This window comes from Cannabis sativa, chromosome 5 (genome assembly GCF_029168945.1).
Source record: "Cannabis sativa cultivar Pink pepper isolate KNU-18-1 chromosome 5, ASM2916894v1, whole genome shotgun sequence".
In the NCBI taxonomy this organism is placed as follows: Eukaryota; Viridiplantae; Streptophyta; class Magnoliopsida; order Rosales; family Cannabaceae; genus Cannabis; species Cannabis sativa.
Genome location: NC_083605.1, coordinates 73,551,635 through 73,686,482, shown reverse-complemented (window position 1 = coordinate 73,686,482; position 134,848 = coordinate 73,551,635). Strand labels below are relative to the sequence as shown.

The following is a 134,848-nucleotide window of genomic DNA, read 5'->3' as shown; positions in this document are numbered from 1 at the left end:
ATGCAAATATGTTGGATAACTCTTCCATGCAAGTCAACTTGAGAGGACTCTTTCGGGGGGTTGCGATGACTACTTTGTCCCAATCGAGCGTTCATTCACTATAGATGCGGCAATCTTTGAGAACGTGGCACAATTCATCAACAATCGATGCCACAAACCAAATCTACATTTAGTAATGGTTGTATACAAACATGAGGATAAATCGATTCCACCTCATGTAATATTTTTTGCAACCAAACATATCATGTTCCATCAAGAGCTAAACATACAAGTACAGAGATGGTCGCAATAATGGTCATGATGCAAAACAGAAGCATATTTGCTATTGTAAATCTAGAGAGTGCAAGGACAAATCATATCAACCAAAGTCAATCCAAATTGATTAGACATTTTTTTCTATTTGAATTGAATGAGAAAAAGTAACCAATTGTTATGCTTGAATTAACTTTTTCTTTTTTGATCACAAATGCTACATTATTTTCTATACTCATTGAATGTGGATATAATAGTGAAGGTTTATACAATCAATCTGTATCTTTGCGAAACTTGAAGAGCTATGATAAATTGTATCAAAACAACAATATAATTCTAATAAAGAACAGGAAAATGCAATTTTTGTCAGAGCTAATTGGCACCATCCATATCTATATATTACAAAATAATCATGGAAGAAAATGAGGCACTGAAACAGAACAATTAAAAGAAATAACCTTCATTCTATGGACATCCACTGTCGCACAAGATCATTGATCCAAAAGGGTGTTTTGTTCTTATCTTCCTCGTGGATTTAGTAGTTGAGAAAATGCAGCAGTTGTGGCAGTATCTTCTGCATCATTGTTAGTCACCGAGATCAATCATACTCACACTGTTATCAAATGGCTCTATGGGGGTCAATTGGATGATTGAGATGTGGTTTGTGTTGTTATCATCAGGCTCCATGAGTGCAAATGAAGTCTCCTCCAGTTGAAGAGCATATTCAAGATTCCATAACACATCACCCATAGACGGCTTGTCAACACCGTACTCAGCTGTCTCGCCAAACTTCTTAAGAGAAGCCATGTTTACCTTCCCAGCCAAATTTGGGTCCATGATATGATCTAGCATTCCTTTCTTTGCCATGCCATTGCCCATTCTGCTATCCCGGGGAAGAACTGGGTTTAGAGCAGGTCTAGTGCAGAGAACCTCCATTAGTACCACCCCAAATGAATACACATCTAATTTCTCTGTACATTTAACATTAAAATAAATGCAAAACACAATTTCACCTATGCCAAAATTATAGCATAAGAGTTTATTAATTTAAGTTCGACCCATCCAAGATTATAAGAATAACCTCTTAATTACAACAATCCTTTTATTTAAAGGAAATACCCTTTGATTCCAATTACAATGACATTAAATAATTAAAATAAATTTGGGAAATTTGGGGTAAATTTGGAATTGCAGCTGAACTCAGTCAATTTAATTAACCGAGCTGCCTACATACCTTCTTTGTGAAGGATCAAGCCACTTGTAGTTCAGAATACGGTATTTTAAAATTTGGATATAAGGATTCCGGTAGATGACCATTTTCAGGAATCCTTTGCTATTTTTGAAAATTTGGAAAAAATTCTTAGGTGTATGACCTTTTATGGAATTTTAAGATTTGTATTTTTTCCATACCATTTTGCGGTATTGGCGACTGCACTTAGTCTTAGCAACTAAGTTGCCTACGTATCCTTTTGTAGGAATCAAGTCAAACGTAGTTCCGAATTTTAATCTTTTATGAGGTGAATGACCTCTCTTTTGGAATGCCATTTAATTTGTATGGCTTTAAATTTTAGTGCACTTTTTTTTTTTTTTAATTTTTAGGTAAAATTACCACTTTTGAGATTTTTGTGAGGTAAAGACCTCTTTGAAATTTGGTGAGGTGAATGACCTCTTTAATATTCCAAGATTAATTTTAGTGAGCTCATTTGGAATTTTATGCCATTTTGTATGGATTTAGAAATTTACCACCTTTTTGGTGATAAAATTTGGGCTTTGAAATCTTTTTATTATCTTTTATAAATAAAAAGATTATTTGGTTGATATTTTAATTATTTATTCCAATTTGAGGAATAATAATTTATTTTTTATTAAATACTATCTTAAATTTAAATTATTCAATTAAAATTAAAGATAGTATATAAGATATTTATTTATAATTCAATTCCTATTTGAATTATATAATGGATACATGATATATATAGCCTCTTGACTGTTTATTTTACGATTGAAACACTTGTAAACTTATTGATATATCATCTTCAATCGTTGTTAGCAGTTCATAATTGTGAAACCATTCTGCATATACAATTCGGCGTACACAGTAAGTCACTCTATCTTTTATTACTTCACTTCATGATATAAATGTATTTATGAAATACATAAACATACATACTGACACATAGGCTTCGGCTGGTAATAAATATGAGTGTATATACATTGTTTTGGTTTCTTTTCTTTTTTTTTTTAAACATCTATAAACTGCCACCATTCCATTATATGTCCCAATGTATGGCTATTGTATATATATATATATATATATATATATATATATATATTAATTTGTATAGACATCCAAATTTACGAGGTTGAGTTTACTCTTTTATATTCACAACTCCATTATATATTTTTTTTTTATGCCAGGACATCTATACTTATATATATAATTTATATATCAATATCATGTGTGTGTTTAAATGGCCATTTAGGAAGAGTCAGTACACGCATATATATGGTCATACAATCCCAAGTGAAACAAATAATTAACTTAAGCATATATTTATATATATAAGATCGTATATAACCTAAATAATAGCTAGGCTTACGATATATACATATATTTTTTTAGCTTGTAAACTGACTCAATTTTGTCGGTGTTTTAATCACCTTTAAACCCATGACTCTATATAATGGCAACATTTTATTCAGAGAGGTACATATTGATATACCGTATTTCTCAATCAAAATCTTTTTAAAGAAAAAACAAAAATAATTCTGATTGATTAATTTAAGGATGAGAGCATCCAAATTTTTTGGTGGAATGAGGGCATTCCATGGATGAGGGCATCCAATTTTTTTGTGGAATGAGGGCATTCCATGGATGAGGGCATCCAATTTTTTGTGGAATGAGGGCATTCCATGGATGAGAGCATCCAATATTTTTTTGTGGAATGAGGGCATTCCATGGATGAGAGCATCCAATATTTTTTTTTGCGGAATGAGAGCATTCCATGGATGAGAGCATCCAATATTTTGTGGAATGAGGGTATTCCATGGATGAGAGCATCCATTTTCATTCATGGAATAAGGGCATTCCATAAATGAATAGAGAAAAATAAGAATGAGAGAGGAGCAAAATACACATCAAAAGAAAAAGAGAAATAGGAATGAATTCATTCCATGAATACTTACCCTTGAAGCTTTCTTGATTGTTGCCAAAAAAAGTATCGTTTTTATTTTTTTTCTCTGTGTTTCTTTTCTCTCTTTCTCAGACTTTTTTTTTCAAAGTGTCGATCCTTTTTCTGTTCTCAACTTCTCCTATTTATAGACCTTATTTTTTCCAATAAAATTATTATTTTTTTTTTATCCTGTAACGTAAAGGATGAGTAAAAATAGGGGAGTGGGGAGTTGAGATCCTATTTTCTCTCTATTTGACTGATATATTTTTTTTTATTATTATTTTAAAAACCAATAATGAAATAATAATAAATTTATTTATTCCTCTTCTTTTTTTTTTATCGTTCAACAGATGCCCCCTCAAGCAAGTGCGTGTCATTTATGTACACACATCTTGCTTGAGAATTTTGTATTTTATTTCGTCTGACCTACTTTTTTTTGTGCAGTATGTCTAATTTTAGGGGACTTGGCTCTCAAAGAGCTCCGAACAATTTAGGAAGAGAAATAGAGATTGGACCATCTTATCGACGCTCAATTTCATTGAATGAAGTAAAAGCATCCAATGATCATCAAGATCCTGTTTCTTTGTGTAAGATTGAAGATGTAATCTCGGGTGACTTACAATATAATTCTTCGCTTGATGATAATGTTGTCCAGCACACTCGAGGCTTTGGTCCCAATTTTCAAGCTAAAGTTCTTGGGGATATTGACAATAAACAGGATGCTGATATGGATCACCAAGTCACAGTGGACTTTTATCCAAGCCTTCATCGTGTTTTAGCAGAGAAAAAGGCCAATAACAATTTTTTCTTTCATGGACATGCTGTATTTGCGACATATCTTATTGAATGGAGAGGCCATTCAACTATGAGAGATCTGTATGGCGAGCTTTTTCTGAACTCTGGGGTCCTCTGTCTAACACATTTCATCATAGCAGTGGTGAGATGGGAATATCTCTGTATGATTTGAAGGTTATTGGAGGGTTACCTATTTTAGGAATTCCTTATGAAGAGTTCATACCTCTTAACAAAAAATTGGTTGGTGGCACTCCATATCATTCTACTACTGCAGAGCTTTTAAGGTTCCACACTCAAATTTATAATTATTTGAAGAGTGTCAAAATTTATGCCAAAACAAATGATATAAATGTGTCTTGGGAGCAGTGGATAGAATTTTTCTATAGAGGGAAAAAGATGTTTCAAGGTGTGAGACAAAACTCGACTTGTGAGGCCATTGTAGAAGACGACCAAAGGAAAGGTAAATCAAAAGTTAATCTTCACTCTATTCCATTGAACATTTCAAAAGAGGGTAGTCTTGCAGCCTTTCTATCTTTATGGCTAAGTCGTTTTGTTTTTCCTACTGAGGGCTCCAACATTAGACCTGAAACTTTTTATATGGCTTCAATGATGGCCCACGGACACAAAGTTTCACTTGCACCCTCTGTTTTGGGATACATTTATCGAGCTTTGTATGATTCAGCCATACATGGCCAGGGGCGAGGTCAAGCCTTCTTACCTATGCATTATGTGATAGGTTGGTTAGCCGAGCATTTTCGCCATCTCTATAGTGGTTGGGATCTTATGGATCTTCCTCATTTAAGTAAGTATGGCGGGATCCCTGCTGAACGCCGAAGCATGAATGGGGCTAGACATAGTTTAAGGGGAGAGGATTATGTTATGCATCGGCCATATTCATTTCCCATGGAGAAAGATCTAGACTTTCTGGATAATGAAGATTTATCTGATGAGAAATTTGAGTTACTGATTTCTATGCGTTCTTCTTTGCTACCCGTAAGAGTGGGTAATGATGCATATTTAGAACCTTATTATCCTAACAGATTTGCTCGCCAGTTTGGTTTCGATCAAGGTGTGCCCTCAGATAAGTTTTGTTTGAGTATTCCTAGGAGGAGGCAATGTGGAGTAAGCGAAATCGCTAAAGCTTGGGTTTTAATATTAAGGAGAAATACTGGCATCCACTTTCACATTCCTAGGACTCTCCGTATGGGTCAATGCACGTGGTGGTACTGTCGTTGGTGGGTGAGGAGTTGCATTCCATACTTGGGGAGATCTGTGAAGGCCATTCATTCAACATTGTCCAAGCAACCATTCAAAGAAGAAGAGTCAAATTATGTGATCAAAGACATTCGCTTACTTTACTCCAACCCTGAAGAAGTTTTTGAGAGATGTCCTCCCCAACATAATGAATTTACTGGCGCCAACTATGCTGATACTGAGTCGGACATTGGATCAGAAAATGTCCATTCCTTAGTCCCACATTTCAAACAAAAGAAACGTGCGAAGCATGACGAGTCTAGTCGTATTGAAGATGTCTTCTTCCCACTAACTCAGAGTTCAGAAATGCCACCATCTAATACTTGCTTCGGAGCTTCTAGCTCTAGGGATGAACAACTTATCGACTTTGATGGGTTTGATGATTATGTTAACAAAGGATTTGACAGTGAGGCATTGCCTGGAGAGCCAACCATTCCACCAGAACCGATTGTTTCAGCAAAGACGGGTACTCCATCATCACTTGTTCCTTCAGATTTGCTTATTCCTCGACCAGTGTCAGCTTCAGCAATCACCAACTCAGACTTGAATGAGCATACCAAGAAGTTTGTGATTGAATGCATGAAAGACATTCTTCATTTGTCATCTTCTCCTCTGACCACATCAGACATTTCAAAACATCGTGCTGACGTGAGTATGCAACTCAACGTGTTGAGTACCCTTTGCGGGCATTATAAATGTGGCTTAGCAGAGGTTGCATGGTTCACTGACAATGTTAATGACTTGCTCAAAACTCAAGAAAAGTTTCTCGCTTCTGCTCAAGTTGTTGAGAATGCCCTTAGTCTTGATGAATCTCTTATCATAGATCTTCTTCGTCGTGATAAGGATAATTTGGCAGCTATAGATCATTTGTCCATATCTGTTACTAACAAGACAAAGGATTTTGAAGATTTTAAAGCAAAGGAAGCAGAGATTATTGCGGCAGAACTAGCCATACAACAGCGGCGAGCTGAGTTCGAAGCTGAAAAAGCATCATTTGAAGTAGATCTTTCTAGTCTCAATGATTCCTTGAAGGAGAAACGACATCTCGCTGAGGAGATAGATCAGTCAAAGAACCAAGCTAATGTGGAAAAATTCCATGAAGCTGAGAGAGCGAAAGCAACACTCAAGATTCAAGAAGCAGAGATCCAGAGGAGACTCGGCGCTTTGACTTTATTTCTCCAGATGGACTGAAGATCTTACAACTTTGCTTCTAAATTTTTTTAGCTTTAGTTTTAGTTTTAGTCTTTGTTAGCCCTTTTTTTTGTTTATTAGCCTTGAGGACTAATAGTATTTTGTCATTTAGACCTTTTAGAATTTTGACTCCTTTGTTAGGAGGAATAAAGAATATTTATTTTTTTTATTTTGTGGCTGCATCCAATTTTTGTTCAGATTGCCTACGTACCCTTTTAAGGGATCAAGCCGTTCGTAGTTCTTTACAATTTTTTTTTTTGAGGAGATAATTTTTTTTATTTTGTGTGGCTGGGCCTAGTTATAAACTAGATTGCCTACGTACCCGGAGTGGGATCAAGCCTTACGTAGTTCATTGCACACTCGCTTTTTTTTTTAAGTGCGCTGTCTACACCATGGGTAAATACCCTTTTGTTTAAGTGTAGAACTTTTTGATGAACTTCCCATTAACACACGGATAAATGCATTGGCCTTCTGAATTTGAAAGTTCATATGCCCCTCTTAGGAAGACCTTAGTAACAACATAAGGTCCTTCCCATTTTGCCTCAAATTTGCCTTTCATCCTTCTAGTTATGACAATTGGTCGTTTCACAGTAAGCACTAGATCTCCAACCGAAAAAGATCGAAATTTAACTTTCTTGTTGAATGCCCCCGCTACCTGGGCTTGGTAAATTTCGAGCTTTTGTTGAATAGCAAGCCGCTTTTCATCTAATGCTTCAAGCTCGGCTAGACGGACTTGCACATTTTCATCTGGGTTTGTTAGTTGAGTAGCAATTCTTAATGAAGGTATTTGTACCTCCAAAGGTAACACTGCCTCAGACCCAAACACCAAGTTATAAGGTGTACAACCAGTCGCAGTCCTCACAGTGGTTCTATAAGCCCACAAAGCTTCTAGGAGGCGTTCATGCCAATCCCTCTTATTCTTTGTTGCGGTTTTCTTCATGATTTTGCATAACACTTTGTTAAATGCTTCTGCTTGACCATTTGAAGACGGGTTGTAACTAGCTGAGAAACTGTGCTTGAATTTGTACTTGTTCATCAACTTGACCATTGCCTTACATTTGAAATAAAGGGCATTGTCAGAGATAATTTTTGAAGGAACCCCGTATCGATAAATTACGTGGGTCCTTATAAAATCAGCGACATCTTCCGCCCGTACTTCTTTTAGTGGCACGGCTTCGGCCCATTTAGAGAAGTAATCTGTGATGGCCAAAATATACTTATGGGCTTTGGAAGAGGGTGGCGTAAAAGGACCAATGACGTCCATTCCCCAAGTTTCGAAAGGCCATGACAGTATAGAAGGATGGAGTGGTTGAGGGGGTTGATGGATGAAATCTCCATGTAATTGGCATGACTTACAACATTTAGCAAAATTAATTGCATCTTGAACCATAGTAGGCCAATAGTAACCCAACCGCTTTAATTGAGCTGACAATTTTGGGCCAGCTTGATGGGCGCCACATGTACCGGCATGAGTCTCTTGAAGTGCATGTGCCGCTTCTTCTATCGAGAGACATCTCAATAATATTCCATCGAATGAACGCTTGTACAATGTGTCATTAAAGACCACAAATCGAGGCGCTCTTCTTCTTACATCCACTCTTTTCTTCAAGTCTTCTGGCAAGACTCCTTTTTGGATGTAGTCTTTGATTGGGTGACGCCCGGTCATTTTCGTTTGTACTATCCAGGAAAGTTATCAAGTTGACCGTATTTTCTTCTTCAACTCTTTCCGTAGATTGAGATAATACATGGCGTTCCCCTATGGTAATTTGGATATCCCTTTCTTCAGGAAGTGTTAGTGATGCAGCTAAATTAGCCAATGCATCAGCTTTACCATTTTTTGATCTGGGGATGTGATTTAGAGTTATATCTTGAAATTGGCCAAGCAAATATTTAGCCTTTTCATGATAAGGGACTAAATTCTCATGCTTGACCGCAAATTCACCACTCATTTGTTTAATAACCAAAAGAGAATCGCCAAATACCTCCAATGATTGTATTTTCATTTCGAGTGCAACTTCGAGGCCGATAACTAATGCTTCATATTCTGCTACATTATTTGTGCATATAGCTAGAATATGGAAAGAATAAGGTATCAGGCCTCCTGACGGTGTCACAAAGACAATTCCCGCACCCGCCCCACTACTTCTTGCTGCCCCATCAAAATATAATTGCCACGATGAAGTATCAACTGTGAAGACTTCTTCGTCCGGGAGATCTTCTCGCAACTCCATATCATCTGGAATTGGGTGTGCTGCCAGAAAATCAGCCAAAGCTTGTCCTTTTATTGCTTTTTGCGGGACAAAGTTAATTTCAAATTCTGACAACATCATGGACCATTTGGCAAGTCTTCCAGACAACACGGGCTTGGATAGGATATATCTTAGCGGGTCAGCTTTTGACACTAAAGTCACAGGATGTGAGAGCAAATAGTGTCGTAGTTTTGTGACGGCAAAAATTAAAGCCAAACATACTTTCTCAATTGGAGGGTAGTTTTGTTCTGCCCCTACTAAAGTTCTGCTTAAATAGTAAAGAGCAACTTCTTTTCCCTCCTCATTATTTTGCGCTAGCATGGCTCCCAAGGAGCGGTCGAGTGAAGTGATATATAATATCAATGGCTTTCCTAAGATTGGAGCTCTCAACACTGGTGGGTGCAACAGGTACTTTTTAATACTTTCAAAAGCATTCTGACATGCCTCATCCCAAATGAATGGGACATTTTTCTGCATCAATCTCGAAAAAGGTTGACATCTACCAGACAGGTTTGAGATGAATCTTCGAATATACGCAAGTTTTCCCTGTAGTCCACGTAGTTGACGTAAATTACGCGGGGGAGGCATTTCCGAAATTGCTTTGATCTTTGCAGGATCGATTTCAATTCCTCGATGTCTGACGATAAACCCGAGGAACTTTCCCGATGTTACCCCAAATGCACATTTTAAAGGATTCATCTTGAGATTGTGTTGCCTGAGCCTGTCAAAGACTCGTTTTAAATCATCAAGATGATTTGTCCTTTCTTTTGTTTTGACCACTAGATCGTCGACATAACATTCGACAGTATTGTGCATCATGTCTTCAAAAATTGTGGTCATTGCTCTTTGGTAGGTTGCCCCTGCATTCTTGAGGCCAAATGGCATAACTGTATAACAAAATATGCCTTTTGGTGTCCGAAAAGCAGTGAGCTCTTCGTCCTCGTGTGCCATTTTGATTTGGTTGTACCCAGAAAATCCATCCATGAATGATAAGGCATCAAAACCAGTGGTAGCATCTATCAATAACTCAGTGATGGGGAGTGGGAATTCATCTTTTGGGCAAGCCCGATTAAGATCCCGATAATCCACGCATATGCGGAGTTGCCCATTTTTCTTCATCACTATGACGATGTTTGCAAGCCAAGTAGGATACTGAACTTCCCGAATAAACCGACAATCTCTTAAATTGTCAATTTCTGCTTCGACTTTGGGAAGTAATTCTGGTCGAATCCTTCTTTGAGATTGTTTAACAGGGGTAGCGTCTTTTGATACTGCCAACCTGTGCACAGCAACCTTTCGGTTCAACCCCGGCATGTCTCGGTATAACCAAGCAAATACATCTTTGTTCTCGCGAAGGACTTGTATGTACTGTGGTAACTCTTCTTCGGATAATAAAGCACTGACAAACACAGGCTTTGGATCATCCTCGGTCCCGAGGTTGATCTCTATTAAGTCATCCACAGTTGCTTGTCCTCCATCTTCGAATTCTGAGGTCCGGTTGAAAGATGTCTATAAAATCTTCCGAAGGGTTTGAGCTTGAGCCTTCATCTTCTACGGTCAAGCTTTCTTCGAAAGAGAGGTAATTGACTTGAGCAAAATTTTCTCCATCTTCTTGTGTTTCATGTCCCTGAATAGTAATTCTCAAAGATTTCTTCTGTTTTGGCATCCACCGTTTTTGCTTTTTAGTTCCCTTTGACTGTGGAGCACTTGGGAAAACAAGCCTTTCAAATGCTGACACTCGTGGGGTGGATGTGCTTGGCTCAAGTCTATCAAATACTGAGACTCGCGGGGAAGGTGTAGGAACATCGTCGCTGTGAAACATCTTTTGTTCCTCCTCTGTTAACTCATCTGGTTCAAAAGAAGCTTTTAAACAATCACTATTTTGATGGATTGTGACTCCTTTTTGCTTCTTAAAATGAACATTTTTCTTCGTTGTTTTGAAGGTTTTCGGAGTTACAGAAGTGGAGGACGTTTTATTGAGAGTAATGACTCTTTTATTTTTCTTGCTATCTTTACCAAAGGAAACCGAAATTTGCATTTTACCCTTGGGTAGTGACTGATCGATTTTCCTTAGTGGTAAAGTAAAGCTTGTCATCAAGGCTGTCATCGAATCTTCGATCGGTGTCAAAGCTTTTTGCCCTACTCCTCGTTGACTTTTAGGGATATACTTGAAGGTTCGTTTTTGGCTAGATACCTTCAAGTTCTCCTCTTTGGACTGAGGAGATTTCACAAGGGATAGTCGCTTAATTTGTGGAGAGTTTTGTACGACTGAGTTTTCGTGACGTTTGCTCTCCTCAGGTTTCCCTTTCAAGATGGTGACATTAGCTGGCTTGTAAAACTTTGCATCAGCATAATTCACTTGTTCCCCATAAAAGGGATTCGGGTCTGCATTGACACTTTTGACTTTGCCTTCCTTGCAAAACTTAAAGCATTGGTGGAGTGTTGAAGGAATGACTCCATATTCATGAAGCCATGGTCGCCCTAACAACACATTGTAGGATGTGTCTGAATCGATAACATGAAATAAGGCTTCAGAATTTAACTCGCCTATTTCAATTTTTAGTGTGATACTTCCCCTTACTTTTTCTCCAGCTTGGTTAAAACCTTGAATAGTCAATGATGATGGAGACAATTGACGTGGGTGTAAACCAACATCTCTCAAGGTTTTTAAGGGGAGTACATTCACAGCCGATCCACAATCCAACATGATGCGGCTCACGCGATTATCAGCAACCATACCCGTCACGTACAGAGGTCGATTATGTAAGGCAGCTCCCAACTGACGATCTTTATCATCGAAAGTTATGCATGCCATACAAGAGGTATGCGTCTCAAGTGATATAGGTTTCATTGGCTCTATTTTCTCCGTATAAAATTCAGGACTTGTCAATGCGACAACAAGTGCATTTCTATGCTCAGGAGACATTTGCAGTGCATCGTAAACGCTTAAAAGAGCAGGGATGCGTTTTAGATGAGCCAATATGTCATATTTTGCTCGCGTCATCTCATCTTCACCAGTGTTTTTACATCTTCGATTGTCATTGGTGGATTCTTGGTTGGCCGAAGATGAAGGCTTTTGAAGGTCTTGTTTAGCTTTTTCAAGCTCTTTCGCCTCTTTTTCTTTCTTTGCAAAAATTTTCCGCCGCATATCTTGCAAGGTAATTTCATCTACCTCTTTTTCACTTTCAGGTGAGGTAGATTCAGGATCTTCTTTTGTTAAAGTCATGCAGCAATCCGACACACTGTCATTACAACTAGCTGCCTTGCCCCGTAACTCTTTTGGTAAAAACTCCTCCAGAGTTACTAGATTTCGTTTTGGTTGTTCGAGTTCATTTCTTTTGGAAACGGCCTTTTGCTTGCCGATCCTTTTCTTACTCTTTTGATCCTTTATATCTGGTCTACTCCGAAATTTGATTCCGGAGCTTCCAGATGGCTTCCGAGATGGAATTTTTGCCGGTTTTTTTCGAGTACATGTTTGCCATGTACTTTCTAAATCCTCTTCACTATCATACCAGTCCTCCCAAATTTCTAAATTAGGCTCTGTCATGAGCTCATATAATGTAGGAATATTTGGGTTTCCTGGCCTTGGCATGTCGGAGTGGGCTTGGACTATTGTAACTTCCTTGTCGACTTCAAATGCCACAGAAACTATGTCCCTTTGTGTTGGATCATTTGGTATTTGGTCATTCTCGGTTAGGGAAGTTGTATTTGTTGTCGCTTTCCCAAGAGAAGAGTCAATCTCAATCTCTTTTCTCTTGATCATGCCTTCGATAATGTTTTTGAGGATGTAGCAATCCGACAATGGGTGACTTACAATTTGGTGGTACCGACAATAATTTGGATCATTTGTCATGCCAACCTCGTTGGGTCGTTTCGGCTCGGGGAGTCGTATTGCCTTAGCTTTTAACAACTCATCAAAAATTTGGTCGACATCATCATCGTCGAATGAATACTTAACTTCTTTCCTTTCTTTGAGAGTTAATTTCTTTTGCGGCTCCCGTGCCTTTCCTTTATCTTTGTTGCCGGTATTGACAAAAGTTGCCATTGATTCTCCTTTCTTGAATGGCTTTTTATTTTCGAATCTCGGTGAGGGTTTGCCACCCCTTTGCCGAGAAATTTGTATCTCAACGTTGCAGGCCTTCGAGACGAGCTCATTAAAAGTTTTGGGTTCTGCTGTGCCCACAAAAGTTGCCACCTCGGGGTTGAGGTTTTTGGCGCACATTGAAACCGCCGCTTGTTCCGATATCCTTTACGGACATTGGAGATTGAGGTTTCTCCACTCGGTTATGAACTCATTAGCGCTTTCACTAATTCGTTGCTTTGTTTCCACTGTGTCATGAAGACTTATGGTCTTCTTTGAGCTCACGAATTGTGCCAGGAAAGCTTTTTGCATGTCATCCCAAGTAGTTATCGATCCTGCGGGTAACTGAGTATACCAGGTGAATGCTGCCTCTTTTAGAGATTGCACAAATTGCCGGATCAATAGTGCATCTGATTGGGCAGATTCACCACATGCAGAGGCGAAATAGGCCAAATGCTCATGAGGAGAACCATTAATTCCATCAAACTTTTCAAACTTTTGTCTGATGTAGTTTGGTGGAAATGGAATTTGATCATAGTAAGCCGGGTATGGCTTATGATATCCAAGAATAGGCATTGTTGCAGCTTGATAGTCCCGCATACCCTCCATGATAAGAGCCTTCAGGTCCTGCTGAGGTTGGGCACCAGCTAGTGGTGGTTGCACACCTTGTGGTGGCGGTTGTGTGTTGCCTACAGGCGGCACTGAGGACGAGGATTGTTGCCCAATCTCACTCTCCTTTTGTCTCATATTAACTTGATGAGATAATTCCCCGTTGAGAGTCGGGCTACTTCTTCGTCCCTCTCGGCTAATAATCTTTGCGGTTCTCGAATCTTCTCTTCATTGCGATTGTCCCGATTACTAACACCGGCATATTTTTATCATTGCCAATGGTTAGTGCTTCGAACTGAGTAATGAGATCAGCAGACACCCCCTCACTGTGTTCAATAAGGGGAGTGTCTTCTAAAGAGTGTTCAGATGTACACCCTTCTTCCTGAACTTTTTGAAAAGAGGGATTCACTGATTCCTGCATGGCACGAGCTTTCGATCGAGTTACAGGGCCCGTATAAGAGGGCAGCTTAGCAGTTGAGGTGACCCTTGTTGGTCGGTAGCCCTGGAGAAACATCCAGTCACCATGTTCTCTTCGGAATGAGTTAGGGCTTGCTTTGGGAACCCTTACACTATCGCTTCTAGCCTTCTTTGGGAAGGAGAAAGGCGTCCTACACCCTTCATCTAATAAAGGGCGTTCATTGATCTCAGCAGATGCCCCCTGTTGACCTTGGCGGTTGACAGAGATTACGATCGGAGGCCTAATCGGGGTGCCTCCTACTAATTCCCTCATTTCAAGAGGGTTTGGTGAAGGTGAAGTGTTTGTCCCCCTCCTCCCTTTTGTCGCCTTCCTACCTCTCCGAGGTTGAGAAGTCGGTGTTGCCTCAGTTTCCTCCGCAGAGGTAACCATCACTGAGACGATAGTGGGCAAGAAAATAGGAACAGAACCAATCAAGATACGCTCCCATTCTTGGATCATTACGGGGGAGCCAGTCTTCGTTGGCCTCCCTTCGGTCTTGGCAACCTTCGCTGCAGACCTTTTCACTGCCCGAGTTATATTTACTCTAAAATAATTCTATTATAATATAGTATTAATAAGTATTTATTGTTATTATTGTTACATTGATATTTTTTAGTATTTTAATTTTTTTTTCTAGTATAACTCTATTTAGTTATAACCTCTAAATTAGAATATAATTTGCTTGGTCCAAGTCTATTTGTAAAGTTCAAACGCAAAAAATAACACTGTTCTTTATTGATAAAGAAACTACATATCTCAGATTGAGGAAAATCATCTTATCCCTGTTGTGAATAATTTAAAAAATAGTGTTGAAGAAGTTTCAGAATTAACTATAAATGGTTGTTCGAATTCAAAAATATGTGTTCATGAGATTAAAAATGGGTAAATTCCATACAAAAAATGGTTGTTCAGATTCAAAAATGTGTTCATGTGGGATTAGAGGGTAAATTCTCATATGAACCCAATGAGATTCTTGCACTTACTGATGAAAAGATGATAAGAACGAACTCATTATCTATGAGTGTGGCAGTTCATGCACGTGCCTTTTTTCTTATCGCAACAAAGTCAGTCAGCATAGCATAAATTATAAACTATAAGTAACTGAGAAAAAGGAATGGGGCTTGACATCTTTAAACAACAATAGCTTTCATATGTGAATATGTTGTCTAATTTTCATATGCTTTCATATGTGAATATGTTGGCCAACTCTAAACGGTAAATTTTCATAAAAACCCAATGGGATTCTTGCATTTAGTGATGATGAAGATGATAAGAAAGAACCCTTATTTATTCAAAAAATAATATTGAAGAAGTTTCAAAACCAACTATTTAAAACAAAAGATGGTTGTTCAGATTCAAAAATGTGTTCATGTGGGATTAAAAATGAGGATAAATTCCCATATGAACCCAATGAGATTCTTGATGATGAAGATGATAAGAAAGAACCATTATCTATGAGTGTGGCAATTCATGCAAGTGACTTTCTTCTTGCCGCAACAAAGTCAGTCATTATAGCATAAATTATAAGCTAGAAGTTTTCAAAACTGAAAAAAAGGATGGGGCTTGACATCTTTAAACAACAATATTTCCAAAGGAGCTTTCGTATGCAAATATGTTGGCTAACTTGAGAGGACTCTTTGGGGGTGTTGCGATGACTACTTTGTCCCAATCGAGCGTTCATTCACTATAGATGCGGCAATCTTTGAGAACGTGGCACAATTCATCAACAATCGATGCCACAAACCAAATCTACATTTAGTAATGATGGTTGTATACAAACATGAGGATAAATCGATTCCACCTCATGTAATATTTTTTGCAACCAAACATATCATGTTCCATCAAGAGCTAACATACAAGTACAGAGATGGTCGCAATAATGGTCATGATGCAAAACAGAAGCATGTTTGCTATTGTAAATCTAGAGAGTGCAAGGACAAATCATATCAACCAAAGTCAATCCAAATTGATTAGACATTTTTTTCTATTTGAATTGAATGAGAAAAAGTAACCAATTGTTATGCTTGAATTAACTTTTTCTTTTTTGATCACAAATGCTACATTATTTTCTGTACTCATTGAATGTGGATATAATAGTGAAGGTTTATACAATCAATCTGTATCTTTGCGAAACTTGAAGAGCTATGATAAATTGTATCAAAACAACAATATAATTCTAATAAAGAACAGGAAAATGCAATTTTTGTCAGAGCTAATTGGCACCATCCATATCTATATATTACAAATAATCATGGAAGAAAATGAGGCACTGAAACAGAATAATTAAAAGAAATAACCTTCATTCTATGGACATCCACTGTCGCGCAAGATCATTGATCCAAAAGAGTGTTTTGTTCTTATCTTCCTTGTGGATTTACTAGTTGAGAAAATACAGCAGTTGTGGCAGTATCTTCTGCATCATTGTCAGTCACCGAGATCAATCGTACTCACACTGTTATCAAATGGCTCTATGGGGGTCAATTGGATGACTGAGATGTGGTTTGTGCTGTTATCATCAGGCTCCATGAGTGCAAATGAAGTCTCCTTTAGCTGAAGAGCATATTCAAGATTCCATTACACATCACCCATAGACGGCTTGTCAACACCGTACTCAGCTGTCTCGCCAAACTTCTTAAGAGAAGCCATGTTTACCTTCCCAGCCAAATTTGGGTTCATGATATGATCTAGCATTCCTTTCTTTGCCATGCCATTGCCCATTCTGCTATCCCGGGGAAGAACTGGGTTTAGAGCAGGTCTAGTGGAGAGAACCTCCATTAGTACCACCCCAAATGAATACACATCTAATTTCTCTGTAAGTTGCTACCTTCTGAAGTATTCAGGATCAAGGTAACCAAAGCTACCCTTCACAGCTGTACTTACATGGGTCTGATCAAGGGAAGGACCTGTTTTTGACAGGCCAAAATAAGCAACTTTGGCAACAAAATTCTCATCCAAGAGGATGTTTCTTGTCTTCATATCTCAGTGAATGATGCTTTGAGCAACCCCAGTGTGAAGATAATTGAGCCCCCTTGTAGCTCTAATACAAATTTCGAGAGGTCTGTTTGTCATGTATTTGTATACAAGAATCATTTCCGACCTTTCATCACAATATCCAATAAGAGATACAAGGTGATGATGGCAAAGCTTGGATAGCATTTCAATCTCAAATCTGAACTCAGCAAGACTGTTCAGATATGGGCTTCCCTCTTTAAACTGCTAAGTGTTACCTTGTAAGCCCTACCAAAACCACCAACCCCAAGTAGTAGTGTCTCATCAAACTTGTTGGCAACATCTAGGATCTCTTGGAACATAAAAATACGACCGAGATTGGATGAAGCCAACGAGATGCAGCTAGCCGTCCCACTTTTTTGCGAAGTTGTGGACATTTTTGTCATGGTCTGAGAGTTACCATACAAGGGCAGAAGAAGCCATGGATGTCCTTGATTAGGAGTAGTCTTTGGCTTGCGTGAGGCCAAGCAGCAATAACAAAGACCGATTAATGCCACAGAAGCCAAACACCCCCAAAGTAGATATTAGACTTGGCCCGATTGGAAGATCTAGAATATATTTCCTTTGAGAGACCACAATTTCTTGTTTATTTCCTCCCACTTCCATACCCAAAAAATATTTCATAGGTTGAATATCTTTCACTTTGAATTCCTGGGCTAGCACACTTTTAAGATTTTCTTGCTCTCTAATGTCATTGCATGTTATTATCATGTCCACGGAGACTGCGCTTGTTAGTATCCATGCCCTTTTTATAACCTGATTAAATCTTTCAAACTATGCCCACGGAGACTGCTTTAAACCATAGAGAGACTTTTTCATGTGAGACACATTCTCTTTTCCATACCTATCATCAAATCTAGGAGGAATCCTCATAAGAGTTCTTCCTCCAAATATCCAATAGTGTAATGTCCCTGCTTCAAGCCTCCTTTGGACATTCTCCCACGAACTCATAGCTCATATACACAAGTACGTTACTCTAGTTGCTTCTTAGACTAACGACCGACCCTGCAAACAATACGAGTATTTTCAGCATGCTTTGTCCTCAATCGCACGCTTAATGGGAAAATTTTCAAGGAGGTCATCCATCCAAAGATTTCTCCAAGTCAAGCACGATTAAATTTGGAGTTCTCAAGTGATGGGCTACCAAAAACAAGATGCACCTTGTTGATATAAGTAATACCCTTCAATCTATTTATGCCCTCTTCAACTGTGTGTCCTATGCCTACACATTCTCAGAATCATCACACTTGACTTTCCCTGAGCGATGCGGATTGCACAGCTTACCTAGCATTTCTCCTTACGGATCATGAGACAATTGACTGTCACAAAAAGAATGCATTCTTGATATCTAGCTATTGTAAGAGCCAATCCAGATTGGCAGCAATGGATAGTAGAACTCGAACAATGTTTAACTTTGCAACAGGAGCAAAAGTCTTGTTGTAATCCACACTATAAGTTTAAGTGAAGCCTTTTGCAACTAATCTCACTTTATATAGATCTATTGTTTCATCAACCTTGTGTTTAGTTGTAAACATCCACTAACACCCCACCACATGTTTATCGCTAACAACATGTAGTGTTAGCTTCGAGTGCCCCAATCTCCTCCTAGACTACTTGCTTCCATTCTTTCTGTGACAGTGCCTCAATAATATCCCTGGGACTATCACTTGCTCAACTTTTAATTCGAAAGCTTTATAATGAGGAGAGAGTTTATTATAGCAGACATATCTGGAGATAGGTTGTTTAGTACAGCTCCGAACACCCTTTCTCTCAGGAATAGGTAACTTGGATTCAGGTTCAATCTTATGAGAAGAATCATCATGAAAAGTGTTATCAGGAAAATTAGAGTAAATAAGATCATGAGAAGAGTTACTTACATCAGGAGTGGTCTATGGATCAGATTTATGAGATGCTGGAGCATTAGTGGACTGTACTACTTGAGTATTTTTTGGTTGCCGACAATAGACTAAGAGTTCCTTAGTCTTAGGTGGCTGAGATTCAGATGGATTTAGAAACTTTGAAATTTTAGGGATCCTTTAAAAGGCTATCCTAACTTGAGACATCACTCACTGTCCCTCCTGAATAAAAAGGTTGGAATAATAGGATTGATCTTCATGGAATGTAACATCTATTGAGATGTACACGCGACGAATAGAAGGATGGTAGCATTCGTAGCCCTTCTTCGTAGAGGAGTAACCCAAAAATCACATTTAGGGCTCGTTTGGTAAGTCGTATAAAAATCGTATTGTATTAGATAACAACGAACACTATGTATGGTTTGGATAAAAATTTGTAATGTATTAATTACTACGACAAAAAAATTTAATATAATACGAACCGTATTATTAAATACATAACAAATGATTTGTATTACCTTGTATTATGATATTTAAAAAGGGTCCAAGACCCAAACACAGACTCGGACCCCAGACTCGATCCTGGCCCCATCCCTAGACCTTGGACCAAAACTCTAAACCCGGCCCCCAGACCAAAACCCTGAGCCTGGCCCCAACCCCAAACTTGAACACGGAGCCTAGCCCTAGATCCAACCCCTGACCCCGAACCTGGGCCCAGACCGCCATATCAAAAAAAAACCGTAACCAAAACCGACCACTAAATTTGATGATGATGTGGAATTGAAAATTCAGTTATGGTCTGGTTGGTTTGATAGTCAATTTCGGTTTTTTGATTTTTATAAACACCCCTACCGAGAAGGCCTCCTGAGCAGATTCCCACACTTCTCTAGTAGTAGAAAAGAATAAATAAGTCTACCAATGTACACTTCCATTGAGTTGATAAACCAGGCTATGATGAGAGAGTTTTCAAACTTCCACTTAGCATAAGAGGGATCATCAGTCTAAGGAGTAGGAACAAAACTAGTGAAATACCCCAATCGTCCTCATCCTCGTCCTCTAAGGTACTTCTTCATGGATTGAGACTACTACAGAAAGTTCTGACCATTAAGCTTGTGTAAAGTAATTTGGAGAGATTTTTGTTGATCAAATGATGTGGAAGAGACATTAGAGGTAGTTTTGAGTGTTTGGGTTGGTTACAGTGGCCATTATGGAAGAAAGAAGTAGAAAAAAACTAGACAAAGAGATAGAGCAGCAGTAGTTTTAAGGTTAAGCTTTTAGGCTCTGATACCATGTGAAAAATAACTCCTCACGATTTATGATTTGAGAGTTATGCCATGTAAATAGGCATTGTACAACCTACAGGAATAATTAGTATTTAAGGCCTAATATTTTAAAGTAATTACAAATAAAATAAAGTCACCTAATTACAATCAAATCAGCCTAAAATAACTAAGTATGGATATATACAAATTGGTTTCCCAATATATGTGGATACCGAATTAAATAAGAATATTAAATTAATAAAGTAAAACAATATTTTCTACACTTACTTTTCTGGTTTTTCCCCTCTCATTCTTGAGTTTTGCCAAAATTCAAAATTGATACAAAGTAGAACTATATAAGGTACACTGAAAAATGAAGTGAGAATAATGTGATAAAGGAAGTATTTTGATGTCATTAGCAAGAGATATTGCAGGTTGAGTAGTAGGTGTAACATAATAGAATAGAAGAAATGACCAACCCTTTAAAGGCCTAGACTATTGATCTTTCTTCTTCTGAGAAGATCTAACTTCTTGGTTAGATGTTCTAATTATAAAAAGAAATGTTTCAACTAGCATGCCGATTATAAATCCGAGAACTCCGCCAGCAGCATTCTGGAGACAAAATTTGAATGATATCAAATTCATAAAACAAACTACATAAGGGAACATTTATTTCGACAAATAAAAGAAAAGGGTATCCATGAAAGAAATAATAAATATCAGAAAAAACAAACTTAATGTCGTATGTCTGGAAATACCATTGCAGGACTGTGGTTGAATAATGCTCTGAATGCAAAATAACCAGCCATATAGCCAGTAAACATCGTCAGCGCAACATGTAACCCTGTAATTTATTCACTGTTTAGAAGTTGGAGCATGATCCAAATGAAAATTTAACTAAGATACCATTGAATCGTATGTTCAAGTACGGAATAAAAAAATAAAATACGAAAAACTAATCAATCAATCAGTTGTTAATCAGGTCAAATGTAAGGTTAGTAATGGTGAGTTCATCACCAATGCTCCAGTAAGAAAATATTCAGACATGGGAAAGGCAAACTGATCTCTAAGTAGCAGGGGTGATGGCATACATCTTGGATTTGGGAATTCTAATTCAGCAGTGGTAGGTGAAGAGAACAATGGAACAACTGTCTCGAAAAGAGAAACAAGTATAAAGTAATAGACTGTGACTGTGAAAATTGAAAAAGGTACTGACAGTAGAGAAGAGGAGTTTCTTGTGGCCAACTCCTAAAAGGAAAATATCTCTTGATACCATATAGTAGTAGAAAATGTAAAGAGAATGAATGGATTGTATTAGTGGTGGAAGTAAAGCAAAACCGAACAAACCAAATAGAAAAGTGAGCTTACCGAATCCCATTTGATCCTTGTAAGAAGAAAAGGGCTCAGTGTCATCTTTCTTGGGTGTTATGTCCTTCACAAGTTCTGCATATGCTTTCCTCTCTGCCATTTCTTGAAGCGTTTTTAGTCTTGCCTTGAGCTCCTCACTCTAAAACCAGCAAAACCCAAATTAACAAACTAATATACTTCAAAACCACACTTATAAAAGATTGGCTAACAATTTAAAATTAGTAAACCTAATATGTGTGTGTAGTAATTTAGGGCAAAAGAGTAGAAGTATAATGTACCTTTTCTCGAGGTTTGGGGCTTGTTAGAACAAACTTTGAGCCGGAAAGGAGTTGAATCAAGCTAGGGCGGTCAGTGATATCAGAGGAAGACCAGATGGTTCGGAGAGACTTGTAGGGAACATTAGGTTTTGAAGAGATATCAGAAGCAATTTCTTGAAGCTCCTGAGAAAGTTTGTGATTTGTGGAAGCTGATGTGAGGAATGAGAGGATTGGTTCAGTCATAGATATAACCAATCCAGGTGGTGGGTTTTCCATTTCAGATTGGATTCTCTGTGTTTAAATGGCTCACAATTAAAAAAAAAAGGCTGTCTTTCCAAAAAGAATGAGTACAAAATCTGAATTGAATTGAATACTTTTCTTAACTCTGGAAACAAATGCAACAATTTCCAAAGCCTTAAATGATTGAGGTTTGATAAGAAGTTGGGAAAGGTGATCAAGAGTGAGATCTGTACAAAGAAGTATAGACTAATTAAAAGAAAACAACATATATAAATATATAAAGATAAGTATAAATTGAATAAATCAAATTGCCATCATATATGAATGAATATGCATATGGTTCAATATTTGCAGTTTCTTGTATTGTGATTTGAAACTAAACAAGGATCTTTATAAAGGTAAAAGCTAGACCAGAGGCTACCCATTTGCTCAAAACCTAATAAGATCAAATTAGCATCAATGGTTTGAGAGTAATAACTCGAAATGACTCATCTGAAATGAGTTGAGTTGTCCAAATATTTTAAGCTATTAAGATTTGAGGTATACAAAACCTATTATATATATATGTTCTCTAATTTCTCTCCTCATTTTCTTTTTACACAAAGGGGATTTGAACCCCTCCCCCAAATCCACACACACCCAACCACTTTTGAGCTACCCTCAAGTGGCTTATGTTCTTAGATTTCTCACATAATAAGTCACCAAACACTGAAAATTTCAAAATGGTGTAACTAATTAAATGTACAATAATAATCCATGCAACACAAAACCATAAATTAGGCTGATGACATTTCATAAAACAGCTGCTCATCTTGGTTTTGAGAAACGTTTCATGCATCAAAAGGAAAAAGACAAGTCATTACAGTAAATCTTAACTAGAAGGATCTGAATTAAGATACTCTAGAGTCTAGATTTTGATCACTGATCACAGATTCATTCATCAAACCCCCAGAAATAAATAAATAAATAGATGAAAAGGATAGTAGCAACAGATAACTAAGATCGAATTTGACTAAACTAATACAATTGATTAATTGTCCACTTTTAATCATATAATATATATAAAAGTATATAATAAATTCATATCTAACAAATTATCAAAAAAAAAAATTCATATCTAACAGAATTTCTTATGGTTTATCATAATATTTTTAAAACTTCTATTAGTATTAACAGAAACATGTCAAATACTAACAAAAATGCTGAAGAGATGCAAATGAATAAAAACCAATAATTGTTGACAACTTCTCAAAACAAGCTATTAGCTATTCAATGAAGCATTGCCCATTTTGGTTCAAAACTTCTCTAAATAAACCAATAATTGTTCACAACTTCTCTAAACAGGCTATAAACTATCCAATGAAGCATTATCTCTCCAATCAACAACACATGTAGTTAAAATAATTACAATTCAAATTGCCTTGAAAACTATAAATTAGATTTTATTAGAAGAGAAGTTTCCCAATGTTACCAAAAACACTTCAAGATATAGAATCATCCCAAACTTAAACACAGTACTGAAATAAAATATATATATATGTAGGAAAATATACCATATAAATGAGATTCACATGAATGAAGATAACAGAAATTTCTTTGTTAAACCAAAATCAGAAAATTATAAAAGTTGGCCCTGGCCCTTAGGCCCCTTACGTAATTATAATTTATTAACACAATTACTAAATCTTAGAACTAAACATTATGAACTTATTTGACAAACCTAACTATTATTAAAAAAGAAGAGAGAGAATTGGATAATATAGCTAAATCATATACCTGTAGAATGGTTTGTATAGAAAACAAACAACCAGACAAAGCATTAATTACAGTACCTGTTGTGAGTGAATTTATTGTATATCAGGCCAAGGAGTGAAATGAAATTCCTCCTCTCCGATCTCCGATCAGTTAGTGATAATATTTCTGATGTACCGTTGTTAGTGAGGTAAGGTCTGAAGAAAGCCAAAACGAAGAGAAGTCAGTTTTGGATTATAAATGGGCCTGGGCTTCTCACATTGGGCTAAATCAAAACAAGAGAAGTTGGAGAATATCCATTTTCTTTTCGGATAATTACACAAGCCACAATTTTTTTTTTTTTTTGTAAAAAAATTACATTTTTACATTTAAAGAATTTTTTTTTATATTTTTACGGTATTCTATAGAAACAACATGAAAACAACAAAAAAACCATATAAAAGTAATATGAAAATAATATTTAAATAACATCAAAATAATAACAAAAAATCAACAACAAATTAACAAGATAACAACATAAAAAACCGTGTTTTCTGTAAATAAAATAAAAAAAATCGTAAAAATATTTAAAATTATGTAAAACCGTATTTTTGTAATTTTTTTGTTATTTTTGTGTATTTGTAAAATTATCCCTTTTTTATACATTAATCAAATTTACCTTTAAATAAAATTTAATATAAATATATCTTTTTTTTATGAGTATTATACTCAAATTATCCTCACACACTCACATAACCAAGACATAATTTTAAACATAATAAATTTGTATTCTTTGTAGATGGATGTGTAGGTTTGTGTGAAATTTAGGGTAAAATTTTGATTAGAGAAAAATAAAAACTATCGTCAAGTGATAAAAGTAAAATCGGTAGAATAATTGAAAAATGAGGTAAGCATAATAGGCTTTGAAAGAAAGGGTAAAAATTAAAAGCATCAAGTCAAAAGAGGTATGTAGTGTAATTTCCTCAAATAATACCAACATACCCATCCTTTTATTAAAATTAGAGAAACTTCCAAAAATACTAGAATTTGAGTTAATTTTTACAAAAATACTGCTACACAGAAATTTTTTTCAAAAATACTGTGTTATTATAAAAAGATCATGGAATGCAAATTGATTATAAAGATGAAAAAGGGAATTAATGAGAATGAACCAGTGTTCAAAGCCATGTTAGTGGCTAAGGGTTTTATTTAGGTGGAAGGAATAAACTACATTGAAATCTTCTTACCTGTAGTAAATTATAAGACGATAAGATTGATGTTGTCTTTGGAAATCGGAAGTTCAATTAGAGTTTGAAGTTGAACAACTTGATGTTAAGACTACCTTTCTTAATGAATTCTTGGATGAAAAGATCTACATGAAGCAACCACCTAGGTTTCAAGTAGAATAAAAAATGAGTTGAATTAGTGTGCAAGCTCATTATGTCCTTATATGGTTTGAAATAGTCCACAAGACAATAGAATAAAAGATTTGATACTTATATGTAACAAATCGGGTTCAAACGATCCACATATGATCATTGTTTATATTTCGAGAATTTTGAGCAATCTATAGCTGTGTTTTTATTGCTCTATGTGGACGATAAGCTCATCATGAGCAAAGGTAAATTCGTGATCAAAAGTATCAAAGCAAAGCTTAAAAGAGAATTTGAGATGAAGGGGCTTGGATTAGTTCAAAAGATACTTGATATTGAAGTTTTAAGGAATAGTAAGGAAGGAACAGCCAACTTAAAGTAATTTGTGTATATTAAGAAATTTATTTAGAAGTCAACATCAAAGATGCAAAGAGCGCATTCGTTCTGTTAGGCAGATAGTTTGTTTTGTCGAAGGAATAGTGCCCGAGTAAAGCAAAAGAGAAAGAAGAAATGAAGGATGTACCCTATGTAGGGCTAAATATTAGGCGAGTTTGTCGGTTTTCAGGTTCAAAAAATTGTACCCGAACCTAGCCCGTCAATCTAAAAAGTTTCAAACTATATTATATAATATATTATATACTGTTTTTTAATATATTATATATGTAATAAAAATAAAAGGTTTAGATTTTAGGGTTTTTTAATTTTTGATATATTATATATGTAATAAAAAATTAAATTTTGGTCGGGTTGGCAGGCCAGTTTGGGTCCAACTGAAATGCGATGGCTATAGAAAATCAATCCATGAACCCACCCAAAAGTGTACCGCGTTAAACCCTATCCGCCCGAACAGAATTAGTTTTTAAATTTTACGGGTTAACCGGGTCGAATCTGGACGGGTTGGACGGGTTTGGGTCAAACCCGGTCAAAATGTTCAATCCTAACCTATGCAGTGATTTTAGGAGATGCTTATGTATGTGATGGTGAGCACCAGACCAAACATAGCTCATACTCTAAGCATCCTAGGTCAATTCATGTCTAATCTGGGCATTGAACATTAGAAAACTCTTAAATGGTTATTAAGGTAATTAAATGGCACTTGGGACTATGGTCTAATCTATGAAAGTAAAAGGAGAACTAGAATTGAAAGGATTCATAGACATTGACTATACTTGAATAGAGATACGAGAAAATTAATCATTTCTTACACTTTCATGACAAACCGGAACTGTATATATTGGAAGGCCCAATTATAATTTGTGGTTACCCTTTCCACTACAGAAGCAGAATTCATGGCTACTACAGAAGCATTGAAAGAAGCATTATGGCTTCGGGGAATTCTATTTGAATTGAAACAAATAAAGGTGGAGTGATTGTGTACTCAGATAGTCAGTCATCCATTCATCTTTGCAAGATTCTAGTTTATCATGAAAAGAGTAAACATATAGACATAAGACTCTACTGGATTAGAGAGAAGATAGAGGAGGGATTGATTGAATTAGAGAAGGTCAGATCAAAAGATAACCCTGTTGATGTTGGGACTAAGGTCTTAACAGTAAATAAGTTCAAGTATTGTTTGAAATTGATCAATCTCAGAAGTTAGTATACTGAGATATCTAGAATACCAACCATGGTGGATGCATTCTTTCTTCATCACCGTTAATATTTTAATTTAAAGAAACTATGTAGAATTTGTGGTATAGTTCCTCCAAATGAAAAGATCTCCAAAAGTTGTCCTGGTTATGAAAAGTTGAAGTCTAACTTAACCATCAAGAAGAAGTCTCGTGGAATGATTGATGTCATCCGAATGGGCGTTCCCGGATATCTATTGTGTCCACTCGTAAGGAGTCTTCAGGATAGCTAGTATTCCTCTAGAAAGGAGTTCTGGATGGGTAGGTGTTCCGGATGGAAGGGAGTTCCAGATAGTCGACTTCAGTTATTGCCTTTCTTATTCAGAAAATCCCTTCAGCGTATTCTTTGATCCATCTTTTGAGAAGCGTACATCTCATTGAGAAGTATTTATCTTATGCTGACGTGGAGATATTGTTACGAGGAGTTTGTTAAGTTTGTTAAGTCGTAACTAACTTAACAACTTAGCACTTGCAGCCACCGACTTTAAGATTTATACCTTGGACCTATAAATACCACCAACACTTATTATTTTTAGAAAAGAACGAGATCAGACGAGTTTTAAGAGGTGATCTTGAGAAAGAAATATTGAAAGGTACAGAGAAAATTGAGAGATTGAGTTTGGATTTTGTATGAAAAATCTTTTGTAAATGAATAAGATTCTTGGGTAAAAGTGTAAGAGATAAATACTTTGAGAGAATCCAACAGAGAATCGATCTCGACTGTATTGTATCATGTTCTTGCTCAATCAATAAAGAAGATTTGGTGGTGTTCTAAAATTAAAGTAGAGTTATAGATCACATCGATATATAAGACTTGAACTAGTATATATTATTGTGTTGTTGCTTTAATTGTTTCTGGTTTTAATACTATGTTCATCTCTCTGTTTTAATTTCTAATTGTTGTGTGTGAATTATTAATTTTATCATTTTTAAGTATTTGTTGATTAAACGTTTTTTAGTTGTAATTTCCTAAATATATAATATATAGTTAAATAATTATTATCAAAAATCAAATCCAAATATTTCCAATCTTTTAGGAATCTTACACAACTCATTGTATATAAATGTCAACAACAAATATTATTTCACATATCTATTTGTGAAATTATTTTATTATTGTTTTACACCAATGTATAACACAATTAATTCATACAATATATTTAACCAATCATATATAATACAAATCATCTCCAAGCTTCTCTAAAACAATTAATTTTAAACACATTCTCCATACTTTGACCTAATTTTTTTAGTTTGTTTATATTTCATTCAAAACTACCATTCACTTTAATGCAATGAAAGTCAAACCTGTAATTGGTATGGCCCATAAATGGTAAGTAAAGCTGTTAGACAACATATATACCCTTCATGTGATATATATATATATATATATATATATAATATATAAATCTGAGTTTGTATTAACTTCTCATTGTTTTGCACCATACCACGTACCGACCTTGTCCTAAACGTGTTGACTACATGCATGACTACTATGACTGTAATATAATTCTTCTATTTATTTAGATATTTAAGAAAAAAAATTATTTTATCACATGTATTGTAGTTATTTAATATTAACTGTAAATTTTAAAATTTATATTTTTTTTGTTACTCACGCGACAATTTTTTTTATACGAATGGTAAGTAATTATTTAAATTTTATTTTCGGTACAATAAATTATTTAAATTTTTTTAAAAATTTATAAATAATTTTAAATAATTATAATATATGTACCATAAAAAAATAAACTAAAAGATTCTCTTAAATGACAAACAAATAAAAATCAACCAAAATTACTCTTTAGGCCTCTTCTATAAAAATTATATAACCACTTGAGGTTAGCTCAAGTGATCATAGGGGTACGTGTGTGTTGGAAGTTCTGATTTCGAGTCTCAATTTATGCATTGTGTAATATATAAACGCTTAAATAAAAAAATATATATTTATATATAAATAAGTTGAATGAGATCCAAGAGTGCACTCACTTCGATGTGTACACGTGTTCATGATCCCTATATAACTGTGTACAGGTGCAGAGCATCTCACATAACACCAATATACCTACGAAAAAATACATGTCAACAATACATATTAATACCAATAGAATAATTTAGCTTATTATATTATTAGATACACACTATGAGAATTCCTATACTTGCATCTCTTGTAATTTTTTGGATTAACATAATCGTAAAATTAATTTTAATTTTGACATGTATTTAATTATCTTTTTGAACATTTTAGGACGCTAAAAGTTCTCTTTAACTATTAAAATTATTGAATTTAAGAATTTTTATCTAATTTTATTTTAAAAAACTTGACATAGATAAATAAAATTTAAGAGTCGCAATTTAATATATATATTAAAGTTTAGAAAGTATGATTTAAGTAAATATTAAAATTCAGAAATATAATTTAATACATGAACAATCATTACATTAGTAAAATTAAATATAATTAGACAATTTAATTTTAATAAGAAGGAGAAACATTTAAATAGTATATTATAATCACATTATAATTAACTATAAACAAAACATGAGATATACAATTATAAATAAATAAATTTGTGACACGATATTTAAATATGTGACACGCAAATAATATAATAAATTAATAGTGATAGAAAATACTATTGAAAATACACTTATTTTCTCTCTTTTTTTATAAAGAAATGTAAAAGGTAGTACTTATCTAGACACTAATGTACAATTAAGGTGACGTTTGGTTGGGAGAAATGAAAATATAATAATAGAAATATAAATGAGAATAACAATAGGAATAGAATAAAATTTAAAATGCTTAAAAAAATTTGATAAAAAAATCATTACATTTTTTTTCTTATTACATTGGAATGATCTTTCTTTTTCTTTTTTAAAATAGAATAGTCATTCTACCAAAATGCAACCAAATAGAGAAATGGAATGAAAATTATTTCATTTCTATTCCATTCTATTTTATTACTTTCAACTAAACGCCACCTAAGATTAGAATCTCGACATAACTTAATTTTCTAAATATGAAATATTATTATTAATTTTGAATTACATATAATTTAATTTAATATTTATTATAAAATATAATTAATCATCAATAAGACGTCTAATAGCTATGTTTATAATTTTTTTTCCATGTTAGCAATTTATTTCTCTCCATACCAAACAAACATATATGTAATGTATTGTCACAGTTGTCCAAATTGCCTCCTCTTTATTTATATACATATATATGTGATGAGAAAGAATATATATGATAATATGTAACAAGTACATGACGTAAGCGATTACATGTGTAACATGGGAAGGGAAAGTTAGTTTAGTTAACTTAAATGTAAAATATATTATTTTAATATACTACCAAATTAAAAATAGTATATATATATTTTTAATATTTTTTTCTCTTAAAATACACTCACATTTTAAAAAAACTTCTCTCTCGCTCTCCGGCATTAACCCCGACTCAGAACCCTTACAGTCGAACACACAGACCCAGAATCTCGGTCGCAAGGCCTTGCTATCATCTTCTCTCGCGGCCTCTCTCGTTTTTTGTGTTTCTTTCTTTTAGTTTACCATTTTTTTGTAAAATTTAGCGATATATTTACAATGATAGAACAAATTTGAGATTAGGGATGAAGTTTAGCGATGATTTGCGATGTTTAGCGATGATATTAGCAATGTATTTCGCGATGTTGTGAATTGGAGACATTTAGCGATGTTTTGCGATATCGTCAAAAACTAGAACAAAAATTCAGAAAATAAGCGAGTTGATAGATTTTGGGGCTTTGGGTTTCACGATTTCTCTTTGTACTTTCGCGAATTCCTCCTCAATTTTTTCATACGTTTCGTTTTCAGAGTGTGTTTCGCCGGAAGTGGTGCGGTGGTCGTAGGTTTGGTCTAGGTCTGGTTCGGTCTGATTCTGTGGTCGTGGGTGTCGGTTGGGTTTGGTGAGAGTTAGAGAGTGAGGGAGAGAGGGCTAAGAGAAAGAGAGAAGATATGAGGATGGTACTTTGGTATTTAATTAATTTTAGAGTATTAAATTCATATCTATTTTAATGTGGAATACTAAAAGATTGTGGACAATTTTTTTTTTTTTTTGAAAGAAAGTATGTTATTAAATCAACTCAAATCAGCTGTTACAGGAGCACTAATAAATCTAGGACACGCATCTGTCCACAAATGAACCCCTATAGAACTAGTAACAGACTTAGCTAGTGCGTGGGCTACACCATTGGCATCACGCGAAATGGCATAACAAGAACCACCAACAGCAGCTAAAAGAGAAATAATTTCCTCAACAATAGGTTTAAACATAAGAATATTATCCGGACAATTAATCCAAGAACTCACAACAGAAGATTCAGTCTCCACGCGCACCAACGAAACCTTGTAGCCCAAAGAAGGCCCAGACGAACAGCCAGAAGCTCTGCCACCGCAACTTGAAAGTCACCAATAGCCCCCACAGCCCAGGCCGCCCGCACCTCCCCCGCATGGCCTCGAATAACTCCTCCCAGCCCCGCAAAACCCCGCCCCGGAGTGACAGCCGCATCCACTGACAACACAAACTCCCCCTCCTCAGGAGGCCACCATCGATCCCCCCTCGGCCCACCTCTCCCCTGCCACCGTGACACCCCTGTCCATCACGACCACCCCCAGCACCCCACCCAGCCGCACCCACACCTGAAGAACCCAAAACCGGCCCCCCTGAACTCACCCCCACCTCACAAAACTCCTCCCAAGCCTCCCTAACTAACACATCAAGCACTTCCAACCTAGATTGCTTCTTGCCAAACAAAACAGAATTCCTATCATACCACACCCACCACCAAACCATAGCCAACAACGCAAAATCATTCTTATCAAGCACCTCAAAAAGATAAACAAGCAACTCCGCTAACGACCCAAACCTCCCAGGATTGAGCACCCTCCAAAGGTGAAGCTTAGACCACAAAGGCCACAAAGAAGAACAAAAGACTAACGCATGTTCCGGAGTCTCCGTTTCCTCACCACATCTGTGACAAAGTGGCTGAACCGGAAGCTTACGCTTAAGAAGCTGGAAATTAGTCGAAAGAGCCTGATGATACATACGCCAAACAAAAATTTTGACCTTTTGCGGTACTCGCAAATTCCACATCCCATTCCACCAATGAGCCAGGTCCCCAGAAGAACTCCCATTCCTATCACTAACCATATCAAGAGACCGCATAACCACTTTTCACAGTATAGCACCCATTCGAAGTATAATGCCAACACCAGCGATCTTCACATCGCCCACCCGTCAAAGGAATGCCAAGGATGACATCAACATCCAACCTCAGAAAATACTCTGACAACGTCGGAATGTCCCAAGACCCATCCGAACCAATTAAGTCACTCACCATAATACCATCAGTAGGAGCAGGCGAAATAGGGCGAAACGATCTAGGCCTGGGAACCCATGGATCTCGAAACGCATCAACACTTTGGCCAGCCCCTACCACTTTCCGCATCCCCGAGTTCAGCAACCTTAACCCCCATATCAAACTTGACCACAGATGAGACGAACCCTGGCGGTCTTTAGCATCCAAAATAGACGTATGGGGAAAATATTTGTATTTCAAGACACGGCCCGCCAACGAATTGGGCGCTTGCATTAACCGCCATACTTGTTTGGCAACCATCGCTTGATTAAAGAGCACAAGATCCTTGAATCCTAAGCCCCCCTTCGACTTTGGTTGACAAACATTGTCCCACTTTACCCAAGCAATCTTCCTTTTATCATTCTTAGTACCCCACCAAAATTGTAATATGATGGACCGCAGTTTATCGCAAGTCACCACAGGAAGCTGGAACATACTCATCAGATAGTTTGGCACTGCCTGCAAAATGGCCTTGATTAGAATCTCACGCCCACCAGCAGAAAAGAAACTCCTTTTCCACCCTCGGACCCGCTTCTGGACCTTGTCACAAATACTCGCAAAGGTTCGCTTCTTGTTTCGCCCAATAACAGTTGGAAGGCCCAAATACTTATCATGAGTAGCAACTGATCCCAAGCCTAATATACCCAATACACTTGCACGATCCGCAGGTAAAACATTCGGACTGAATGTGATAGCAGATTTATCAAAATTGACTTGCTGACCAGAAGCATACTCATAACATTGCAAAATCCGACGGATAGACTCCGCCTCCCTCCCATTGGCTCTACCAAAAATCAAACTGTCATCCGCAAAGAAAAGATGAGACACCCTCGGCCCAGACCTTGAGCACCGAAAACCCATCAACTCACCACTCACTTCAGCGTGACGAAGCAGAGAAGACAACGCCTCAGCACAAAAAAGAAACAAATAAGGCGAGAGTGGACAGCCTTGTCGCAACCCCCTAGTCGGCACAACACACCCCCGTGGCCTTCCATTCATTGTGGACAATTTTTAAGCATGATTTATCAAATTTTCCTGTAGAACCAAAATAAAAGACTTTTTCCTATATTTATATTTATATATATATATATTTTTAAAGTGAATATTGGCAATAAAATCACTTAAATTTTATATTTTTAACAATTAACTACATAAGTTGATTTTTTTTTATGACAATATCTACTAAACTCATATTTTATTTTACTCTTTATGCTTCAGTCTAAAAATTTCAATTAAGTGCCACGATAAACTATTTACATGTATACAAGTGTATACATAGTATGTTTTTAGTAGTCAATATAATTTTAAAATATAAAAAATAATTAAAAATTGTAATATTTACATAATTAATATTATGTGAACTATTTAAGTTCTACAATTGTATGTTAATATACATTTATGTCGTCTATCAAGATACTTAACTGAGATTTTGAACGGAGTGATAAATAATATAATAAAAGTGAAGTATGAGTAGTTTTACTATTGAAAAATTAATTTATATAATTAATTGTTAAAATATATAAAATTTAAATAGTTGTGTCGTTAATATTACATTTTATATTTGTTTTTCTATTTTATAAAAAAAATTGAGAAATTTTCACTATAAATTAAAGTAAGGTTGGAGTTAATTAACCGTCATGCTTTGGTTGATTTGCCTATTAAAGGGGATAACATGACTTGGGACAATCATAGAGACGGTGATAATCACATTAAGTCGGCCCTGGACAAAGCTCTTGTAAATAATGGTTGGCTGCAAATCTTTCCTAAGACGGTCGTCCGGTCTCTCACCACCTGTAATTCAGACCATCGGCCCCTCTTTATTAATACTGACACTTCGGTCTCTAACGCCAGAAGGCCTTTCCGCTTTGAAGCTTGGTGGACAAGGGACCCTCGTAGTTCCTTGGTGGTGGATCAAGCGTGGGGGTCTGTTTCCCACGATTGGGCCCCCGCTAGAGTCTTTAAGAAAGTTGGTGCGACCCGCCTGGCCCTGAGTAGCTGGAACCGGGTGCAATTTGGCAAGTTGGACTCTTGCATCTCTAAGTTGGAGGGTCAATTACAAGCTATCCAATGTTTGCCTGTTGGTGATAGAAATTGGGCTACAGAGGTTGAGGTGAGGAAAGAGCTTAATGAGGCTTTAAGGCGGAAAGCTATTTACTGGCAACAGAGATCCAGGGTTTCTTGGATTAGGGATGGTGATAAGTGTACTAATTTTTTCTTCATTTCTGCCACGATTCGTAATAGAAGAAACTCAGTGGATAGTATCTTGAACAAGGATGGGGTGTGGATAACTAATAAAGAAGAGATCGGTAATGAGTTTACTGGTTTTCTGGGTGACATTTTCAAAAACCCGCCTCAGGGCCCTCTGGAAAGCTTAGACTACTTAATCCATGATCATCTCTCCCCTTTAGAGCAGTCTGAGCTTGAGGTGATCCCAAGTCACGAGGAAATTAGACAAACGTTGTTCTCTATGGGAAGCTTGAAGGCTCCGGGTCCGGATGGTATGTCAGTTCTCTTCTTCAAGCACTACTGGAACTCTGTGGGACAAGACTTCTGTGATGCAGTTGTGGACTTCTTCCAATCAGGGAATATGCATAGAGGCTTTAATGCTACAAATATTACTCTCATTCCCAAGGTCCCCAACCCTAAAAAAGTATCCCAGTTTAGACCTATCTCTTTGTGCAATGTGATTTATAAGGTAATCTCGAAAATCATTGCAAATAGAATCAGAGTGTTCCTGCCCAGATTGATTTGTCCTACTCAAGCAGCTTTTGTCCCGGGCCGGAACATCCAAGATAATAATGTTTTAATCCAGGAGATCATACACTCTTTCAAGAGGAAAAAAGGGAAAGAGGGATTTTTTGCAATCAAGATTGACCTGGTTAAGGCGTACGACAAACTAAGTTGGCAATTTATTGACCACGTTCTGCGTAGTTTCAAGGCCCCTGACAAGTTCTGCCACTGGGTACGCCAGTGTATCACAACAACTTCCTTCAACCTTTTTCTCAATGGAAGGAAATTTAACAGTTTGACCCCGGAGTGTGGCATTAGACAAGGAGACCCCCTATCTCCGTACATCTTTATCTGGGCTGCTGAAATCCTCTCGCGCATCCTTGAGCACGCCCTTGACAACGGTACCATAAGTGGTATAAAGCTAAGTAGAGAGGGCCCCAAACTTTCTCATCTTTTCTTTGCCGATGATCTGATCCTTGTTGGCAGGGCAAACCTTGAAGAAGCAAGGGGTATGTGGCAATGCCTAGAAAAGTTTTGTGATTGGTCTGGTCAGAGAATTAATAAGCTCAAAACCTCCATTTTCTTTAGCGGTAACACAAGTGATGGTATGAAACGAGGCATCAAGCAGACTCTGGGATTGAACTGTGAAATGGGTAACATAAACTATTTGGGCCTCCCGCTTTTTAGATCCCGCCAAAAGGATGCGGATTTTAACTTCATCCTTGATAACCTGGTGTCAAAACTCCATGGGTGGAAATTAAAATCGTTATCGAAGGCTGGTCGTGCCACATTGATCAAATCGGTGGGGCTTGCTTTGCCTGTTTACACGATGCAGACGACAAAGCTTTCTAAAAAGCTTGCATCTAGGATTGATGGTATGGTGAGGGACTTCTGGTGGGGCTGTGAACAAGGTAATAGAGGCATCTGTCTTAAAGCTTGGGACCAGTTGTGCCTTCCCAAGTCCAGTGGGGGGCTTGGCTTTAGAAAGACTGTGGAGATGAACCAGGCATTGCTGGCTAAGTGGGGTTGGGCTCTACTTACTGAAGAAAAGTCGTTGTGTTGTAATGTTCTCAGAACTAAGTACCTTAAGGGTAAACAGTTTTTTGACTGTGAGGTTAAGAGCTCCGATTCTTGGTTTTGGAGAAATGTGGTGCGATCAAAAGAGATTTTAAGAAAAGGGGCGTGCAAGCTAATATCTGATGGGAGAGAGACAAGAATTTGGGATGACCCTTGGGTTATCCATGGTACAAATTTTTACCCTAAGTCCAACTTTCGTCAACAGCGGGGCTTTGAGAATGTGTCGGATTTACTTCTACCTAACGGAAATTGGGACACACCCAAGCTACACAACCTTTTTGACCAGGAAACTGTTAGTAACATCTTAAGAGGCGGTAATCCGAGTGGCCAAGGAAGAGATAGATGGGTTTGGACAAAAGAATCTAATGGTCTGTTTTCAACCAAGTCTACCTATTTTATTCAAGCCCTTGATCGAGCTCCTCTGTGCAACATTGCTCCGGCACTATGGAACAAACTTTGGAACTCAAAGATTTTGGAGCGACACAAGGTCCATTGGTGGAGTATCCTTTCCAATGCTCTACCCTTAAGAGCCCCTCTTGCTAAGAGAATGGGTTTTGAGGAGGTTTCCTGCCCTATTTGTGGGGAGGTTGAGGAGACCACAGAACACTTGTCCTGTATTGCAACTTTGCCTTCCACCTTTGGCGATCTTCTCCTTGTGGGGTTATGCCTGTTCTGGATTCAGGAGCTCGAATGTGGGACTGGGTTACTTTTCTATGGAATCTTAAATCTAGAGGAGTTGATACTGATGAGCTGTTCCTCTATGCCGCCATTGTGGTAGATACGATTTGGAGGGCCCGCAACGACAAGGTACATAATAAATCAATGGGTAACATTAAACACTATATTGACTCTATCTCTTCTTGTTACACAGACTATGGCTCCTGCCTTCTTTCCCCTCCACAGTCTGTTGGGACCCAAGCTTGGTCTCCGCCGCCGGAAGATTGGGTTAAAATCAATTGCGATGTCAAAGTCGGAGGTGAAACTATGTGTGCTGTGGCGATTGCGAGAGACCATAACGAATCAGTTTTGTGGGTGGCGGCGAAAAGGTTACACTTCTCTGACCCACTCACGGGAGAAGTTGCGGCCTGTCTTTTAGCCATGGAGACGGCAGTCTCATTGCATCATCCTTTTATTTTAGTGGAGAGTGATTCAAAGATTGTTATCAAAAACCTAAAAGGGGATGACTCTATTTGGAGGATTGAGAACTATGTGCGTCATTGCAAGCTCCTCTCTACTTTTATGACTAATTGTAATTTTTCTTATATAGCTAGAAACTGTAACTACGCGGCCCATAATGTGGCCAAATGGGCGTTTGCCAACAACGTTACGGGCATGGTAGAGATATCTACTATACCTCTTAATATCTTTTGTAATGACCATGAAGTATAACTTCAATTTTATTTATAAACGCATTTTTCAAAAAAAAAAAGAGAAAGTAGGCAAATCCTTTCAAAAAAAAAAAAGTAGGCTAACGTACGTATATTATATAGTCATGTTGTTGTTGATCAATGTGTGGTACTAAACGAACGTGTGGCAACTGCACAACAAATACACCCACACACTTTCCTACCAAACCCTTCTCTTTCTCTCTCTAATATTCATTAATAATATAAAGAGTCCTAAATAATAAAAAGGTTAAATAATATTTTGAATTTTATATTTTGTAAAAGTTATTAATTAGACTTTTTATTTTGTTAAGTGATAAAAGAGACCTTATATTTTTTAAAATTGTATAAATAGGACTCTGAAATAATCTTTTATCAAAATGAAATTTAATAATAATTTGATATAGAGATATGACAAAAGTAGTTACATTTAATGTAATTGTTCGTGTTAAAAATTGTCTTAAAGTTAGTTATATTAAAAAAAAAAAAAATTAAATTCAGAGTCTTATTTTTACTATTTTGGAAAATATCAAATCAATTTTGTCATTTAACAAAACCAAAAATCTAATTAATAACTTTTGCAAAACACATGGTTCAAAATCAAATATCATAATATTTTTATTTTTATAACAGTATTTGTTGTAGTTGTAATATTATCTCTGTAAATTTTTTAAAAATTCCAACTAGTTTATCATATCAAAAAAATATTCCAATTTAATGCATGTTCAAAAAACTTTAAATTTATTTTTTAATACTAAACTACATGGATGATGTTATAAATAACGAACACTCTTATAAAAATAAATTATTCTAATATGTATTTTAAGCATGTATATCGATTAAGAAATTATAATAGGAAGTAGACAGTATCACTCGTAATAATAATTTAATATATTCTTTATTTTTATTTTATTATATAATTATACATAATTCTAAGTTTGATTTCCATCCCCAAACAACAACTACCTCCCAACCATCTACTTCCCACGCTCTTTCAATGCTATCTATATATCAACCATTCTTTTCTATATATATACACCACTACTTCTTCCAAACTTTCTTACTCACTTTTCTTCTCTCTCTTTATTACAAAAATCATTATAAAGAAAGAAAAAGAAAAAACCCCTTTTAACAAACTCATTTATATATATACATCTTCTTTAATTTTATTCATATCATAACCAAAAACCAAAACACCTCTACTCTCTTCTGTTCTCTCTGTTCTCTAAAAATGGCACAAGCCACAGTCTGTGTAATGGACGCTTCAGGTGAATTGGGCTTGGGCCTCGTCGTGGGCCTTATTCAAAGGGGCTATACAGTTCATGCAGTCCTTCAAAACCATGGTAATAGCCATTTTCATTTCTTTTTTTCGTATTTATAAAAATATTGATTTTAAGGCTTATTTTGTTCTTGTATTTTTTTTTTCAGGTAATCATGTTAATAAGTTGAAGTTTGATGAGATAATGAATGAGGGAAATAATAATAAGAATATTATTAATAAGGTGAAGATTTTTCAATCAGACCCATTTGATTATCAAAGCATAATCGATGCATTGAGGGGTTGTTCTGCCTTGTTTTACTCATTCGAACCTCCACAAGATCAACCCGATTATGATGTATGTATAATATTATTATTATTAATTATTAATTTTCATGATTTTTTTTTTTTAAAATATAACTATATAATTAATAATGAATACTAAAAATTATATATCTTAAAGAAAAAAAAAGTGTTGGAGAACAGCTTGCAACATAAATACATTTGTAGCTTTTAATACTATACACCCATGTGTAGTAATGTATAGCTTTGAATGAAGTAATAGGTGATTCTTGATAATACATTAGCTGTCATATGTGGCTAAAGTGACTTTTTATCCATGCATTAATAACATTATTTAATTATGAGATAATTTTACAAATACATAAAAATAAGAAAATAATTATAAAAATATAGTTTCACAAAATTTTAAATATTTTAACGAATTTATTGATTTTATTTAAATAAAATACAGTTTTTTTATATTTTATTCGTGTTAATTTGTTATTAATTTTTTGTTATCTGTATAATATTTTTTGTTATTGTTTTGATGTTATTTTCACATTACTTTTATGTAATTTTTTTGTTATTTTCGTATTGTTTTTACAAGAAACCGTAAAAATATAAAAAAAAAAATCATTAAATGTAAAAATATAATTATCCCTTTAATTATTGCCACACTAAAAATAAAATTAATAATTCTTTAATTATATTTTCAACTTTATGCATGCAAACTCTTCATATATATTACATAAAAAAAATTATTTAAAAACGTATTTAGATTTATATAACTTAAAAAAATAATTTTTAAAAAATATTACTAACTAATTATAAAATATGTTATTAATATTAAGCAAGTGCTTAACAATAGTCATTACATAACTATATGTGTTTTTTTGTTGCATGAGTATTATATATATTTTTGTAAGGATTGCATAACTATATTTAATGTAATTTTGTAATTATTAATTAATGAATATATACATATTATTATTATTGCTTATAATTTTCCAACTTGCTTAGTCAATTACCTAAGCATATAGATATAGGTGGTTATTATAGTCTTTCATAAATGCTACAAAGACTTTGCAAGTTTATTATAACTAGTTAACTACTAGCTATTAATGTTGCGTATTGCTATGTGATATGAAAGTGTTAGGACTAATATAAGATAGTGGTTTTTTTATATTTTTATTTAAGTAAAAGACTTGATATTAAATTGCATTTCTCTCTTTAGACTTACATAATTTGTTAAACAATTTCTTTCTTATTATAGGTGGGTTAATATGTTAAATACTTGATTTAGTCCATCTCCAATGAAAAAATTTAAATTTAGTGTTAAATCAATACTAAAAAACTACTATTTCAACACTAATTTTTTTTTTCAATTTTAATTACAGCACTAAAAATTATAGTAGATTTTATATTATTTATTATTTTATTATTTTATTAATATAATAAGAATATTTTAATACTAAATATATATAATTATTTAGTTTTTTTTTTTCTTAAAAGTACTAGTTAATTATTAAAAACTTAAAAAAAAAAAAAATAGTGTGGTCTATAGTACCCCACTAAATTTGGTGGGACACTATAGACAAAGTTATTTATAAGTATAGTTTTAATGTTCCGTTGGAATAAATATAATGTGAAACTACACTATATTCAGTGTTTTGAAGTTCGGTTAGAGATATCCTTATAGGGTTTTTGTTTATACCAAGGAGCCTAACCTAGTGAAGTTGACAATTCATTAGCAGTGAAAAATGAAATATTATTTTTTTAAAAAAAATCTCACTATTTTTTTTTTCACAATCAGTTAATCCCTTGTTATTAATTTAACACTTATTTGTTTCACAATATTAAAATTTATTTTTGACTAATTAACAATACCAAAAGTCTAATTATCAAAACTTATAAAACACTTCAAATTTGCATTGATTTGGTCTAGTAGTTTAAATTTTGTTACAAGAAACTCTTAGTAACCAAAATTGTCTTGTTCTTCTTTTTCTTCATCTAGATATAAATTTCTAGAAATATTAATTATTCTGAGTTTTTGACTTTTTTCTTTCTTCTTATTATTATTATTTTATAAAATTGGTGTAGGAATTTATGGCTGATGTGGAAGTAAGAGCAGCACACAATGTTCTAGAAGCATGTGGTCAAACAGATACAATTGAGAAAGTAATCTTCTCATCTTCAATCACAGCCGTTGTTTGGAGAAATGATCGTACATCTATGTTATCTGATTTGGATGAACGACACTGGAGTGACGTTAATCTTTGTCGTAATTTCAAGGTACATAAATATGCTGAATTTCATTTTTATTATGTTTATATATCGTAAAAATTTACCAAAAAAAATAAAATAAATATATATTTTTTTTTTCAAGAAAATTATTTTATAGAATTTTTTTTAAAAGAAACAATATAAGGTAATTGATTGGTTCCTCATCTAAATTGTTTTCTTATAATTTTCAACATTTTTTTTTAAAAAAAATCTCATAAAATAATTACATAAAACATCAATTTGTGTAAAAATTTTATATTTTTAAGTTCAATTTTTTTTTACTTATATCTTTACAGTATTACATAAAAATACAAAAAAAATAAAATAGAATAAAAGTAACACTAAAATAACATCAAAATAATATAAAGAATAATAAACAGATAACAACAAAATAATAAAAGTACAACATAAAAATATACCAAAAGTCTGTATTTTATGTAAATAAAATCTAAAAAACCGTAAAAATATTAAAAATTCCTTACAAACCCTATTTTTGTAATTTTTTTGTTTGTATCGTTTTGAAATTATCATCCAAAAAATTATAGTTTTACACATTGTATAAAACCTCATAAGATGTGTGATATCTACATTACATAAAAATTAAAATTGAATTTTATTCTAAAAATAAATATAAAATTGAATTTTGTTTGGTGCAGTTATGGCATGGGCTGTCAAAGACCCTAGCAGAGAAGACAGCTTGGGCTTTGGCAATGGACCGAGGAGTGAATATGGTGTCCATTAACGCGGGCTTGTTAATGGGCCCCCAATTGACGATCAACAACCCATATTTGAAAGGAGCAGCGGAGATGTACGAAGACGGAGTATTCGTGACCGTTGATTTGGATTACTTAGTGGACGCTCACATAGCCGTCTTAGAAGATGTCTCATCCTACGGTCGATATTTATGCTTCAACCACATCATTAATCAGACGGAAGATGCTCTTCAACTTGCTAGAAAATTAGCCCCTTCCACACCTTCCCCACCTCAAAGGTTTTTTTTTTTCCATCTATTTAATATTTAATATTTTTAAAATATTACATTTTTATACACATTTTTTTAATAAATATATTTAATATTTTTAAAATATTACATTTTATATATATTTTTTGATAAATATATTTAATATTTTTTTAAAAAATATTGCACTTCTATACCCATTTTAATGAAAAATATTAAAAAATTTTAAAATGTTAATTTTTGTACCTAATAAATGCACAATTTTGACATATTTACACAAAACAAAATTTGTGTAAAAGTGCAACAATTTGAAAATATTAACTATCAAGCATATTTACCATTAGAGGTAAAAATATAATATTTTAAAAATATTATGTATTTTGAGTGCAATTACTCTTATATTATACTCTTGTTTTTTTTTTATGAAACTTTTCTATTGTATTTTTTTTTTTTTAATTTCAATTAATTTTATATTGCAGCCATGAGCAAGATAAGAGGATTATCCAAGAGAAAATCAGCAACAAAAAGTTGAACAAAATGATGATAGATTTTGAGAAGTAGAGAGTGATGTACAATTGTTTATAATCCCATTCTTTTGGTTCCCTAGCTAAACTAAGATTATTATTTATAACCAAGTGGATGAGATTTTTTGTTGTAGATCTTTAATTTTTTTTAAAAAAATTATTAGGGAGAATCAGATTAGTAACCCTCTTACTTCTAATTACTATATTTTAAAATTAGAATAGAGGGATTTTAAAATACAAATGGTTCAACCCAACCTCACTATCTCAAAATTATTTATGTAATATGCTTTAATTTCAACAAAAATGAGAAGAAGAAAAACAAAAGAGAGTTATTCTATTCTTTTTATATATTTATATTTTTATTAGTTTTTTTTTTTTTTGCCTTTCACGAAATTTGATTTTATATAATTGAAAATTAGGCTGTCACAAAAGTGTAGCTTTTTTAAAATAAACTCGCTAACAGAGTATTATTTAAGTGAAAACATTAACTTAAATAATTTCTCATAATATAAAAGAATTTTTTAGCCATCTTAAACCCAATCATTATATTCATTAATGAAACTATTATAAAAAATATTATGTAATTTGGCATGTACAAAAAATTATCAAACAAATTATAAAGGCACATTCAATTTTTCTCATATAATTAAAATCTAGTATTATTAATTTTTTTTCTTTCTAAGACGAGCTAATTTATATGGTACTAGCTTTGTTAATTAAAGTTTGATTAACTAATACATGAACTACTTATTTGCTTCTCTAAACACAAAAAAAATTCCAACAACATATATTTGGAATATGAGCAAATACACCATAGTAGATATAATATTAAAATAAAAAGAAATACTCAATCCATAAAAAAAAAAAAAAGTAAATTTATATTTTATTTAAAAAAATTATTTAGTTTATATGTGAAAAGTGTGTGAAAAATTATATATTGATAATAAATAAATACTTAATTGTGGTACAAGAGTTCAAAAATGTATAATCGTTATTAGTTATAAAACAACTACGTAGATTAGAAGCATATGTTGTTAATAAAACAAATACTATTAATTAATTAATGTACATCAACACGTGCTTTGTTAATATAAATATATATACATTATTTTTTTTTTTTAAAAAAAAATCCTAAATTTAATTGAGTGAAGAGAAACAACAACATATCACCGACATATTTTTGGGTTATAAATAATTAAATATGGTATATCAAGGTAAAAAATTATTTACCTTTTACACTGTTATTTGTTGTGTATAAAAATTACTAACCATACGCAAATATACATTAGCTTGTAGTAACTTTTGACAGAATTTTTTTTTGGTTTTCAGACTAAAGAGTCTAATTTTTTTTTTTAATGATTATGTATATTATAATTAATTATAATTACTTATAAATTTTTTAAAAAATATTAATTATTTACAAAATAGAAAATAAAATTCAAATAATTATTTATCACAAATAAAAAAAGACTAATTAAGATTTTTGCCCCTCGAACTTTGACATGTACTAAATTATGCTCTATGAACTTTTAATATTGTTAAAAATACCCCCTGAACTATTGAGATTGTTGGATTTAAAGACTTTTGTCCAATTTTAATAAAAAAAAGTCTAACATGGATGAAAGTTCATGGGGATGATTTAGAACTTGTCAAAGTTCGAGAGGCATAATTTGGTAGATATCAAAAGGGAAATTTCAATTTTTGACCCTAATAATACAACCTATATCAAAATTTATACCCCTTTATAATTTGTACAAATTTAGTCCATTAATTACATGAACTTCCCATTTTACCCTTTTTTTTTTTTAAAAAAAAAAAAAAGCTAAAATCTGAAAGTGTATTTCTCTCTCTCTCTCTTCCCTCTTCCCTCTCTCTCGTGCACCACTCTCTCTCTCTAGGAAAAAATTGAAAAATTTATGAAAAACCGAAGCTGAAATCCGTCCCACTCTCTTTATTTGTTGTTGCATGGTTGTTTTCTCGGTGGGTGTTGGTGGAAAACCGAAGCACAATACAACATCACTCAAGAATCTTACACCATTATAATGGGTAAGTTGCATTTTAAGCATTTTGTTTGACTTTATGTAGTTTAAAATTGTTATACGTGTGTTTATTGTTGGAACTGCTGTTTTTTGGTCTGAAATTGTTGAGATCTGGCAGATCTGGTTTTCAGTCGATTTCTGGGTTTTCCAGTGTTATCGATGATATATCGATGATATGTCGATGGTTTGTCGATGATTATAGAGGAAAGGTCAGTGACGACCATTATCGACGTTATGTCGACGTTATGTCGACATGTTGTCGACATCATGCAACCAACTTTGGGATTAACTATTTGTCGACATTTTGTCGACATGTTTGTCGACAGAATGTCGACAACAAGCATTTTTGTTGTTTTTTTAGAAGTTGTCGATATTTTGTCGACATCATGTCGACAAAATATCGATGCAATGGAAAAATACCGTGGATAAAACATAAACATAAACATAACATTGACAGAAAATAAAGTTCATTAAAAATAACAAAAAAAAAAACATAAAAAAAAAAACATAAAATAAAAGTTCATAAAAAAAAAAAAAAAACATTAAATAAAACCCACAAACCATAACATAAGAAATTATTTTTTTTTAAATTCTTTGGCTTGTGGGTGAGCCTTGCAATACTTGCATAATGTTCCAGGCTTCACCGGTTTACCGTTGAAGATGCCCAGTTTGCAACGACGGCATCCTTCGGGGAACCCAGGTGGTGGAGCCGGCCATACACCAGTTTTGCAAAATTCTCTTTCAAGTTGCATGAACCTGAACTCGTTACCGTTTCGCTCTCTTTCGAAAGCTCGAGCGGCGTCCGTAACTTTCTGCATTGCAGGAGTAACTATGCCAACATCAGGCTCCTGCTTCAGCTCCTCAGGAGTTAGGATGGGGAATTTGCCATTCTTTCTTGGGGCCATATTTCAAACTTAAGAGAATAAGAGAAATTTTTAAGAGTAAGAGATAGGTAGAATACAAGAGCACTTATGAATAAGATTTCCCTTTGCTTTTATAGAGCAGTAAAAATGTTGGGAATGTATGAAAATTTAATGGTCATTAAATGCGTAACTGTACAGGGAAAAACGCATGAAATGGCGTATTTGTCGACAGAATGTCGATACTATGTCGACATCTTATCGACAACATGCCAATTTAGTGTCACTGCTAACACATTTGTCGACGACATGTCGACTTCATGTCGATATGTTGTCGATAGGACACGTGTCTGACATGCAACGTTTCAGTTGGGAAGGGTTGTTGGGAACGTATGTAAAATTTATTAACATTTAATGTGCAACCGTTTTTAATTGTCGATTGAATGTCGATGGTATGTCGATGACGAGCATGGTTGTTGTTGTTGTCGATTGTATGTCGATAATATGTCGACACAATGTCGACAATCAGTGCCCTAATTTCTGGTGTTGTGCTTCTCGACATTATGTCTATTGATATCGATGGGATGTCGATTTTTATTTTTTTTTGGTGTTTTTTCCTTTACTGACCTTGTTTTTTTGGTTTGCAATTGCAGGAGACAAAGTGTTCCTTGTTGTATCGTACGATGGTGTTTGGTTATGTGAGAATTATAATTGGATCTACAAAGCAAATAGCAGCTTGACGTTGACAGTTACAACCGAGACAACCCTACAAGAACTGCGACAAATTTTATATGAAGAGTTGGAAGTTGATCCGGTAGCGTATGATTTAAAGTTGGAGATTTGTTCCTTGTACATGAAGGGGAAAATGGTTGCGCCAGAGGTTATTAAGAGAGAACGCCAACTGAGAACGTTTTTAGAGATGAGGGCAACAATGTCAAATACAGAGTTTATGCCATTATTCGTGACCAAGGTGAGAAAAGTTGGGAATTCGGAGCCTACGCCGCCTACTAATCCTCTCCCTCGGAGTGTGGTAGGGTCTTGCGTTCCCGAAACAGATGTTGGGATTGGTGTGAATGAGGAGGTTCCGGCCAATTTAGAGGTTCCGACCAATTTTGATGTTCCGACCAATGTAGGGCAAGAACAAGAAGCGACAGGATTTCATCAGTTTGAAGAGTTCGATACACCCTTCTACAATAATGATCCTATTGTAGATTTGAATATGGACGATGACCATGATTTAGCAGTCGATGAACCCGTAGCGGGACCATTGTTGAGGTTAGAGTGTGTACCGAGTAACCAAGGTACACAGCGAGAACGACAACCTCGTAGTGAAAATCGCACTACACCTGGAACTAGCAGTAGTCGACCAGGCAGAACTGAAGAACATGCTCGTCATGCAACGTTCTCAACGTTCTCCTCTTTCGAAGTTTGTACCAAGTTCAAAGCTCCCATGTGGACAAAGGAAGATATAATGGAAAATCATGAGCTAACTACTTGTTTACAAAGTAAGGAAGCAGGGGTGATAGAGCTTGGTAATTTTTATGAAAACAAGGAAGAACTGAGACAAGTTGTGGGTAGGTTTGCCCTTAATAACAATTTCGAGTGGATGGTGAAGAAGTCATCCCCTGATGTGTTGTACGTTACATGCAAGGCTCCAGATTGTAAATGGAGATTGAGGGGGAGGAAGAAGATGCATTCTGACAACTTTGAGGTCACTGTATTTCACAATGAACACACATGTAACTTGAATGCGAGACGTTCAGATCACCGTCAAGCAGCACCATGGGTAGTTGGCCACCTTATTAAGGGGAAGTACACCCAAGACGGAACTAAGTACAAGGCTAAAGACATACAGAGGGACATGTTTGACAACTACGGTATCAGTATGAGTTATGTGAAGGCGTGGAGGTGCAGGGAGATGGGACTTACGTATGCTAGGGGTACGCCTGAGTTTTCATACATGAAGCTTCCTGGGTACTTGTACATGCTGGAACAGAAGAATCCAGGTACCATTACTGACTTGTACTTAGAGGATGAGCGGTTCAAGTACTGTTTTATATCACTCGGTGCATGTAGAAGGGGCTTTTCTTTTTGTCGTCCTGTTTTGAGTATCGATGGCACCTTCTTGAAGACGAAGTACGGCGGTATAATGTTAGTTGCTGTGGCATACGATGCGAACAACCAATTGTTGCCGGTTGCTTATGGTATCGTTGACAGTGAGAATAACGACTCCTGGACGTATTTCTTACAGAAGTTGAGGGTAGCAATTGGCGTGGTTGAGAACTTAGTGTTTGTGTCAGATAGGCATCAAAGCATTGATCATGCTGTTGAACTCGTTTTTCCCGAAGCAGTCCACTGTGCATGCTATCACCACATTGTTATGAACGTGAACGCCAAATTCAAGACTGATGCTTTTCACAACCAAATATATAATGTTGCTTACGCATGGTCGAAGACTGAATGCGATAGAGAGTTCGAGAAGCTTAGAAAGATGAATCCGGCCATTGCTGCATATGTGGAGAGTATAGGGTTTGAGAAGTGGGCTCACCCTTATTGTTTGGGCGATAGATACAACATCATGACGAGCAACGCTGCTGAAAGCTTCAATAGTGTCACAGAAGAGTTCAGGAAATATCCAATAACTACTTTGGTTGAATTTATCAGGTTCACACTCCAATCGTGGTTCGCTGATCGCCTCGAAAATGCTGACAAATGTGCCACCCCTTTGGCCACGCTCTTCGAAAAAAACTTGGCAAAAATTCATGAAAATGCAAGGTACAGGCGCGTCCAACGAAATGGAGCCAATTTGTATAACGTTGGTAGGGGACCTAACGGTGAAAGAGGTGGTGATGTGAATCTAGTTGAAAAAACATGCACCTGCGGCGTGTTCACGTTATTGAAACTCCCTTGCCTTCATGCATGTGCCGCGACATTGAAAACGAACACAAGTGTGTACACGCTTTGCTCACCTTATTATTCAAAAGAAACGTGGAGGAAGATTTACGATGATACCATCAATCTCGCTGGTGACGAGGATGATTGGGTTCTCCTAACACATCAAGAATATGAAAGTTGGGGTACTGTGGAAAAGAAGCCCGTAGGTCGTCCAAGAAAAAGCAACGCCGGAAGAAGACGGAGAACCGTTTCCGTCCGGTGATAAAAAGGTTCGTACCACGAAACCGCAAATCGGCCGTGGTGCTTCAGGCCACAACAGAGCAACATGCAAAGCCCGCATCTGAGGCGTCTTGTACGTATTCGTTGGGAAATTTGATATATTGTAATGATGCATATTTTGTCATAGTTATTTTTGTTGAGGTTGAATATTTTTCAAATATTTTAATTATTTTTAGGTTTAATAGTTATTTTTGTTGAATAATGTTGATATTTTATATTTGAAACCACGTATAATTATCAAAATTTGAACGAAAAGAAAATCTATATATACATAACTGTAATGTTAATTACACAAAATATACAATGTCCCAATAATTACACATATAATCAGCCGACATTTTGGTAAAATAAATCGACACACCACCGTTGACGAAACATGGCTATCCGTCGGCGTCACATCGGTCAATCCACGCTGCATCATGAGATGCTCCACATACTCAATGCTATACACTCCACAATCACCACTAAATGCAAAATAAAATGTAAAGTCAGTCTAACGTAAAACATATTTTAATACTATAGTACTTTTTTATCGCTATGTACCTGGTTGCTGACTTCGGAACTAAGTCGTGAGTGGCTCGAGTCGCGTGCATTTTTGGAAGCACCGTGATGTCACCGTTAGCTAACGCCATGATCTGGTTGTTATGTGGAAATTCCCCGGTTGCAAGGATTAGCGAGGGCAGCAGTTCTGACCAAACCTTCAAGATGGGTTCCATGGCGGTCCAATGACAGACGCTGGAATCACAGTCGTAGACATTAATTTTCCACAGCTCTATGTCGACTTCAACTGTGACCCAGTGTCTTGCCGTGGGAAGGTGCAGAACGAAGTAAATAAACTCGTTACCCCTCCATCTCTCAAAGACTTGGGACTGTAATTACAGAGAACAACGAAACAATTAACAAACCATAATAATCTTCCCAAACAATTAACATTTAAAATCTTACTAAAACAATACCTTATGAAACCCTGTGCAGTAGTCCAGGATATATTCCTCCCATTTAAAGTTTTTCCTCGGACCCTTGTGGCTCGTCCATGCACTGCTGATCATGGCGGTCACGAATGTGGAGAGAATGATACCCTTCTGAGGAAATGTCAGTGGATAGTCGGTGCGTCGCCTCCTCAGCATATGCATTGCTGCATCTATATGCTGCATATAAACGGAAATGTCAGTTACACAAAAAAATATATTAATTGCACATAAAGTTGTAAAGTGAAGTAATATTATAAAATACTTTACTTACGTCATCTGTAAGCCATTCCTTTGGTGTGAGCATTATCCAAAAGAATCCTGGACCGTAATCACCACTTCTCAAATCCCGAAGTCGGTGGTTCGGAATGAGTCCAACACACCACTTTCGGAAAGTGGTTAACAATTTCTCATCCGGTGTGGGATCAAAAGTCGAAGATGGCCTATGTCTCCTCTTCATCTCTGTATAGTCACCGAACCATACAGAGGCTTTCTCTTCCTCTTCCGACTCTTAACCACCGCAGTTGTGCCTCTATGGACGAGAATCTCACCCCTGCGACTCGGTGTCATGTACATGGATAAGAGGTTGTGCCTCGATCGGAGTCGCTGGAGCTCCCTCATAAGGATCGTAATCGTCGGGGAAGACCTCATCCTCTTCTACTGGAGGTGAAGCAGCTGGTGGTGGGGTAGATGGATCTGCTGGGGCCTCCGGTGCTGAAGCTGTCGTTGGCGAACGATTCAACATGGCCAATATGTCTCTGAGCTGCTCCATAATTACGTTCTGACCACCCTTCAGCTCTACATGGCTGGTCTCGTATGCCTTCTTCAGCTCGACATGAGCAGCATACAGACCCTGAGTGTCACCCTCGATCCTATCCAACCGAGCCACTAAATCGCGTACTCGCACCCCGAACGCCCGATGCGATGGTGCACCGGGCCGAGGTTCGGCGTTGGCCTGAAAAAATATATATAAAAAATACGTAAGCATACGATATACCCTCCACTATATAAAAAAATCAAAAAATAAAGACATAAAAAAAAGTTCCGTAAATTGGTACCTGAGTGTCTCTTTCCTGAGTGTCTGGGACCTGAGTCTCTGGTACCTGACTACCTGCCTCAGCCTCTGTGTCATCCACAACATCATCAACCAGGTTCTCCACACCATCGTAAGATATTGTCCTCACAAATGCCTCCTCCTCTGTCCGTGGAAGTAGCCCCTTCACCACTTCCAGATTCTGTTTATGGTTTAACAAATATCAAAATAAAACCATTTAGCATTTATTACAAGCATTTATGTTAAATAATTATTCAGAACATAAGTGAAAATCATACCCGTCTAGAAAATAATGCGCTGACGTCTTTCTTCCCAATATCGCCTTTGCTCGTCCAGCTAAGCATCCTGGGGAACCGAATCCCGTGGTTCGTGCCATACCTCTTGCCAACCTCCAAAATGGCCTCGTACGCCCAATATTGGACTGCAGGTGCGAAGCCATATGCTGTGTATTTGCACTCGTGCTGAACATCCGAACTCAGCTTCTTCTCGTAGTTGGCCTTCTGTTTCAACATGTCTTTCTGAAGCGAGTGCATGAGTCTGGCGAATGAGTGCTTCCCCCAAGGAATCCGGAAGAAGAACTCGAGGTCTTCCACATATCTAATGATGTGAGGCGTGATCGCCGCGTTGGCCTCGCGGCCGAAGCACCGACTCCACAAACAAGCACAAGCCGAGCTTGTACAAGTCTTCCGGTTCGGCGGTTGTGAACCGAAGTTGGAGTGCTTCGTCTTCACACTATCGACACGGTTGAAATATTTGTCGATCAATCTCCGACCCCGAGCGCGCGACCTGCGCAGCCTTCTCCTCTTCTGTTGGCCCCGAGGAGAAGTCCAAACCCGTAATGAGTGCAAACTCCAGCACCCCGAATCGGACCTCCTTCCGACCAACATAAAACCTCATCCTCAACTCCTCCTGAGCATCCACTTTCATTTTGTGGAGCATCAGCTGGTGAAATAACACCGAGGAGAATGTCAGTGGTACGGCATTCCAGAAGCTCCCGAAACGGCTTTCCTTCGCCGTGTTATTAAGGTTGAACTCCTCAAACCGAGCTTTAATTTTTGCAAAAATTCCAGTGCCCCTATATGTGACGCGGCCAGTGAAATGCTCGGGTGCTGGAATAATGAGTCTGGGAGCCATCTGAAAAAACAAAAAAACAAATAAATAAAGCTGCTAAAAAATTTAAAATGGTCGACATAACATCGACATCATGTCGATATTCAGTCGACATTATCTAACAGTAAGCACACAAAAATTTCAAAACAAACATGTCGACATTATGTCGACATACCCTCGACATTATGTCGACATTATCAAAAGCAATGAAAATACTTTCATGTCGACAAAATGTCGACATCCTGTCGACATTCAGTCGACAATTCAAACAAATAACAATTACACAATAGATCGACATACTGTCGACATACAGTCGACATTCAGTCGACAATACAACCTAACAATCAACATGTTCATTTAATCGACATACCATCGACATACTGTCGATAAGCCGTCGACAATATAGGGCAGAAATACTCTTAAAATACCAGTCGACATCCTATCGACATACAAGCGATATCCTATCGACATACAAATTACAGTAACATTCAAACAGACACTCAATCTATCGACATCCTATCGATAACCTATTGACATGTCATCGATAACCCTGTAATTTACACAGATTTCATTCAAACACTACACCTAAAGATCACAAATGCTACACAAAATCCACTAATCTCAACAACATGCAATAATTGGCATCCAAATCTATGCAAAATGTATTTTTTTCTCAAAACATAAACATTACCTTTTAATGATCACGGGTGGTGGTGGCGACGGGTACTGCTCGTGGTGGCGAAGGCCTCTGTTCGGTGTCGACGATCACGGGTGGTGGTGGTGGCGACGTTTTGTGGTCCGTGGTGGTTCGTGGTGGTTCGTGGTGGTCACTGGGTCGTGGTGGTGGTCCGTGGTGGTTCGTGGTTGGGTCGGGGTCGTGGGTGGATGGCCGGAGTGGGTCGGGGACGTGGGTGGATGGCCGGAGTGGGTCGTGATGTTGGGTCGATGTCGAAGAGGGATAGGGAACGACAGAGAGAGAGATGGAACGACAGAGAGAGAGAGAGAGAGAGAGAGAGAGAGAGAGAGAGAGAGAGAGAGAGAGAGAGAGAGAGAGAGAGAGAGAGAGAGAGAGAGAGAGAGAGTGAAAGAGAGGGAAAGACGGAAAGAGAGTGTGAATAGGAAAATTGAATTTGAGGGGTATTTTGGGTACAAATGAGTAATAGTGGAATTAATTTGTATAAATTAGTGGAGGGTATATATTTTGAAATGGGGTATTTTATTAGGGTCAAAAATTGAAATTTCCCTATCAAAATCTGGGGAGAATGGTTTAATACATAAACAATCACTGAAATAGTAAAAATGAATAAAATTAGACAAAAGTCTTTAAATCTAACAATCTCAATAGTTCAGGAGAATTTTTTACGGCTAAAAAAATTCAGGAGCATGATTTGGTACATGTTAAAATTTAGGAACGAAAATCCTAATTAGCCGAAAAAAACTATTCGAGTGTATAACAAAATATTTAAATATTTTTTTAGCATTATAAAGTACACAATTTTTTTTAAAAAATACAAGTAGCTTTAATTATGACAAATACTATTATTAAAAACTGTTATAAGGCGCCCAACAACAGAGTAGTTAGTGGTAATTTATATTATTTATTAAATTAAAATAAATAAAATCTAATATTAAATTACACAGAATTGTACTGAAATGATGTAGAGTTTACTATAAAAATTAGTCATTATTTTATTTTTAATTTTTTCAAAATTTATTTTGAAAAATAAAATAAAATTGGTTGGTACGAAGTTAGATCGGTTCCCTCTGGGATTGTCTTGATGTCCGATGACACAGTAGACTCGTGTCTTTATTTTCTGACATACACTAACTATTTATCCAATTATACATCGACACGTGTACTGTATGAATAAGCAATCATGTACCTAATCCTTTCTCACTGCCTTAACCAAAATTAATAAACTGAGAAAATATTTTTAAATTAAAAAAAAAAAAGAAAAAGAAAATTGACACACAAAAAAAAAAGTACACAACTTCTCTCAAACTCTTTCATCCTAAATTTGTGAATTTAGATTGAAAGTTTTTGGCTTTTGCAATCCGTTTTCTGGTTTTTGGATTCTTTCAATACCTCATCCTCTGTCTGAACCAAATCTTTCTCTAAATCTCAACCCCCAAATTTTTGAAATCTCATTCGTTATCCAAAAAATTTCCATTTTTGCTCATAATTCCCCTGGATTTTTATGGTTATTATTTGATATTTTGAGGCTGAAGATCCAATGCTACTTCCAATTTGGTAACTTAATTTCTTCAAATTATTCTTTGTTAAGTTTATGTCATTAGTAATCCGTAGCACTAGTTTACTTTAGTTTAGCTCTTGTGTTTGGATCTTTTGATAGTTGAGTAGTTAGTTGTAAAATCTGATGGTTTTGATGAATTATAGAAATACCCATTTGATCAATTTTTGATCTTTTTCCAATTCTCGTCGGTGCTGGTGAAGATTTGGTGGTTTTAGCTTCTGGGTATTCGTTTTTTTTGTGATTTGTTTCTATGTCTAGGGTTTTGGTTATAGACATTGTTGATTTCTGTGTTGTGAGTGGAATTTAAACTCTGTTTTGTAATGGAGTACGGACGGGAAAGCGTGGTTCAGGTGATTGGTACTGAGAATTGGTCAGGAGACCAAGCTATTTGGGCTACTGAAGACGATTATAGAGCTTGGAACAACAACAGTGATACATCTGGAGATACATTTTCGAACTCAAATTATGAGCAGAGACAATCCCAGTCTCGATCAGGTAGCGAACCACCCAACAAGAAATCGAAGAATTCGCAAGATGTAACTTCATCAAACAGGTCTAAAGCTATTGGAAAAATGTTTTTCAAGACCAAACTTTGCTGTAAATTCAGAGCTGGGACTTGTCCTTATATCTCGAACTGTAACTTTGCTCATAGTATTGAAGAGCTTAGAAGGCCACCACCTAATTGGCAAGAGATTGTAGCTGCTCATGAGGAAGAAAAGGGTGTATCTTCAGAACCAAGGGAAGAGTTTCAGATTCCTTCAGTTGGGTCTTCAACTTTTGTTGTTGAGACACCAAGGTCTTATAAAGGAAGACATTGTAAGAAGTTTTATACTGAAGAAGGGTGTCCTTATGGTGATAGTTGCACATTTCTTCATGATGAGCAGTCCAAGAATAGGGAGAGTGTGGCTATAAGTTTGGGGCCTGGAGGGTATGGTGGTGCGCCGAGTGGAACGAACAACGCTACGAACAATAGCAATAACAACAACACCACCATCACCACCACCACCACCACCACCAACAACAACAGCAGCAACAACAACAACAATAGCAACAGCAACAACAAGCCCTCCAACTGGAAAACCAGGATTTGCAATAAGTGGGAGTTGACTGGTTATTGCCCATTTGGAAGCAAATGTCATTTTGCTCATGGTTCCGCAGGTATAATGAAATTCTTACCTTTTATTTTTGTTCTCAAGATTTGTTGTTTTAGAGTTGGTCTATGAAGTTAATTTTTTGGTTCTTTTCCCATGCTGTTTTTACAAGTAAAATTTATAAAATTCAGCACTAAAATTCTGCAGTTCCCTCGGCCCTTGTAATAAAATTGTACAAAACTTTCTCTATTGTTAAAATTAGGAGATAGTATTTTTATTAAGGCAAAGAAAAAAAAAACATATGAAGCTCTTGTTTTCCAAACTTTTTTTATGATATGGAATAACATCTTATATCTAAGCATCTAATAAGTGTTATCACATGAATGGTTAACCTTGCAAGTCCAGGATATTTTAGAAATCCTTTTGTAAGATATGGAAAGGTTAGGCTATTGAGTTTTAATTTAATTCTACTGTTTCTTTTCTTGGTATGGTGAAGTGCATATATATTTATATATATATGTCTTACCATTTGTGAAAACCTTTATCTTGCTTGAATATCTTATTCTGGGGTTGTACTGTGGGGGCATAGGTTTCTTATAGGTACCCTGGTGGTCCATGCTTTGGTGAATTGTAGTATTACCTTTTTTCTTCACTGTATATGTTTTTTCAAGTGTAGGAAGAAACTCAATTTTGATATTATCTTCCCTCTTCTATGTTTTTATTTGTGATACACATGTCATAGTCAAATGATTTGTATTTACTGAAGTTGTTAGTTAGACTAATCTAAAAATTAATTAGTCTTAACTCTTAAAAGGCCTACCTAAAAGAGAAGTCTGGAAAAGGGCCTACACCTATGAAACTTGTAAAAATTAATATCCAAATGTACTCAGAGGACCCTTTTCCCCAAAGTAGCTGTTCTTCTTTCACTTGTTTCTATATTTGATTATACTTTATAAATATATGCCAAAGTAGATACTTGATCATTTGATCATTTTAATTGTGACTAAGTCACTTTTAGATGTAAGCTCATCATTGTTATCTGATTTTGTCCTTCTTTGAGATAAAGCTATATTTAGATACTGACACGATACCATTAGGATTTTTATCTCCCGAACTTTGACAAGTTTGAACTTCCGTCCAGACGTCCATGTTAGACACCCGTTGGAAAATTGAATGGAAGTTTGAATCCAACAATTTCAATAGTTTGGGGGAATTTTTTAACAGCTTGAAAAGTTTGGGAGTGTGATTTGATCAAATAGTAACCCAATCAAAATCATTGCTGCAACATCTGTTTTTAAAATTCTATTATTGCTGTGGAATTGTTCTGTTTTTGACTAAAGTAGTTTTGATTTTCTTGGCTACAGAGTTACACCGTTATGGCGGCGGCCTAGTGGAGACAGACGCGAGAGACCCTTCTTCGGTTCCTACAGAAAATAAACAACAGGGTGGTGGAGTGACTCCAAAAGCTGCAGCAGATACTGTGGTTGCATCATCAGTTCCTTCGGTTCCTCATTCGGATGTCTTCCACTTAGGAGTTCCGTCACAACGGTCATCTATAGTAAATCAGAGGCCAGGGCATAGAGCTCATCAAAAATGGAAAGGTCCTGACAAAATTAGTAGAATATATGGCGATTGGATTGATGATATTGAATAAAAATTAGAATTTTCGCTGACCCGCAAATGTCGAAACAAACTATAATAACCCCCCGAATCGAATTTCGCATAAACTAAATTACCTCTGTACGATATTAATTTGATCATGTAACTCTGTAACTTATGATTTGAAGAAGTAGTTTTCATCTTACTTCAAATGCTTGATTGTTCATGTTAGAGCTCCATAATTATGTGCAAATCTTTGTTGTATTTTAGGCTCATTATAATATGGTCTTCTGATGATCTTCAAATTACCATTTTGCCCCGTTAGAGTATCTTTTGTGTGACGCAGTGTCAATTTTATTACAAGCCATTATTATTAAATCACAAGAGTAGTGGAAATAGTTTATTCCTTCTCATTTCAGCATTTGAAATAAAAATATATATTTTTTTTTTCAGGCAAATAATTTGCTTCTACTTAGTGACACACTCTTTGGTGTCCAAAATAATGTTGTTGTTTCTATATAAGATTTCTTAATTAAAATTTGATTAGGCTATTTTGAAATTTTACCTTAAATTATTATAATTATTAAATGAGCTTTTCTCAGTTTTAACTAAAAAAAAGGTAACAATATTACAAATACTTCTAATTGGCCAAATAAACATGTATTATGGTCTAGAAACTAAGTCTAAGATTGGTTCTCACCTAGGCACATTTCCTAAACTGTCCTTCTTTAGTCTAATTTCTTTTCTGGTTTTAGTTAGGACAGTTAAGTTAGTTATACCTATAAATAAACATAGCAGTTTATTGCATAGGGGGTATGGTTCAGTTTCACTAATTCGAGATTAAGAGCCTTTGTATTGGTTGACAGCCTAATCAGAAGAGAGTCTTGTGGCATAAGAGAGGAGAGTACATTAGTGTACTTGGGGTGATAATTGTTTGCATTATTGTAATCATTCTTTGCATAATTGAATAAAGGGAAGTGCCTCAATGGCTGAACTTTGATTCCATTTTCAAGTTTAAGAAAAAGAAACTACACTGACTAAAGCTACAGTACACCAATATTTATTTTCTATTTTTTGAAAAAAAAAAAACTTTCGAATCCAATTTTTTTTTTTTATATTTTTTTTTTAAAAAAAAACTTCTCCAAAATGCTCTACAATTACATATTATATATATAATAGTAATAACAACCTAATATAAATCACATTCCTCCCTAAATTAATTATAGTCGCTCCAATATTGTTATTCTTCGATAAGGAGTGTCATCCAATCTAATCCTATTTTGGTCATAGTACATCCGATCTGTACTAAGTGCGGATTTTATTTTTTTGGATCCAATCCAATCCGCAAAAGTGCGGATTGGATCGATTATTTTGGATTGGTTACTTTTTAATATTAAATTATTTAATATTTATGAAAAAATATTTTTTTTACATAAGTAGCAACAAAATAAAACAAAGTATAGTTATTTTATGTCTCCAAACAACATATCAAAATAAATAAAATAACAAATAATAAATTCAAAGGAATAAAAAAATTTGTATAAAAAAATGTTTAATTTTATTTTAAATTATATGTAGAAAAAAATTATACATAAGAATATAATATACATTTAATCTATTAAGTTTTGAAATATAATTGTTTTATATGTATTAGATTTTTAAATTATTATTTTTTTTATATTAAAATGTTATTTGTATATATAATTTTTTTATATCTATTCTATATAAAGTGTGCCTATATAACCGAATTCTTGGTTTATGAGAAATTCGTGGGACTTTTTATTTATATTAAAAATAAAATGATTTATTATTAAAAATAAAATAATTTATGAGAAATTCATGGTTCACTTTTTATTTATATTAAAAATAAAATAATTTATTATTAAAAATAAAATAGTTTATGAGAAATTCATGGGTCACTTTTTATTTATATATAATAAAATAAATAAAATAAATCCCATTAAATCTAAAAAAAATACAATTGGGTTTTTGTTGTTGTACATTTATGATTTTTCTCTTCTTCTTCTCTTCTTTTCTTCTAGAATTACCATTTTCCTATAAAAACACTCATTAAAAGAAAAAGTTATATTTTAGTACATACAGTATAACTAAGAAGTCATAAAATTTATAATTTTGTCTTCTGTTAAATAAAAATAATAGCAACTTGAAGCATTATTATAATTATGCTGCTTTGTACATGCTGCGACAAAAAAGAATGTTAATCTTATTAATTTCTCCATGTTCTAGCTATTAATGCAAACCAGAAAAAGAAAAACATTTACTAAAACCCACCAAAACTTATCATAATTAAACTTGAGGCATTAGATGCAAAAAAAAAAAAAAAACAAAAAAATCGAGAGTACATTACAAAGATCGTTTTTTATCACGTGCTCATAAATTAGAAGCACAATTAAATATATTAGCGAAATAGTGACTAACATCCAAATTTCAGAGTTGATGTAGAACTTTAGAAGCACAAGTAAAGTTTTATATTTACTTTATAAAACTTTTGTTTCAATATCTTACTATTATTAACACCATTTAATTTGGATGTAGAAAAAATATTTTTGGATTGAGGCGGTAATAAAAATAATTGATACTGTCCAGAGTTTTTATTACATGTTATGTGACGCATGTCATAAAAAAATAGATTTATACAATCGCAATGAAAAAATTATATGTGACAAGTCATCATGCAGCCAGGAAGGATTTCTTACACCACGGTATATTACAAAAAACATATGATGTTATTGAAATTAAGTTAAAATAATAATAAAAAAAAGATACTAACAATCTTATTATGCATTTTACAGTGCTATAGCATATGTTGAACTTGATGACAATACAAAGAGCCTATCTACTGTCATGTTCGCAGATATTGTGGAAAAAATATTTTCGTGTACTGCTGCCCAACTAATGAAATATGTCGCAAAGGTGTAATTTTAAAAAAATAAAATAGTTTTACATGCCTTTCATAAGTTGATTTTTTTAATTAAATAAGCTATGCACACCATGTCTAATCATTTTAAATGAAAATACATCACGATTTGTAGGAACACCGCCGCTTTGTCGACACTACCATATTTAATTTATCAATGAAAAAATGGACAATCCAGATATATGCGAACCCGGCTAGAATATTGAAAAGTGCAAAATACAAAAATTACACTATTGTCTCTATCGAAGCAAATGAAGATTGAAATCCACCAATGACTATCATTAGTTTTCTTATCTATAATTTTTAGACAAATGCTAACTTCAATTGTCAACAATTTAGAGATTGATTTTTAATTTTCTTTCTATCTTACACCCATTTAAGTAATGTTTCTTTAAGTATTAGAACATCACCTTTTAATTTATTTTTGGATTAACTTAAGAACATATTTAAATCATCAAGCTTTCTTAAACACTAAATATATTACATTCAATATTCACTTTTAATTGACAACATTATAAACTATAATATTTAAATACACATAATAATAATCTCACCTAATAACTAATAATATTTTTTCATTAATTTTTAATTGTATCATTTTCAAATAACATAGAAAAAAACTAGCATAAAATTTAGTATACGTGCCTCGCACGTAATTTTTGCTAGTATATAAATATGTGTAGATTGGATTTGATCGATTACTTTTACTTGTCAACAATCAGTTGATTTTGAATTTTCCAATCTAATTCAATCCGCATAAGTGCGGATATCCGCACTTTACGAATTGGATTGAATTAAATCATGCGGATTGAATTGGATTGACTATTTTAGAACACCCCTACCTCCATTACTCTTTCTACAGTATTTATTAACGTTTTTTTTTATGTCTAGGTGGACAGATTGATGATAGAAAAGAAAATCAAGAGACTCATTATGATGAAAAGAAAAAAGTATCAATCATATAGAGTTAATTATCGCCATCAATTATCGGTGAAAATAAAATAAAAAATAAGAAAAGCTCTTATATATGTTATAAAAAAGACATTTATTTAGTGAACCAATTATAATTTTTTAAATTAAATCAATAACTCAATTACAAAATAATAATCAATTTTTATTTTTCAAATTAAAACAATAATTCAATTAAAAAATTATGATAATTAAAAATTAATTAAATTAAATTTATATGTAAACTATACATATTGTTAGGATATTTTTCAAAAGATATTTATAACTTTTATTTTTTTCTCAAATTATCTTAAGACTTATTTTAGAAATGTATATATTTTCACATTATATATGTATGAATAAGTTTTAAAATTAATTAATATAACATATTATTATTAATAAAATTAACTATGTTTTTTTTTTCTAATAAAATATTAGGTATGATTATATATGTAGAATATTATTAAAACAATTATTATATAGATTTTAAAATAAATATCAATAATAATTATTATAATATATAAAATTGATAGTTATATGCATAGGATATATATTATTTTAATTAGTTATTATTATGAAAATTAAATATAATAAAAAATGAGACATTAAACTTAGTTTAGATGAATGATACAAGTTTTTTTAAATAAAAATACTATATTATTTTTTTTAAACCCAAACATAAATAACCATTTTAGAAAAAATTCTAACAAAAACATATTTGTATAACTAGTTAAAAAAATAATTATAATTGTGCAGGCTTGAATATAATAATTAGATTTAGTTTTAAATATTGTGTTTATAATTTTTTTTAGCTAATTATTTGAGACGATATTCAAAATTGAGAAAAACAAAACTAACTAAAATTTAAATTAGCACATCATAAGTTTGAATTTATTTTAGTTTTTCAATAATGTATACTAACAGATTATAATAATCTGAGTATTTCATCTATATATAAGTCATTTTGACTAAAAATATATTTTTTATTTACATATTTGTAAATTATATTTAATTTTTTTTTTTTTGAGAACTATATTTACAAAATTCTGTACAATATTTTTCTAATTAATTATTTTAGGGCGATTCTATAATGCACTCCCTTAAAAGGGATGTACTGATACACCCTTGACTTATGTACGTTATAACTATTTAAGATAACCTACAAAATTTTGAGAAATTCTGAATAATTTACAATACAGAATACAATGTTCAAACAGTCTATTTTACACACGTATAAAATAAAATAGTCACTCGTGCAATACACTGTTTGAACGTAGTTTTCGGTGTGTTAAACTTTTCCAAATTTCTTAAAATTTTGCAGGATGTCTTAAATAACTATAACGTACATGACCATGAGAAAAAATTTGACTAAAAAATTATTCGGGTGCTAAAAAAGATAAGGGTGCATCAATGTGTCTATTTTAAGAGGTGCATTGTAGAATTTCCCATTATTTTATTATAAAAAAAATTGTATAAAATAAAATTGGGTGATTCTACCATGCACCCCCTTAAAAGAGATATACTGATGCACCCATAACTTGTTTCGGTATCCAGAAAAATTTTTTAGTCTAATTTTTTTTTCATATTCATGTACGTTATTGCTACATAAGATAACCTACAAAATTTTGTGAAATTCAAAATAATTTACAATATAGAAAATAATGTTCAAACAGTTTATTTTACACGCGTATAAAATAAAATAGTCACGCGTGCAACACACTGTTTGAACATATTTTTCGATGTGTTAAATTTTTTCAAATTTCTTAAAATTTTACAGGATATCTTAAATAACTATAATGTACATGACCATCAGAAAAAATTTGACTATAAGGGTGCATCAATATATCTATTTTAAGGGTGCATTGTAGAATTTCCAAATACAATTTTTCTTCAATAACGTGATTCTACAATGCACCCCTTTAAAAGGGATGTACTGATACACTCTTGATTTGTTTCGGAATCGAGAAAAATTTTTAGTCTATTTTTTTTTTTTATATTCATGTACGTTATAACTATTTAAGATAACTTACAAAATTTTAAAAATTTTCCAAATTTCTTAAAATTTTGAATAATGTCTTCACTTGAGAAAAAATTTTACAAAATTATTTCGAATTTCCATATATATATTAAAAAAATATTAAGACAAGCGCGCGAAAAGCGGTTTAGTTTTGTAGTTTCCTTTTCTCGTATATCACAAATAGAAAACTTCGAGTGATAGAGAGAGAGATCAATAGAACTAATCTCTATGAACCGATCGGGAAGCCCTCCGGTGAACCATCCAGTAAACCCTCCTCAATCTCAGGGTTCTCTCTTTTCTCCTGAGACGCATTAGCCAAAGCTTTAGCATTCTCCTTGGAGCCACTCGTAGGCTTTTGAGAATCATTATCATCGTCATCTTCTATCTCGATAGGGTTTTGGGCGAGGGATTTAGGGGGAACAGTCTTGGAGTTGTTGTTCTCAACGTTAATCCGATATTCGAATACATCGCTTTTATAATAGTAAGAAAGATATTTTTGTTCTTTCATTGGTCTCTATGGAAGCTTTGATCGAGCTCTGCGATCTAATTGCGCAGAATCCAATTCAGTTATCTGAGAAGCTGTCTTGGATTTGTAGCCAATGCCCTTCGCCTGAAGATCTTGTCGCTGGATCTGCTAGTGTTTCGCGTCCTCAAATCAATGCCCTGCTTGCCGTGGCTCGGTTACTCTCCAAATGCCCAGATTCCGCCAATCTCCGTCCTAAAACACTGGTCTTGGAGTTTTTTCATTCTATTCTGGCTTCATTCAGTCCATCATTTTGGCCGCAAGCATTCGGCACTGATGCGATGGCGTCCTTCTTTGCAGAGTTTTTGAGATATGTATGCAAAGCCGCTGAATTGTCACCGGATTTCACAGCTGAGATAGTGGAGTTCACAGGCGAGGTTGTGGTGTCGGCCATCAGTATTGGAGGAGGAGAAAATTTGGGTATTTCTAGGGCTTTTCTTATGGCCTTGTCTGAGAGCTTCCCTCCAATTTCGGATTCCGACGCTGAAAAATTGATTAATCTTCTCCTTGATCAGCTACCCGCGCCTGGTCATCAGGTTCGGTCTCCGGTTACTCCGTGGGAACAAATTCAAGCCAACTCGGAGATTTGTTCGTCACAAAGCTCACCAAATGAAACGAACCAAATTTCGTGTTCGTCTACTACTAGTGCCTCTTCCTTTGAGGAAAAGGAAGAGACTGTGGAGAGTTTGGAGAAGCAAGAGATTGCTTTCAAATTGATTACTCACATTTTAGATAAAGTCTGTAGTACTGACGACAAAAGGGTATCGAAGCATATTAGGCTAGTAGTAAAGAAGCATCTCCAGTTGATGATAGTATTTTTGAAGGTAAATCTTTTATATATATATATGTTTACTACTTTAGAATTAGATGGTATCATTTGAGAATCTTTGGACTTATTGAAGACAAAAAAAAAAAGAAATATTTAATTCAGATGACCTGGAATGGAAGGATAATTAGTAATGTGAAAATTTTATAGATAAGGAAGCGTGATTGGACTGAGCATGGCTCACTTCTAAAGGCAAAGCTGTTAGTTTATAAAGCTGCTGTTACGTTGGCTATAAAGGTTCTTGCTTGCTTTGATTCTGATGAGAAGTTGACACATCAGACTCTAACATTGTTTACGAATGCTGCTGAAGCATGTTTATTTTCAGTATGGCGTAAGTTGAGAATGTGTGAAGAACTCTTTTGTTCCTTGCTTGATGGGCTTTCACAAATTGCAATAACAACTCGAGGGGGCCAATCATTTTGTTATTTGTTCTCCTGGCTCAAGCATGTTGTAATAGATCTATGTCCTCAGGTAAAACAGTATATAATGTGTTGAAGAAAAATATCTGTTTAATTTTTCCCTCTATGTAATAGCAACATGCTGATACTTGGGTAGTTAATCAGGGAGCAATGTTTGAGAGCGTCATGAAGACGAGCTGTGAAATAATTGAATGTTGCTGGAGGAGCAATGAGCCACATTTTGTCGATACATTCATCTTTGGTTTGGTTAAAAGTATTCGTGAACGAAATGATGAACAGGTTGGTTTATGCTTTTGTTTAGCATATATGCTTTTGGACTTGCACTTCTTATGTAACCAAATACTTGTGATTGAATACATAGATTTAATTATAAATAGCACTATAATCTTAATATATTTGCAAACACTATATAAATGACAGATCTACCTTGGCATCGGAAAACATTAACTTTTATAATGATCAGATAGCTGAAGATGAAGTAAAATTCTCTAAACAAATAAGAAGAGAGGATAAAGATGTTCTAATCAACTAAAAAAAAATAAAAAACAGATAGCTACCTCTAAACAAAGTGTTTTCTCATTTAGGAGGAGTAAATTCATATTTATTGATGATTTCATTTTATGTTGTTTCTTATTTCAGGTTGAGAGAAACGAACCTGCAGTACCAATTGTGCAGATTAATGTTATTCTTCTGCTAGCAGATTTAAGTGTTGCTGTTAACAAGTCTGAAGTAGTGGACAAGATTTTACCTTCCTTTATTGATAGACTGGAAGAGGGTGATGATTCGGCTCCTAGTTTATTGCGACCCCGAGTATGGAACCTCAGTCTTTAAAACATGTATTTTATGTTATTTCTTATAACTATCTTTCAACTCGTGATTTAATGTTACTTGATTGTAATCAAATTGCTTATTGCTTCATTCAATTTGATGGCAGTTTCTAAAATCTGTTCTAATAATTTTTTGCAGCTTCTTGATGCTGTATCACGCATGGCAAGTTTAGGTTTTGAAAAGTCCTATCGGGAAACGGTTATTTTGATGACAAGAAGTTTCTTACATAAACTTTTGAGTGTAGGATCTGCTGAAAGTAGAACATTGGTGCCTGAAGCTACAACAGAGCTGGTTGAGGTCAGTGTTTCATCAGAAATATGAACCACCATGATACTTACAAGTTACTTGGTGAAGTATATTGTCCAATAGATTCTCACTGATTCAATCACATTCCAGACGCTTCCTGCAGGGTTCCTTCTCATTGCTAGTGGTCTAAAAAATATAACGTTGCGTTCAGATTATCGTCACCGTTTGCTATCTTTGTGCTCTGATGTAGGCTTTGCCGCATCAAAAAGTGGAAGGTAGAACTCTTAGGAAACAATTATGTTGCTGTACTTGTCTTTCTGGCTTTGATTTTACAATGCATGCAGTGTTCTGCAAGGCTTCAATGATGTGGATTTATCTAGTTTCTTTCTTCTTTTAATCTTTTTCTTAAATTATGTTCTAATATTGCAGAAATGGAGCAGATTTCCTCGGGCCTCTACTTCCTGCTGTTGCTGAAATATGTTCTGATTTTGATCCGACCATAGACGTGGAACCTTCACTTTTGAAGTTATTTCGTAACCTGTGGTTCTATGTTACTTTGTTTGGTTTAGCACCTCCCATACAAAAAACACAACCACCAACAACGAAGTCAACATCCACTTCATTGAACAGTGTGGGTACGGGGACAATTGCTCTTCAAGCTGTTGGGGGTCCATACATGTGGAATACACAATGGTCTTCTGCTGTCCAGCGAATTGCTCAAGGGACACCTCCACTTGTAAGTTTGTGATGAGTATCCTGGATTATTTACTTTTTTTCCTGATCTCTTTCTTTGGAACATTTTTTTTTTTAGAAAAAAAGTTTATTTGGGGGTAATGTTTGTTATATTAAGAATAACATACTGGTATCAGTGAAAAATTATTTGGGGGTATGGAAGGATGAACTGTGTTAGAAATCCATGTTCAACCTAGGAGTTCATTATAACATCTTTGGTAGTAGTCAGTAGATTTTGGGAAGTACACCAAACTATTGTCTGCTTAATTTTTCATAATACATTTTTTTTTTCTTTTAAAATATTTAAACTCAAAATATCCTCTATTTTTTTATTCCTTTTTCTGGATCATGTAGAACTAAAAATCTTTTTCATTGTTGGCCTCTTATGTAAGAATTATGAGTTTGAGTTAAGAGCACCGTTTTGTTGCCAAATTGCAATTGGTACTCAAAACCCAGTTTCTATGCGTGCAAGTAGAGTTTATCCTAGAGAGCTTGACGGTAGCTGGGAGATCAAACTTGATAAAAATATTTGGACTGAATAAGTCTATTACATCTAACTCCTGATGATTGGGCTACACCTAATAGCTTTGTGTGTTCATTGTGTTCACTATTCGTTAATCTCCTTGTATCAGAACTTGTCATTCAAAGTCATCTAATCAATCATCATTTTTTACACGTGTTGTACCTTTCAGATTTCCATGTTGAACTAAGGCTCATTTATTTTAGTATATATGCTTGTATTTTGTTCTGTCTTGTGAGTAATTTTGAGGCTTTTGTTCCATTTTCCTAGGTTGTTGGCTCCGTGAAATGGCTAGAGGATGAGTTTGAGCTCAATGCTCTTCACAACCATGGGATCTGTGAAGGAAGTGGCAATGGGAAAGCTGCTCTCTCTGCTGCTCTTGGAGGGCGCATCGATGTTGGATCAATGAGCACAATTACAGGTTATTTATTCTCTTATAACTTTTAGGATTTGTGTTTGTGCTCCTTTGAGACTGTCTGAGAGCAATATACTTATTTGTCGGTTTTAGGAAAAACTTTTCTTCCCTCTTTCCTCTCCCTTTTTGGTGCTGCTTTATTACTTGTTTACAAGAATTCATCTGCACTGTTTTTCTTAAGGTAGAATTTCTCTTTATTCTTCAATATTCTTTATTTACTGTTTCGAATGGTACTTTTCAATGCTTGCAGGAGTAAAGGCAACCTATATTCTTGCAGTAGCATTTTTGGAGATAACTCGCTTTGGTAGTAATGGTGGCATCCTCAACAGAGATACCAAACCTAGAAGTGCGTTTAGTTGTGTATTTGAGTACTTAAAAACACCAAATCTTATGCCAGTTGTTATTCAATGCTTAATGGCAATTGTCCATCGAGCTTTTGAAACAGCAGTATTATGGCTGGTATGTATTTTTTGTGGGAGAACTTCCAAACTTAACCCTTCTCGTTTGTTCCTTTTCCCAAAAATAGCTGTTTCTTTTCCTGAAGGATGTTACATGGAGTCAATCTTCATTTTCATTATTTATTGGATGCTGCATTTACATTATTTATTGTAGGTGGTTGCTTTACCCATTTTAATATAAACCAATGGATTTTGTTATTATTTAGAAGAGCTGCTATGTCTATGCCTTGCCAATGTCACCATTTTTTATATGATTTCAGGAGGATAGGATATCAGAAACCGGAAAGGAAGCTGAGGTTAGAGAATCAACTCTTTCTGTACATGCCTGTTTTCTTATCAAAAGTATGTCCCAGAGGGAGGAACGTATCCGTGAAGTTGCTGTGAGCTTGTTAAAGCAAATTAGAGATAGATTTCCACAGGTAAATTATGCCAGCAACATTGCTCATTCATTTATTGTGCAATTTCCCTTACCTATTTAAGTCATAAAAGATTTCAACATTTATACAGATTTTATGGAACTCTTCATGTTTCGATTTCCTGCTGTTCTCGATTGATAATGATTCTCCTTCTGCTGTTGTCAATGATCCTACTCGGGTGGTGACTATTCGTTCTTTGTACCAAAAAGTTGTTCGAGAATGGATCATTGAATCATTTTCCTATGCTCCTTGCACCAGCCAAGGTCTTCTACAGGTTGAAAACTCTGCTCTCAAATAAAGTGTCCATCTCTCTAAGTATCAAAATATGTGAACTTTTAGTGGCATTATTTTCCCTTGCCTAAAAAAAATATTATTTTCTTCTCACATGCTAAGAAGTCTTGTTTCTTTGACTGTGAATGATGGGGTTGTCAATTTATAATATGTTGCTCTCTTACACGGTCATATTTTGAACGGATTCACTGGTTTTGGATCTTACCATATTTACATTGAAATTCATAAAATCACATCTATTCATAGGTTGCAAGCCATCCCCTTTTTATTTCTAATCTATTTGCATTAGGAGGTGTTTCGTGGAAGCTCATTTAATTTTCCACGACCTCCTGAAAATAAGTATGATGATACATCTTTCAGACCACATGTTTTGTTTTATTTGTTTATTTTGATTTTAAGTAGTTTTCACGTGTCCATTTTCCTTCAAAAAAAAAAAGTAGTTTTCACGTGTAAAAATGCGAACCTTTATTCTCTCAGCATACTCTTTTGAATGATATTATTGCTTTATTATCATACTGCAGGACAAGCTTTGTAAAGAATACACACGGAAAAGAGCACAACATACAACTGATACTGATGCGGTTTCTCTTCTAACTGAGATACATATTGGTACAGCAAAAAGTGAGTGCTGGACCGCCACACGGACAGCAAATATCCCAGCTGTCATGGCTGCTGCTGCAGCAGCATCAGGAGCAAATTTGAAATTGACAGAAGACTTTAATTTGAAGGTGCTCAGTACTGGGATAGTGAGCGCAACAGTGAAATGCTACCATGTTGGAGGAATTGCTGGAGAAATTGCTGGAATGAGAAGGTGGGCAAGTTGCCGATCACAGGCTGAGGATGGGATGTTGTCGATCAAGTTTGTCTGTTTACTTCGAAATTTTGTTAATATTGCAAAAAATGGTGGGCAAGTTGACAAGTCACAATTTCGTGAAACTTGTTCCCAGGCAACTGCATTACTTTTATCAAATCTGGTAAAAAAATTTATTGTTTTACCTTTTTGTATTTCAAAAATCAGGGTTGGTATTTGTGTGCCTGAATTCATTATCTATCCTATTCCAGAGTTCTGATTCAAAACAAAATGTAGACTGCTGTTCACAACTTCTTCGTCTACTCTGTTGGTGTCCAGCTTACATCTGTACACAAGATGCAATGGAAACTGGTGTTTTCATTTGGACCTGGTTAGTTTCTGCTGCACCTGAATTCGGTTCCCTTGTCCTTGCTGAACTTGTCGATGCATGGTTGTGGACAAGTGATACAAAACAAGGTCTTTTTGCGTCTGATGTGAAGTATTCTGGGCCAGCTGCAAAATTAAGTCCTCACCTTGCTCCCGCGGAGCCAGAAGGGCCACCTGAAGTTGATCCTGTTGAACAAATAATGGCTCAAAGATTGTGGCTTGGTTTTTTCATCGATCGCTTTGAGGTTTGAAATTACATAACTTATATCCCTCTGATCCTCCCTTTGCTCAAATTGATGCGTGAGCTGAACATTTGGTAATGGAGGGAAGCTTTGAATCGATAAATGCAACCATGGTTTGTTAAATTGCAAAATGTATATTTTTCATAAATTATTTGCACCAAATATAATTTTTCTCTATAAGAAAGATACGTATGGTGTAATAGATGATTTCCTCTTTATCATTTGCCTGGAGATAATCCGGGATTGTTCTCATTCTAGTAGGAATGCTTACTACCTTGTACAAATTTTGATAATTCTCATCTTGTTGTTTGTTGAAACTGATGAGAATCTTCAATTCTTTTGTTGAGAAATAGAAATCTTTAGCTCTTTTGACCATGATTAAATCTGTCTTTGACAATTTTTTTTTCTTTTTCATTTATATCTTTTCTACTTCCATAGTTGACATGGTATCTTCATGTATAATATAGTTTTTATTGTGTCATATCACAATATTTATATCTTTGCTTCTTTGATAATTGATGTGGTATCTTGATGTACATTTTTATTTTCATTGTGTCATATCTTAATATGATTACTGTGGATCAATGTGTTGGTGTGTGTATTTTCTCTTTCTTTATGCGGTTGTTTAAGATGATTCACATTATGTTTTTTGTGTGCTTGCTTAGGTAGTTCGACATCATAGTATTGAGCAACTTTTGCTTATTGGTCGAATGTTACAAGTGTCAACAAAGCTCCCGTGGAACTTTTCACGTCATCCTGCTGCCACTGGTACCTTTTTCACTCTAATGCTTCTTGGCCTGAAGTTCTGCTCATGCCAATCCCAGGGAAATCTTCTAAATTTTAAAACAGAGCTTCAGTTGCTGGAAGATTGGATCTACAGGTGAGAAAGTCACTTCTTCATACTTAATGCATACTCACTGACTTGCAATTCAGTCCTCTGCGCTATATCATGTCCTTGACTTGTATCTAGTGCATCTATTTTCATTGAGTATTTCTCTTACTATAAACTAAATTGATTGAATGCTTTGAGTGAATCTATATTGATAAACGTTACCAAAGTTACAAAGTTTTCCAAGCAATTCGAGACCTTGGAATATCTCCACAGAGAGTCTCAACAATAACTACAATAATCTACTAGTTTTTTTACTGCCTTAGATTCTATTTAATTATCTATAATACAAATAGGTTGATTAGAATAACTAACTAGCTCACTAGAATAACCACTCAAACACAGATTTTCACCTAATAAAACATGCTGACTTGTACATTAATTATTAATCCAGGTCAGCAATTTATCATTGCTTGCATTGCTGCTGGAATATTTTAGGCGAACAACTGGTCTAATACGTTCCTTGTCATTTGTTTCTCTAACTAGTATCCATGTAGCTTGAAATAAGTTGATTTGTTGGTTGGTTCCTTGTCATTTGTTTCTCTAACTAGTATCCATGTAGCTTGAAATACTTTGATTTGTTGGATGTTCTCAGTATCATGAACTATGATGCATGTAAATGCTACTAAAATTTTGAATCCCACAAAGTCCCAGGGTGTGCATAAACTTCAACTCCACATTTCAATTAATTAGTTTTTTTCTTGAATTCTCAAAACGTCTTGTTCAAATAATGTTGTTGTGCAAATAGGTTTCTATGTATACCTTATCTACTTGAATTTGTAAGTTATCATTGGATTTGATACAGGGTCTCGTTGGGCTGGTTTGCGTTTGGGCCTGAGTGGTATGATGCCAACAATTCGAGTTTTGCCCAGAGTGAAGCTCAATCTGTATCTTTATTTGTGCACTACCTTTCAAATGAGCGAGTAGATGCAAGTCAATCTGATTCCAAGGGACGAGCACGCGAAAATGGGAGCAGTGTGGTTGATGTGGTAATATTATTGAATTGTAGAACGTAAATGTTTTGAATTTTTATTGATATCTGAATAAAAATAGTAAGTCCTTTAATATACAGATAATGTTTTATTCAGCAAGTCAGTTATTATATTGTTGGGATTGTGCATGACCTGTTAGCAATGTTCAATAATAGTACTTACAAAATTGCAGGACAATCAACATCACCCTGTTTGGGGCCCGATGGAGGACTATGCTGTGGGAAGAGAAAAGCTGAAGCTTCTACTTTTGATGCTATGTCAGCATGAGGCTGATAGGCTTGAAGTTTGGGCTGAACCCTCTCATGCAAAGTAAACTTAACAACGAATCTATTAACTTTGTCGTATTATTTTGAAAGAAAAAAAAAAACAAAGAACCTTGCAATTGATTGAGTGTAGCAAGTGATGATTTTCATTTTTATTTTTACTTTTATTTCAGGAAAAATACTCCCTCTCGGTCTAAAATTAGCTCAGATAAATGGATTGAATATGCAAGGACTGCCTTCTCTGTGGATCCTCGTATAGCTATATCCTTAGCATCAAGGTTCCCAACAAACACATTCTTGAAGGCTGAAGTAACTCATTTAGTTCAGGTATGTCTTATGATGGTTTGAATTTATTTAAGTTGAGTTGATTGGTAACAGCAATGGTGAATTACACGATAGGTGACATGTTGTTGAAATTAATTTTCACACCTTAGTTTAGTTCTCAAAGTTGACATGAAAATGCCAATGATATTGGCCACTAAACAGTGGCCCTAGGGCTTTTGTGCTGTAGTGGCAAGGGTTCCTTGAGTTGGGTCCAACTTAGGCAGAGCTCTTAGGGTTCCTGTGAGACTAGTTCGGGTAGGGCCAGACTAAAAAGAGAATAAAAGGCACTGAATTATGACAACAACTTTCTATTCCAGATCAAAATTATGAGCTAGTCATATTTTTTGATATACCTAGATTAAGACAGCCTTACATATGATCTAGTAGTCCATGAAAAATATCCTAGTTTTATCAAACTTTGCTGATGCTTTATTATCATTGTTTATGATCCTGCACAACCCTTAAACTTGAATATTTCTTGCAGTTGCATATATTGGATATCCGAAGCATTCCTGAAGCATTGCCTTATTTTGTTACCCCAAAGGCAATAGATGAAAACTCTGTGCTTTTACAACAATTACCACACTGGGCAGCTTGTTCTATTACACAAGCTCTTAAATTCCTTACTCCGGCATTTAAAGGGCATCCGCGTGTTATGGCATATGTTCTTAGGGTCTTAGAGTCATATCCTCCTGAGCAAGTAACATTCTTCATGCCACAGCTAGTACAGTCATTGCGATATGATGAAGGGGTGAGTTATTCTGATGATTCCAAGTCTTGGATTATCCTTTTCTTTTTCCCAAATAAATGTTTTGGAGTTGCAGACTTTCATAATTTGTTATATGTATTGTACATCGATTTTGTTTTCACAATACTAGATTCTGATTCTTACAATAAAAATATTTTCCAGAGGTTAGTAGAAGAATATTTGCTGAGGGCAGCTCAAAGAAGTGATACATTTGCCCATACTTTAATCTGGCATTTACAGGTAATGATCTATTTAATAAGACAACAATATTTTTAGTTTTTTTCCTCTGCGGAGGAGGTGAGGGGTTTTACATATAAATAATAAGATTTTGTATGACAGAGTGAAGAATTAGGACCAGAATCAGGGAAAGAAGCTGGCTCTGGGAAGGTATGTCTGCAACCCATGCTTTATATTTCATTGTAAAGTGGCACTCTCCTGCCCTTATTAATCAATTTCTAATGCTCCATTTACACACTCCCAAATTAGTATGGTGTTTCTTGAAATTCCTGTTTTTTTTAGTGTTACCAAGTACTTAAGCAGTTAACCTTTTAATTAAAAGCAGAAACAGAAAAAGTTGATTAGGCTGATTCACAATTAACTTAAGCCTAGTTTACAGGCCGCACGCAGGGATAATGTATGTTCAAAATAACGTTTTTAAGCCTCGAGACGCTTTTTTGGTCTAATTATGATACACGAATGTTCCATTCCAATATTAAAAGAATTAGAAAATAGGAATCTTATTGATATCAAAGGAAGTATTACACATCTTTCCAAGCTTTTTGTGACACTTGATATCTCTCAGAATAAATTTTACTCTAAACATGACAAATTAATTCCTATTTCTTACAATAAATTTTACTCTAAACAATACTAACTCATCCCTAACTGTTTCTTTAGCTACACCCTTTAGGACTATTAACATAGCTCACTTAAGACATTCAATCTCAGCCAATAAGAGTTCTACAAACCTAATTCCTTCTGTTGGTTAGAATAATATTAAGGCATAACAGACTATTCTCTATAATTTATTGGGAACTAGAGAAGAGTAGACTCTTTTTTGCATTAACATTAATTGTTCTAGTAATTTATGCACTATATAACTTGTGTGTTTACTCTAATGACAGAATACTCCCTTCCAAGCTCTGCTGCCACTTGTTAGGGAACGTATTATTGATGGTTTATCCCCAAAGGCACGTGACTTATTTAAAAGAGAATTTGATTTCTTTGACAAGATTACATCTATTTCAGGTGTTCTTTTTCCACTTCCCAAAGAAGAACGAAAAGCGGGTATTAGAAGGTATGCTTCTTAATCTTTAAATGATTTACTTTAGTCATTGAGAAATACATTTCTGATAGAATGTTACTCACATGAACAGAGAATTGGAGAAAATTGAAATGCAAGGAGATGACCTTTATCTACCAACAGCTCCTAACAAGCTTGTTAGGGGTATTAAGGTTGATAGTGGAATTCCCTTGACGTCGGCAGCAAAAGTTCCTATTATGATTACATTTAATGTGACTGATCGGGATGGAGACCATAATGTTGTAAAACCCCAAGCTTGCATTTTCAAGGTGAGCTTATTAGTTATTCCCTAATATTTTCAATTTTCTTTTGCCTGTGACTTAGAATTTTTTACCATGATTCTAAGATGCATAAATGAAACTTGCCAATATTCAGAAATTTAAGTACTAATTTCATTATATTGGCTCGTACCAAGATTTAATAGAATAAATTCAATCTGAGGTTGTGGTTAGTATGATTTCTGGTTGATTACGAATAGAGTAGAGTTATCTTACTGGAGTTTTCTAATTTAAAAGGTAGGGGATGATTGTCGCCAAGATGTCCTTGCTCTTCAAGTGATTTCACTTCTTAGAGATATATTTGAAGCTGTTGGACTAAATCTTTATCTGTTTCCTTATGGTGTACTTCCAACTGGCCCTGGGAGAGGCATAATTGAGGTATGTTTACATATGAGACTGATATTGATGTAATGTCATAACCCAATCTCAATCCCATGTGTATCTTTTCCAATTATATATGTCCAGAGATAAAACTAGATTTTTACTGTGATTGTATCGTTCTTTGCGTATGATGTCTCTCGTCCTCAATTTTTACCATGTAGGTGGTGCCTAATACTCGGAGTAGAAATGAAATGGGTGATAGAACCGATGGTGGTTTGTACGAGATTTTTCAGCAGGACTACGGTTCTGTTGATTCTCCTATTAATTTCGAAACTGCACGAGATAACTTCATTACGAGCAGTGCTGGTTATGCGGTTGCCAGCCTTCTACTGCAACCGAAGGATAGACATAATGGAAATCTTTTATTTGACAAGTAAGATCTTTATCTTCTTAACTATTCTACAATTTGTCAAAGTAACAAAATGTTGAGTTATTCCTTGTATTGTGGTGCAGCGTTGGGAGACTTGTTCATATTGATTTTGGTTTTATTTTTGAAACTTCTCCCGGTCGAAATATGCGATTTGAAAGTGCTCATTTTAAGCTTAGCCATGAAATGACTCAACTATTAGATCCTTCAGGGGACATGAAAAGTGAAACCTGGCACCAGTTTGTAAGTTTGTGTGTGAAAGGATACCTTGCAGCTCGGCATCATATGGATGGGATTATCAGCACAGTTGAGTTAATGCTAGACAGTGGACTGCCTTGCTTTAGCAGGGGTGATCCAATACATAATCTTCGAAACAGATTTCATCCCGAAATGACTGATCGTCAAGCCGCGAATTTCATGATCCGCGTCTGCACTGATGCTTACGACAAATGGACCACTGCTGGGTATGATTTGATCCAGTATTTGCAACAGGGTATTGAGAAGTAGAAACTCATTTTTGGGATTTGTACATACATATGATGTTTTTCTTACCTACACTATAAATATAAGCTTAGTTTTTCAAGGATTTTCTATCCTAGTATAGTAGAATTCCATTTGAGGTTGTTTACTTTTGCAAAGTGATTATCATCTTCTCTTTTCCAACTATGTAAGTATTAATAAGATGAATTTTCAATCTCTGTTATCCAAAAAATTGGAAACTAATCCTCTAATAACTTCCAAAACTACATGTAGCTTTTATTATTTTTATTATTACAGTAGAACTTTTATTAAAGAATATTTTTGGGACCAAATAAATTATATTCTAATTGAGAAGTTATAACTAAATAGAGTTACATTAGAAAAAGATAATCAAAACACTAAAAATAACAACAATAATAATAAATAATTTTTGATACTATATCATAATAGCATTATTTTTGAGTAAATATAATATTTATATATGTATTATAATTTAGAATAAAATTATTAAGTTTACATAAATAAATTTATAAAATATATTTATATATTTTATTAAGATGTAATTATTCTTATATAGAGATATACTTTTGATAAGTACATATTTGTCTTATAAATATGATCAATTTATGTATTAATATTCTTAAATTGATTCTTTAAATTATTGATTAGTGTGATTTTAATTGTTTTGGATATTTTAAAGACTAATCTTGCATTTAGAATTTGGAGGGATGTTAGCATATTTTGGTAGAAAATACTAGAAGTCAGTGAGCTTGGTTTTACAAGGTGGAACTTAATTGTAAATTTTAACGACCTTAGAAGCAAAATTGGACTTGGAGCTCAACTTGAAAGTTGTAGATCTCGTTCTTAGTTTTCTGGAACATCTTGAATCGTCCAATTCTAAGTTGTATTGAAGAAGTTATGACAAATTAAGTCAACCGCACGTGCTGGGTGCTATAGCGCAGGTTCTAGGCGCTATAGCGCAGGCATGGAAAAAAAAGATAATTTCAGCACGTTGGTTATTCGGGAAATATCTCATGGGTGCTATAGCGCTGTACTTATTCTTTTTTTTTTTTTTATGAAAAAAAATCCTAATTCTAAGGGGATTCATCTATCTTTTCAAGCACTATAAATATGACCTTAGAGCTACCAAATTAAGATAAAAACTTAGAGAGAGAGAGAGAGAGAGAGAGAGAGAGAGAGAGAGAGAGAGAGAGAGAGAGAGAGAGAGAGAGAGAGAGAGAGAGAGAGAGAGAGAGAGAGAGAGAGAGAGAGATCTTGGCTTCGAAGTGTTCTCCATCACAGTTTTTTTTTCTTCTCCTTAAACTCTTACTATTTATTATGATTATCGTTATAATATCTAGTTTTGAGTAGTTTTCTTTTAGTTAAGGATTATTTCAAAACCCAAAACATGAATTCTTAATTTCATTATTGAATGTTAATTTCTAGTTTACGTTATATCAAATTGCTTCTATTCTTCTATATTCAATGTCATGGTTATTGTTTTAATCTTGTTTAGATGGCCACTAAATTAGGTTTTACTTTGATCTACCGTCAACTTAGATTTACTATTCACCTAATAGTCTAAGATTCTAAGTGTTTGTAATAAATTGTAATTTTTAATATTGTCAAATGTACTTTAATTGTGATGAAGAATAGAACCTAGGTTAAATGAATTATATGCTTCATTAATTTATTGCCTAGATTAATCTATCTCCATAAATCTCAAAGTTTTATCTAAGTTAAATAAATTCCATGCTTCGTGGATTTACTACTTAGGTAAAATAGTTATTTATTGAGCGTTTCGTCTTGATTACATGTAATAGGAAGATTGAGATAATTGATTGCTTTAGCATTATTTGCGGGATTAATAGTTTGATTGGAAATTAAAATTACATTTATTAATAAGAATTAGAAATGATTGTTGAGGGTGCTAATAATCTTTAACTAGTTTCTCATATTGTAGTCTTAATTTTAATTTATTTTTATTTTTATTTATGCTATTTTACTCTAAATCTCAAAATCCCTTTTTCTAACTTTTGTCACTAGTTTTTGAGTAATTAAATAAACATTGTCCTTGTGGGATCGACCCTTACTTACGGTTATATTAAAATAATTAGAGGTATTAGAATTAAAATATTAATAAATTTGTTGTGGCTTACGACACGCACCAAATTTTTGGCACCATTGCCGTGGATTATTGTTTTATTTTATTATTCATATTTAATTTTTGCTTTACTAACTTGTTCTTCGAGTTGTGGTTTTAACTTTTAGATCTTTTTTTGGAAAGATGACGATGTACAATCAATAAAACTATGATCCATATTATGTCTAGCTACAAGTGTATCAATATGATTTCTACTACGATACTTACACGTACAATGAATAATGGGGAGATTATTCTTGCACTTCTTACAGTAGGATCAATCAATATGTTCAACCAACTTCTTACTATTCTCCTGTAGCACCACAAGATCAAGATCATTCTCTTATTGATTTGCTCAACACTTTGGTGGCTTCTACTACTTGGATGCAACAAAATAATGCACAATTTCAACAACCTACTCACGCTGCACCATATAGTGAAAAACCAACTACTGCTAAGCTGATTGAAATGTTAGCAGCTAATACCTTGCAGTTTTTGCAAAGCTGTCATGAAACTATCCAGAGCCTTCAATAATCTCCACAAAAGTTAGAGAATCTTGTAGAGTCAGTGGAAACATCTATGAGTGAGTATAAAATTCAATGTTCAAACTCTATGCCTTCACAAGTGGAGAGTAACCCAATAGAGAATGTCAGTGGCATCACTATCCAAAATGGTACACAACTTGAATTACCAACACACCAAGAAGTTAATGATTTGATTCCAACTAAAGGAGTCAACAATTCATCACTTGAAGAGTCATCCACCAAAAGTTGAGTCTCTTACATTAGTTGGTCCACCATCACTGAAAAATTCATACAAACCAATTGTACCAACTTATGTCACTCCTCCACTTTTTCCAAGTAGATTGAAAAAATCTAAGAAAGAGGAGGTCATCAAGGAGATTCTTGAAACTCTTCCCAAAATTGAGGTAAAAATTTCATATCTTGAGGATATCAAAGAAGAGCCTCATTGTAATAACATTCTTAAGGAGTTGTGTCTAAATGAAAAAAAAATTGAATGGAAGTGAGAAAATAAGTGTGGGGGAGAATGTTTCTGTAGTTCTCTAAAGAAAGTTGTTGCCTAAGACAAGTACAATTTAATGCACAATTGGTAAAACTAGATTTGATCATTGCATGATAGATTTAGGAGCAATTATTAATATTATGTCTTATTCTAGTTTTGCTTCTTTAAATCTTGGTTTGTTAAGAGAAACTCAGGTTTTGATTCAATTGACTAATCGGACTAATGGACATTTCTCCAAGTGATTCTTATATAATTGAGATGGAAGATGAGGGTGATTCCAATACTACATCAACTCCATTTGGGAGATCCTTCTTACTCACTGCGAGTAAGAAATTGGATACGAAAGCATAGATTCTTAGAATAAAATTTGGTGGTGAAACACTCAAATTCAATGTATTAGATTCTATTGATAGGTACATAAAGAATGAGTCTTTGTTAAAAGACCCGACTTAAAGACTACATGAGCACAACATGCAGTCGAAGTAACGACGTTAAACAAAGCAAACTTACCAGAGTTTTTCTTACCATTTTCTTTTTACAAAAGTATGGCATGTAAGTTCTACTTTCTAAAAATATTAAGGCCCAACATAGGAGGCCCAGCCCATTAATATAACACTTCTCACACTTTCACGCATACAAACACAACTCATCTCCGTCTTGGTCTCCGGCCTCAGCCTCTCGCCGCCGCCTATAACCTCTTCTCTTTCTCTGGTTATCTCCTCCATTTTCTTTTCATCCTTGTACATTAATTCAGACCCTGAAGGTAAGACAGACTACTTTGTTCATGTGACTGACCAATTATCTTATTGTAATTGTAAAATTGAGTTGCTTATGTTTGTGGGTTTTGTTCATTTGTTTATGAAGGTAAATAAATGGCTTATAGAGGAGGAGGGCGTGGTAGGGGACGTGGTGGATTTGGAGGATTCGGTACGCAGGAACCCTTTGTCCTATTTCCTGAGGTTGGTGTTTACAAACCATTTCATTATATTTGTTAGTCCAATTTTGAAGATTGAAAGTTTTGTGTTTTGTGATTTTTTAGGATGTTGTATTGCCTGATATAAAGGGTGTGTTGGTTGAGAAAGATTTAATCCGTCGAAGTATGATCTTGCAAAACTATTGGAAAGCTTCTCCTTATTACCTTGAGGACAATGCTTCAAACAGTATGTCGAAATAGTTTATCACTAGTAGTGTTTTCGATATTTGGAGAAATTATAATAGGCTAATTAGAATTTTTGCTCTTTTGAACTTGTACAAAATTATGCCCTTAACTTTTAAAGTCGTTAAAAATGCCTGCTGAACTATTGAGATTGTTGAATTTAAGGATTTTTGTCTAATTTCATTTAATTTTACTATTTCAGTGATTGTTTATGTACTAAATCATGCTCTCTAGATTTTGATATCTACCAAATCATGTCTTTCAAACTTTGATATGTACTAAATTATACTCATGAACTTTCATCCATGTTAGATTTTTTTAAATTTAACAATTTCAATAGTTCAGGGACATTTTTAACGACTTAAAAGTTTAGGGGACATGATTTGGTACATGTCAAAGTTCAAGGGGCAAAAATCTTAATTAGTCTTCTTTTAAATTATCATGTTATAGTAGGCATTCCATCTATTTTCAAAAAATTATAAATAAATTAAGATGCAAAAATTTTCGAGTGTCTTGTGAAAATAGTTTTTGTGAAATTTTTTATTAGTAAAATAAAAAGGATTTTATTAGTAAAATAACCTTATTTGGTTGTAAAAACTACCATGAATTACACTTTGCGATCATAAATGACTATTGTGGTCGCAAAATGACCATAGATTTACATTGGGCAACCATCATGGTCGCATAAAGTAAATTAAGTGAGGTTATTTTATAAATTTTATTATTTTACATTGTTAGTTTGGCAAATTTTTCAAAAATTCACTGTTTTTGAGTAAATTACAATGTCAAAAATAAAATTCACAATAATCAATTGCACCCATATAAAAAAAATCAATGAATGTTTGAATTTTTTTTTTGTATTGTAAATGTTCTAAATTTTTCAAGATTATGTAGAATGTCTGCTATAACTATATCGATAGAGACAAAAGTGGTGTCCCTATTCAGAATTTTTCAATAATTTATATGAATGCAATTATGGAAGTTGAAAGTTTACATGAATCTTGGTTTTCCAGAGGATCAAAGTTCAGAGATAGAAAGATTTTCTGACAGGAAGAAAATCAATACCACCATTATGAGAGATTCACTTTCACAAATCTTAGACCAGAAAAAATTTCCATTGGAACTAACTGAAGGTTTGCATTCTCATTGCCCTGTGAATTTTGCTTAGGAAATGATATCCAAGACTGTATTTTCTATACTATATCTTTCACTGGCTTCTGCCACTGTGTTCATTAGTGAAGTATAATTTCAGGCTCGAAGGGGTGGCGACAGTCTAGTCGAAAGAGAGTTCGATGGAATCCTGATTCAGGTAGTACATTGAAGATGAGTTGTTTTGTTTCTTGTTTGTTTGGTAGTATGACTTGAATCAAACTCATTATGTTTTCATTGCAGAGCTTAAAAAATTAGATCTATTTGAGAAGCTTGAACAACGTGAGGTAAATATCATTTTTTTTTTGTTTACTTAAATTAAATCTTGGCTAGATCAGATGAATCATTGTGTTTCACCAATAAACTCATATATTTTATCGTTTGTTCATGTTAATAGGCTCTAAATGAGAAAGGAGAAAAGGAAAAGAAAGACGGCGAAAATGAGGATGAAGATGAAGAGCTAGATGAACACGACACTGAAGAAGAGCTTAGCGATGATGATTATAATCAGGTTCTTATTAATATCATTGGCTACTGTTGTTGCCCACAAAATCCACATTGGCTCTATCCATTATGTGATGGCATACTATTTGATGTTTTATGTGATAAGAACCGAAACTCCAAACGCAAGAAAACCAATAAAACAGTAGCCAAAGAGTAGAGATCATAGGCAATTGCTATTGAAACAGAGAAACAAGGTTACAAACTATTGGAGCCCTTAGACCCCATTGATGTAAATAGAGAAATACTCAATTCACTGCATGCCCATTCTATTCTCTTACTCGCCGATTCATACATTCTTATTTCTCTTATTTGCTACACTCAACCTCACCATACTAATACTGGGGTCATGTGATCCTGTCGGGTTTCATTTCATGCATCCGGTACTGTGATGGCAGACAAATATTGAGATTACTTTGAGACCAAATGAACTATGTCAATGAGAACTCTTACAAGAAGAGAAAAAAATATCAAATGAAATAATCTAACTAGTCACACTTATAGAACCTCGGAAGGGATTACTTCCTGTTAGTGCCTTGCAGTTGACTTTTAAGTAGCATAAAACTTCCCTTGGTTGCCACCATTTCAGTCTGGCAGAATATGGACTATGAAGTGGCAGTTTACCATGTCCATGAGGCATTTTGATTCACTTTGTTGGAAGGGTCCTGTCTATTCATATGCAGTTTATTTTTCCTTATAGGAAAACATAAAATGATGTTATGAACTATGAAGCTATCGCATTGGCCTTTTTGACCTTTAAATAGTCTCCTAACTTTAATGTTTTCTTAACAACATCAGCTGGTGTTCTGCAGAGCTACTAACAGTAACACAGGTTTCATGGATAACTTAAAAGACAGAATTTTTCAATATCTTAAAGTTTTCATCGATGACCTTTATTATTCTTGAGTTTCAACCAACAGCATTTTCCTCTCTACCAATCTATAGAGAAAAACTTAATGATTTTGTTACTGAACTTGCTGTAAAATCTTGCAGAATGTAGATTTCGATGACGATGAAGATGATTTTAACGTGGAAGATGATGGTGGAGGTAATGAGCATTCTTTCTCATGCCTGCATTTGTTATGCTAATGCCATCAAGATTGGAACTTTCGAACATTCCACGTTCTTACATTGATTGATTTCTTTTGTTGCAGATGATGATGTTTACTAGTGGCTTTCATCAGGAATGTCCTTTTGAATTTCTGATGATGTCTTGAAGCAATAATTATAGAGTAGTACTTAGTTGAAGGGTGAAGGGTTTTTCTGTTGATTGCAAAAGCTAGCTCGCCGTTTTCTTCCAGTGACTTAGTTGTAGGCGTTTTCTTCGCTGGGTTAGATTCTCATTCCACTCATCTTCAAATGCGGCTTTGCTTCTAAGTTGTAAATACACTTGATTCTCCATTTTAGAGTCTTATTCTAACAGATGATGGGAGGAAAAGTAATTTAAGCAATCACCATTCTTAATTTTGTAGTTCTTTTCTTTTTAGTTTTTGATTAAGGTATGGAAGAATTTTACTTGTGACCTATACATTTGAGTATGAAGTTACCAATGAGTAGATTGTATATATCCTTTTAACTTTTATTATTTGTTTTGACTTTTACTTATATCTAGACTTCATATAAACAATCCAAACAAAGTCTATTCTTATTTTAGATTTATTTATTTGTAATTAAAGTTTTATATTTCTTGAATAGTGTATTTTTCTTCTGTGAAAAATAAAATACTCAATTCTTCATAAAATTGAGTCTTAATTCCATTATTATTTTTTCTTTTTTGAGCAAAAGATGATTTATTCATTCATAAACATTCAGCATCAACAATAGACATAAATTCAGGAGGAGCATTACGTTAACTAAAAATACGATCTGAGTAAAAACAAGACGCTCGAGTAACACAATGAGCAGCCTTATTTACAGACCGTTTAACAAAATGTAAAGACACACCATTAAGAGATGAAATTAAAGACCGACAATCTTGAACTAAAAAACCAAATTGAGATGGCATTGAAACTGAGCCAAGAACAGCCTGCACCACCACTAGCGCATCTATCTCAATTTCCACCCCAGTCCACCCTTTGCGTTTGATCCAACTCAACGCTTCCTTCACCTCGATAACCTCGGCAATCTCAGGTTTCACAGCTCCTATCCGACTGCCTGAAATCCCCTCAATGAGCTTCCCATGTGCGTCCCGTGCTACACAACCGAACCCAAACTTTTGCTCCGCCAAAAATATAGCACCATCCACATTCACTTTAATGGGGCTGGATAGAGGCTTTTTCCAACACTCCACACCAGAACGTGAATCAAAAACCAGCAATGGACCAGTTCGTTGCACCTGAGCAGCAGACCACTGCTGCAAAGTGGATAAAGAAAATGATGGATATTGATGTCAAATAAAGAATGGACTTTTATATATTAACCATTAAAATTCAAGTTCATGATAGGGTATTTTTATTTATTTCAAAAAAATAATAAAAAACAAATAGAATTCTTAAAAAATATTATTGGTGCTTAGCACTTTCATTGATATCATACCGCATGTAATTAAGTAGTAGGTTCTATATAACTTAATAAAATAATTTTTAGAGTGTATTACTAACCAATTATAGTATCACCTATGAAAGTTATGAATTGAAAATAATTATTAGACACTATTGGTACTCAATAGCAATGCTAAGAAAATTAGTACTTATGAATTGGTAGTAATTGGATAAAGAAAAATGCTAAAAGGTATTAGTAGTGTGTAATACTTTTTTCGGTGTCATATCACGCTATTAGTGTAATTAAGTATTGAATTTCATATAACTAAACTAATTTTTAAGAAATATCGGTAACTAATCATAAGACGATACCTTTAGATAGTTACTAGGTACCACTAATATTCAATACAATGCTCTTGAATAAATGCTATGGTATTATTGAATTTAAAAAAAAATTAAAATCCAAGTCATTTTTTTTTTCCAAATATGAAATATAATTTGTGATTGGAGCGTGGTTTCACACCAAACGTATTGGCTATATTAAATTTCCAATTTAAGTGTTGTTTAAACTATACATTAACCAAAAAAAATAGAAATCACATTGGACATTAACTCAATTAAAGTGTCTTACAAAAAGATGAGAAAATCATCATACTAAAGTGATTCCATTGATGGTATTTTTGATTATTTATTTTTTATTTTTAAGATATATACATAAAAAAAATAAATAAGAATAATTAGTTGGTTGGCATCTCGAATTAAAACAAATCCCAATACATGTGGATGTGGCAGTTTCATCACTATCAACTAACTATTAGTCTATACAACCAAAAATAGAAATAACTAAACACAAAATAAAGCCTTAGAAGACATATTCTATCTATTCTATCCTCATTATTCTCACAATGACTCGCTCAACTATAACTAACAACCCTTTTCAACCTTAACTTACCCAAAAGAAAAGAGAAAATAGAGACACCATACCCCAAACCAAACCAAACTCTAAACCAAATTATGTCCACTTCATATAACTAAAAACCATCCCAAAATAAGAGCCTCTCATTCCAAATTACTTTACACATGGTCACACTCCCCTTCTTCCTCTCTTTTTAGTAAAAATAATAAAAAAAGATAATGTACAAGAGAGACACCACTTATCTTGTCTTGTCTTCTTTTCTTTTTCTCATTACTCCTTTCTAATAATCTCTCATGCATGTACTTATGCACAAGAGATTATCTTATAATCTTAATTAATTAAATCTTTTTCCATGTCGACGAGGACAAACCCTTACACCCCACCACCGCCGCAAAACTTTGAATCTCCACCTATTACCATAGTTTTAACAATAGTCCTTCTAATCTTTTTCCTTCTTGGATTCTTCTCCATCTACTTTTGTCGATGTTTCATGGACATAATTTTCAACACGTGGCATTTTCGAAGAACTCGCTCTGGAAACCTCTCAGGCACCACTGGAGCCACTTCCTCAGACACAATCGCCGCCCACAATGGCCTTGACCTCGCCATAATAAAAACTTTCCCTACTTTCACTTACTCAACCGTTAAAGATGTCCAAGAAGAAGACGACAGGTACGGCCTGGAATGCGCCATTTGTCTAGTTGAATTCGAAAACGACAGCTTGCTTCGTCTCCTGACGGTTTGTTACCACGTCTTTCACCAAGAATGTGTTGATCTTTGGCTCGAATCACACAAGACTTGTCCTGTTTGTCGTCGGGAACTGGACTCTGCTCCGCTAGCTCTAAAACCTACAGAGCAGAGTCCTGATCCAATTCCTCCTCCTCCTCTTCCTATTCTGTCCCGGGTCCATGAAAATCAGGACCGGGGCAGTGTGAGAATTGACATTGATATTATTAACAACTCGCAACAGGTTGATAATAATAACAATGTCAATAATAATGATCGTGATCACGATCATCGAAAAGGAGGAGGAGATGATAATGTGGTGATTGGGAGATTTTCAAGGTCACATTCAACAGGGCATTCGATAGTTAGAGGTAATAATTATAGAATATTATCAGAAGAAGAAGAGAATAGATATACTCTGAGATTGCCAGAGCATTTGAAGATGAAGCTTTTAAGAGGAGGAGGCCATTATTGGACTGGAAGCTGTGATGGTGGAGATTTTCATAGCAGTAGAAGCAGTAATGGTGGATTTGGTGAAGTTTAATAACTTTAATTTTTGAGGTTTTTTATTGATTTAATTTTCACATACAAGAGATATCATGATATAATCACAGTACCAACTTAAACTTATTTTATTCATACATATTATAGTTTAGATATATTAATTAATCAAAATATATCGTACTGTATTTTCTATTTGATCTCTGGTATGAATTTTGTGTTTTACTTTTTAGACTTGTTGGTTCTTTAATTTCTATTTTTTTTTTTTAATTTAATTCTTATTTATTTTACTGGTAAGCTATATTTGAGCATTACCAAAAAAAAAAAAGCCAAAATGGTGGATCCATGATCATAAATAATAAAACAACCAATAAAAAAAATGGTATTGGTGACAACTTTTGCACTTTGATTTTCATAAAGATAAAATTTTAATGCAGGTACATCACTTTAAAATAGGTTCCATATCACAAACACTTATTTTAATACTTCTATTTTTTAACCATTGGAGATGCTCTAAGTTATGGTAAAAGATATATTTAAAAAAAAAATACTTATAGAAAGTGATTTTTATGCATTTGAAAAAAAATGATTATAATGATAAGAAGAAATTAATTAGTGATGAATCAAAATTAATATAGGAGTTGTTGAAAAAAAAAAGATTAATGTAGGAGGTTTTATTAAAATCGAGATTACAACTATATTAATTGCTGCATATACACTATTTCTTGAAGAGTACCATTAAGAAAGACATTACTAACATCTAGTTGCTTAACTGGCCAATTAGGAGAAACATCAAGACTGAAAACAATAAGAATTGTAGTTGGCTTAACAATAGGACTAAAGGTGTCCTCATAATCAATTACAGGAGTTTGAAGATAGACTTTAGCAACTAATCCCAATTTGAATTTGTTTAAGGAGCCATCAGGGTTTAACTTGACTATGTGAGCCCATTTATTCCTAATGACACACATGAGGCTCATAAGGAATAAGTGTCCATGTCCCTTGCTTGATGAGAGCAGTAAATTTTTTATTCATGGAAGCAAACCAATGAGGACTTTTGAGAGCAAATTTAATTGACTTGGGCTCAATAGGCAAGAGAGACTCAAGAAAAGGATGCTTTGTAGCATTATAAGCTTTGAGTTTCAGAATTCCATTCTGAGATCTAGTCCTCATTAGGAGGCATATGATAATATACGAATGAGAATGAGAATGAGAATGGGAATAGGAATGGAATGGAATAAAATTTAAAATGCATAAAAAAATTGATAAAAAAATCATTAATTTTTTTTTCTTGTTATATTGGAATAGTCATTCCTTTCTTTTTAAAATGGAATAGCCATTCCACCAAAATGGTGGAAAGAGCATTCTATTGGAATGTCATTCCAATACTTTAAAATGCAACCAAACAAAGGAATGGAATGAAAATTGTTTCCTTTCCATTCCATTCTATTTCATTACCTCCAACCAAACGCCACGTGTAATCTTAGTGGAGGGGCAGTAATGGAGCCACCTATGGAGGTATTTGGCTAATGCGGAGAGACAGATACTGATATAAGTGGTGTTGATGTTGTATTGGCTATTATAGATTGAGGTAACACTGATCCAAGGTGTAATTGTGGTTCACTAGATGTAGCAGGCAATGGGACAGGGTGAATTTGTGGTTCAAATGGAGTTGCAGAGTGAATTTGTGGTTTAGATGATGTTGCAAGGTGAATTTGTGGTTCAAGTGGAGTTCCAGAGTGTGTATTTTTGGTTCATTAGCGGTTGTAGGCAATGGGGCAATGTGTATTTGTAGTTCAGGTGGAGGTAGAGGGCGTATTTGTGATTCATTTGATGATGCAGGGTGGGGTACTAAATCAATGTGTATATTTGTCAGTGTATTAAGAAGGGTGTTTGATTGTGTAATAACAAATTTAAGGACATGAATAACCATAACAAATTCATGAGTAGCACATTAACAACACCAATAGAAAATCTAGAAAAAGATCTTATATTAGTATTATGTAAAAAGTTATAATTTGAAAGATTTACAAACTTAGACTCAACTCAAACATGCACAAAATAAGCAAGTAATCGTTAAAAATAAATCTGAGAAGGCTTAAAATTTGTAAAACAGATGTAAGCAAAAATAAATTAAATATTTTGTTTAGCTTATTTACACTAAACAATATGGAAGTAACGGACATGGGACATATATTCATTAATATTCCCTTATCATTCTATTATTTGTACGGATTTTATGAACTATTTAGCCTTCATTTAAACAAATGTTTAATTATAAAGTCAACTAATGAAGAAACTCTCATTATTAAAGGGAAATGAGAATTATCCTACCGTGAATACTTTAATAAATGGTGATGAACATTAGACCATCCATTAAATATTTCATGTGGGATTCTCTCCATATCACGTATTAGGACACTTTTTTATTTTGTCAAAAATTCACATACTTTGTAAGAAATTTCAACAATCTCTCACTTCAACTTTTTATATAATTATAGCATGATCTCACTCTTATCACTTTATAACTTGTTATTACCTATTGAACCTATTTCTTAGGATTTCCAGTCTATAGGTCGGGTTACCATTATAAATGATTTATCAATCCAAAGGCAATAGTCTCATTTCTTTTTTCTCTCTAGCTAAACCTTTCGTCAAATGATCGACTGAGTTATCATCAGTGTGTACATCATCCACTCTAACAACTTCTGTTGAGAGAGACTCTTAAGCAGTGTTGTGCTTACAATATATTTGTCGTCTCTTACCATTGTAATAACGATTTTGAACTTTTGAAATAGTCGCAATACTATCACAATGGATCAACACAACCGGTATAGGTCTTTCCCATAAAAGAATCTTAGCTAGCTAGCTTCTCAACCAACATGCTTCTTTACTGGCAGTAGCTAGTGAAATCATTTCAAACTTCATTGTAGATTAAGCCACCGTAGTTTGTTTCTTAGACTTTAATAAAATAGTCACACCAGCTATGGTAAAAATATAGCCACCAGTTGCCTTGGAGTCATTTGATAAAGTTTCTAGTTAGCATCATTGTACCCTTCAAGAATAGTTGGAACTTTTGATAATGTAATTCAAGGTTCATGGTTCTTTTAAGGTATCTCACCAATTTTTCAATAGCATGCCAATGCTTTAAACTAGGTATACTAGTAAACATGCATAATAATACCATGACATAGGCAATGTCAAGTCTCGATTCAATGTCATATTGAAGACTGTCAATGATGCTCGCATATTCGGATTATCTTACACCATCACTAGTGTTCTTCAATAATTTTACACTGGGATCATATGGTGTTCATGAAAGTTTACAATTAAATTATTTATATTTCCTTAAGATCTTCTCATTGTAATGAGATTGATCCAAAGAAATTCCCTTTTCAGACCTAGGGATTTGTATACCAAGGATCACATTCACTTCACCTAGATCTTTCATGTCAAATTTTCACATTGTTCACGAAATGAATATTTGATCCAAAAATCAGCAAGTCATCCACATAAAAACATATAATAGTGCAAACACTATTTTTAGATTTATAATAAATATACATTTGTCACTTTTATTTACTTTAAAACCATGTGAGATGATAAGATTATAAAATTTATCTGGTCATTGCTTTGGTGCCTATTTTAAACCATACAAAAATTTATCTACTTTACATACTTTATGTTCTTAACCAGAAACAACAAAACTTTCAAGTTGATTCATGTAAATTTTCTTCTTTTAATTCACCATTCAAAAAATTAATTTTAACATCCATTTGGTGTACAATACGATTATTAATAACATCAAGAGCAATAAGCATACAAATAGATGTAATTCTAGTAACAAGTGAATATGTATTAAAGAATTTTACATTTTCTCTTTGTCTAAACCCTTTGGTAACAAGACGTGTGTTGCACTTTTCAACATTACCATCATGTCTCAATTTCATTTCAAGAATCCACTTACAACCTGATGTTAAAACAATTAAATGTCAAGTTCTGTTTGACTCAAGAGAGTTCATTTCATCCTTAATAGTTTCATTCCACAAACCTGCAACTAATGAAGTCAAAGCTTCTTGAAAGTTGGAAGGATCCTCTTCTAGACTATATTCACAAAAATTAGATTTAAAATCTTTAGATATTCTAGCTCTTTTACTTCTTCTAGGTTCAGTTTCCATACTCTCTTTATGCTCATTATTCCTAATTACAGGTATGTTATTAGATGATGCACCTCCATTATTTCTCAATTTAAATAGATATTTATGTTTATAGAAATCAACATCATTAGATTCTAAAATAACATGTGCATTTAAATTATAAAATCTATATGCTTTACTATTATCATCCATCCAATAAACACACATTCATATGCTCTATTAGCCAATTTAATTCTTTTAGGATGAAGAATTTTAACATATGCCAAACAACCCTAAATTTTGAAATATGAGATGTTGGGTTGTTTATTTCTTAAACTTTCATATGAATAAATTTTGCTTTAGATTTAAGAACTCTATTTCATATGAGTCTATCTATTTCTTTACTATAGTGGCAAAATAAGTTAAAGTAGGTGAACACAGATATGATACACTTTTTTACAGGTCGAGTTAAAGTTTAGAAAATTAAACGTAAATTGAAAGTGAATCAACATGCCCCCAGCGAAATATAAAAACAAGTCAAACAAAATATGACATAAACACTATACAATGACATGTTTTGTTAATCCTATATTAGAAGGGAAACTTACAAAAATACTGCCACACGGCAAAAATAACTTTTATACTGCCTTGAGACTTTTTTTTTTCTTTTATACTGTAAACATCAAAAATAAAAAATGAGGTCTTCTTTTTCCACACCCGCAGACAAAACTACTACAACAACACCAGAACAGGCAGAAAACAACCATTAAATTCGTTTAGATGAAGCAAAAACATTAAAACTATTAATATTGGGGTTGTCATGGTTTTTTAATGTTGTTTTTGGGTTGTTCCACTATTGTTTTGTATGTTTAACAAATATTGGTTTTAAATTACACAAGTTAAACTAATTACTGAATATTTATTTGAGGTAACTAGAATGAAATAATCATGGACAGTAATAGTCTTACCTTCTATTAAAGTTGTGAAATCTAGAAGACCAAAAAAAAGGATTGAAGCTGGATGGGAAAAGAAACAACATAATAAATGCAGCAAATGTGGGGAGTTTGAGTACAACAAAAGAACATACAAGAGAAGACAACAAAAATGAAAAGAAACGGAACAACTAAAAAACAACAGTAGAACAACAGAGGAAAACTGAACATATATTAGAGCATATGAGAACTGAAGAAAATAACTTACATACAAATTTCATTATTCTCTATTACTATTAAAAATAGAGCAGTACAATAATATTTAGAAAAATGTGATAAAAATTGAAAGAAAACAACAGTAAAACAACATTAAAACAATAATAAATCAATAACAAAATAAGTCATAAGAGTTATCAAACGATACAACAACACCACTCACGAAACCAGAGCTAAACTACAACCCCAAAAAAGAAAAAATAAATAAAGAAAAAAAGAGAATTTTTTTACTTAGAAAGTTTGAGTTGTCTGTTCTTCTTCTTCTTCTTCTTCTTCTTCTTCTTCTTCTTCTTCTTCTTCTTCTTCTTCTTCTTCTTCTGTATTGTTCTTCTTGAAGATATTCTCACGAGATGGACTCTCTTCACCAAGAGAGCCTCCACACTCCTTCATCAGCCTACTCTCGTTTCAAGTTTTTTCTATCTCTCTCTCTGAAACACACCCACAAAAACTTTCTCTATATATATATATCTTGATTTTCTCTCTCAAAACCCAAGTAAAAAAAATAAATGAAAAGAGTGAGTTTTGTAAATTTTTGAAATAGTGAAGAGTGGGAAAAAGGATTTTATCTAAAGTCCTTAGTTGATGGTCTTCATTTTAGACACTAATCTCAATAAATTTTCTTTATGCAAGACACCAATCTCAAGAAATTTTTAATAGATACCAACCCACAAAAAGAGATAGAGAGAGAAATAGAAAACATATGTAAAGTCTTGGAATTAATGGAGATCAGGTGGGTGGGTGGGTGGGTATTTCACTTTTTCAAATTTAATTAAAAAAAAATAGTCAAAAAAGTGATGTAAGCCATCAATCACCAAAACACATATATAAATTTTAAAAAATGGGACCACATGTTGGACTTAAAATTTAAATTTTAAAAAAATAAAATAAAAAACAATCAGTATATTAAATAAAAAACCTGACATGAAAGTGACATAAAAATCATCAATCAGTAAATTAAATAGGTTTGAACAAAATTAAAAAAAAAAAAACAGTATACACAGTAAAAATATAATAATTGCCGTGTAACAGTAAAAAAGAAATAAAATGGGAAATATCAGTACAGGGTGTAAATTTCCCTATTAGAAATCTTAAAATGTTCAACACTATACAAAAAATTTAGTACACATTTTCAATATTCTTATTTATCTCTAATAAAAGATATGTGCATCTTTTTCCTTTCTCAAATTTTAGGTTCAATTCTGTTCGATTTAGTTTTTATAAACTTTTTTTTTAGTTTTTAAAATTAAAAAAAATCTTCTAGGAGTGTTTGGATAAAAATAATTTTTTTTTTAATTTAAATTTTTTTTTGGAAGAAGTTACTTTTAAAATTAAAATAATTTACATAATTTTTAATTTACTCACGAAATACTTTTTTAATAATTACTAAACACTTTGAAAATTATTTTTTATTAAAAAAGATTTTTATATAATAGTTATCTAAACAGTAAAAATAAATAGGGTAAATACTATTTTAGATCTAGTGTTTTACAAAAGTTACCAATTGGACTCCTTATTTTGTTAAATGACAAAATAGACCTTGTATTTTTCAAAATTGTCAAAATAGGACCTTGAGCTTAATTTTTGACAATTTTCTTTTTAATATAACCAACTTGAAAATAATTCTTAATACGAACATATATAAAAAATGTAAACAGTTTTATCATAACACCTTTAGATCAGATTATTATTAAATTTTATTTTGATAAAAAATCTATTTATATTATTTTGGAAATTAGATAGTCTATTTTATTATTTAACACAAAAACATATAATGCAATTGATAACTTTTACAAAATAGTGAGTACAAAATAGTATTTATTCAAATAAATAAAATAAAAAAGGATGTCTAATATTCTAAAAAAAAAAATGGTGGTTTTATAGAAAAGGGGTTTTGGTTTTTTGAAAGTTTGGACTACAAACAACACAGTGGTCGTTGAACCTCTGAACTTGGGCATCCATGGATTCCATTAATCCCACGAAGCTCCTTAAGGAAGAGTAAGCACCTCTCTTCTCCTCTTTCTCTTTCTTAGATTGCTTTCCTTATGGATTCTCATTCTCTTTTACTCTCTTTTCATAAGATTTGTGAGCAATTTGACCGGATCCTCCATTCTTGAAATCACTGCGCTCTCCACCATAGTCCCTGTACGTTACTTCTTATTCTTCTTTTTTCCTTTTTAATTTACTTCTTCAATTCAGATTTGTGATTCCATTTTCATTTCAGGTTCTATTTCTTCTCCGCCACGCAATAGCTTCTCCTTGCTTAATCGGTAATTGGCATTTTGAAATGGTTCTGTAATTCGTGAATTTGATTATTGATTATATGATTGATTTAAGGTGTGTGTATTTTGTTTTCTCAGATACTGATACCGATTTGAAGAAGAAAAATGATGTTGCAACAGTTCATTCTAAGATTTTGTGGAATTACATGGCTACATTAGTTCTGGATCTTCTTTTCATTGTTCTTCCTATCATCTTGTTCTTAACTGTAAGTGTTCGAAAGCAACTATACATTTCTGTTTAGGCCTTAACAATCTTGTTCTTAACTGTAAGTGTTCGAAAGCAACTATACATTCATAATTATTGATAGTGAAAATTTCTATGTCCAGACTTGAAGTATGTCAACCCCATGTAATGGCTAAAATATTTGTGCTCATAATATCTGTTCTGTGTTTTGTCTTCTAATCATTCTCAGTAACAGGTTTTAGCAGAATGGATGTACCAATGTGTGATTTTGACGACGCTGTTACTGCTTTTTGTTGTTGTGTCAAAAAGGTGAAACTTAAATTAGAAATGCTGATACCATTTGTTTACTTCTTATTATTTTACATGTTGATCACATTACTAAGTTGGAATGCTGTAGATACTAGATGATTGCATGTTGTAGCTTATTTATAACCGTTGTGAATTCAGTAGTTGATACAAGTTGAATTCGCATCGTTGCAGGCTGACTTCTTCTCCTCATGTGAATGATGGACCCCTTTCTCTTAGGAGAAATATCTCCTCCTACAGGGTTTCTATGGTATGTAGTCTTGCATTTGCATAGTTTTGATCTTTTGTTTGGTTCAGTTATATTTAATTTTTCATTTATCTTGACCTTAAATGATTGATGCAGATGATTGTAACCTGCTTAACTATTTTGGCTGTCGACTTCAGAATATTTCCTAGAAGATATGCCAAGACAGAGACTTATGGTACTGGCCTGGTGAGCTTCTTTAATCAGTACTTCAGAATATTTTACCTGAGTATCCTTGTGAGGTTGTCATGTATTTTGATTTGTCAGATGGATGTTGGAGTTGGCTCATTTGTACTAGCAAATTCACTAGTTTCACGGCAAGCACGTAATATTTCATCTATGTGAGTCACTTTGAGCTTTTTTATATTGGAACTGTTGGTTTTGAGTTGTGACTTTTGTGTGTGTGTGTGTCTCCGTGATTTCATGATGAAGTGATATGGAGCTGGATATTAAATTTCAATCTATATGTTGTCTTTTTGTGCATAGATAAGCAAGCTCGTATGTAGAGAAATTATGCATGAGGAGGGAAAATGAACATTTGTGATAACCTATAGACATGTAGCATATTAGTGCAAAGAAACTTCCAAACAAAACTCGATGTGAGGCTCCAAGTTAAGCACAAACTGAATACAAATCAGTTCTTTATCTTAGTTTTACAACCTTTACCTATAATCATCAGAGGGAGCTAAATGAAGTTAGTTAATTTTTTTTTCTTGTGGTTGTGAATAAATGTGGATTGATATGATTATGTGATCTCTCAGGAAATTGAAATCTGCTGTTCTATCCACCAGTCCACTTCTCATCCTAGGATTTGTTCGTCTTCTATCTACTGCAGGTGTTAATTATCAGGTTAGATTTTCTTTTCTTTGTAATTAATCATTGCTGTCATATGTCACACAGTTCTCCTCACGTTTTATTTTATATTAGTTATTCACCTCTGTTTCCAACATTGCATGTGACTGAGATTGAAGCTCACACTATTACCTCCATTTCTCTTTTCATTTCATTTTTGTTGCATTTTCTTTTCTAGAAGAGAAATTTTAGTGAATGCATATTGCTAATCTAAAATCAATGAAATGCATATATATTTAATGTAATGTTAATCTGAAATCACTTGGCTGATCTCAATATTATCATTTCCGAACTGTTTCATTAATGTTGAAGTATATGTAGTTTGTTGAAATTATGTTCACACAACTGCTGAGATATAAAATGAGAAACTAATTACTTCAAATTGTTGAAGATGTTACTTGTAATTTATACTCAAGGACAACATAATAACTGTATTCATCTTGGAAACTGGAGGAAAGGTTTCCACTTTATAAGTTTGATTGTAAATGTTAGCCACCGACTTCGTGATGAAAGCTGTTTGTTTAAATTTTAAAATATATTACTGTTACACTATTTTGCAATTAAATATAAGATGCTCGTATAGGTTTGAGTGAATGTTGTAAACTATGTTTAATAATACATAGACTGACACGGTGTTGATAAATTTAGCATCTAAGCTCTTCAAACACAGAGTATGGCATAGAAATACACACACTATGATAGACCTTAAACTTTAATTGATTTTTGTAAGTGTTTGTGCTTCTAAACAATGATATGATGGAAAACCTGAAGCTACAAAAAAGAGAATCGAGCAATCATTTCAGTTGATGAGTGAATTCTTTCACGCTTCTGAAAAGTTTTAGGTATGGAAGACAAGAGCGTGGCACCCTTTGCCTCTGACATATATTTTCATTAGAAGTGTTTTTTAGAGTAGCACGTGTTCCATGCCATCTCTATGTATTCCTCATTGTTAGATGGTGTATATCTCTCACCTTATGAAGAATACATGAGACCAGCAACTCTATGTCATTGTAGGTTCATGTGGGTGAATATGGCGTGCACTGGAATTTCTTTTTCACACTCGCTGCCATATCAATTCTTACATCAATAATTAATGTCCCTCCACGATATTGTGGAATTCTTGGTTCACTAATTCTAGTAGGTATAATTTCAGAACCACCTTTGTTTGTATTTCATATGTTTGAAAAAGTAACTTTTCATTTTTATATTAATTTGTAGGATACCAAAGTTGCTTGATGAAAGGGTTAAATTTGTACCTCCTATCTAATGAAAGGGGAACTGATCTAATCAGCCAAAATAAGGAAGGACTTTTCAGTATATTTGGTATGTTTTGTCGATCTTCTTCAAACTAAGTTGTGGATTCTGAACTTTCATCTGTCTGAACTCCTGTCAAGAATATATAATTGTGGTACCAGATTTCACATTAAATTGATTTGTCATTTCTAGAATTGAGATTTCATATAATTACATGGTACATTTAAAATAGCAGTATTATACAATTTATTAAAGAAAGATCTTAGAAATGACTTCAGATTTGGTAAGATATTGAGCGCCATTCTATTGGCAGTTTTTATATAGCTAAATGACTGGAGTTCGGTTGCCACTATACATAGTTTGTTTTGCTATATCTTTCAAATGGATATTATAATTAATGTAAAATTCCAGCTAAATTAGTAACTTTGCCAAATACACAAGCTAAGGAGGCGAAGATGCCATGAAGATTAGATCGGTAAACAAATATTGTGAAATTTCCAATAACTGTGCTTGAAATCCTTCAGAACTAGAAGTAGGAGAAAATAATTTTAACATTCTCTTACCACCAAATATTCTTAATAGCAGTGTAACATGTTGGGGGTGTCGTTTTTCACACACATTTAACACCATTTACTTAATTGCTTTTTATACACATATAATTGAGTTTTTTACAAGTAAAATTTTGCCATTTATTCTCAGGTTATTGGAGTATTTACCTTATTGGTGTTCAGTTGGGAAACTTTCTTTTCTTTCAGAACCAGGCATCTGGAATGAGAAGCAATAAACGGGCAAGAATTGGAGTCTGGATACTTTCTCTTCTTTTCTGGTACTGAATCACAACAAAATGATCACTTTTGTGTTCTATTATTTGAACATGGGACTCCTCTTTGTGATCACTAGGCTATGCATATATGATCACCTTCTTCTGTACTAGTATTGCTGAAGACTTTTCTAATTCCCGTGATTGATGCATGTGTAGGTTATTGACACTGCTTATAGACAAGCATGTTGAGAGAGTTTCCCGAAGAATGGTAGGCTGTTTTTTTTATTTATTTAATTTTTAAAATTTGGAGGTGTTACTAGCAGATGGAAACTGATCGAAAACTCTTTCTGCAGTGCAATCTGGCCTATGTCACCATGGTTTTTGCTGTAAATCTGCAGGTTCTTTTCTCCTCTCCCAGATTTTAATATCTAAACATACTATTGCTATAACATATTATCCACTTTCCATGTATTGTGTCTTAAACAGTTAGTTTTTTGTGTGTGATTCTGCCAATATCTTCAATTTATTTACTATCCACAACTTGCTACTTTTATTATACACACACACACACATATATATTCCCTATCATTTCTTGTTTATTTTGGTTACTGATAAATGAACTGAGCTTGGAGCAATTGTATATATTGTACTTTACTTCAAATTATCAGTGGATTTAGAAGTATTCAGAAAAAATCCACGGTGTCTTAAAATTTGGCCAGACTTGTGATAAGATCAGAGACAGAAATAGAAGAAAAATTATATTCAAGTACCAGGAATTCCAGATCCTGGTTCTACCCAGAAAAGAGCGAGCCAATACAAATTAGTCATAATCCACTCTACTCCCTCACATATCATTTATTTGTGACCCCGAAAACAGAAAACACAGTTCCCGATGAGACTAACGACTAGAAACATTCCACTTGTATGCCAGTACTATCTAGTTATCACTCATACAACCATTGGTACATTTAGAACCAAGGTCAGTCCTGAACTTTGAGGGCTAAACGCAAAATGTGATATTTTTAAAAAAATTGAGGGCTTTTTTAATATAGAAAAAATGGGGTGACATTTTTAAAGAATTTGGATCCTTTTAATTGGGGGCCCTAGGCCGCCCTATTGCCTAATGTTGAGCCTTATTAGAGCTAAGGTATGCGACAGCTTCTTCAAGAACTAAAATGTTTCGTTTTAGTTTGTTCAATACTGAGGTGTAAGCAACTTTAACAACAAAAAATTGCTAAAAATTCTTAAAAAATAATGAAGAAAGAGGAAGTAATAAGAATAAGCTAGACATAGATTAGTACTACTACACCTTTCCCCACAAAGAGGTCTAAGTTTGGATATCTTCTCCCCAATAGTAAAAAACATGACAATGTGATAATAAATTTTGTAACTCCTGAATGAGTCACTATAACTCATAAAATTACTAGCAGAAAAAATCATTATTCCACCACACCATTTTATAGATTATTATGTAAAGCACCCAAAGTCTTATTTTTCCAACACAAGCTATTTGTTTCTTATTTGTCCTACCATTCAAGCCTTAAACACTCCATCAAGCCACTGAGGCTAGCTCAGTGGGGTGGGAGGGGATGGGCAAGGTGGAGTTCTCAGATTTGAACACAGTACTCCTTGGTCATTTAGTTGCAGCATTTGTGTTAAGTAATTCAAAAAAAACCTTGAGGCTTCATGTAAGTCGAAGTAAAAAAAAAGTGGATATTCCAAGGTAGCAAGGGAGTGTGAAATTGTCTTCGAAATAAGAAGTGGACTAGCCTGATTTTTTAGTTTTTTAATCTAGTGTTGTAAATGGAGAAACTCCAGTGTTAAGAAGCCAGATTCTCAATAGTTGTCTTGCCTAGGATTAGGGATTGTGTCCTCGCTGTTTATTTGAAATTATGTCAATCGGGATCAGCCTGGTTTTCTTATGTAGGCTAAAGAAAATTTTCTGTATTCTGAATCATCTCTCTTGATGTTATGTAATGACTCAACTTACTTATAGTGATTTGGTTGTTAATTACAAAAAGAAATGTTTTAAACAGATTCTCATTCAACTAATTTTAATTCTGAAGGGATATGAATCTATTAATGGAAGATAATAACATAGTTTGACCAATAGAAGTCTTTTGTTGGAGTTGGAGACTCGTACATTTTTATTTATATTAATTACCTATTGTCATTGTATACTTTTATAAACTTGTTAATTTATGTTTATGTTTTACACAAAATGAGTAATTGTCGTTTTCATCCTTTGAGTTCATCTGAATGTATCTTTATGAACACACTTTGAATCTTTGACCAATCATTCTATAAAAAGTGATCCCCACTCAACAGATTCTCTACTGATAGTTATCTTAAAAATCTTATTACATTACAAACCTCACCATATTTGACAATGGTATGCACAATGGACCAGGTATTGTCCAGAGTTTCAATTGCTTCTTTTTTGTTTTGTGCTCTGTAATTCAGACTCATGCCAGAATGTCTAGTGGTCAATGGCTCAACTAACTGTTATACTGTTACTCATCATATTCTCGATTATTCATATTATTTTGTCTTATCTTTCTGTAAAAACATTTGTATTATTTCACTCATTAACTTGAATTATCTTGTGTTTTTCAGGTGTTAGGAATACTAATGCTCTCTGATTTTATCCCTGGAAGGAAAACTTCTGTGCTCGAATTAGCTTATAATCAAAACTTACTGGCTACCTTTCTTTTGGTAAACCTCAAATCCTCCTATATCACTATTTCACTTAAGTTTTTTTCCCCTCTTATTCAAAATGATGTATGTTTTTTCCCTCTTCTTCAGGCGAACGTGCTCACAGGTCTGGTAAATTTGTCTGTGAATACCCTTTTTGCATCATCGTTAACAGCTCTAACTATCTTGGTCGCCTATGCATTTATTTTGTCTATTATTATTGGATTATTAGATTTTTATGGTGTTCGTTTAAAGTTTTGGTAGGACTACCGTTTATAATTATATGAACACCGTCAGTTCGGGACATAAACAGGGCCAAAATGAGCCAAAGTTCACTTATCTCATGACAGCATTTTTCTTGACCTTCAGTGCAGGATTTGGCATCTTAAAATTATTTGTTTTTTTGTTACTTTGGTGACCTGATTCCTCAAAATGTTAAATTCTGATAGATTAGAGGGGCAATCAATCATCATTAAATTTGTTACTTTCTTTTATTTTAGATATATATAATGCAGTTACACACATAAAGTTGCTTTAGATTCGCCTATAGTGTCATCTCGTTATTTGGAATTATTTTAGACATAAATAAACCATATTGGAAAAGCCAGGTATTTTGGTATATAGATGTTGCGTTAGAATAAAGATAAATGATATGATTCGCATTAGAATTTTGGAATAAAGATACAGTTTGATGATGATTCATGCTCTATGAAAATGGTCCCAATAGAATTGTGCATACATGTTATGTGTACGATTAATTTCATCTCACGGCCATACCCACAGCCACATGCTTGATTGGATCTAAAATAAAGGAAAATAAGGCGAAAGAAAGAAAACGTTCCTGTACACAAATGGTACGGTGAAGTAGAAAAAAAAAGTATATTTAATTATATAGATACGATTAATCAAAATGAAATGATTAAGTTTTTTAAGTTTGAGAAAAAGTAGGGTTGAAATTAGGTTGAGAATTAGAACGATGGTTGAGGTTTTCTTTGTTATAATTAAAAGATTGTTTTCTCTCGAGATGAGTTGAAGCTGACCGTCACATGGATTTCCCTGCAGATTGTCTGACAGCTTGGACCATGGTCCAAGCTCGACAATCTTCCTCTTCATATGTCCCCATTCTTTCAGATAAGAAACCTCTCTCTCTCTCTATCTCTCTTTTTAGTTTTTTATTTTGTAAATAATTATCATGATTTGTACTTAACATGATTTAACTTTTCTATCAATTTAAAAAAGATAATTAGGATTTTTACCTCTAAATTTTGATATATACTAAATCATGGTCTCTGAACTTTTAAGGTGTTAAAAATATTTCATAAACTATTGAGATTGTTGGATTTAAGGATTTTTGTCTATTTTTAATAAAAAAAGTCTAACATGGATGAAAGTTTAGAGGGCATGATTTAGTACATGTCAAAGTTTGAAGGACATGATTTGGTAGTTATCAAAGTTTGGGGAGTATGATTTAGTACATAAACAATCACTGAAATAGTAAAATTGAATAAAATTAGACAAAAGTCCTTAAATCCAACAATCTCAATAGTTTAGAGAGCATTTTTAACGACCTTAAAAGTTTAAGAGACATGATTTAGTACATGTTAAAGTTCGGAAACAAAAATCTTAATTAGCCATCTAAAATTGCATTCATTTATTCTATAAATATATATATGCACTCATTTAGCTTTAAGTTTTTTTAGCATATATAGTTAAGATGTACAGTTTTGAGTGATTGATACTGGACGTTTACATTTACAAATAAGCCAAATAAGCCATGCAGCTAATTGTGAATGGAAACGATGGTTTTCCTTTCTGAACTAAGTTGTTATTTCCTTAAACTATAGATTACGGTATAAATTACTGTTTACATGCTTTGCTATTAGTGTTACCACAAGAATTATTGTGTACCATAAGGGCCATCTCTGGAAAGTCGACATACTTTTTGCTCATAACATTATAAGAGAGAGAGAGAGTGAGAGAATCAAATGTTATTATCAGCTAAAATAGGGTAGATTTTGCTTTTTGTCCAGGGTTTTGTCTTTATGATCGTTTGTTCTCTTATTTTTCTAATTATAAAGACACATTAACCGATGGAAATCTAATATTGCATTCACCTTCCATTGAGTAAAATTTTGGTGATCATCAGACTAACATATATTTCGAAGCTGTAGCTAGCTAGGTACTCACTGATTATTCTCTGTTATCTTACCATTATTTTCTCAGTCAAGAAAAAAAAGTCATCATGTTATCTTTTATTTATTTATTTATTTTTACTTTAATTTTTTTTTATTTTCGCGTTTACATATTGCCAAGACATAAATAGTTGCACAAAAGAAAAATTATTATATATTTAACTGTCATGTAAATTTATTTGTTTGTGTTACTTAATCAGGTATATAATAGATTAGACACCCACTCTACAATTGATCAGAAGACTCAAAAATATATTCTTTTGCAAAACAAAAAATTTATGTACAAATCATTTGGTATACAATATGATTAATGATAATTTTTTTACGACAATATTGTTAATGATATGAACAAAGATAAGAACTAGAAAATGTAAATGACAATATTATTAAGCAACTTAACTGTTCAAGAGACTTAGTCCACGAGTTTTCAAAAGCTATTTAATTTCTTTACAGTTAATTTGCAATTTAACAGTATTTCGGCACGCACGGCTTGGTTCTTACACTAAATCACTAGGCCTATTTATTGATGACCTGAGCAAAAGTGTGATATGGAAACTTGTGACCGTAAATGGATTCAAGTACCATTCTGATCGCCTCTTTCATGATCTTTTCTATAGATAGAGCTATATGATGAGCGGATTAGACCGACTCTCTTCCTGTTGCTCAACCAGCTTAGTCTAACTTCAATGTTTGCTGATCACTAGTCAATGAAATTACTTTCTTTCAAACATTAGATTTTTCAACCATTTTTGCAAATTGGATTTCTTGTAATGAGTCATGACATGCATGGGAGTTTAAGACTTCTCAAATGGATTTGAAGTACATTAGAAAGTCTGATAAACTAGCTAACATGGTCTTTTACAAGGAGAGGAAATGCGTAACCGTCGTAAATGGAGATAATGATGAGTTGGATATCGTTCTTGCTTGTCACACAAATAACCAACTTTTTTTTTTGAGGAAATTACTTCTCGAGAAGAACTTCTCGAGAGGTTTTAGATATACTAGTCGTGACGAGTATATCTAAAATATTTGTTCATAATCACATGTGCCAAAATCATATGCAACACTAGACGTAAAAAGGTGATCAACAACACAAGTGCTTAGTGCATGTCTTTAATAATTATTAAAAAAACATTTGATATTGATGTACCTCAATTTATGGTCAAGGTTTCATGTCATCATTCATAGGTGTCTCCATTTATGTTTTACGTCTATTTAAAAGAAAAAAAAAAGATCTTTTATTTAAGATTGTCATAAAAAGGAAAAGAAGAAAAAGAAAAAGATGCTCTTGTCTAATGTATGGTGTTATTATAAGAACGAGGAATAAACATAATGATGGAATCGTATCTCTGTTATTATAACTCGGGAACATTCTTACACTACATTAATTTATTTAAATGCATTTAATTCACATATATATCCATAACATATTAATATTAATTACCTATAATTACTTTATTTTAAGGAGAAAACGTAGTTGAATTGGGTTGACACGTGTGAGGTTAGTGATGTAGAAATGGGTTGTCAAGCACATGTTAATGATTTATAGTTTTCTGTCTTTGCTTTTATATATTAGAGGGAAGAAAATAAAGAGTGTGAGAATCTAGGGTACGTGAGGTGGGCAGTGATTATCTGGGAAACCCAACACAGATTTGAATGTGAGGATTCAGTAATAGAGGTAGCTTTTTCATCAGCTCAGCTTGTTCTGTTGTTTGTATTCATATTTCTATATTGATTTGGGTCCCACTAACCTCTTTCTCTCTTGGCAAAAGTGACTTTGACAGCTCTCTTTCTTTCTTTCTTTCTTTCTCTTGGCCAGAAAACCCTTCTGTCGCTCTCAGTCTCACGTGCATTGCATAGTTATATTTCAACGCAATACTACAATATATATATTTACCATGTTCTTTTTTATGACAACTACATATATATTACCATGTTATATATATATCAGTAAAAAAAAACTTCATATTCGAAACCTTTTCTTCCTGTGTTTAGTAAGAAATTAAGAAATTAAGAGAGGTAGAAAGTTCATAAGAAAGAAAATAGGAAGGATTAATAAAAAGAATTTTTTTTTAATATGAAAATTAATAAGCTAATTAAAATATATCTCTCGAACTAAAATTGAAAATTCTTCCAAATTTGTTTGGTACATGTAAAAGTTTAGTTTATATGATTTTAAATTTTGTATACTAATTATTAGTCTAGGTAATTTAGTGATTGTATACAATTTTTGTCCCATTTTATTTTTTCTACTTTGGGTGGACTCCACCTTTATTTGTATTTATCTATTTTTCTCTTCTATCAAACGCATTTATTTTATTTTATTTTTTTTCACAAGTTTTATTTTCTTCCATTTTTTACCACACAACCACAATTTTTTTCTATCTGTTAAGTATTTAGTAAAGTGCATAATAAATATACACATTTTAGAAAATGTATTGTTACTGGGCATACTCACATAGAGGCAGGCGAGAGGTCAATTACTCTAAAAAAATTAAAATTAAAATATAAATGTATTTTGATTAGTTACAACATATTTACAATTAAAAATGACAAATATAAATATAATATTTGCTTTTGCATGATGGTTAAGTTATCTTACACATATTATAGAGGTCAAGAGTTTAAATCCTACAAAAAAATATTTTTACTTTTAATATTTAGTTTATTTTTTGAGGAAAATACATTCTATACTCTTTTTATATTGTTCTCTTTTATTTTTACCTTCTTTTTTAAAATCTATCATTTTTACCTCTGTTTTTAAACATTGTACCAATTTTGCCCCTGTCACTTCAAGATACTCTTCATGTGATTCTCTTATGTAAGGGTATTTTGGGTACAATACATATTAAAAGAGGTATGTTTCAAATAAATATAAAATTAAAGGTAAATTTAATTAATTGATGAATAAAAGAGGCATTTCTCAACTTACCCCTTATTTTTTGCTCTTTTCATAAAAAATAAAAACAGACTATAATTTAGATTTTTGCCCTCTAAACTTTTCAGGTCGTTAAAAATTTTCTCTGAACTATTAATAAGATTGCTAAATTTAAAAATTTTTGTCCAATTTTACTAATAAAAGTCTGACATGGATGAAAATTTAGAGAGCACAATTTAGTACATGTTAAAGTTCAGGGAGCATGATTTAGTAAATATTAAAGTTCTGCGGACATGATTTAGTACATCAATCGCCACATTAACACAATTGAATAAAATTAGACAAAAATCCTTAAATCTAACAATTTCAATAGTTCAAAAGAAATTTTTAGCAGCTTAAAAACTCAGGGCCGGAGTATGATTTGATACATGTAACAAAAATTCTAATTAGCTTAAAAAAAAATTAGAACCCCTTAATTTTAGTTCTGGGTCTGCCACTAATAAAATAGGTAGATTAATTCCATACCAAACAACATCAATCATAATATGTTATGTTCTAAAGCGTCGTATAATCATGCATGCAACAAAAAATTGTGATAATAGCCAAGCTATATATATATGAGTATATATATATAATATAGATATATTAGCAGAATCATGATAATTATCACTGCTACAAACTAGGGCTCGATGAATTACCATGTAAAATTTACTTCATGAGAATGTGGGTCCCAAAATTGACATTTGAATAACTTATATATATAAATATTTCCTAAAAACATTCAATAATAATCAATATATATCTCCAAATTCAGCAAAGATGGTCATCATCTGTATTGTCATGTAATGGTGTACTGTGTACATATCTTGATATCATATATATAATATAAATATATATTATATATAATTCCATTATTATAATAATGCAACATATGTGGGTCCAAAAACTCTTTACTTGAGACTTGAAATGTATTTTAAACAAGTGATGACAGTGCTATTATCTATATATAACAACACAGCATTACTCATCATTAGTTTAGCCCTTCTCTACATCTCTTCTCTCTCTCTTAAAGGAGAATAATAATGGGTTTTGGTTGTTATAATTAAATGGTTTCAATATTAGGGTTTCATATTGGTTAATATATATATACATAGTGTTTTGATTGAGAAGTGAGTAAGTATAGTAAGATGGCTTTAGAAGCTTTACCTAATAATTCAAATGAGCTTTTCAACTTCGTTATGATCTATGATACTATCTCAGCAACTCCAATCAATAATAATAATACCTATCAAATCTCTTCACCCACAACCACAACAACAACAACAACAAATTCTACTACTAATAATTGGTTACCACCACCTCCTCCTCCTTCTCAAGGCATTATTAGTACTAATACTAGTAGTTTGTTGGTGACCCGAAATTGCGAAAAGGCGATAGAAGAAGAAGATGATGATGATGGTGATGGTGATAATAAGGAATTAGGGCAAGGGCAAGGGCATAATAATGGGGATAGAATGATGATGATGATGATGAGGACGAGGGCGAGGAGGCGGTTTCAAGAGCAAGAGCAGGAGCAAGAGCAAGAGCGGCGTAATAATAATTTGGGAGGAGTTGTTAGGAAGAAGAGAAAGAGAAAGCCAAGGGTTTGTAAGAACAAAGAAGAAGCTGAGACTCAAAGGATGACTCACATTGCTGTTGAGAGAAATCGAAGGAAACAAATGAATGAACATCTTGCTGTTTTGCGTTCCCTAATGCCTGATTCTTATGTCCAAAGGGTATATATATCTCTCTCTTTCTCTCACTTTTCTTCTTCATATAATTATTAATTATAGGTTTAACAAAAAAAAGGGTATTTTTTGTTTTGGTTTTTAAAAGCTATAGAAAAAAAGTTTTAAAGATTAGGGACTTGAAAATAAAAATACATGCAAATATAGAAAAAAGTTGCAAGTAGTGTATATTTGGTTATATTGTCCTTTTTGATTCCCTTCTTCAAATATTGGGAATTCCCATCTTTAAAATTAATTAATATGAATAAAATGAAAGGGAAGGGGAAGCATGCATCATCATCATATATGATGAAACTTTTGGCAGAAACTAAGTACTTCTTTGCATAGAAGGGTCTCTATCTATCTATCTTACATATTATTTTCAAATTTTTGCTACCTCAATTCATAAAATAATAATGACAATAGTAATAGTAATACACACAATTTATATAAATATCTTATTTGTTTAATTGTTCCCAAATATTGTTATTTATATAATATGTGTTATTATATATTATAGGGTGATCAAGCTTCAATAGTAGGTGGTGCTATAGAATTTGTAAAAGAACTTGAACATCTTTTACAATCACTTGAAGCTCAGAAGCTCCAAGCAATGAACACTAATACCAATAACAACAACAACAACAACAATAGTGGAGAAGAACCAATGGTGGATAATGCTAATGCTAATGATAAAGATAATGATAATGATAATGATGATGATCATCATGATGATAAAGATGATGAGATGGTAGCTCATCATCATCATCATCATCAACGTGCAGCTCCTTTTGCACAATTCTTTGTATATCCTCAGTACACATGGTCTCAAATCTCAAACAAGTACACTTCAAAAACTAAGGCAGCCATAGCTGATATTGAGGTAACCTTGATTGAAACTCATGCAAGCCTTCGAATTTTCACTCGTCGAAGCCCTAGACAGCTCTCTAACCTCATTGCCGGATTCCAATCTCTTCATCTCACTGTTCTCCACCTCAATCTCACCACTCTCAATCCCTTTGTGCTCTACTCTCTCAGTCTCAAGGTAACAATTAATTAATAGTACTCCATTATATGATAATTCTGAGTCGGTTAAATTATACTTTTGTCTCATTCTGATTCTAATCCTGTCTCGATTAAATTATATTTTTGTGATAATTTTAAATTATACTTTTGTTTCATCTTGGATTTGATCTTGACTCGGTTAAATTATACTTTTGTCTCATCTTGGATTTGATCTTGACTCGGTTAAATTACCAAAAGATTTTGATTTCTTATCTTGATTCTGATCCTAACTCGATTAAATTATACTTTTGTCTCATCCTCGTTCAATTAAATTATACTTTTGTCTAATCCCTATTTTATTAATTATTTTTTTTTACTTTATATAGTAATATGATACAACATACATGTACATGTATTTTTAACTACACTCAAATAATAATTCTCAACTCACATCCATTTATTACTAACTAAATTCTCAAAATAATTATTGTCTTTGTGTACTTTTGATGAGAACATGCATTTTGTGCTTTGGTGGGGTTATGTTTGGACATAAATAATTGTGAAGAAGAATATGGAAGATAGAATTAACATATATATATATTTATATATTTTTTGTAATTGCAAATAATAATTTCATTCCTTTTTTGTTTAGAAATTGTGGTAATTTTGAAAACTCTAACACAATTTTTTTCAGGTTGAAGAAGGTTGTCTACTGAGTTCAGTAGATGATATAGCAGCAGCAGTTCACCACATGCTTACAATAATAATTGAAGAAGAAACTACTATGCCTATGTGTTGTTAATCCAATATATATTCATATATAAAATCATCATCATCATCTTCTTCTTCTTCTTCATCTTCTTGTGTAAATAAATGCCCTTAGATCAATGTTGAAATTACCATAATGCCATTCAATATCTTTTTGTTGTAGTTTCTTTCTTTCTTCACTCATTCAATAATTTGTTGTAAAGATTCTCTTGTTAATTATTATTATTATTTTTTTTTTGTGTCTGTTTTGTAGTAAACATTTAGCTATAGTAGTACTAATTAATTAATTTGTTGTGTGTTTTATTTGTAAGTTTGTAATTTCATTTTTTCAAATATGACCAAAATGCAAAGTGGGGATGTGCTTAGGATTCTATATGGGCTCTCTATGGCCCGGCCCATGCTGATAGTGATAGGGACTACTTGTGTGGTTGTGTTTCTATTATTAATTTTATCTTTTAATTTGTCTTTTTGGTTGAGCAACTACTTTCCAAGTTTTTAACCACTTTGTAATTTTCTTTTTTTTTTTTTTTACCAACAACCCTTTTTTGTAACAGCAGCTGGGACAACAAGTAAAGCTTTGTTCTGGCTCCACATTTTTTACCTTATTTTTTGGTGAATTAATTTTGAGTTTATTGATATCTTATAGGATAGTAGTTTGAGTCATCATAAACAAACTTAATGACATATATATGTCTTGAGTACAAATGAAATTTTTCTCATTGTTATGAGTAAATACCAGGGTGTGTTATTATTCCATTAGAATTAGGATTAATAAGAAAATTATAAAATAATAATAATAATAATAATAATAATAATAATAATAATAATAATAATAATAATAATAATAATAATAATAATAATAATAATAATAAACTTGGAATTTATAGCACTCTATCGAACCTAAAGTATACGAATAAATTTAAAATATATAAATGCATATTACAATGAAATAGGATATTTTTTGGGAAAATTTATACAGAGTACTTAAAATTGATTTTTTTTTTTTTTTTACATATTTTTATGGAATTTTTTTTAAGGAATTATTTCAAAAAAATTACAAAAATACAGTTATATGGAATTTTAAATATTTTTACGACTTTTAAAAATACGGTCTTTTGATGTATTTTTATATTGCATTATTGCTATTTTGTTGTTGATTTTTTGTTATTTATATATTATTTTTTTATTTTATTTTAATGTTTTTTCCTATTATTTTTATATAATTATTTTATATTTTTATAAAATACCGTAAAAATATATATAAAAAAAATTAAATGTAAAACTGTAAAATTTTTACAAAAAATAATCGTTTATGTATTTTTTTTTAAACATAAAGTTAATATTTTATATTTTTTTAAAAAAAATCAGTAAAAATATAAGTAAAAGAAAAACTATATAAATTCTTAAAAGTATATACTTTTGTCAAACAAGAATATTTATGAAATAATCTATTATTTGAAATTTTAAAAGTTGCAAGTAATTCGTTATTATTATTATTATTACTATTATTATTATTAAGCAGAATTGAGATTAATCAAATAATAGATGATTTTCAATATTAGTCAACAATATCCACATAATGGGACCTCAATAGAAAAGACTATTAACGGGAGGTTGTCATTGTATAATACTTTTGGTACGTACGTGGATAATATTAAGACCACTCTATATACATACATATATATTATTATTAAACTAATTTATATATATATATAAATTTCCATATTTATTTCAGAATAAAAAGCTGCATCACTTAAAGGTTTTGGGATTGATGTTATATCATTTTCATGAATTTGTTTGATTCTAATTTTGCAGTTTTGTTTCTTTTCAGAAAGATAAATCTTAATCCTCTTTAAGACTTGTGTCTTATTGTGAAACCTGAAAGTGACATATATACATATATATATATATATTTATATATGTATTATGTATATATATATATGTCAATTAATTAATTACACAACCATAAACCCTGTTTTTACTTACTAATATGAAACAAAATTCATCAAACACTTATATAAGAGGGACAAATTTAAAGTATTTAAATAGAAACTATTTTCTCATTTTTATAAGACTTTTAAAATTGACTTAAGACCAATACAAATCAATTATAATACTTTGGTGAGTTTCTTATATATGTCAACTGATAATTAATTATAAGTTGAGAAATATATAATCAGAAAATTTTCTTGTGATTTTCATTTGTAGTTTTCTTCTTTATCAACATCACTTATTAGGTGATAGAGCTTATAAGTACTCCTCAAATATATACTATAGAAGTCATTAAATTAATTAATAGGGTTCCAAAAGAAGAAACTAATATCTAATTTCTTATTGCTTTCTTTTTTCTAATTACTTAAAAGGTGGTTATGGTTATTTTTTGGCAAAATTTACAAGAGTAGCTTCTTCTTCTTTTTTGAAAAATAATTTTTTGGGAAAATTTTAAAAAATAAAATATATATGGAGAAAAAAAAACAATTTAAGGTAACTAGTTACCTACTTAGGAAAATCAGATACCTTATATCATTTTTCTTATATTTTTTTAAACTTTATTTTTATTATTTTCTCCCAAAAAATATTTTTTTTAAAAAAAAAATCATGTTATTAAACAAATTTTATAAAAAAAACTCTTAAAATATGTAATTAAGTTGTTTGCGACATACTTAATGTTTTCAACTTCATAAACTTATATACTATATTATATTTCTTTTTGACAAATTAAATAATATTTAATATTATATATTTTTTTTACTTCAATTACTATCATTTTTTAAGTACTAACTAGACTCATTAATATTGACACGTGTCAACAAATTATTATCTACTACATATTTTTAATAAAAAACTTTTTAAATAAAACTAAAATAAAAAAACCTAAATAATATTATTTATTTAATGAAAAAAATCTGTAAGAAAATAATAATTCCATTATCAGATCTTCCTCACTAAATGATATAGAACATTTAAAATTAACATTGAACTAATGCCATTTTCATGTTGTATTGGTATATTTGTAAAAAACCACTTTACAAATAGTACAAGACCAGTTTAGTTGGGTTTGGACCTTTACTAAATAGCAACTCATGGGTTTGGACCTTTACTAATTCTAGTGGTAAGTTGGTAACTCTGAATTATGGAATAAAGTTTGCAACTACAACTCCCTGGGAAGGTTAAATATTGAGATTATTTCACAAAAACATACCAACAATAAAAAAAATTACAAAATTACGGTTTCATGGAATTTTAAATATTTTTACGATTTTTTTTAATTTTATTTACAGAAAATACGGTTTTTTTATGTTGTAATCTTGTTAATTTGTTGTTATCTGTATATTATTTTTTGTAATTATTTTGATGTTATTTTCATTTTACTTTTATGTAGTTTTCTTGTTGATTTTATGTTATTTTCGTGATATTTTTTGAAAAACCGTAAAAATGTAAAAAAAAATATTTTGAACGTAAAAATGTAATTATTTTATAAAAAATGATGTCTTATGTAATTATTCCTCAAATATTTCTTTAGAAGGTCTCTCATAACTGGTTGTTTACTTATGATAATCTGAGCCATCGTGGTGTTTCTTTTGCTACTACCTACCCTTTTTGTTTGTTGGGTCCCGAGACATCCTTGCATATCTATGAATTCATTTATGTTTATCAAGATGTTATGTCTATTGCTTTGTTTAAGAAATTCATAGTCTGTACATAATAAATGGGTGAATAAAAAAATTTGTGTGAATGATGACCTTTTGTTTAATTGGAGTATGGATTATTTACAATGCTACTCTTCTATCAATAGTTGTAATCCTTGTCTTGGTAATCTTTCTAAGACTCAACTAATTGTTAAATGGTCTAAACCTCTTGAGTGGTGAAAATTAATTGTGATGCAGAGTTGAATTCCGAATTGGGTAAATTTGGGGCTGAGGCAGTGTTTCATGATGATAATGGTTTTGTTCTAGCTTCTAGTACTTGGAATTGGAATTGTTGTTTCTCTCCTGACGTTGCTGAGGCTCTGAGTATCTACTCTAGGGTCTTGCTTGCCTGTTGTCTTGACTTTCAGGGAGTGGTGTTGGAATCTGATTGCCTTACTTTTATCAATGTCATTATTTATAGTAAGGTTGATCAGTCTTACTTAAGTTGTATTATCAAAGACATTCTTGTTTATTGTAACTATTTTATTGACATTTCTTATATCAATTGTTCTAGGATTGCTAATAGTGTGGCTCACACTTCAGCAAAGTTAATACTGTCTTTGAATTATCATATGTTTGGTGGCGTAGTCGCCCTAATTGTATTTTTGTTGCTTTGCAGACACTTTTATGATTGATGATATTGTATGACATTCTTTTTTCTCTTGAGATTTCTCTCATTGAGTTTACTCTTAAAGTTTTAATATGACCCTTTTTTTCTTAAAAAAGAATAATTTTAATATATATATAAAGAGAAGTGTAAATAATAACTTCATGTGTTCAAGACCCCAACTACCCAAACCATTGGTGATTAACTAGGAAACACTCATTGTTAAACGTGCGCTAATATTTTTCTGAGACAAATTTATCATATACAATTAACTTTAACATTACTTGTACGATGTAAAATAAACTCCATAGATTGTTACATTTACACACAAAATTTTAACCAAAAAAAAACCTAGTTTTGAATATAGAAATGGAAAGGGTTCAAACATTGAATTATCGTTGGTGAAAATTGTACAAAGGAATTCTATTCTCATTCTCTTGGAGTTAAAGATAATAAATCACTACACAATATATATCAATCACTAACAAGTAATAAGTGAAATTAAAAAGAAAATAAATTCACTATCAAATAAAAATAAAAATATATTTTTTAATCTCAAAACCGAAATATGCTTTCTTCTTCCAAATAATGATAATAATTTTTTCAGATGGGAATAACAGAAGAGTTTCGTCCTCTTCCATGGAAAAATCTACCACTCGAAAACGATCTCTTCATTACAACTGGATTTCTTACACTAATCGAAACCCCTTTTCTTCTCTCATTTTTCCCAATTGAACATTCCTCTTCTTCTTCTTCATCATCTTCTTCGTTGCCATGGTTAAGAATATCAGCTATGGACACTCGATTCCGACCTGGATGATCCATCGATATCGACCGTCTGATCTCATCTCTGATTTCAATTACTGTATGTCTCTCTTCCAAATCACTGAAAGCACGGAGCGAACTCGTCTTTCGAACGTTACCGCCATTATTACCGATCTCGAATTCTTCAACCCTAGATGATCTTTCCGAGTTCTGATCACGACCCAGAACGCCATTTTCGATTTCCCGAAATGGGTTCTCTTCAATTGTTTCGTTGCTGGACGAGGTTTCCGCCATTGGAGATGGGAGCTGGGTCGGATTCGTTGAGGCATTTACACAAACAACTTGTGCGCGACACAAAGGGCAATTCGAATGTGATCTGAGCCAAGTATCAATACATTGAATATGAAAAGCGTGATTGCATTTGGGTAATAATCTAACGCTTTCTTCTTCTTGAAATTCATTTAGACAAACTGAACAATCTGTTCCATCAATAAAGCCATCACCTTTATTGTACTTACAAACTGTGATTGATTTTATCAGAGCTTCATCTAACCCATTAGTGACCACATGCCATGGCTCATGATCAGATGGGTAATGATCTTCTTCAAAATCATCATCTTGGTTGTTGTTATTATTGTCTTCTCTGAATCTTCTTCCTTGATCCATGTTTCCACAGTACTTGGAAATTAAGGTGTAATAACTTACCAGAAGGAAAGCACTGACCAAAATTCCAATGATTGCTACCACAAGAGGGGAGAAATTTGGAGATGAATGATTGTCTTCTGGGAAATCTAATGGTGGTGGAGGTGGACTGATCATGTAACACCATTGTGGACAGTATAAACTACAGAAGCCTTGTGAACAATCTTTGTTGTTAAGGTATGGTACCCATGTTTTTGGGCTTCCTAAAGACCCCATTGAAATGAAATCAATTACCTAAGAATACATCTATTAGATTTGATTTTTAAGAACTAATAATGTTACTAAACTGACCAACTTAATAAGGAAAGCTTAAAATCAAATCACAACAAAAAAAACTCAATTATGGTAATTAATATCTAAACAGTATCCAGATAGCTGTGACAAAAAAGCTCAAAAAACAAAATATATTACAAGTTACAACTATTGTTTAGCTGGATTGAAGAACAGGTGTGAAAAAAAAAACAGGTACAAACAGAGGAGTTTGGAGGTAAATATGAGTGTGGAGATGAGAAGTGTGAAAGTGTAAAAGGAAACTAATAAGGAGCTTAATTGGAAAGAAAGCAAAGCAAAAGAGACAACAGAGATAGAGGTGTTGATGGGGTATTTTTCTTTTCTTTTCTTCTCCTTTTCTTGTTGTTCTCTTTTTCTTTTGAAATTCCATCTTTTTCTTGAGATAATGGTTTGTTGACTAAGGTGGTAATGTTGGTTGGGAATTCATTAAAGTAATCAATGCTTTTATTATTATTATTATTGCCCAAGCTTAAGCTATTTGTGGTTGATGTGATCATATCATATCATATCATATCACATTTTAGTTTTTACATATTTGATAGTGTTGATATATTCTATAACTAAGTTAATCTTTTGGTCTTGAATTTGATGAAAGTTTAGACATTGACTACCGTTTACCCCAAAAGTGAAGTAAATAATGATACTGATGGAATCCTTGTAGTAGTAATAACTCTGGCCCTCATGGTAGGTGTAACAATGTTTAGGAGCATTGCTATTCGACCAACACCTTTTATAAGTGACATCTTACAATTGGTTAGTAATATTTTTTAAATATTATTTTCATAAATTATATGGGACTCGATACTTAATTACATTAATAGCGATATGCACCGAAGAGAATATTAAGCACTAGTAATACTTTTTAGTAATTCTCAATGTTTAGTACAGTTTAACAAGGAATCTGAAGCCTAAATTCTAAGTTGCAGACGATATAATCTAGGCCAAAAGCCTTCCACTTTCACTGACAAAAGTTAAATTAAAGTCATGAGAATTGGTAGGAGTGGACCATAAGTCATGTGAATGGACATTCTTCTTTTTTCTTCTTTGGTCAATGTATTCTTTGCAAAGAAATTGCTTACCAATATATCATATATGTATCACTTTTTTAACAACTTAATTTGCTAATCTTATATTATCATTGGATGTACTAAAGTAATAGTAGAAAATGGCCAGATTAGATGGTACATAGGAGATTGTAAACAAAAGTAGGGCTTGCTTCTAGTTTTGGTTTGCATTGCATTTTATCTAATGTCTAGTTATATGTTTGAAAAGGATTCAAGTTTGTTTATTATCTTACACTAGAAAAAACGCGTTATCAGTAGTTAATAATTTTTTATATTATTTATTAAATTAAAATATTGTACGGATTATTCATAGCTAGCAAGCCATTATCTCATAATAAATTTTGGTAATTGGATTAATATTATGAATCAATATTGTATAGACTGATATCAAATAAATATATTTATTTTTACATTTAAGTGATTGTATTGGGCAAAGAACCAGCATATGGTCTTATTTTGTTTTTACTAATTAAATAAAGATATGGTTATTTATTATTTTTTTTTATAAAAAATTGATATTAAACTCTAATTAAGGTGACAAAACTGTATTTTTTTTCATTTAAATATTATATATTGTTTAGTTATAGAAGGCATGTTTCTTCTATCTTGTTATAATTATCTGTCATATTTGTGTACTTTCAAATCTTATGATTCATGAAATTCATCACAAAAATGTATATATTTGATTAAATAATGGGAATATAACTATTCACTTATATATACATCTATATATAAATGGAAGAGGTTTCAATAGTTACATTTTTATTGTAACCATCATGGTTACATTTTTTTAAGCCATTGGATTATTATTTTATGGTTGTGATTAATTTAGAAATTAAATAAAAATAAATAAAAAATAACTTTTAACCTGAAAGTAACCTAATCATTTATTTCATTATAAAACTTTAATTAAGATTAATTATATTTTAAAATTAAATTAATTATAATTATTAATTAATTTTTTGCAATTTATTACTATATAAGGATCTTTTAACAATTTATTTTTTTATACTTAAATTATTTAAAATTTTAGAGCAAAGTTTTTTATAATTTAAAATTATACACAATATAATTTCATAATTTAAATTTTATTATACTTGTAATCTTAATTTTAAATTATTACACATAATTATTTAATTTTTTTATTTAAATATTTAAAAAGTAAAAAATGAAATAAGTTGAAGGATTTTTTTTTTAAAAAAATAGCTGCACTTGTTATCGATTGATTAGCTTGAGGCCTCATACTTAGTTCATATAATTGTAACAAAATAATTAAATATCATTTAAAAATAATTAAATATTTGAAAATTTATTATAAGAAGAGAATTTTAATTTGTGTCAAAAGAAGTTTAATTTTTGTAAAAAAAATAAATTTTTTTGTAAATATTATAATTAAATGGCTTAATTATTAAAATAATTCAAGTAAGGATTTAAATATAAATATTAATTACTAAAAGAGGTCTTGTTAAATATGTAATTAATTATTTTAAGAAAATAGTTAATTATAATTAAATAATTCTAAAAAAGGAATGTTTATTTAATTAATTATTTTAAGAAAATAGTTAATTATAATTAATTAAATCTAAAAAAAGAAAGTCTACCTATTAGTAACCTGCTATTACAGGTTAAAGAAAAATGTAACCATATGTTACAATAAAAATGTAACCATTGAATAGTCACCCATATATCTATATATATTATTTCATTACTTGACTAAAGTGGATGTTAAATTATGTAACACAGAGTAACGTACGTTGTCCTTGGAGTTAATTGGTACATCAATGGAATTTTCTATACTAGAAAAGTTACAAACCAAACAAATATTTATTTGACACAATTAAGTAAAAACATTAGAAAGAAAGGAAAACAATAATATTAAATATGTCTTTGTCTTGGTAAGATAACAACATACATATTTAATAGCCATTGCTATTTTTTTTTTTTTGGTGGGTCTGGTTAAGCAATGTGTTTAGATTCCAGTTGAAGAAGAAAGAATATAATTGGCTTTAGCAAGTCTATACACTTTAAAGTTAATGCACCATTTCTTTCTCACAGTTTAAGAAAGCTGTGGAACTGTTTTACTTTTTATTATTCAACCCAAAAAAAAAAAAGAACAACTTGGTTTTGCCTACAAAATCTTTTAGTTGCCTAATACCAACTCCAATCGAGGTGCTTATATATTAAATGGGGTCGTAAAATAATATTTTTTAAAGAAGAGAAAAGAAAAATAATCACTATTGATACTGATGCTAAATCAATTTTTTTATTGAAGTTGCTCTAAGAGGATCTGCTACCGCTTGATAATTTGTTATATTTGGTGTCAAAAATTAGTTCAACCGAACATTATTTACACCGCTATTAAGGGTTGAACTATGATATATATAAATGTATATTGTGTATTGTACACAATATTTTTTTAAAATAAATAAATTAAGTTTTAATTAAGAAGATTTGTGGAGTCAAGAGTATTAACTTTTGGGTGTGCAGTGAATTTCTCCTCTTTCTATTTTCTATCTTGGAATATAATAATAGTCATTATTTTCTTTAAGAACATTTTGAAACTGAACCATTTTGATGGTATGCTATTATTGGTGATTTAATTTATATATAAAGGAAGGATATTGACATAATAGAATTGAATTTATTTGTAAACCCTTTTATTATTTCTTTTAATAATGGCTTTGTAATAAATTCCCAAAGCCCACCACCACCCACCTAAATATTACACCTGATGATAATATAATTTATGTCAACAATCAACTAAAAATATTAATTAAAATAAGCTCACCTTCAAAATAAATATAGAATATCTATACATATCATCTAGTATCTTATGAAGTATATAAATATTTTTATACAAACAAACGATATTATATGCATGTATATATTTTTATACCAAATAGTCCATGCATGCATGCACTGATCATTATGTTTTGTTTATCACTAAAAATGCCTATCAATTTGAGGAAGAATATATAATGCCATGCCAAGCCAAGGTGTCATGCATATTATATATCCTCTATTCTAGTTTGGCTTCTCTAATTCACACTTAGCTAGCTAGGGAAATTGCAGTGGAGTGGAAGAATAAAAATCTACATATATCTTTAGGGATTTTTCTAAGAAGTTTCTTAGTTTTATAGTAAACGTGAGAGGAATTGAAGTCAATCCAAAAACATAAAGGTTTCGCTAGATATGCTCTTTCCTAAGAAGCCAAAAGAAGTTCGATCCTTAACTGGAAAAATAACAGCATTAAATAAATTTATCTCGAAATGAACAGATAAGTATTTGTCATTCTTTAATATATTGTGAGATAAAAAACGATTTGAGTGGACAGAAGAATGCAAGAAGATATTTCAGAAAATAAAAGAACATTTGTCCACTCCATCAGTACCTCTTTCATGGTAAATTTACGAGTATCTCTTTCTCATCATATATTTTATTTTATTTTTACAATAAACATATGTCATTTAAATAAATAATAAACATTTTAAATAAAAGATATATTCCTGCATGTCATTCTTTATCACAATCACAATTTGTGAATTTGATACTATAATAAATTTATTAAATAGGGAAGAAAGAAAAAAGAATAATTGGAAAATAACTTATCTCATGTTATGATAAGTTTTTTAATTTATTTTTATTTATGATAATATTATTATGAATGGGTGGTGAAGACAAAGTTGTATAAAAGAGCCAATGTCATGTCACATAAAATATGGCAAAAGATTCAATATGATCCCATTGTCTGGATGGGGAGTTCCCACACAATCAATCATGTGCATCAAATGTGACTGAATTATTATTACTTCTTTTCTTTTAATAGAAATGAGTCCCCATATTATTAATATATATATATAATAATAAATAAATAAAATTGAAGTGGAAATCTAAGAAGCTAATGCATGATCCGATATGAAGATTTATGGGGGGTGATGAACTAAAATATATTTCTAACATATATCAAAAAAAATTATATTTATTACACCCTTTTTTGAAGAATATTACAATTAAAATTTCTTGAGAGAAGAGAATATGTAGAACTCATAATCCAATATATTCTTCTTTAGTGAACTTCTTGAGAGTCCCCATTAGTTTTCCCAAAAAAATGTGCTGAGTACAGGGTACTTTGAAAAAACTTGCGTTAGTTTGAAGGATTAGTCATTATTCCATAAAACAGTCAGAGTGATGTATTTGTGTATAAGAATCATCATTCTGTGGGTGTAAGAGCCCAATGAAGACTTAAAGTGGAAAACATTACAAATATAGGCTTACATTTACCACCATGAGTCTGTTGGTAAGCTGTATAAGTATTGTATTATATTAAATAATAAATAACATTATATTTAAGTAAAACAATATATTGTATTAATTATTACGACTAAAATTCTTAAAACAATGTAAGTTGTATTATTTAATACATAACAAATGATCCGTATTAACTTATATTATAATATTTACAAAGGATTTAGAGTCAACTCCAATCTCCTACCCAGATTCGAGACCCGAACACGAACCAGACTCGAGACCCGAACACGACCAGACTCGAGACCCATAGTCGGTGTTTGGGTTGAATTTATTGCAAATATAGTATAACTTTACATAATCTATTAATACAAGTCAATATCAAATATAGTATTATATTATAATATAATACTAATACAATACAATCCAATACAATATAATACAACGTACCAAACGATTTTCGAGCGAATAGTTTAGTAGCAAAGTGCTTATTTTTATGTAGTTTTATGAGTTGAAAAATATGAATTCGACTTTGAGTGGCTTCTTTAAAAAATATGAGGAATATGTCTACAAGCCTAATCACCCTTAAAACTCATCTCATAAGTGTTTATACACTAAGTGGTGAGGGCAACTTGCCTTAAAGGGTCTTGGTGTTGAAACTCTCCTTCACTAAAAAAGAGAAACCACAACGAGTCATTAACCCTTTCCTCACCTATTAACATTATACAGCCTAATTAATATTGATAGCTAGTAGCTACACTCCACCTTTTAAGGCTTAAACTTCAAATCCCTTAAAAAACTTGCTTAATTAGCTACTACAATTTTGAACTTAATTTGATTGATACTAACACTACTCCAAATGTATCATTGATATAAAATGGTAGAAGAGAATAGATGGATCTCATTGTCATTTTTTCAACTTCTTTATTAGTTTAGAGCTAGTTAAACACCATTATCATAATCAATCAAATAAAGTGTTATTTTGCTTAAAGTATAAAATATAAGAGAAATGCTAAAGGGCACTTATGGTGTCAAGTACCTTTGTGAGGTGTAATATTACTATTGGTGCAATTTAATATTGAATCTCACTTATTTTACTATAGTAAATATTATAAAAAATCGCTAACTAATTATAAGACAACACTTTATCGTAGTGTTACGCACTATGGGTAAATCATAACAATGCTCAAAATATAAATTTCTAAAAAAGCTTTTTCTTCCAAAAACAAAATTCCACAACTAATACCTACCAAAGCTAAAACATTTTACAAACACATAGAAACATGCATGAACCTTGATAATAATCTTATAGAAATTATATATGAATAACCCTTTTCAGTTGGTAGATAGATACAGATATACAGATACAAATTTCAATCTCACAAGTAATGTAGAGCCAAAATTTTCTTAGCCAAACAAATAGTATAGAAGAAGAATATCTATTCATTCAAAACAAAATAGATATATATAAGAACACACACAGAAATGATTATATTTGAGGCAATAAATATGACAAGCAGCAGCATACTACCAGATAAGGTGGCCCATAAAATTAATTCTAATAATAATGATAATATCATCACCCTAACCTAACTTTCAATATACCCCAATAATTTTCAGTCTTATTTATTTATTTATTTGTAATAATTGTCTACCAATTGAATATTTAACCCTACATTCCAATCATTGGGGATTGGGGAGATAGGAAACAAATTAGTTTAAATGAACTCTATATACCTTCTAGAGCTAACTTTAAGCATTAAGGTCGCATTTGGTTGGAATGAAAGAAAACATAAAAATAAGAATAAGAATAGGAATAACAAAAAAAAAAAAATAAAATAAAAATAAAAAAATAAAAAAATAAAAAAATCTGTTTGGTTGTCTCTCTTTTTTTGAGAGTTTTGCTCTGTCTCTCTCCTTGAGTGTGTCTGTTTTGTTCTAAAAGTTCTAAAAGTTCTTTCTTGTTTTTTCTGTCTTATGTTTATTTCTGTCGTGTGTGCATTGTATTTCTCTGTCGTGGCCAATCTTTTTATTTCTGTCGTCCGTACCCTCTCCACCGAATCTCTCCTACCTTGGTGTATCATAGGAGACATTAACAATATTGGAAGCCAAGATGAGAAAAAAGGAGGGCGTCCGTACCCTTCTCACTTGATCGAAGGCTTCCAGGAGGTTCTTTCTCAATGCAACCTCACTGATATGGATCTCCACGGCCACCCTTACACCTGGGAACGAGGTAAAGGCACAAGTAATTGGGTCGAAATCCGTCTAGACAAGGCTCTCGTTTCTTCTTTTTGGCTCGACTCTTTTCCTTCTGCAATTCTCACAAATGGTGATTTCTCCTCTTCGGACCACACACCACTCTTCCTTGATATTTCTCCAGCTGCTCCTACTGTTTTGGTTCACCATTTTCGCTTCGAGAATGCGTGGACTAGAGAACCTCTTTGCGCTCAAATTGTCCAGGCCTGCTGGGACAACAATGCACAACTGCCCCTTCTTGAAAAGATTTCCATCTGCAGCAAACAATTAGAAGATTGGGGGAGGAGTTTAACTTGCAATTTCAAAAAGCGTCTCAAACAAAGCAAAGCCATCCTCACTTCTCTTAAAGGTAATTCCGATCCTTCTTCAATTGCTACCTTCGGTTCTGAGCAAAATAACTACTTTGAGATTCTTGCTCAACAAGAGCTCTATTGGAAGCAAAGGTCCAAGCAATTTTGGCTTCATAGTGGGGACAAAAATTCAAAATTTTTTCATGCTATGGCCAGCAATCGTAAGCGCAGCAACAATATTCAGTCTCTCCAAAATAACTCTGGTGTTTGGACTACTTGGGACAGCGGGTTAAAAGAGGTAATTGTTGATTATTTTACCTCTATTTTTACTGCTGGGAATGCAAATTGGGATACTGTTGTGAATGGTATTTCTTGTTCGGTCTCTACTGATCAAAATGCTGAGTTGTTAAAAGCGGTTTCTAGTGATGAGGTTCGGACGGCCCTATTTCAAATGCATCCCGATAAAGCACCGGGACCCGACGGAATGGGGCCAGGTTTTTTTCAAAAATATTGGCATATAGTTGGTTCGGATCTGGTTTCTACTACATGTGATTTTTTTGCTTCGGGTTCTTTTCCTTGTCACCTAAATGATACAAACTTGGTGCTGGTTCCAAAAAAGAAGTCTCCGAGTAATATGAATGATCTTCGTCCGATTGCTTTGTGTAATGTTGTTTACAAGGTTATTGCAAAAGTCCTTGCTAATCGTATGAAGCTTCTCATTGATCAAATCATCTCTCCCACTCAGAGTGCTTTTATTCCGGGACGTCTGATCTCTGACAACATCATGATAGCCTTCGAAATTATGCACTATCTTAAGAGAAAGGTTCATGGGAAAAAAGGTTACATGGCGCTCAAGCTGGACATGAGCAAAGCCTATGACCGTGTCGAATGGGGATATTTACAAGCAGTTATGCTTCAAATGGGCTTTGATCAAAGATGGATCAACTTGATTATGGCTTGTGTGACTAGTGTCCGATACTCTATTTTTCATAATGGTCATACCATGGGACCGATCACTCCTTCTCGTGGCATCCGTCAAGGCGACCCGTTATCCACTTACTTGTTCATTATCTGTGCTGAAGGCTTCTCAGCCTTGATATCTCGGTTTGCAAGGGATCGCTTACTTCAAGGGTGCCGTGTTGCTCAAGGTGCACCCCTGGTCTCTCATCTGCTGTTCGCTGATGATAGTTATGTTTTTTGTCAAGCTAATGCTGGGGGCGCCGGTAGTGTCTTGTCCTTGCTTCGTCAATTTGAAACTGCATCGGGTCAACAGATTAATCTGTCCAAGTCTTCAGTTTTCTTTAGTCCTAATGTGAATGAGCAACTTCGACACAATATATGTTCGCTGCTTCACATGCCCGAAGCCTCTGAAAACAGCCTGTATTTGGGCCTCCCTAATATAATTGGGAGGAACAAGAAGGCTATTCTAGGCTTTCTCAAGAACAAAGTTTTGAATCGAATTAACAGCTGGACTGGTAAGTTGTTGTCAAATGCGGGTAAGGAAATTCTTTTGAAAACTGTGGTCCAATCTCTCCCCACTTATGCTATGAGTGTCTTCCTCATCCCTCTAGGCACTTGCGATGAAATTGAAAAACTAATGGCTCGTTTTTGGTGGAAAACTACAAGTAGCAAAGGAAATGGCATTATTTGGATGAACTGGGACCGTCTCTCTCGCTCAAAGGATGAAGGTGGTTTAGGCTTTCGCCTTCTACATGATTTTAACTTAGCTATGCTAGCTAAGCAAGGATGGAGATTGCTGTGTTATCCAGATTCTCTTGTATCCAGGATTTACAAAGCTCGTTACTTCCCCCATGATAATCTTCTCGCAGCAGATTTGGGCCGAAATCCTAGTTTTGTTTGGCGCAGTATTTGGAGTGCTATGGATCTGCTTCGTCAAGGAGTTAGGAGAACAATTGGTACTGGCTCTTCTACTACCATTCTGCACCACCCTTGGCTCCCCGACCCTGGTAATCCTTATATCACTTCTTCCCATATTGGTCTTATTGGTCACAATGTTAGCTCATTGTTCTCTATTGATGAAAGAAGTTGGGATACTGATTTGGTTCGAGACATGTTTAATGAAAGGGACGCTAATTTAATTTTAAGCATCCCTCTCAGCTTCTCAGCTTCATCTGACTTCTGGTCCTGGTCTAATGAAAGCTCTGGTCATTTCTCTGTCAAAAGTGCTTACCGCCTTCTTCAAGCTTCAAAAGACTCTAGAACTGGCAGCAACAATTCAGGTTTTTGGCAAAACCTTTGGCAACTAAAAATCCCACCAAAGGTGCGTAACTTTCTTTGGCGTGCTGCATCTGGGAGTCTGCCAACGTGTGTCAATCTCAGAATCAAGCATGTCGACGTTCCATCTTGTACGCCACACGCCGAGCTGCTTTATACGAAACTACTTCACATATCTGCTTTCTTGCAATTTTGCTTCTTCTTGTTGGCACCATATGGGTCTTCCAGCCGGGGTCTCTCTTGATCACTCATTTGCTAGCTGGTTGGATAGTCTCTTCCAGTCTCCTGATACTGAACGAGTCTGTTCACTGGTTATGGTTGCGTGGTCTCTATGGAAAGCTCGAAACTCAATTGTTTGGAAAGAAAAGTTTCTCACTGTTGCAAATGTTCTCTCTTCAGCACGCATTGCCCTTGATCACTGGCGTAAAGCTCAGGAAAACAACTCTCTATCTCATATCTATTTTGGTAGTTCTGATGATGGAGCTGAGCTATGGACTAAACCTGAAACAAACACAATCAAGGTAAATGTTGATGCTGCGATCTTTGCTAGTGATAACCAATATGGTTATGGAATAGTTGCCAGAAACGACTCAGGTTCCCTTATTGATGCCATAGCTCACTGCTCTAATGGTGCCTTCACGCCAGAGGTTGTTGAGATTATGGGCATCAAAGAAGCTCTAAGTTGGATCAAACGTAAAGGTTGGCAGAATGTTGTTCTTGAATCTGACAGTTTAGTCTCTATCCAAGCTATTCGTAGCCGCTCATCACTTTGTTCCATCTTTGGAAATCTTGCTCTAGACTGTCGCTCTCTTTTGCTTGCTTTACCTTTAATAAAAGTTTGTTTTGTTAAACGATCAGCAAACCGCCTAGCACATACTGTTGCTAGGATGTCACGGTACTTATCTGGTCGTAGTATTTCTGTGTCTGATGCTCCAGTTGCCATTCTGGATGTTTTGTACTCAGAATGTTAATTTAATGAAGTTGATATTTCATCAAAAAAAAAAAGGAATAACAAAAAAATGATAAAAAAAAATCATTAAATTTTTTGTTGTGTTACTTTGAAATGGTTTTTCCTTCCAATACAAAATGGAATAGTCATTCTATCAAAATAATAGAAAGGACATTCTATTGAAATAATATTCTAATACTTTAAAATACAACCAAACAGATAAAATAAAAATTATTTTTCTTCCCATTTCATTACCTCCAACCAAATACCACTTAAAGAAAACTTATTGTGGTACGCAGGGCCGGCCCTGAAATAAAGTAAGCCATAGGGAAAAAAAAAAATTGGACCCTTATGTTAGAAAAAATGTGATATTTTTCAAAATCGGTAAAAAAATGTATAATTTTAAAAGAGAAAAAAAATTTTGGGCCCCTGCGCTGGGTGGGCCCTAGGCACAAGCCTAGCCCGCCTATGCCTAGGGCCGGGCCTGGTGGTACGGAATTTCATAATGACCATAACAAATAAAAAGACCAATATGGTTTTCCAAATTTACTTCAATAGAAAGTTTAAGGATCACTTACACTAGGGTCTGTTTGGCTAAACTTCTACTTCAACTTTTATCTTCTTTTCTCAGAAAACCTCTTCCTTAAAAAGCTTTTATAACTAGTAAAAAAAAATCAGAGCTAAGAACTGAAATTCGCCGAAAACCGAAACAGCGGCCAATACACTTTTGAAGCTTTGTAAGCCCAGAAGTAACTTCTATTAGCCCAACCAACCAGCCCCTTGGTATAGAAGACAATCCCTATGATAGTATGATACCCATATACAGAGTTCTTAGATGTATGAAGATGACCACAAAATGGTTGATACCAAAAAATAAAAACAATAGCCATAATGGACTTGTAAACACTAAGAACATGCACAACTAATTCAAACATGAATTGGAGTCTTCAAGGGACTTGGTGGTGAAGGCACACTTAATTTCACTCCCAACATTTGATGGGCCACTGTAAAGATGGAATGATCAACATCAACTAATGCCTAACTCTAAGGTATTAATAATACATTTTCATTGAACAAACATGATTTTTCAGCAGCAATGGTGAACATTTTAGTATGAAAGTAGTGTAACTGTAAATTACTCCCTATAATACTAAGAGAAGGAAAACAAATATAAATACAAAATTTAGAACTGTGAAAACCTTCTATCTTACATAAGGGCGCGACGGGGTCAAAATTTCTGATCTTCACAACTTTCTGAGCAATACATCAACATAGCCAAAACCATGTATTGAGTGGAGCTTTGAGTCTATGACTCTTCGGTTTGACCCTCCAAGGTGATTTCCTCTTCCATTTGGTTTTCGGTCTGACCCTCTAAGGTGGTTTCCTCTTCCTTCTGGCTTTCAGTCTCGCCCTCTAAGGTGATCCCCTCTTCCTTTTGGGTTTTAGATTGATCCACTTTTCTTTCGCTGAACTTTAAGCGAAGCGGTCGGCCCAACAATTCCTGCAACAGGAAGTATAGAAGGTTGAAATACTTGTCCACAATCTAACATTAATGTAAGTGATTTATCCAACTGAAAAGGGTTCTGGTACTGGACTTTGAATCAATTATATGTAAACAAGAGAGATGTTCTCTTGGTTTTCGGGGGGTCAGTGTGCTAATTTGCCTCTTGAACCTAACAAGATGAGCCTAAGGGTGCAGCAATATTTCATGCAAAAAGTATATAAAAGTTGTATAAGAAGTCCAATATACTGATCAACTCTATTACCTTTCCATCCAAAGATGACAATGCAGCCTCAGCTTCCTCTCTTGTGGCAAAAGAAACAAATCCATACCCTGAAGATCTTCCTTTAGGAGCATCAAATACAACCCTGGCTGAAACTGGATTAAAATTTTCAGAAAACAAATCTCTAAGATGGGTTGATCTTGCTTTCCATTCGAGATTAGACACATAAAGCTTATGGTGTGTCTCCCCAGGACGGGGGCCAGGAGGACGAGGGGGAGATGGTTTTTTGAAACGCTTTGCAAATTCAACCCTGATAACTCTGCCTGATACTTCCTGCATCACCAAACCAATGTGTTGTTGCCATTTGAGAAATGCATACAAATTCGTTTACAAGTACCAAACAGTAAACTCATCAACTGAAAACAAATATGATAAAGTAATAATAAGAAACTTAGAATGGCTGATTCAACAAGAAATTATCTCCATACAGCCTAGTTCTTCGAAACTACCTTCTCAGAAATTGAAACTACAACTACAAATAATCTTAATTCTCAAACATTATAGCAATATCTATATTGCTATCTCATTGCTTGGAGCTGAAACAGTCAATCTCAATTCGAAAATGTAGCTAATCTTTCGAAACTGATTTTCTTTTTTCTGAAACTAGTACCACCACTTAACTCTGTAATAATTTGGGACTAGAAAACTATAACTATGTAGGAACCCACGAGGGACTCGAACCTCAGACCTTGTGGGAGCAAACCACATGCCTGACCATTTAAGCTACCCCTCTTGGGTTATCTTTCTAAACTGATTTACCATTCAATAAACTTGAAACTACCTAAATTCCCTATAGCTTGGAAACAATTCATCCAAGTAAAACTAGATACAAAACTAAGTCATCAAACTGAAACACTATACAATTTAAACATAGAACTAAATGCCCATAAAGTAATAATGTTTATTTAGGAGCCAAAACCAAAGTTTGAGTATATCAATTAACTGCCAAGTACACATATGAACACACACATTAAATTTATTTTTCAGTTCTTGATAAAGAATGATGAAACTAGAACTTAATATAACACAAATAATCTTCCAATTTCTAGTATCTGAGAAGAAATTGATTCATGAAAGCCATAATCACAAACCAAAATAAGCTAATTAACCTGAAGATTAAACTTTTCAATAGCAGCCTGAGCTTCATCCCCAGAAGACATTGTCACAAAAGCAAACCCTCTGTTCTTTCCATCTTCTTGCTTTATAATCTACAACAAAAAATCCAAATACAAAAAATATTATAAGAAAGCCATAGAAATGAGCTCACAGGAAAATGAGAATGGAGGATTGAAAACCTCAACGTCCGAAACAGTCCCACAGGAGCCAAAGAGTTCTTTTATGTCTACTACAGAAAGAGACCATGGAAGATTGACCACGTACAGCTTTCTCTTCTGGTTCTCGACTTGGGTTACTTCTGGGTTTTCTTCTACGGCGATTTCCTGAACCGCGCAGCATAGTTGGAAGCTGGGTTTTCTTGTGAGTGGAGAAAAGAATGCTTTGTGGGGAAGAACAATGGTGGGTTTGGGTGAGTTGAGCTTTAATGGGTAGGCTAATGTTTTGGGGAATGAAGCGAGTTTGGTGGCTGATGAAGAAGACGAAGAAGAGGAGTGAAATGAGCAGATAGAGAACGAAGCTTCCAATGTCGCCATTGTTGTGTTCTGTAAGCTCAAAAGATTGGAGAAACATAAGATAAAGGGATAAGCTATCTATTCATGCTATGGGCAAATTAGTCATTTCACATCTTTTATTGAAGATTTTACAAATGAAAATAAATATTTTTGTGGTTTTCTCTATATTTTTATGGATTTTCTCAATTTTTTTAAGAATAAGTAAAGAGCATTTTTATTGAGCACCAACAATATATTTCATAAGTAGTGCCCTTACGATTGAAAGTATTAGACACCAATAATACTTTTAAGCAATTCTCATCACGAAATTGGCAATAAACAAATCACCTCAAATGGACACTTAAGTATTAAAAAATTATACATCTTGCAAGTATGTCATTGAGCACGCATCGAATACTATAAAGTGCTACGAAATTCTATTGAGTTTATCATAACAATCTTAGACTCAATGCCCTGTCGACTTCAAGATAGCCATTGAGCTCATATATATATTTGCAAATTTCAACATTTCTGTTTTGTGGTATAGTTTTTCCAAATGAAAAGTTCTCCAAAAAATGCTCTTGAAAAATTAGGTGTCTCCCGGATATTGTTTCAGGACAACTAACTTGTCCATCCCGAAAGGAGTCTTGTGGAATGATAGTTGAGTCTAGAAGGGAGTTCCCGAATGACTATCATGTCCACTCCGAATTCAGTCTTTAGGATAGCTAGCCCTTCTCTGGAAAAGGAGTTCTGGACAGCTAGATACTCTTCCTGGAAGGTTGTTCTCCCTGAAAGACAGTTCCGAATAGTCAACTCCAGCTGGTTTTATCTAGGGGTGTTCACGGATTGGTTTGGTATGGATTTTCATAAGTTTTGAACCAAACCAGTATAACGATTTTTTCAATATTAAAAACCAAACTAGACCAAAAAATTTCTCAAACCAAACCAAACCAAACCATTAAGAACGGTTTGGTTTGGTTAGAAACCACGGTTTATGTGGAATTGATAATTATTCATATTTTTTAGTAATTGTACTATTTTTACTAAGTTTTTAATTTTATTTTTCAAAATATATATTTAACATAATAAGCAATAGATCTATAAGATATAAATAATGATATAAAAACATTCTCAAAAGTCAAACATAACATAAAAATCTAAAATTTATGCAATAAAAAACTTGACACACAAAAAAGTTCTAAATTATACATATAGTCATATATAAAAAAAAATGTATAAATTAATTATTTATTATAAACGGTTCGGTCCGGTTTAACCGTTAATTATATATTACGAACTACAACCGAACCATTACGACGTAAACGATCCGGATTGACCAAACCACCAAAAATAATTTTCCCGGTTACGGTTTACAATGGTTCGGATTGTAGTGGTCCGAATTTAAACCGCGATTTCCTGGTTTATATGAACAGCCCTAGTTTTATCCTATCCAAAAGCCTCTCCAGCGAGTGCCTTTTGGTCTGTGATCCCGAAAGCACTTATATGTTCTCGGATGCACTAAGACTGATGCTGACGTGGAGATCTTGTTGGGTTTTATGCCCTAAATAAAACTCATTTCAATATAATCAGATTTACTTATTAATATAGATCAGAAATAACATTTAATGTTGCATGGTTCACATGATTTATTTCATGATTATATGTACATAATGTATAAATTCATCTGAAACCCTTTTCACATACTTGATCCTGTTTATTGTGCCGTCAACACATTGGAAAGTAAACATGACTATGTGAATAAAGTTTCCTAGATTTATCAGACACAGGGTTTTACTGATATGATAATCTACAACAAGAGTTTACTTGTATTTGGAGAAATACTATGTTCTTTCCAGAACATTGGTTAAAGTAAAGCTCAGGTTGGATGCATGGAGTATGCATCGGAAGGGACCGATATTGAACTTTGACTTAGATTTATTAAACTTACCGTAATATCTATTCAAGTCAATATCGCCTAGTTGATCCTAGATCAAATGATCTTAATCCTGTTATGATTAGGCTCAATCTTGAAAGGCTATTCGTGTTCTTTGATTTGTTAGTTAAGCCTACTTTTAGGTCAGGGTGATACGTACATTTTGGGAACACGGTAGTTCAATTGAGTGGGAGCGCTATCATAAACATGGAATCTATAGCTTCTATCTGGCGAATAGTAAGCAAAGGATGATCTCCTTCGAGCTTGACCAAACGAACATAAATGGTGGAGTACTCATTTCACATAAGCTGAAATATCATTTATACGGGGTCAAGTGTTTTAAGGAATAAATACATTGTAGGGTGTAACGGTAATTTAATCCCTTTACAGTGTAGATCATTCATATAGAGGATCATTGATCAAATTAGGATTATAACAATGGATAACTAATGATGTGTCTATATGGTGGAACATATAGAGCATTCTATATACTGAGAGTGCAATTCTAAGTTCTATGCGTGGATTCAACGAAGAATTAATAAGTTAGTGAATTTTAGTGTTAAATTCTTGATCTACTTATTGGAAGCTCGGTTATATAGATCCATGGTCCCCCCACTAGTTGAGATAATATTGCTTGTAAGACTCATGTAATTGGTTTTGATTAATCAATTATAATTCTCAAATTAGACTATGTCTATTTGTGAATTTTTCACTAAGTAAGGGCGAAATTGTAAAGAAAGAGTTTATAGGGGCATATTTGTTAATTATGATACTTTGTATGGTTCAATTAATAAATATGATAAATGACAATATTATTTAATAATTATTTATAGTTATTAAATAGTTAGAATTGGCATTTAAATGGTTGAATTAGGAAATTGGCATTTTTGAGAAAATCAGATACAAAAGGTGTTAAAATTGCAAAATTGCAAAAAGCAAGGCCCAATCCACTAAGTTTAGGGCCAGCCACTTTTGTAGGAAATTTAAACTGATTTTTTTCATTATTTTAATGCCATATAATTCAAATCTAACCCTAGTAGGAATGCTATAAATAGATAGTGAAGGCTTCAGGAAAATTGCACTTTTCTTCTGACTTTTTCTATTCAGAAAAATTGAGCCTTCTCTCTCCCTATCTTTAGCTGACCACTCTCTCTCTTCTTCCTTGATAATTTCGAAATCCTTAGTGTATGAGTAGTGCCCACACACATCAAGTGATACCTCAATCATAGTGAGGAAGATCGTGAAGAAAGATCATCAACAAAGGAGTTTCAGCATCAAAGATTCAGAGAAAGAGATCCAGGTTCAGATATTGATAATGCTCTGCTACAGAAAGGAATCAAGGGCTAGATATCTGAACGGAAGGAGTCAGTATATTCCGCTGCACCCAATGTAAGGTTTCTTAAACTTTATATGTGTTTATTTCATCGTTTTAGAAAGTTCATATTTAGGATGTTAATAAACATACTTGTGAGTAGATCTAAGATCCTGGTAAAATAATTTCCAACAACTGGTATCAGAGCCATGGTAATTGATTTACTTGCAAGAAATTTGGACTTTAAAACGATTGTTTGTATGTTCTTTGGATGGTATCATGTTGTATTGAGTGTTATTTGATGATTGATTGATGATTGTGAAATTTTCGTGAAAAATAATTGTTATTTCGTTTCTGGAATTATTTTTATTGGATAGTATGGAAAAAATTAAGCAAGTTAGCCTTTTACAGAACTCAATTTGGATTTTATTTGAATTAGTTATGATTTTTTGAAGATTTGACAAAATCGAGGCTGTGCTGATAGTTTTCTGCGATCGCAGAACTGTCCGTACAGTTTCGAATTTTTCCTATTTTCTTCAATTTTTCATACTTTTTCATGGAATTAGCTTCCAATTTTTTGTATGGTTTTGTATATACACTATTACTATTCCTAATTCAATTCTAATTATCATTTTGAATTAATTTAAATTTTTTTTTTAATTTAATTCAAGATATTAGTGTAATTTGAATTTGAATAGAATTAGTATTTATCTTTTTGCTTAAAAATATATCTTATTTTTAAATTTGATTATATTTTTTTTTAAATTTAAGGTCAGATATTTTAAGATATTTATAATATCTTTTAAGATATTTATAATATCTTTTAAGATATTTTAAAAAATATCTTATCTTTTAAGATATTTTAAAAATATCTTATCTTTTAAGATTTTTTAATTAAATCTTTTTAGATATTTTGACCTTATTTAAATTTAAAATAAGATATTTATAATCATGTAATTTTAAATAGATGTAAGATATTTTGCTAATTTTTTTTTTAAATTTTGTTATTTTATTTATTTAAATTACATTTAAAATTTGAAAAAGATATTTATTTATCTTTTCTAATTTTTTATTTAATTTTTATTTATAAAATAATATTTAAAATTTAAAAGTAGTTAGCAAATTTTTGAAATGATATTTAGGTTGGTTGAAACCTAATTTTTCAAAATTGTAGGTTTAATTTTAAATTTAAATATTTAATTAATTTTCGAAATTTTTTTTTAAATTTTTTTTATTTTTTTTCGAAAATCTTTTTTAATAATATTTCGAAATTAATTATTTAATTTAAAATTAAATAAATCCTACATCCAACTATCCAGCTAACCCTGTTGCAGGAGTATGTGTTTTAGCTTGTTTGTAAGTTTTTAAAACCTATTATTACTTGATTGCAAATAGCCATGGTTACCTTTTGCCGCATCTAATGATACGATGGCTCCTTTGGTCAAGATAATAATTTGTAACAGTATATTTACAATCTTCTTTCATCTGTGTATGACCTAGCAACATGATAGGACCCATCCAAAGTGTGCCTGTGTGAGCCTATGTGTTTAATTTTATTATAGATGCATATAGGTTAATGTTGCTAAAATAAATTATCATAGTTATTGATAGAATTTATTTAGGCCCATTTAGTTTTTGGGCCTATTCAATTAATAACAGTTGTTCTTATTAAGGTTAAATTCCTCTCTTTTGGGCCTTGTGTGAGAGTTGGGAGCCATAGAAGTGGGTACGACATACTGAACCCAAAGGCACCCCCCTCACACAAACCACCCCAATTGTGAAGGCCCATTTGCCTAATTTGAATGAGCGTACTAGGTTAATTACACTAGTTTAACCTAATTAAAATTGATTAGCAACATAATTAATTTCATTTATTTTGAAATTAATTTAAGAAAAATATAGTTTAAAGAATTATTTTTTATTCTAAGCTAAACTATATGTATTTTCTTGTATTTAATTAAATATAGAATTATAACCATCTAGATTCTTTACGGAACTTAATTTAAATTTTTCATTAAATATTCTTATTTAAGTTGATATTTAGTTATCTACAACTAACCAACTTAAATCTGAATATCTTTTGAATTCAAAATTTCAAAATTAAGTTGAGGAATTTTAGGCATTGGTTATTAAGATTCTTTAG

General features: G+C 33.2%; 12 protein-coding genes, 1 long non-coding RNA gene and 1 pseudogene across 13 annotated transcripts; 7 read left to right on the top strand and 7 right to left on the bottom strand.

Annotated features, from left to right (window-relative positions):
- Window positions 1-14,935: 14,935 nt before the first annotated feature.
- Window positions 14,936-20,313, bottom strand: LOC133038022 (receptor-like protein kinase THESEUS 1; annotated as a pseudogene).
- Window positions 20,314-20,425: 112 nt separating this feature from the next.
- Window positions 20,426-24,083, bottom strand: LOC115715586 (uncharacterized). The gene is made up of 5 exons (XM_030644224.2): window positions 23,886-24,083; window positions 21,835-22,280; window positions 21,557-21,695; window positions 20,947-21,032; window positions 20,426-20,800 (listed from the first exon to the last, which is right to left on the bottom strand). Exons 2-5 carry the CDS (start codon window positions 22,087-22,089, stop codon window positions 20,684-20,686), a joined length of 597 nt encoding a protein of 198 aa, XP_030500084.2. The 5' UTR covers window positions 22,090-22,280; window positions 23,886-24,083; the 3' UTR covers window positions 20,426-20,683.
- Window positions 24,084-38,415: 14,332 nt separating this feature from the next.
- Window positions 38,416-43,027, top strand: LOC115716942 (cinnamoyl-CoA reductase-like SNL6). Its single transcript, XM_030645868.2, has 5 exons — window positions 38,416-38,719; window positions 38,805-38,992; window positions 41,017-41,208; window positions 41,856-42,190; window positions 42,637-43,027. The coding sequence occupies exons 1-5, from the start codon at window positions 38,608-38,610 to the stop codon at window positions 42,716-42,718; spliced, it is 909 nt and encodes a 302-aa protein (XP_030501728.2). The 5' UTR covers window positions 38,416-38,607; the 3' UTR covers window positions 42,719-43,027.
- Window positions 43,028-43,424: 397 nt separating this feature from the next.
- Window positions 43,425-50,134, bottom strand: LOC133038505 (uncharacterized). Its single transcript, XM_061116676.1, has 6 exons — window positions 49,997-50,134; window positions 49,711-49,902; window positions 49,298-49,623; window positions 49,116-49,218; window positions 45,477-45,610; window positions 43,425-43,440 (listed from the first exon to the last, which is right to left on the bottom strand). The coding sequence occupies exons 1-6, from the start codon at window positions 50,027-50,029 to the stop codon at window positions 43,425-43,427; spliced, it is 804 nt and encodes a 267-aa protein (XP_060972659.1). The 5' UTR covers window positions 50,030-50,134.
- Window positions 50,135-50,269: 135 nt separating this feature from the next.
- Window positions 50,270-51,385, bottom strand: LOC133038504 (uncharacterized). The gene is made up of 3 exons (XM_061116675.1): window positions 51,055-51,385; window positions 50,754-50,957; window positions 50,270-50,677 (listed from the first exon to the last, which is right to left on the bottom strand). Exons 1-3 carry the CDS (start codon window positions 51,307-51,309, stop codon window positions 50,270-50,272), a joined length of 867 nt encoding a protein of 288 aa, XP_060972658.1. The 5' UTR covers window positions 51,310-51,385.
- A 341-nt stretch (window positions 51,386-51,726) lies between these two features.
- On the bottom strand, window positions 51,727-53,006 carry LOC133037689 (uncharacterized). Its single transcript, XR_009687736.1, has 2 exons — window positions 52,578-53,006; window positions 51,727-51,910 (listed from the first exon to the last, which is right to left on the bottom strand). It is a non-coding gene; the product is annotated as an uncharacterized LOC133037689 (long non-coding RNA).
- A 524-nt stretch (window positions 53,007-53,530) lies between these two features.
- Window positions 53,531-57,043, top strand: LOC115716962 (zinc finger CCCH domain-containing protein 12-like). Its single transcript, XM_030645890.2, has 2 exons — window positions 53,531-55,299; window positions 56,597-57,043. Exons 1-2 carry the CDS (start codon window positions 54,462-54,464, stop codon window positions 56,884-56,886), a joined length of 1,128 nt encoding a protein of 375 aa, XP_030501750.2. The 5' UTR covers window positions 53,531-54,461; the 3' UTR covers window positions 56,887-57,043.
- Window positions 57,044-62,896: 5,853 nt separating this feature from the next.
- On the top strand, window positions 62,897-76,035 carry LOC115716399 (phosphatidylinositol 4-kinase alpha 1). Its single transcript, XM_030645184.2, has 25 exons — window positions 62,897-64,081; window positions 64,234-64,554; window positions 64,647-64,781; window positions 65,142-65,312; window positions 65,469-65,627; window positions 65,727-65,851; window positions 66,006-66,312; window positions 67,099-67,249; window positions 67,494-67,702; window positions 67,962-68,120; window positions 68,209-68,391; window positions 68,930-69,382; window positions 69,471-69,830; window positions 70,493-70,707; window positions 71,522-71,705; window positions 71,881-72,017; window positions 72,145-72,298; window positions 72,780-73,046; window positions 73,206-73,283; window positions 73,383-73,430; window positions 74,168-74,340; window positions 74,420-74,615; window positions 74,862-75,002; window positions 75,167-75,378; window positions 75,459-76,035. Exons 1-25 carry the CDS (start codon window positions 63,251-63,253, stop codon window positions 75,877-75,879), a joined length of 5,790 nt encoding a protein of 1,929 aa, XP_030501044.2. The 5' UTR covers window positions 62,897-63,250; the 3' UTR covers window positions 75,880-76,035.
- A 3,594-nt stretch (window positions 76,036-79,629) lies between these two features.
- On the top strand, window positions 79,630-83,406 carry LOC115715619 (uncharacterized). Its single transcript, XM_030644275.2, has 9 exons — window positions 79,630-79,781; window positions 79,883-79,977; window positions 80,058-80,178; window positions 81,188-81,307; window positions 81,427-81,483; window positions 81,567-81,610; window positions 81,721-81,834; window positions 82,818-82,872; window positions 82,979-83,406. The coding sequence occupies exons 2-9, from the start codon at window positions 79,891-79,893 to the stop codon at window positions 82,993-82,995; spliced, it is 615 nt and encodes a 204-aa protein (XP_030500135.2). The 5' UTR covers window positions 79,630-79,781; window positions 79,883-79,890; the 3' UTR covers window positions 82,996-83,406.
- A 1,889-nt stretch (window positions 83,407-85,295) lies between these two features.
- LOC115717041 (RING-H2 finger protein ATL29) lies at window positions 85,296-86,701 on the top strand. Its single transcript, XM_030645982.2, has one exon. It carries the CDS (start codon window positions 85,573-85,575, stop codon window positions 86,488-86,490), a length of 918 nt encoding a protein of 305 aa, XP_030501842.2. The 5' UTR covers window positions 85,296-85,572; the 3' UTR covers window positions 86,491-86,701.
- A 6,947-nt stretch (window positions 86,702-93,648) lies between these two features.
- Window positions 93,649-100,895, top strand: LOC115717365 (uncharacterized protein At4g17910). Its single transcript, XM_030646333.2, has 16 exons — window positions 93,649-93,786; window positions 93,870-93,933; window positions 94,013-94,058; window positions 94,149-94,276; window positions 94,490-94,563; window positions 94,735-94,810; window positions 94,904-94,993; window positions 95,072-95,145; window positions 95,566-95,653; window positions 96,671-96,797; window positions 96,875-96,979; window positions 97,610-97,736; window positions 97,890-97,941; window positions 98,027-98,071; window positions 100,290-100,388; window positions 100,479-100,895. The coding sequence occupies exons 1-16, from the start codon at window positions 93,749-93,751 to the stop codon at window positions 100,629-100,631; spliced, it is 1,386 nt and encodes a 461-aa protein (XP_030502193.2). The 5' UTR covers window positions 93,649-93,748; the 3' UTR covers window positions 100,632-100,895.
- A 5,530-nt stretch (window positions 100,896-106,425) lies between these two features.
- On the top strand, window positions 106,426-109,219 carry LOC115715733 (transcription factor bHLH71). The gene is made up of 3 exons (XM_030644399.2): window positions 106,426-107,212; window positions 107,724-108,248; window positions 108,903-109,219. Exons 1-3 carry the CDS (start codon window positions 106,625-106,627, stop codon window positions 109,008-109,010), a joined length of 1,221 nt encoding a protein of 406 aa, XP_030500259.2. The 5' UTR covers window positions 106,426-106,624; the 3' UTR covers window positions 109,011-109,219.
- A 4,417-nt stretch (window positions 109,220-113,636) lies between these two features.
- On the bottom strand, window positions 113,637-115,523 carry LOC115716581 (RING-H2 finger protein ATL52). The gene has a single exon (XM_030645409.2). The coding sequence runs from the start codon at window positions 114,953-114,955 to the stop codon at window positions 113,876-113,878; it is 1,080 nt and encodes a 359-aa protein (XP_030501269.2). The 5' UTR covers window positions 114,956-115,523; the 3' UTR covers window positions 113,637-113,875.
- Window positions 115,524-127,114: 11,591 nt separating this feature from the next.
- Window positions 127,115-129,590, bottom strand: LOC115716874 (28 kDa ribonucleoprotein, chloroplastic). Its single transcript, XM_030645785.2, has 4 exons — window positions 129,149-129,590; window positions 128,963-129,061; window positions 127,836-128,126; window positions 127,115-127,570 (listed from the first exon to the last, which is right to left on the bottom strand). The coding sequence occupies exons 1-4, from the start codon at window positions 129,500-129,502 to the stop codon at window positions 127,376-127,378; spliced, it is 939 nt and encodes a 312-aa protein (XP_030501645.2). The 5' UTR covers window positions 129,503-129,590; the 3' UTR covers window positions 127,115-127,375.
- Window positions 129,591-134,848: the final 5,258 nt, after the last annotated feature.

Coding starts and splice junctions, on each gene's coding strand:
- LOC115716962 (XM_030645890.2), top strand. CDS start 54,462: ATGGAGTACGGACGGGAAAGCGTGGTTCAGGTGATTGGTACTGAGAAT. Junction 55,300..56,596: donor TTTTGCTCATGGTTCCGCAG/GTATAATGAAAT, acceptor TCTTGGCTACAG/AGTTACACCGTTATGGCGGC.
- LOC115716581 (XM_030645409.2), bottom strand. CDS start 114,955: ATGGGGTCTTTAGGAAGCCCAAAAACATGGGTACCATACCTTAACAAC.
- LOC133038505 (XM_061116676.1), bottom strand. CDS start 50,029: ATGCTCACACCAAAGGAATGGCTTACAGATGAC. Junction 49,903..49,996: donor AGGAATGGCTTACAGATGAC/GTAAGTAAAGTA, acceptor GTTTATATGCAG/CATATAGATGCAGCAATGCA. Junction 45,611..49,115: donor GCCATGTTTCGTCAACGGTG/GTGTGTCGATTT, acceptor GCCCCAAGAAAG/AATGGCAAATTCCCCATCCT.
- LOC115716942 (XM_030645868.2), top strand. CDS start 38,608: ATGGCACAAGCCACAGTCTGTGTAATGGACGCTTCAGGTGAATTGGGC. Junction 38,993..41,016: donor AAGATCAACCCGATTATGAT/GTATGTATAATA, acceptor AAATTGGTGTAG/GAATTTATGGCTGATGTGGA. Junction 42,191..42,636: donor ACACCTTCCCCACCTCAAAG/GTTTTTTTTTTT, acceptor TTTATATTGCAG/CCATGAGCAAGATAAGAGGA.
- LOC115716399 (XM_030645184.2), top strand. CDS start 63,251: ATGGAAGCTTTGATCGAGCTCTGCGATCTAATTGCGCAGAATCCAATT. Junction 72,299..72,779: donor AAGTAACTCATTTAGTTCAG/GTATGTCTTATG, acceptor TATTTCTTGCAG/TTGCATATATTGGATATCCG. Junction 73,431..74,167: donor AAGAAGCTGGCTCTGGGAAG/GTATGTCTGCAA, acceptor CTCTAATGACAG/AATACTCCCTTCCAAGCTCT.
- LOC115716874 (XM_030645785.2), bottom strand. CDS start 129,502: ATGGCGACATTGGAAGCTTCGTTCTCTATCTGCTCATTTCACTCCTCT. Junction 128,127..128,962: donor TTGAAAAGTTTAATCTTCAG/GTTAATTAGCTT, acceptor TTGGTGATGCAG/GAAGTATCAGGCAGAGTTAT. Junction 127,571..127,835: donor TGTCATCTTTGGATGGAAAG/GTAATAGAGTTG, acceptor TTCCTGTTGCAG/GAATTGTTGGGCCGACCGCT.
- LOC115715586 (XM_030644224.2), bottom strand. CDS start 22,089: ATGGAAAACCCACCACCTGGATTGGTTATATCTATGACTGAACCAATC. Junction 21,696..21,834: donor GCCCCAAACCTCGAGAAAAG/GTACATTATACT, acceptor TGCTGGTTTTAG/AGTGAGGAGCTCAAGGCAAG. Junction 20,801..20,946: donor TCAACCACAGTCCTGCAATG/GTATTTCCAGAC, acceptor TTTTGTCTCCAG/AATGCTGCTGGCGGAGTTCT.
- LOC115717041 (XM_030645982.2), top strand. CDS start 85,573: ATGTCGACGAGGACAAACCCTTACACCCCACCACCGCCGCAAAACTTT.
- LOC115715733 (XM_030644399.2), top strand. CDS start 106,625: ATGGCTTTAGAAGCTTTACCTAATAATTCAAATGAGCTTTTCAACTTC. Junction 107,213..107,723: donor CTGATTCTTATGTCCAAAGG/GTATATATATCT, acceptor TATATATTATAG/GGTGATCAAGCTTCAATAGT. Junction 108,249..108,902: donor TCTACTCTCTCAGTCTCAAG/GTAACAATTAAT, acceptor AATTTTTTTCAG/GTTGAAGAAGGTTGTCTACT.
- LOC115715619 (XM_030644275.2), top strand. CDS start 79,891: ATGGCTTATAGAGGAGGAGGGCGTGGTAGGGGACGTGGTGGATTTGGA. Junction 81,308..81,426: donor TCCATTGGAACTAACTGAAG/GTTTGCATTCTC, acceptor GTATAATTTCAG/GCTCGAAGGGGTGGCGACAG. Junction 81,611..81,720: donor AGAAGCTTGAACAACGTGAG/GTAAATATCATT, acceptor TCATGTTAATAG/GCTCTAAATGAGAAAGGAGA.
- LOC115717365 (XM_030646333.2), top strand. CDS start 93,749: ATGGATTCCATTAATCCCACGAAGCTCCTTAAGGAAGA. Junction 96,980..97,609: donor AGGACTTTTCAGTATATTTG/GTATGTTTTGTC, acceptor ATTTATTCTCAG/GTTATTGGAGTATTTACCTT. Junction 98,072..100,289: donor TTTTTGCTGTAAATCTGCAG/GTTCTTTTCTCC, acceptor TGTGTTTTTCAG/GTGTTAGGAATACTAATGCT.
- LOC133038504 (XM_061116675.1), bottom strand. CDS start 51,309: ATGCACTCGCTTCAGAAAGACATGTTGAAACAGAAGGCCAACTACGAG. Junction 50,958..51,054: donor GCGCATTATTTTCTAGACGG/GTATGATTTTCA, acceptor AACCATAAACAG/AATCTGGAAGTGGTGAAGGG. Junction 50,678..50,753: donor TTTACGGAACTTTTTTTTAT/GTCTTTATTTTT, acceptor ATATTTTTTCAG/GCCAACGCCGAACCTCGGCC.